We start from the raw sequence: 143,107 nt of genomic DNA, 5'->3' as shown, positions 1-143,107 counted from the left end.
TGTGCCGCCTTTCTTGTATGCTCATAGACCCGAGGTGGTTTACATAGGCAGGCTGACTATAAACCTCATTTTTTTCAAATGGGGTTTTTACAAGTGTAATTCTCTGAGAGAAACTCACAGAGCCCTCCATTTCTCCAGATGTTTCCCTTCATAGTGCAGTCATTGTCCTAGCTGAACAGTTCTTGTGCTTTCCAAGCTTCCACAGGCAGCTGCAACACACACCTCAGGCTGGTTCAAGAAATGTTATCCATTTCTTGACTGACTCCTGCACACTCCACACTCCCCCATATTCCTTTCTCTTTCCCCTTCCCTCTCTGCCTTTTGAATCAGCAGCAGGAAGGGAACAAGAAAGAGATGAGGGCAATGGTGGCAGCAGGAAGTAGGGAAGAGGAGAGGAAAGGGGGAGAGAAACTGACACCAATAATCTTAAGCAACCCCTCTCCTCACTTCCTCCATCCACACATAGCTGCTTTTTCAAAGGTGGTGGGCAGGGAGCTGGGAAATGCGCAGGGCAGCCCAGGTGGAGGTGATAGATCCACAGTGGCTCATTATGGAAAGTGTCCTAACCCATCTCTCTAATGTGATGCTGTGAATCAGGGGGTCTCACTGAAAGGTTTGCCCTATGCAAAAAATTTTATTCATGATTAGAGTGAGAAACAAGCCATACATCTAACTGTGTGTAGTAAATAGTTTTAATGGATCTAGAGTGTGATTGGCTTCTGCTGAGGCACCCATATGAGCGCTGCACACACGACCACTTTATATCCCAGCCCACATTTGCTGCACTATCAATCCACTTGTGTCAGGTTTCCACTGATATGTTAAACATATGTGTGATGGTGATGAAACTGTCAGGCCCTGCAAGCAAAGTGAAATGTAACCATTAAGGCTGCTGACTGTAGCTGGAGTTACCACCTAAAGAAAGATCTTACAGGTCTTAAGAAGGACACTCTCCCTGTGAATTTTTGGTAGTAAAAATCTGGGGAGGGGGAAGCACTGGACATTTAAGTAATAAGGGATAATGATAGCACTTTGGGACACAAGGTCTTTAGAAAACCCACACACTAACAGCCCAATCCTGAGCTGCCTGGAGCTGCAGGACCCAGTGGCTCCACAAAGGGCTCCTGCCGGATCCAAAGCCTCCTGCGCTACCATGGGAGGCTCTTCGGGAGAAGGGGAAGAAGGAAGTCCCCGCAATGGGACTACTCACTTTAGTAGTGACTGTTTGGTCACTGCTAAAGTGAAGGAGCTCGTGTAGGGTGAGCAGCCCTACCCGAGTGCCCTGGATCCTGCGGAGCTTGGCTCTGCAGACCCGCCTCTCCCCCGCCCCCGGGAACGCCCCCCACCACCACGCCGCCCCCTCCCTGGAACGTCTCTCCCATGCCCCTGGGAACGCCCCCATTCCCCGTTCCGCAACCTGGCGGTTGCAGGCACCACCCATCTGCAGAACGCGGGCGCCACCTGGCAGTAGTTCAGCGCCGGCCGGAGCTGAGCCACCTGCAGCGGGAGCCTGGCGGTAAGCCCCGCAAACGTGCCTTACGTCTGCAACTATGGTCCGCACCACGGAGGTGCAGTGTGGACCACAGGATTGGGCTCCTAGACCGCTATTCACGCTTTACTTCCAACTACCACCCTAAACAAAAAAGGGGTCTGATCAATACAATAATGAAAAGGGTGGAAAGAATTTCAGAGCCCCAATGTCTTCAAGAAGAACTGGATCATGTTAAGATGGCATTAGAACAAAATGGGTACCTCTGAGAACTGGTCAAGAAGTCTCTGTTTCCTAGAAAGGATGGTGTTCTAACAATACAAGAACAAAGGAGTCACAGGACAAGAGTGTTTTTACCCTTCATCCAAGGAGAAACTGACCATATCAGTAAAATTCTGGAATGGGTGGACATTGAATCAGTCTTTAAACCAACAAAAAAGGTTCAGCAGTGTTTGAGTTCTGTGAAGGATCCCAGATGGGATACACTAGGTGTCTACAGGATTCAGTGCAAGTGCAGTAAAGTTTACATTTGGCACTACCAAAAGGTCAGTTAGTACTAGACTAAAAGAGCACCAAAGATACCGCAGACTGGGGGAGACTGACAAGTCAGCAGTAGTTGAACATAATATAAGTACTGAACATCGGATCAACTTTGAGCAGAAGCAGGTCTTGGTGAAGGAAAAACAATACCGAGCATAGATCTATAGACAGTCGATCGAAATCTATAAGCATCATAACAATGTGAACAGAAAAGAGGAGACACTCAGTCTCAGCCATGCCTGGACCCCAGTCCTTAGCAAAACTTTGCTTAGCAAAGTCCTTAGCACTTTGAGATTTAACAAAGAACAGGTTAAAACAAGAAGTGCCTTTAAGGAAAAAGGAAAGAGATAACTAGGTATGGTGTAATGAGGTATAGGTGTACGCCGATATCCACTGGGGTTCTGTTCTAGACTTTTAAAATGTTCCCCTCTCTTTTTAAGAGGTGTCCCTGGTATCCATGGTATCCGTAGATAACTGAAACCGTGGATCCCAAATCCAAGGATACCAGGGCATGCCTGTAAGTGGGGTTGGGATCAGATTAATAGCTGGCAGACTGGAAAAGCTTGACTATTTAAAAAAAAGACAAACCTGTCTTGGCATCTAGATGGGGATAAACTCGGCTGGTGGTAGATGGCAGTTGTTTAGAGGTTCTTGAGCTTTAGGGAGGAATATTTGTTGTATTTTTTAGGCAGCAGAGCACAATGTTCTGTGCCAAGTGATTTTCAATAGTTCTAGGGGCTGGTTAACTACTTTTTAGTTTTATTTTATTCCCTTGAGAAAGTTCTACAGGGTTAGGGCAAATGCTGGGCCAGGATCTAGATTTGGTGATGGTAGCCTAGACCCTGAAAATGAATCTTTCTTTAGGTGCAAAGTAAAGTGTATACTTCAGCTAGCAGATTCTATAAAGGGACCATTTTCCAGCTCAGCTTCAAGGGGTTATTTTAGCTGGGACTGCGGCACCAGGGGAATGGACTAGACACCTGTCACTGTGAGCTGTGGCCCCAGTACTGATCCCCCACTGCCAAAGTTACTAGACAGTTTATGTCTAGGGGAAAAGACTTGCCAAGGACTGAGCTACACATTTAGCACAAGAGGTTTGACTTGTATTGTTTTGCTGTTGTCGTTTATGAGCAGGAAAGGTTTTGGTGTAAACTGTGGCATGGCTTTCTCCACCTCCCTCTGCAAATTCAGCACAACCTGCATCCATGTAGTCCTTGCAAGGCAGACAACTAGATTGCTCTTCACAATAAATGCTTCACTTCCTGCATTTCCACTCAGGGAAGATGCAGCTGTTCTGTCAATTGCCTTACGTTGGACCTCCCAAGCCATGTGGTGAATTGGTGCTTCCAGCTTGGTGCCGTAGAAGAAGGTCCTGTTGCTTGGACATCTGATATTGGGGAGAGTTTGACCTACTAACTCTTCCTGGTCCTGTGGTTGTGGTCTGCTTCCAGCCTGCTGTCCATTTTACCCCTTCAGAATGAGCATAGTATCTCTACTTCCATTTCCTATTGACAGAGGTAGAATGTGAGGATGAACTTTTCAAAAATGACTGTCCAGAAGGTTCAGAATCCTCATATTCTGTATAGTGGACAGGGAACCTACACAGACACTAACAGCATGGGAAGAAATTGCCAGACGAAGGGTCCAATCCTATCCAACTTTCCAGTGCCAGTGCAGCTGCAGTGCAGCCTCGAGGCAAGGGAACAAACATTCCCTAAACTTGTGGAGGCCTCCATAACTACCCTCCTACCACAGCATGCAGTGCATGCCCCATTGACACGGCCACACCAGGGCTGGAAAGTTGGATAGGATTTGACCCTGTAGCTGCAATCCTATGCACACTTATCTGGAAGTAAATTTCATTGAATTTCATGGAATACTCATTACTTCTGAGTAATGCATAGGACTGTATTGGGATCTTCCTTCCCTGTCACTGCATGAGGAAATTCTATGTGCTCTCTTTGCGAAACACAGTGCATGAAATAGAACGAAAGAAACCTAGAAGGGGATAAAGCTGGACACGAATCATAATAAATGTTGAAATTGGTCAAAATTACACATTTCCAACTTTTTAACATCTAAATTTGACCTTTATTCTTCACATTTCTATCCCACCTCTCCTCCAAGTTGGAGGAAGCTGCATTCCAAACCTGGAATGCATAGTCAAACACTCTAATGGCTGCATCTTTATTGTTTTACTAGACAGAGCAACAATTTTCAAACTTTTTCAACTCACAGCACGCTGATAAGGCACGAAAATTTTCAGTGTACACCATTGGTTTTTGACAATTGACAAGGCACTCTGCACTGACAGCAGGGGCTTGCATCCTTCAGTGGCCCTACTAACAAATGATCCTCCCCCAAACCCCCGCGGCACACCTGTAGACCATTTGCAGCACACGAGTGTGCCATAGCACAGTGGTTGAAAATGGCTATACTAAAGTGTGCTGTTTTTACCTTGATTGTTGTATGCTGCCCTGAGTACATCCCTGTAGAAAAGCAGTATACAAATGTTATACATACATACATATGTACATACATGTCCTGCTGGCTCTAAAAAGAAGTTTTCTTAACAATATTTGGGAAACCTGAGTGTTTTAGACTCATTGGTAGTTTCTAAGCTTGACAGTTAATTAGCAATGGGGTGAAAGGGAGAGGGACACACACACCACAAGCAGCAGCACTCCTTCCTCCAAAGACTCTGAAAACATGATCCCCTGCCTCCCAGGCTAAGATGGCAATTAACCCCAAAGTTCTAATTAGGATTTGCTATTTCTCATTCAGCAGTCCTGAGCAAAGTTCATCCCATTGGGGTTGTAAATGATGCAGTTTGTATTTCTGTGGCTCTGCTGGCGTTTACTTTTTAAGCATCGAGTATTCCAAGCCTTCCTCACCCACCCCCCTCCTACCCAACTCAAACTCAGGAACAGTTACAAGAGAGTTCATTCTCATGCCTGATGCCTCTGCAAAGCCAAAACCTGTCATTTTGCCTCCCAGTCTTGCTATAAAAGGAGGATCTTCAAAAGTGGGGAATGAGAGGGATATGTCCAAGTGCTGTACCTCCTTCCCTCCCAGGCCCCAAAGACCTGCCATGAGCTTTGCAGCTGTTCCTTTTCATCCTGACTTGTATTTTTCTTTCTGATTGAAAAGAGCAGAGGAGCCTCAGCAAAACACAGGTGAGATATTGCAGTGGACAATGTTTTTACTGATCTTCCTGTCTTTCTCATAATTTTCCCATTCTCTATTCATAAGGGACACCAAACGCAATCATGAACTTACCAAGAGGCATAAGGCAATCTCTTTCCCCCATCCTTTATTCTCTTTCTTTTATTTTATTAGATTTAATAATGTGAAAGAGACATGCCACATACAAGGAGAAGAGCTTCTGCCTTCAATCGTTAAGGCAGAAGAAGCTTTCCTTTCTGTCAGGCTTTCAGTGTCGTGGACACAATGCTGTTAGGATCGCAGGGGTTCCAAGGGCTAATCAGTGGGTCTCCACCTTTTTAACATAAACATTAACTAAATAATAATCTTTTTTTTCCAAAAGCAAGACAAAGGACTGTAGGATTGTGAACAAAGAAAGAAGACACTTGCAAAATCACAGGTTCAAAAATAACAAATGCATAATGAAAAAGAAGTCCTTTGTGCATTAGAATAGAATCAAGCACGCAACTACTGCAAGTGCACAAAGGAAAAGAAAAGAAACACAGTAACTGTAGCAAAATAGAAATATCCCCATTTGTATCAAGGAGGCAGACACTCTTTTGGGGGAAGAGCTTCATGATAACATGTAAAGAGGAACCTGATTGCAACTATATTGGTGTTCAGAGCTGCATTTCTAACCTGTCTTAAATTTTTCATCCCTCAGACACTTGTTGTCAAATTGCTTTTCATCACAAGCTTTGATTGAACATTCCCAGCTATCAATGGAGGGAGAGCTTTTGCCATTCAGGCAGTTCCCATTGTAGTTCAGGCTGAAATTAGCATCACTCTATTCCTAAGGTCTTGGTTGAATAGGAACCTATAGCCCTAATGATGTGACTAGTGGGGTCAACCAAGATTTCACATTCAGCTATTTTCTTGATTGGTTTTGTTCCTCTGTTCCAAAGTGGTCTTGCCAACATCTTCTGCCAGCAAGCATGTCCATCCTCATTCCAAATTACAAAACTGGCATTAGTGAATGGTTTTCAACTTCTGTGTAAGGTAAGGAACTGTTATACTCATATTACAGCTGGGAAGTGGGACTGAGGGCGCAATCCTAACCCCTTATGTCAGTGCTTTCCAGCACTGACATAAGGGCAATGCAGCTCTGAGGTAAGGGAACAAACATTCCCTTTACAGAAACCTTCTCTGGCCTTGATATCAGTGCACTGTGACTGCCCTCCTCTGTACTTGTATGTTAGTGATCACGTCTTGTAAATTATGCTGGAACCTGCCGTTGGTGGTCTAAATAAAAGGGCCCTTTTTATCTCTGCTGAGAAGCAGACTAGATTAATGTAAATTATCCTTTATACATTTTATGGCTTATATATATATATTTTTATGGCTTTAGAAAAAGTGCAGATTAGCCCAAATGATCCATGCATGATGGTTCGCTGCTGTTCGTACTCCTGCCATTGGCTGCTCATATGAGTGTAGTGATGATGATGACTTGTGCCTTATGTTGGTAAATTGTCTCAGTATCAATTGATGTGCATTGTCTTTCTATAAGCTGTCTTTCTGAACACTGAAATGATATTGCCTTCATATTTTCTTTTACAGATTCTATTTACCAGGTTCATGGGTTATGAGAACCAAACTGAGTTTCATTTCCATCCCTTCTCAGCCTTGCCTGAGACGCAGTTGGTCATATTCCTGTTCTTCCTGTTCTTCTATGTGCTCAGCCTCTGCGGGAATGCTGCTGTTGTGCTCATTGTCCGTGCTGACCACTCCCTCCACAATCCCATGTATTTTTTCTTGGCCAACCTGGCTGCTCTGGAGCTCTGTTACTCTTCTGTAATTGCGCCACCGGCCCTGGCCAACCTTCTGTCTGGGAAAAATGCCACCATCTCCTTAAATGGATGTGGCACCCAGATGTTCTTCTTTGTCTTCTTGGGAGGGGCTGACTGTGTCCTACTGGCCATTATGGCATACGATCGATATGTGGCCATTTGCCACCCACTGAGTTACCTGGTCATCATGAACAAAACAGTCTGTACTTGCCTTGTAGCTGCATCCTTGCTATTGGGGTTCCTGTTGTCCCTCCAACTGACCATCCTGATCTTCCGCCTGCCATTCTGTGGCAGTAATGAAATCAAGCATTTTTTTTGTGACATTCCGGTCATCCTGAAATTGGCTTGTGGTGACACTCATATCCATCAGGCCGCTCTCTTCATAGTTAGTGTCATAGTACTGACCATACCCTTCCTTCTAATCTGTATCTCGTACGTCTTCATTGTGGTGGCTATCTTGCAGATTCACTCTACTAAAGGATGTCAACGAGCCTTCTCCACTTGCTCTTCCCATCTGATGGTTGTCCTTTTACAGTACGGCTGCTGTGGTTTAATTTACTTACGCCCCAACTCCAGCTACTCACCAGAAGAAGGTCGAGTGATATCTGTGGTCTACACCTTTGTTACTCCCCTGTTGAACCCTCTGATTTACAGCATGAGAAATAAGGAATTAAAGGATGCATTGAGCAGAGCCTTTAGAAGAAGAGTTCTTTCCCAGACAAAAATGATATCTCTTGGCCACTGATGAGGAAATGGCAGCCTCCACTGAAGATAGAAAAATGGGACTGGTAGCAACAGTACAGAATAGGGATAGCCAACTGATGAAATTCATCTGCAGCATCTGGCCTCTGTGGCACTACCTGCAGTGCTTGGCTGCCCTTCAGGACTGGAATAGAGGGGACGATGGTAGAAGCACCATCATGCCATTTAGTGAAATGTCTGCTAGCCAGGTTCATGCTAAAGGTACACGGCACCTGGTACTTAAGAGGTTAGTGCACAATCCTAACCAGGTCTACTCAGAAGTAAGTCCTATTGTGTTCAATGGGACTTACTCCCAGGACAGTGAGGTTAGGATTGCAACCTTAGAGCCCAATCCTGAGCTTGGCGTGCCAGCTTCCTGGGGCTCCCACACGAACGCCTTTACCTTACTGCCAACCTTTTGGTTGGTGGTAACTTGAGTAGCCCCATTACAGGGCTACTTCCCTTCTCCTGAGGTGCCATCCACGGTAGCCCATGGCATGCAGGATCCGGTGGCAGTCATTTTTGGTGCCGCCGAAGTGGATGCCACGGGAGCTCAGGATTGGGCTGCCCATCATCCCAGAAGTAAGAATGCAAATTATTGATCCAAATCTGCCTTTAAAATAAGCAGTATGCTGACTGTGTCATATCTTGATGTTGAACGGTGGTATAAATTGGATTATTATTTTGACTTTATCTTAGGTTCATAAGGTCATGGTTTATATACATTTTTTTTTCCAGAGACAGTAAATAAAAGGAACAAGTGGAGACTCGGATAAACGGTCCCTAGCACATATAAAACCCAGATTACGTGATGCATATCAATAAGCATAACAGTAGCCTGATGGCCCATTTGGATCAGAAAAAATAAAAGAGTTCTTCCTTGGATTTTGCGTGGTACTTTTTTTAGAGCCTTGGAGATGGTTCCAACAGAAAGGGGTTTGCCTTCCAGGATGGCTCCTCTTTTCATGCCATTCCTCTTTTTTTTGGGGGGGGGGGGATTTCAAATGGGCAGGATTTGCTTGGGTCAGGAAAGGTACAAAGAGTTCCCTAATTGCTAAAATGGCATTTGGGCTCTTCTACTCCTCCTTCACACAGCCTTGAGTTCTGATAAGAAACTGTTGCTCTCTTCCTTGCATTAAAGTTCCCCTTCTCAAAGAGGGTATTGTTGATCGGTTGATGTGTTATAGCCCTTCTAGTGTATCTCTCTCCTTCCCTTCAGTCATCTCTTTTCAGGAGCTGGTCTGTTCAGTCTCTCCAATGCACACTCCTTTCACACCCTTGGTTCTTAAAATGATCAGAATTCCCTTCAAGTTGGTTTGCTAATCAAAGTCCGGAAAACTATGGAGATGGACTTTCCAAAAATGGCTGCATTTTGGTTCTAATTTGACACTTGTGTCAAAATGTATAACTATGCTGGTATCTTGACACTATTTTCTCATTAGGTCATCACGTGTTCTCACTCACAAAAAAATTTCAAAAGAATTATATAAATTTTGGACAAAGCATGCTTCATGGGCCTCTCTACAAAAATTGATTCAACTTCTGTATTTTTCCCTCAAAACAAATTCTTTCTCCTTGAATTTCTTAAAGAAAGAAAATGTTTGAAACCATGGTAGGTACAGGTACAGTGTTGAATTCCTTCAAAATCCCAAACTGAGAATTATTAAACAAGTTCTTTTATGTAGTTCTCTTTCTTTATCACATTTTTTTTATTAGCCTACTGCAGTTAAGGACTATGCAGGGTTAATTCTTTGATGATATCACCCCAAATTTTTTAAAACTTGTCAGTTATCTCATAATATTCTATCAGTGTTTCACAAACTGTGGATCAGGACCAACTAGGTGGGTCACAAGCCAATTTCAGGTGTGTCCCCATTCATTTCAATATCTTATTTTTAATATATTAGACTTGATGCCACCATGGTATGTGACTGTATTTGGGGAAATGTTACAGACCTGTACTTTTAACAAGCTACTATGATATTCTTTTAACAATGATAGTCAATGGGACTTAATTCTGGGTAGGTGTGGATAGGATTGCAGCCTAGGATTGTTAGAAATTTTCCTGCTTGATGATGTCATTTCCAGTCATGACATCTCTTCCAGCGGTCCTGACAGATTCTCATTCTAAAAATGGGTCCTGGGGCTAAATGTATGAGAACCACTGTTCTATATTGTTAATGTATATATTCTTTTCTTCATGTTCCCATTAAAGTTTGTAATTTTACTTTGCAATATTCCTGTTTCACATCACCTTTTTGACTAGCCACTCCATTATGTATTATAGGCTCACTTTTGCCATGTCAATGTACAGTAATTTAAGATTTGGAAAGCCTCTTCCCCTGCTCTCTTTCTCAGTGCACATTAACTTTTCTTTCACTCATGACCAGGAATTCAGATAGCTGGAGTTCAATAGATTTTTGTTTGTCATTATGAAACAAAAACTTCTATTTCAGAAATACCATGAATTTAACTGATGATAGCATCTCAAATAATGAAAGATAAACAGTGCAAGTCTATATAGGTTTCCTCAGAAAAAGATTCAATTGATTTTAATGAGATTTTACCAGGAATGGGAACTCGAGTCAATGACTCAGAATTCGTTGTGAAAATGCACAATTTTGGTGACTCATTGACTCATGAGTCATGTGCATGGAAAACTGAAAAACACTCAAGTCAGGGGTGACCTGACTCAGCACTCGTCCCCACGCATGCTGACTCAAGTCTGCCCGTGTCTGGGTGTGCTTGCCTACTATTTTTGTGGTGTGAAAAACTTTGTGGAGCCATCATTCAGACTGGGTGAGCAGCAGGGAAATTTCCAGTCAGAAGGCAGGGAAAGGGTTAATGTTTTCCTCTTGCAATGAATAAGAGCGAGGAGCAGGCTTTTTGCCCATCTGTGATAGGAAGGAAGGAAGGAATGGATGATCATTGGATGCAGGAAGAAGAGCCCAAGGGGGTTCTTGCTTTACAACTGGCTGCAGAATGCCATGGAGAGAGAGAGAGAGAGAGAGAGAGAGAGAGAGGCAGGGAAGTTGTGGAGGGGGAGGCGGTTTGTCGCAACCCTGCTTTCCTCCACATGGCTGTTACTTGAGTGGAGGAAGCCTCATTGAATGACCGGCTGGAGTGGGACTACTTCTGAGTAGGGTTGCAAAGGATCAGGTCATCTTGGTAAGCCTCGCCGCTGCTGCTTGTGACCCTCCTCCCGCTTGCCACTTCTGTCCCTGCTCTCACGCAGTCCCTCCCACCCCTTCTCACCCTCTTTACAGATGGGATGGGGCAGCAGGGGAGTCTTTAAAGTGAACTTTCTTTCACACACACAGAGCCCAGCAGCAGCCCTGTTTTTTTCCATGGTGGGCTTTCTAAAGGGGGGGGGCTTGAGTCTTGAGTCCTTTAGAGTTGCAAAGGGGTGGCTCAGTGACTTGGAAAGTGCTCACCTTATGACTCTTTTTTGAGTCAAGTCACAGGGGCAGTGACTCTAGACTAAACTTGAGTCAAGTCTTGCTGGATTTTACTCTCAGGAAAGCCTGCATAGGGTGGCAGCCTAGCCTACTCCCTCCCTGCCCATAAGCTCCTCAATTCCTCCCCTTCCCTGGCCCGTTCTTCCCAACACCCAACACCCACCCCGGCAGGGTCGGCCTTAGTAGTTGCAGGGCTCAATTGGAAACAGTTTTGTGGGGCCCCTTCTAATTTTGCAGGGTCCCTTCTACTAATTTTTTTCTAGCTCTTAGCTTGAATGGAGCCAGACCAAGACAAAAAAATCTGTTACTTCTGCATGAGCTCTCCTGCCACAAAGACAGATGCGAAGAATTCATTTAATTTTTCCTCAGTCTTCAAGTCCCCTTTTATCTCCCCTCCCCCCAGCAGGTCAACAGCTTCTCTGACAGGTTTCCTGCTTCTAACATATTTGAAAAATCTTTCATTATTTCCCTGAATGTCGCTGGCCATGTGCTCCTCAAACTTTTTCCTTGTCCTCCTGTATCGTCTGCACACTTCCACAGTTTCCGTCAACCTTAGAAGAAGCAGTGGTAGAGGGAGCAATTCAAGGCACGGGCAGAAGAGAGTCATTACATTTGACATCACCTCAGGTGGTGCTCCAACTTTGTCCAGATCATTTGTTGTTACGAGCATGAACAGGCATGTGTATTAGCCATAGATGCTCTAGTCTCCTTCATCTTTCCTTCATAGCAGTGGTTCGCAAACTTTTAGCACCAGGACCCATTTTTTACAATGAGAATCTGTCAGGACCCACACAAGTGATGTCATGACCAGAAGTGATGTCATCAAGCAGGAAAATTTTTTAACAATCTTAGGTCCCAATCCTATCCAATTTTCCGGTGCCGGTGCAGCTGTGCCAATGGGGCATGCACTGCATCTTGTGGTGGGGCAGCAGTCACAGAGGCCTCCTTAAGGTATGGGAACATTTTTTCTTTTACTTTGGGGCTGCATTGCGACTGCATTGGTGCTGGAAAATTGGATAGGATTGGGCCCTTAGGCTGCAGTCCCACCCACACTTACCCAGGAGTAAATCCCATTTAATATCATTGTTTAAAGCATATACATACAGTTGGCAACCTTCAGTCTCGAAAGACTATGGTATCGCGCTCTGAAAGGTGGTTCTGGAACAGCGTCTAGTGTGGCTGAAAAGGCCGATTCGGGAGTGACAATCCCTTCCACACTGGGAGCAAGTGCAGTCTGTCCCTGGCCTGTCTCCCTGGCTATGGGCCTTCCTTCTTTGCCTCTTTGCCTCAGACTGTTGGCCAAGTGTCTCTTCAAACTGGGAAAGGCCATGTTGCACAGCCTGCCTCCAAGCGGGCCGCTCAGAGGCCAGGGTTTCCCACTTGTTGAGGTCCACTCCTAAGGCCTTCAGATCCCTCTTGCAGATGTCCTTGTATCGCAGCTGTGGTCTACCTGTAGGGCGCTTTCCTTGCACGAGTTCTCCATAGAGGAGATCCTTTGGGATCCGGCCATCATCCATTCTCACGACATGACCGAGCCAACGCAGGCGTCTCTGTTTCAGTAGTGAATACATGCTAGGGATTCCAGCACGTTCCAGGACTGTGTTGTTTGGAACTTTGTCCAGCCAGGTGATGCCGAGAATACGTCGGAGGCAGCGCATGTGGAAAGCATTCAGTTTCCTCTCCTGTTGTGAGTGAAGAGTCCATGACTCGCTGCAGGAGAGTACAGAAGTGTACTCAGGACGCAAGCTCTGTAGACCTGGATCTTGGTATGTTCCGTCAGCTTCTTGTTGGACCAGACTCTCTTTGTGAGTCTGGAAAACGTGGTAGCTGCTTTACCGATGCGTTTGTTTAGCTCGGTATCGAGAGAAAGAGTGTCGGAGATCGTTGAGCCAAGGTACACAAAGTCATGGACAACCTCCAGTTCATGTGCAGAGATTGTAATGCAGGGAGGTGAGTCCACATCCTGAACCATGACCTGTGTTTTCTTCAGGCTGATTGTCAGTCCAAAATCTTGGCAGGCCTTGCTAAAACGATCCATGAGCTGCTGGAGATCTTTGGCAGAGTGGGTAGTGATAGCTGCATCGTCGGCAAAGAGGAAGTCACGCAGACATTTCAGCTGAACTTTGGGCTTTGCTCTCAGTCTGGAGAGGTTGAAGAGCTTTCCATCTGATCTGGTCCAGAGATAGATGCCTTCTGTTGTAGTTCCAAAGGCCTGCTTCAGCAGGACAGCGAAGAAGATCCCAAACAAGGTTGGTGCAAGAACACAGCCCTGCTTCACGCCGCTTCGGATGTCAAAGGGGTCTGATGTGGAGCCATCAAAGACAACAGTGCCTTTCATGTCCTTGTGGAAGGATCTGATGATGCTGAGGAGCGTGGGTGGACATCCAATCTTGGGGAGAATCTTGAAGAGGCCATCCCTGCTGACCAGGTCGAAAGCCTTCGTGAGATCTATGAAGGCTATAAAGAGTGGCTGTCGTTGTTCCCTGCATTTCTCCTGCAGTTGTCTAAGGGAGAATACCATATCAGTGGTGGACCTGTTGGCTCAGAATCCACACTGTGATTCTGGATAAACGCTCTCAGCAAGTACCTGGAGCCTCTTTAGTGCAACTTGGGCAAACAACTTTCCTACAACGCTAAGGAGAGAGATGCCACGGTAGTTGTTGCAGTCACCCCTGTCGCCTTTGTTCTTGTACAGCGTGATGATGTTTGCATCCCTCATGTCTTGAGGTACTCCACCTTCTCTCCAGCAAAGACAGAGGATTTCATGCAGCTCAGTGACAATGATCTCTTTGCAGCACTTTAGGACTTCAGCAGGGATGCTGTCTTTTCCAGGTGCCTTGCCAAAGGCAAGGGAGTCCAGGGCCACGTGAAGTTCTTCTAGGGTTGGTTCACTGTCAAGCTCCTCCAACACAGGCAGGCACTCAATGTTGTTCAGCGCTTCTTCGGTGACTACATTTTCTCTGGAATATAGCTCAGAGTAGTGCTGCACCCAGCGTTCCATCTGCTGCACCTGATCCTGGATGACCTCGCCTGCGGCAGACTTCAGAGGGGCAATTTTCTTCTGTGTTGGACCTAGGGCCTGCTTGATACCATCATACATCCCCTTGATGTTGCCCGTGTCAGCTGCTATCTGTATCTCGGAACAGAGCTGGAGCCAGTAGTCGTTAGCACATCTCCTGGCAGTCTGCTGGACTTTGCTGCGAGCACCTCGGAGGACCTGCAGGTTGCGCTCACTGGGACAGGCCTTGTATGCTGCTTGAGCTCTCCTCTTTTCCTCAATGACTGGTGTCAACTCCTCAGAGTGGGCTTCAAACCAGTCTGCCGTCTTGTTGGTCTTCTTGCCAAATATGGACAAGGCGTTGTTGTAAATGGCATTCTTGAAATGTTCCCATCTGTTGGATGCGTTTGCATCGACCGGGCCTGGAAGAGATTTCTCAAGCGCTCGTGCAAATTCCTCCACTTTTCTCTGATCCCGGGTCTTGCTCGTATCAATGCGAGGTCTTCCTTCCTTTTTTGTGTGGTACAGTCGCTTTGTTTGCAGTTTCACTCTGCTGCACACCAGCGAGTGGTCGGTGTCACAGGCAGCACCCTGATAGCTGCGTGTGATCTTGATGCTGGGAAGGCTGGAGCGTCTGGTGAGAATCTGGTCGAGCTGGTGCCAGTGCTTTGATCTTGGGTGTCTCCAAGAGACTCTATGTTGGGGCTTCGTGTTGAAGAACGTGTTGCTGACACAGAGACCGTGATGACAGCAAAACATATACATAGCATATACATAGCATATACATACATAGCATATACATAGCATATACATAGTAGCCTGATAAAAGTACAGATCTGTCACATTTCCCCAAATGCAGTCACATTCCATGGTAGAATCAAATCTAATATATTGAAAATAAAATATTGAAAAGTATGGGGACCCATCTGAAATTGGCTCGTGACCCATCTAGTGGGTCCTGACCCTTAGTTGGCATCCTTCAGTCTTGGAAGACTATGGTATTGCGCTCTGAATAGTGGTTCCAGAACAGTGTCCTCTCCAGTACGCGAAGCCTGAGTAAGGTAGATATGTAGGATAGACTGTTACCCATGCAGCAAATCCCCCCTCTCCACGTTGCTGAAATGGTCCAATGGAAAGGCAGAAGCCAATACGGTTGGTTCCAGCGGCATCACAGGAATTGCCAGAACATGACTGTGTTCAACCATGAACTGCCTCAGGGACTCCAGCTCCGGATTTTGCCTCGAGGTTGACTCCTAAAGCCTTTTCCATAACTGGATGTAGCCACAAGGCAGTGGAGGTTTGGGATCAGAGTTTTCCTTACCATGCATTCCCCAAATAAATACAGCCGACAACAGGTATGGAATTAAAATGGGCCACTTTACTGAATAGAAAACATTGCAACAGGGCAACAAAGGGGTAAACAAAACCCATCCCAAGTGCGGGTTCCTATGTGGGGGAAACGGTCCTAGCCGTCTTTGTCCCCCAATCTCATAGGGCTTCCACCCGACTCCAGGCGTAACTCAATTGTTATTAAGCCCACCTCTCAACGTTGCCCAAAGATGGTAAGTCAACTGAACTGCTATGCCTTCAGGTCACCCCTGCAAGGCCCCCAGGTTCGAACAAGGGGTGAGCCAGCCCGCCTCCTTGAGTCAGTCAGGCATCATGGGAATGGTTCTGGTTCACCCCCTGTCCTTGCTGACTTAGATTGGACACTGAGAAGGTCTTCTGCCTACCCACCCCGCACTTCTACCGCCAGTGACCAGGGCATTAAATACCTATATCATAACCCAAACCTGCTCCACAGCCAGTCTGAGGTAGGTGAAAAAACCACCATCATAGAGCCAATTTAGATGGTGATTAAGACTTCCTGACCAGCCCTCAGAGAGCGACCAGCTAATCCCAAACTAGCTACAGGGCGGGCAGGCAGGGGTTGCTCACCAGGAACGGACTGAGCTCCTCCAGCGCATGCACGCTTGAGGAGCTTTCCAGTCCCACCCCCCTTTTGGCTAGCCAGCCAATCAGCTGGCAGCGACTCCCTGCTGCCGGCTAAAGGGGGGGAAAGCCCGGCAATACTTGCTAGCACGCCAGGGAGGCGCGCTAGCAGCCTTTCTCTCAGATGAGCTGCCTTCCCAGGTTAATGAGTCCCATCTACCCGGTGGCTGTTTAGTCGCCTCTTACAACAAGTACAGCCAAACTGAGGGCTTATTCTTAGCCCCAGCCCCCAGGGTCCTGACCCACAGTTTGAGAAAAACTACAGGGATTGAGCTTTGAAGTTTGCTGTTATGTTCCCTAGATGGAACAGCACTGGATTGCACGTGACACATTTGACCTGAAGTTCCAACCCATCCCAAAGACTCAGGTCAGATTGCAGCCATCTGTAGCCCCTTTCTCTGAAGAGACATGCTGTGAGTTAGAAAGTATTTTATTTGTTTTTGGTTTTTTTCACTGTAGCAATGCCGCTAGCTGCAGCCATTTGTATCTATTTGCTCTGCTGGCTGCACTGTACTGATCCTGGTTTCTGCTTCCAGCACGCACTAGTCTGGACAATCTTAGCTTGTGTGTCCAAGGTCTAAATCCTAACCAACTTTCCAGCACTGGCATAGCTGTGCTAGTGGGATGTGTGCTGCATCCTGTAGTTGGGTGCCACTCACGGAGTCCTCTTCAAAGTAAGGGAATATTTGTTCCCTTACCTCAGAGCTGCACTGCCCTTATGTCAGTACTGGAAAGTGGGTGAGGATTGCGCCCCAGTTCTATTATTCTACAATTCTTTGAAACCTGTTTAGAAACGCCTCCTGGGAAGATCGCTTATGTAGCTGCAATTTAGGCGAAGTAGAATCATCCATACACATGTTGCACTGTCCCAGATATCAAGCGCTAAGACAGCAAATTCTCTCTCCCTTGCTCAATACTAAAACAGGGCATTCTGAGAACGCTATAATTCAATTCCTTCTAGCAGGTGACGTAAAGCATACAACCCTCTCAGTCGCACAGTTCCTAAATTTGAGTAATCTGAATTGAGCCAAGCTTTCTATACCAAGCAATCACTGAGTAGATTACATCTTGGCAATATCTGTAGAGTAACTGATTGTTTTCTGTCTTTTAAATAATTCATGTGTGTATGTAAAATGTATTGTATGTTTGTATCTGTGTGTACACGTAGGTGCGCAAATATACATATATTTGTGTACTGCTTAGGTTTCTATTCTCTTTACGGTTTCTGTACAGAGTCTTCACCCATCAAATGTTTATGCCTAATAAAGGTTTTGTTGACTGTTGACTGACTTTGAAACATGAAAAGAAGTGCAGTTTCAGGAAATAAATACAGGAAAGGCCTCCATCTCTATAGCCATATCAATCTGGAAGCAGCAACATGTCCTGTGGTTGTCTTTCATTTGTATTTTATGCAGCGTTTTACAACTTGTATCTCATTTATCCTTCCAGTATTTCAAGCAGCACAGTTATGAAGCCAGTTGAGATTTTACCCGTTTCACTTTTACACCTTGCTAGCCCTCACAAACACTGGGTAAGACACTAGTGGTTCTCTGTTCTAGAATAGTGATAGTCCAAGTTTGCTCCATCTGAGATAACGTTTGAACTTCTAGGTAAAAGTCACAGCCCAATCCTATTGTGGCTGCTGGTGCCACAGTAAAGTGGCACCAAAATGGCTGCCACTGTATTCTGTAGGGCTAGGGAGACAACCAGTAGTCTCCTCGCAATAAGGGAAAATCTGTTCCCTTACCCTGTGTCTGAACAAAGCAGCCTCTGTGGGCTACTCAAATCTACACCAGCTCAATAGCTGGTGCAGATTCAAGTAGCCAGTGTAAGGCATTCAGGTGTGGGAGGGGGAATAGGATTCGGCGGCAGCCTCTACTGCTGTCCCCACCCCCTCTGGGCCTGGACCACCCTGGGCCACCCTCCCCCCACCAGGTTTCTCCCTACGTGCCTTCTGCCCACCCTCTCCACCCCGGAAGACCACCTGCCCACTGCTTGATGGGTGACTCACCTCCTCAGACTCCTGGCAGCTGTCTGAGTGGCACTGAGCACCCACTGGCACTGGCTTCTCTGCCAGTGCTGTCCCTCTCTCAGTTGTCACAAAGTGGCACACAAGAGCAGTGCTGCCCAGGTTTAGGACTGAGCCCTCAGTCACCTTGTCCATTGAACTACACTGGTTCTTTTGTAGATGAGGAATTGAAGCTGAAACTGATTGTGTATGTCTACTTAAACCAGAGGTACCTTACATGAATTTTGATTTCAGAAATGTATATACCAGTTCTCTGAGGGACTCATGCTGGTATATGTGGTTTGAGAATTGAAACTGAAATGTATACAATCTTGGCTAGAGAGATATTTGCATCTCTACGTGGGCCAACTTTCTCTTTAGGGAACTAAATACCTTTTTTCTTTTCTTTTTTTAAATGCATGAGCTTGTAAAGCTCTAATGCGTCATTCATAGTCATCAGAGAATTCTGTTAATTTGTGTAGCAGAAGAGATGGTGTTGTTTTAACAAGACTCTGAGGCACCCAGTCCTGAAATTAACTGTCTGAACGAAAGTAAATAACTTTGGCCTTCATTACAACTTTTCTAATTGTTCAGTCCACAAAACCCCAAGAGGTAGATTTCTACTCTGTATTTAAAGAAATGATGAAGAAGTTATCAAACAAAATACCTCAAGGGCCATTAGATTACTACCTGTGAGGTTATTTGAAATGTTGGGACCTTTAAGAGAAGGATCACCTTTGGACAAATTTCAGGGCTGTATTTCATACTTAAAGGGAACAATAACTGGGACAAAGTTTTCTAACATTTCCCAGTAGTAAATTATGTTGTTCCATATTTTGAAAGTACTTATCCTGAGCCCAATCCTGAGCTGCCCAGGGCGCTCAGCCTTGGCAGCACTGAGAACAGCTGCCGCCAGATCCTGTGCGCCTCGGGCTACAGCAGGTGGCACCTCAGGAGAAGGGGACTTTCATCCCCTTCTCCTGGGTAAGGGAAGCAGCCCTGCAATGGGGTTACTTACTTTACCGCCAACCAAAAGATCGCCGGTAAAGTAAATGCGTTCATGTAGGGCGCCGAGCCCTCCACGAACGTCTTGGATTCGGTGGAGCAGAGTTCCACGGACCCGCCTCCCTCCCTCCCCAGCACACCTCCCCTCCCCCCGCCCCGTCTCCCTGTCACACCTCCCACCCACCCCTCCCCGCCCCCACCTCCCCGTCATGTCTCCCTCTGCCCTCTCTCCACCCCCTGCAAACCTCCCCCCTCCCTAGAACACCTCCTTCCCGCCCCCCTCCCTGCCCCCGCTTACTGTGCTGTGGCTCAGCGGTCCATGAGACCATTGAGCAGCGGAGGCTGGGCGCCCACCCTGCACTAGCCCCATGCTAGCCCAGCACTGGCAGGTGCTGGGCTAGCATGGACGGTAGCCCGGTGGTGAGGCTCCCAAACGTGCCTTATGGTACATTTGTGACAGTGTGCGGCAGCATGAAGCTGCAGCACCGAGCCCAGGATTGGACTCTGAATTGCTGTCAATTATAATGGGGTTTAATACATACCACACATTCCATTGGACCATCATCAGTCACCCATCTATAAGAATCCGCAGAACATTTTGGTACCCAATGTAGAGAACCAGCAGTGGACACACCAGTGACTCAGACATGCATTTGGGCTGCTGTGTGTGTTTTATTGTGATGTTTTGATTATCTGGTTTGTTTTTTGGCAGTTTGTCATTCTTTTCCATGAGACAGAGGAACATAATAATAACAACAACAACAACAACAACAACAACAACAACAACAACAACAACAATAATAATAATAATAATAATAATAATAATAATAATAATAATAATAATATTTTATCAGTCATATGCCTCATTACAAAGTTATGTAACAATCCAGTCTTACAAAAGACAATATGCTCTGCCAACATCTGAATCTTTGCTTGCCAATCTATAAGCAAACCTGTATTCTTTCTTGAAAGATGTTTTTAAAAGCCACCTGGTCATAAAAGAGTTTTAAGTTGTTCCATCTGATTTGATCAGTTTACTTAACTGTTTCATGATGGTAAACTCCCAGAGTCTTGATTTTAAACTAGATGAGAAATTTGGTACTTGTACAATTTTCCAAAGTACTTATCCAGGTATTTATATACCACCTTTCTTTGGTCTTCAGATTTCTCCTCAGACTTTAATCCAAGACGGTTTACGTAGGCAGGCTGTTCTAAACCCCCGTAGGGATTTTTACAATTGAATAGTTCTAGTCTTTCATAGAACTCCTCGTTCCAGCTGGATTCCTTCCTGGTCTGGCCTCTCTCTGGCCCTTCGCCTCCCAAGTACAACTACTACTGCTATCACGGACAAGTACTGCATAAGACGATAACACTCTTGTTAAGCCAGTTCCTGCTATCGTTACTGCTGTCACTGCTATTGCCCCTTTGTGGCCTTGACACTTTCCCTCGCTGCCCCATTCAAAACACCCTTGCCCCATTCCACCCACCCTGCCTCATTCAGCCCATCGCCCACACTGAGTTGCTGGTGCTGTGGTTTTTCCTGGGGCCTCTGGTGTGTAGCTGTGGCTGCTTGCTGCTTATAGTAGCAGGACAGCTATGTTGTGTATTGCCTTTCACAACAGCCATAAAGAATGCTAGACCGCTGGAAGGTGGGCAGCATAGCAGACCCATAAGCATGGGACCGCAATCCCCATGGCATATAATACCAACTGGAGTGAAGACTAATTTTCCAATAAGATTATGAATCAATAATTTAAATTACTTGCATATTTTAAATTATTTGGAAATGTGTGTTGTTTTGCAGACACAAGAAGAAGCAGGGTAAAATTCATAAATAAGCACACAAATAAAGAAAAAGGATCCTTCACTCTCATCCATGAAGTATGAAAAAATGGTTGAGGACATCACTGAGCATGTGATACACAAGGCACATGTACAAACTAGGAAGAACTTGAAAGCTGTTTGCCATTCCACAAATAACCCAGTAACAACCACAACAACGAGAATGCATAGGAAGTATATCTTAAGGACTCACAGGTGTTCGATGTGGGCAACAGTACTATATCCTGGATAACCTCTCATGATTGGTTACATAGACCAAATGGGTCTAGAAAAATGTCCTTCAATCGATCGGTGAAGGATCCTGACATTCTTGAGGTTTGTTGGTTTTGTGCATCTTTCGTCTGGTACAAGGAAGACTATGACTCTCCTCCACGAGGACTAGAAAACAGGAACTCACTTGTGCTTCCTCTTTGAGTGTGCATAGAAGATCAATAAACAACCCACAGAGTGACTTGAAGAGGACCTGTCACAAGGACTGAAATGGGGTGAGAAAATGAATTCCTGAGACTCTGTACAGTAATGAGAAACTAGTCACTAAAGTCATTTTTCTCCATGCTAAGGAGTGTTTTAATCAAACACACATCAGGAGTCAATAGAATCCCTTCCTGATGTGTTGCTGTTGGAAGAAATGGAAGGCTGCAATAGCAGCTTGCTCCCTAAGGGCCATGTAAAGTATATAAAGGCTCCAGAATCAGGAACCATGAAGAAAGAATGGCAGCAGCTGCTGTTACTTTTAAGACAGGTAAGAAAACCCCTATCTGCATACACCCAGGTGATTGATTGCATGTGTTGCTGACTCTAAGGACAAGTTTTACCATTAGAATTAGACAGTGACCAAAGAAATTCATGTTTAATTGTTCTATGAGAAAAGAAACATGCCTGCCTGTTTGAAGTTTGGTCAGATGAGTTGCTACAATGTTGAACCAATAAAATGAGACCTGTGGGAACAAGTCAAATCCTTTTCATTTGACCAACAATTCTGAAGCTCAAAAATGTTTGGCAAATTCTCTGGACTGCCCTAGGGCAGAAAGGTCATTTAGAAATGTTTTTTTAAAAAAGATTTGTAAATGAATACCTCCCCCCCCCAAGCATAAATTCAATAAATTAAAATAAAATAAAAAAGAATCAGCTCTAATATTCTTACTCTAGGTGGTTTGTCTATCCCTCTTTTGGTTGTTCAAAAAAAAAATCTGGGCAGGCTAAGTGGATTCAAGCTTATATATAAATGGGACATGCAAATGGGAACCTACTTTGAGTGCACACACAAAGAGAAACAGAGAGACAGAGAAGGTTCTGGATTGATGTTTCAAGTTCTTTTGGGGAAATGTAGCAGTATGAAAGAGAACGTGCTTTCAAGGATGAAAGCTGTAAACCAGACACACCTCCACCAGTATTTGGGGACTGCATAAAAAATACCACAGGCTCTAAAGTACAAAAATGGTTTAGCAGAACGTTTACTCTGCTTTTGCCAGCTCTATGTTACATACTGATATGCTATACTGAAGGTATTCCAGATGCAGCCACTATTCATTCAGGAAGCTCTAAGTACTGTGGAAAAAGACTAGCATTTTGCCTCAGAGAAAAGTCAGTGAATTGTTTTCCCTTAATCACTTTAAGCTGGCAACGAAACAATGAGACTTTAAATGGAAAAGCAATCATTTCATTTCTCATTGTTGTGGCCAGCTACAGTGTTTGCTTCCCACATTTTAGTTTATCCTCTCTTAGGTACAAAGCAGAGGATGAGCCATCTCCTGCTATCTATTATATTTTTTTTATACTTTCCTCAGCTCCAACCTGAAAAGTCTTGGAGCACTACACCACAAACAGTTGAAATTTCATCATGTAATACATTAATACTTTTTATTATTTTTATTGTGTTCCTATGTAACTCATCAGAGAGGAATCTCCCTTTTGAATCAGCTGAAAGCCTATGCAGCAGATTGCCATCAACCAGTGTTCTTGCCAAATAAGAACCTAAGAGTGCTCCTTGTTCTGTTACAGTATTTGAGGCTGCTTCAAATGAGGTTCAGGCTAAAATACTGAAGAAAGCCCAATTAACCGCAGTGTCATATCATATCAAACTTTTGTAAGGCAGTATTTTTTGTCAAGTTGGTAGCAGGTATTGACACTTCATAAAACAGTTGCAGTGCTTTCTCACAATGATCAATATTGTTTTAGAGTGTTGCAAGCTTCCAGAGATTTTGAAAGATCTTTAGCTATCAGATCAAAAATAACATAGAATAAGTTGTTACATATCTAGGTGAAGTTCTTGGTTGTATGGGAATCTTCCAGGAAAAGATGCTCGAAACTATATAAAATCATCAGCTGTAAACATCAGCTATCAGTCTTGCAGCAATTGCTCCATCTACTAATCACAAGTGTTAAAAATCCACTTTTTTGTAAAGTGGGTTTTTAACACTTAATTGGTACAACTGTATAGTTAGCTTTAGTTCTCTCTGGTAAAGAGTTTCAGGTTGTAATGTCTAGCTGTTTAAAATGAAACAAGAGGGCTTTAATACTGGATGTAGTTAGGATGCTTAAATTGTACAAAAGATTTACAAAAGTGATGTCTTCTTGAAGCCAGGCTATAGTTGCAGCCCAAGAGATGTCATCTGAGGCAGCCATTTTTCCATCTCTGACCGGCTTGATCACTGGAGCCATATCAACAACATGAAGTTCAACAGAGACAAATGAAAAGTCCATGTATAGGTACAAAAGAATCAGAGGCACAACTACAGGGTGGGGAAGATCTGACTTGGCAGCAGTATATATGAAAAAGATTGAGGTGATGAGCAGCCCAATCCCAACCCCTGTCAGCCCATGGCACCCAGAACTGCAGTTGCAATTTAAGTTTTTTGTGGAGTTTAATTTCTTGATTGCAATGTAAGCTTCCCTGTAATTTGTCCTCCTTTTAATCTCCCTGCAGAACGTACCTACCTGTTTACATGGAGAGTGAAAACCAAACTGGAATGACCATTTTTCACTTCCATCCATTTACAAACCTCCCAGAAATGCGGCCCCTGATTTTTGGGGCTTTTCTGATACTGTATCTGCTGAGCCTCTTGGGGAACTCTACTATTATTTTCATTGTATACTCTATGCGCTCTCTCCACACCCCCATGTATTTCTTCTTGGCTAACCTAGCAGTCCTGGAGATTGCCTATTCTTGTACAATTGCTCCACTGACTCTGGCCAATGTTGCATCTGTAAGAAAGGTCTCCATCTCCTTGGTTGGCTGTGGCACCCAGCTGTTTTTCTTTACCCTCCTTGGAGGCTCTGACTGTGTCCTGCTAGCCATCATGGCATATGATCGATATGTGGCAATCTGTCACCCACTAAACTACACTGTTGTGATGAACTGGAGAGTGTGCGTAAGACTTGTCGCTGGGACACTGATCATGAGTTGCTTCTTTGGTTTTCAGTTGTCTATGCTGATACAGACCTTGCCATTCTGTGGCAACAATGGCAATAGTGAAATCAACAATTTTTTTTGTGATTTTCCCGCTGTCATGGAGCTGGCATGCGGTGACACCCATATCCACCAAACTGCCCTGTTTATTACCAGTGTAATTGTCCTGACTGTCCCTTTTCTCCTAATCTGCATCTCCTATGCCTTCATTGTAACAGCCATCTTGCGCATCCGCTCTGTAGCAGGCCGGCAACGGGCTTTCTCCACATGCTCCTCTCACTTGATGGTGGTTCTTTTACAGTATGGCTGTGGCAGTCTAATATACTTACGCCCCAGTTCCAGCTACTCACCAGAGGAAGGTCGAGTAGTGTCTGTGGTCTATACCTTTATCACTCCCGTACTGAACCCCTTGATCTATAGCATAAGGAATAAAGAGTTAAAAGATGCTCTGAGATGCACTTTGAGAAGAAGAGTCATATCTCAGAGAAAATGACAGCATTCGGTCAATAACTCAGAAGTGACACTCCCACACAAGTGAGACTGAAAATGCAGATCTTTGATAAGTGGATGGATTTGGCTGTCATCATCCTTTACAGACCCATTGGGCTGTGGCTGTTCCTAGAAAGAAATGCTATTTGCTTAAAGCAGGGGTTGTATAATGCAATGTCACTATTGTCATGGTATTGATTGGAAATATGGATACTGTTGAATGAAATCAAATGCCTGAGAGCAAGAATGAAAGAGTCAGTGAAAAGAAAAGAAAAAAAAAGAGTCAGTGCAGAGAATCCACTTGATTCACTGCAGTGATAATTAATACAGCCCGTTAGATGTCCTGACCACAGTGTGAGGCAGGAAAAAGGTAGTTGAAAAATTGACTAGGCAGAAGAGACGCTCCATAGGGACAAATGGGGCTTGGCACCTACAAGAAAAAAGGAAAGGCAAGGAAAAAAAAAATGCGTGGATGTCCCAATCATATCCCAAGACTACAGATGTCACAATCTGTCACATGAGTCTTGCTGTGGCAGAAAGAAAGGCGCACCACTGTTGCATGCTCTGCAGCCACAGGCACAAACAGCCCGAGGCTCCACATACTCACCTCACTAATGGCCAATTCAGACTACACTGCAGCAGGAAAGTTGGCAGTGGGGGGTAGGTCATGGGTGGTTTTGTGGAGTATTGGGGTGGGGAGGGCTGGGCCAACAGGGGATGAATAGCAGTGGCAGCAGTGCACGCCAGGATCTTATGCCTTCTTCCTGGCCTCTACCCGCCCCCTGACTCTCCTCAGATTTATGAGACCCATTGATGGCCTAGTGGCCTACAGAGAGGTAAGTGAAAAATTTTTTACTCTCCTGGGACATCTGGTGTGTCCCTCACCATTGGATGCACTGCACACTCCAAAGGGACAGATGCAATGCGTAGGATGGTGGGGATAGAATTGGGCTCTTAAAGACTTACTGCCCAATTCTGTCCCCCACCATTGGCGCTGATACAGCTGCACTGGTGGAACTTGTGCTGCACCCAATGGGGGGGGGGAGGGAAATCAACCAGCAGGAGGTGAGCAAAAATATTTTTGACTTACCCTTCAGGAGGCTGCCCGATTGCCTATGGGTTGCATCCAACCTATGCCACCATTTTGTTGGACTATGTCCAAGGAGAGAAAAGGAGCGGGGTGGCCTTGGAAGGAGAGGATAGGATCTGATGCACACTGGTACTGCCAAGATGCAGCCCCTCCCCTCTGTACCCCCTCCTGATCTGTCCCAGGAGGAGGTGAGTGGTGGGCGTGGTGGGAGGAGGCACTCCAGGGTGGGGAGAGATGGGGGAGGGCAGGCAGGGGGCAGGGAGCAGCAGGCTGCAGCAGCCCCACATTCCCAGCAGCTCAGGTTTAGGCTGTCAGATGGCATGCCTTCTCATCTACAGCAATCTTCTCAGTGCAAGGAGGTTCCAATTGTTTCTGCCCTTCTTCTCAGCAGCAGTTGGCTGAAAGTTTGATAATTCTTTTCAGAACTTTCAGCCAATTGCTGCAGTCATGAGGTGATTTTCAGTCAATCACATACATCCAGTGAGTCTGTCTTTGGGGAACATAACAGAGAGCCTTGAGAAAGGCGAGCCCTACTCAAGGTACTTCTTGGCTACCACTTTCAATTGGCTGAGACTTTATAGGAAGCAATTTCCATTTGAGGAAGAAAAGGCACAATAAAGAGCAGATTCTCCCCCCCCGGCCGCCTTTTAATTCAATGTCGATATGTCTCCTCAGTGCCTCCTCCCTCCCAGCAAGGCATTTTGTTCAAATTTAAGTCCCTTCTCTCAAGGAGCTCTATGTACCTGACATGTCATTCCTCAACCCCCTTTTATCCTCACAAAAACCCGGTGGTTAAGCTGTGAGAAATGACTGGCCTTCATAATCTACCTACATCCGAAGTGCTCAGTATTAATTCTTTCTTAATAGATAAAAACACGTGAATGTTCTTAATGTATGCATTTGTGTAGTTGTGTCCTGCATTTGCCAACCTGGAACATTGGGTTTCCAGTGTTTCTAAACATGGGGGAGAATCTACAGATAGACACTCTACCCAGGAAGAGCAGAGGGTGGACTACAGAATGTATCAGCATCAAGGACAGACTTCCTGGTATGCTTCTGGGAACACTGTACAGTACCCCACTGTACAATGCACGCTCACTATGACAATCATGGGGCTGTAGCAGTACACTACTGGACCAACACATGTCACAGGTCTTATTCCAGAGTTGTTCTTCAGCAGTGGACTAGAAACAGAAAGTATGCAAATGGAGACAGGTCCAGTCACTGCTCCCAGCCACTAGAATATGCTGCGCAAAATGCCCTTCTCCACTCCCTTCCCCTAATAAATAAGGAAGAGGACAAAATAGGCTGTTGCTACCTGGATCCTCTTACAGCTCACTTTGAGCAAGGAAGAAGCAGTTCAGAACATGAACTGGAGCACCTCCATCAATGGTAGGCGACCGGAAGTGGCAAGAAGATGTGGGATACTATTCCTCATTTTGCTGCTTCCCTGAACTTGTTTGATGCAAGGCTTTCAGGTCGTCTCATCTGTGGGTTGGCCCTGGGAGCAGAGTTCCCGCTAAGGGGTCCATACCAGTGCAGGAACTCCATTGACAGCTGGGCGGCAGCATCTCTGGATGCTCAGCAATGGCATCATACATAATCTGTGGATTTCTGGAAAGTCAAGCTCTGAGCTTTACGGAATTTGGTGGCCACACAGCTTAAGGGAACACTGCCTGGAAGTGTATGTGCATTGCCTGTGCCACTACATTATAAACATGGGTGATCAAACTTACTTAACGTGAGAGCCACATAGGATAAACTTCAGCTGTTTGAAAGCCACAATATTGAAGAACTATTTACATTTGAAAATATTTTTACTCACTGTGAACATTAAACCTGTTTAGTCCAGTGCACTCTCAGTTTATACTTGGTAAATAATTATAAAGTTAAAAACATTTTACATTTTATTTTAGTTGTGATGCAAAAAAGACTTCACCCAACATATTTCGAAGAGCTGCACATTACATGTCAAAGAGCTGTATGTGGCTTGTGAGCCGCAGTTTGGCCATCCCTGTTATAAATGCTAGGATCATAATCTATTGTAACCTCTGCAGTGACCACAGATTGATTCAAATGGTTCAGGGGCTCAGAGATCCAGCTGGATCCAAGAATGCTTTCAAAAATTTGCCGACTGATTTCAATAACCACTCTGTCGGTGGCATGAACTGATCTTGACCCAGACACGTCAGTTCTTAAACATTGTCACAGTGAGCCTGGAGCAATGGGCAACCATACTTGAATGCTGGAATATGGGCTGTTGAATCCAAGGCATCTGAAATTCAGCAGGGAAAAGACACGGCTTTGTTGATCAGAGAAAAGCAGAAGGCTTTGCTCCTCATATTTACAGCATACCTGACCAATTGCTGGGCTTGATGTTGCCCACCCTTTGGTCTTTTTGGTCTAAGTACATAACCTTCCATACCACTCATTAGGAGGGCCTGGCTTCAGAGTATAAGAGTCCAGAATTCAAGTCCCGGAATCCCCAATGCCCTCACCGTCTTTGTCATTGGCTTTCTGATTTACATCTGCCTTGGAATAGCAGAGAAAATGACTAGTGTGCAAGTGGTGAAAAATGTACATCAAATAGGACCAACCTGTCAAATTTGAAGGGCTATCCAGAAATGGAGATGGCTGTAATGAAGTTTTTATTTTTCACTCAGGTCTCATGAGTGTTACTTTCCTAACGACTGTGTGAAAGGTGTCATGATTAGCTCAGCCCCTTCCCCAAGGACTTTGGAAGTTAAATAAAGCCCTCTGAGCCAGAAATATTCAGGACTGTGAAGAAAGGATAGCTGCAGCTGCTGTTATATTTGATAACAGGTATGAAAGATTGCCCTGGTACTTTGCAAAAAATGCTATATGCTGACATCAAGTAAAAAACTGTTGTCACCTGATCAATAATTTAAATTAGAATTAGAATCTTAGGGCACAATCCTATCCAATTTTCCAGTACCAGTGCTGCTGTGCCAATGGGGCATGCACTGTATCCTGTGGTGCGGAGGCAGTCACAGAGGCCTCCTCAAGGTATAGGAACATTTGTTCCCTTACTTTGAGTCTGCATTGTGCCTGCATCTGTGCTGGAAAGTTGGATAGGATTGGCTCTTAGTCTGCAATCCTTTGCACACTTACCTGGGACAAAACCTCACTGAATACAGCAGGATTTGCTTCTGAGTAAATATACAAAGGATTGGGCTGTTTATGCTTGCATCTGTGAGTTTGGACAAAGTGTCTGCCATTGACAGTGAGCTAGTTGTGAGAATGCTCAGGATGAATGCTGTTAAGGCTGCAGTTCATGGTATCTGAGAAATTGCTTTGCATGCAGAAGTTCACAGTTTCAGTCCCTGATATCTCCAGAGAAGGTGGGAGAGATCTTGGATGTTGTTGAACATCCATGTAGATAATATTGATGTAGTGTGAACTAATAGATTAAGATGGACCCAGTAGAAGATAGCTTCATATCTTCACAGGGGTAGTGAGGGGGATGGAGGGCTGGTCATATATGGATGATATTCTAGAGAAATATTTTTGATTCTGAAAAAATTATGTGGTTTTATGATGGAACTTTTTATGTGGCATAAAAAAAAGGTTAGGCACATCCAAAAAAAGGTTTTGCATCCTGATTTAGGGTGAAGTCTTAACTTGCTCTGGAACAGGCAAGCCAGGAGGCTTGCGCTGTATCCAGCGCAGGATTGTGGCCAGAAGCGGCTTAGCCAGAGGCAAGGGGAAACCTTTCCCCTTACCCCTGGTTAAGGGCTGCTGGCGCCTATGGATCGCCTCGGACTTGCACCACCCCAAGAGATGGCTCAAGTCCGAGGAGAGTGGAGCAACTTGAAGCTGCTCCCTTCTCCCTGGGGACAGGGGTTGGAATCCGGCATAACTGCCCTGCCTCCCGCACCCCACATGCCTGTCCCCAGGGCCGCCCATTGCCCTCTCTCCCCCCACCCAGGAACACACCCTTCCTCCTCCACCCCGCCTCCCCCACGCCTTCCTGTCACCCTTGCATCGGCTCATCCGAGCCAACGCAAGGAGCTGGGAGGAAGCTGGCATGGAGGTCTCCGTCAGCCTCCGCAGGCCGGCGCTTCTGGGAGCGCCAGCCTGGCTTCCTCCCACGGAGGCACAAATGTGCTTTACAGCATGTTTGCAACCCTCCCAGGCTGGCCCCAGGGACTTGGGCTGGCCTGACATCAGGTTAGGATTGCGCCCTTAGTGTGATACATTTATTTTTGTGCATCTTTTACCTTCATTGTTTTCCAGTGAAAACTTGAGGCACAACACTGAAATGATGGACAATGCACCACCAGTTTACATTTTGGACTTTTCTTTTTAGGGAAAAAAATAGGCTGTATCCCACTCATCCCACTCCACTCTGAAGTACTGAGTGAATGAGGGACAATTGTGTAGAAAATTCTATCCAGCGCTATTTTATCACTCTAAGTATGGTTTGCAAATGCGTAATACAACAAACTGTTAGTTGTCATGAGTTGTTCCTTTAAAAACAAAGGAATGGCACTTACTTGCCACTACCTTTGGATGGAGTGCTGATTAATTCTCATAATGAAGAGAAGTAAAGGTAAGTATAACATGTGTTATTTTCAGGGAGCAAATCCTGAGCTCAGGCAAATAACAGCTACATTAATGCTGGTGTATCATTTGTTTAGTATCAAAGATGACACCGAATGCAGTACAGAATCGAGATGGGATTTAGCTTGCAGTCTCACAACCTGATCCTAAACCCATGGATACAGAAGTGAGTTCACTGATATCAGTAGTGCTGTCTGCCAAGGATGTCTGCCATGCAAATAAAGTTTATCCTAAACAGGATAAAGGGTATAGGAAGTTAACAATAAGGGCTTCCTTGTTGATTTAACATTTCTACCCTGGGTGGTTTGCAAGAAATATCAGTAAAACCAGCCATTGTTAAAGTGGAAGGGAAAAGTAGCAGATAATAAAAAATAATAAACGTGTAGCAACAGAGCAGGAAAAAGTTAACTGGTGGTATAGAAGAGAGTGGGGAAATGAAGCTCGCCTTGAGGCTCATCCATGAAAAGCTTTGGTACAAGAAGTCCTTGCAACATATAAAGTGTTCTACACAGTTCTCACTTTAAAATGTATTCATCATTGTCTGCAGAAGCATTAACTGAAATGTCTGGATTGTTTGTACTGTACAACTAAAAAAGACAACTATTGTCTTTCCAGCTGACATCCAAATATTTATCTTCATTTGCCGAAAGGGTGAGTTCTTCCCTTCAATGACAACTTGGTTCACTGTATGTTTTAGGAATTAATTGATGTGCCTTGTTGGAATTGGCAGTGAGTAATCTGGTGTAACGGCAGCTAATTGAGCCTCTCCCTTCTTGTACCAGATCATACATGGAGAGTGAAAATCACACCAGATTGACACATTTTCATTTCCATCCTTTCTCAACCCTCCCAGAAATGCGGGTGCTGATTTTCTGGGTTTTTCTGGTTTTGTACCTCCTGAGTCTCTTTGGGAACTCTGTGGTTGTGCTCATTGTCCGTGCTGAACGCTCCCTCCACACTCCCATGTATTTTTTCTTGGCTAACTTGGCCATTTTGGAGATCGCATACTCTTGTGTCATTGCCCCACTCACCCTGGTCAATCTTGCTTCTGCGAGGAAAATCTCCATCTCTTTGGCTGGATGTGGCACACAGATGTTTTTCTTTATCTTCTTGGGAGGTGCTGACTGTATCCTGTTGTCTGTCATGGCATATGACCGATATGTGGCAATTTGTCACCCATTGCGCTATATGGTCATTATGAGCTGGAAAGTGTGTGTGAGTCTTGTAGCTGGGACATTGACCATGAGTTGTTTGTTTGGCATTCAACTCTCCATCTTGATCTTATGCCTTCCATTCTGTGGCAACAATGAGATCAATCATTTTTTCTGTGACTTTCCTGCAGTCTTGAAGCTAGCATGTAGTGACACACAGGCCCACCAGGCTACCCTCTTCATTATCAGTGCCATAATACTGACTGTCCCTTTCATCCTAGTCTGCATCTCCTATGTTTTCATTGTGATGGCCATCTTGCATATCCGCTCTGCAGCAGGCCAGCAACGGGCTTTCTCCACATGTTCTTCTCACTTAATGGTTGTTCTCTTACAATACGGTTGTGGAAGTTTAATATACTTACGCCCCAGTTCCAGCTACTCACCAGAGGAAGGTCGGGTAGTGTCTGTGGTCTACACTTTTGTCACTCCTGTACTGAACCCCTTGATCTATAGCATGAGGAATAAAGAGCTGAAAGATGCACTGCACAGAGTTCTGAAAAAGAAAACATTGTCCCAATGAGAACTTTGGATGCACTAATGAGTGTTGCAGCATAATGGGAACACATGATACTAGCCAAGTGTATAATAGGTCTCATGGAACTGAAAGCTGATTTGCCAAATCACTCAGTATCATGTCACTCAATCACACAACATGTGATAATTCACAACTGAGCATGTGAACTGCCTCTATGGAAAACCAGGACAGTGTAGTGGTTCTTACACCTGCAAGATCAGGGTTCAAGTCCCTGCTCAACCATGAAGATTCCTGGGTGATCTTGGACAAGTCACTATCTCTCAACCTAACCTACCTCACAGGGTTGTTGTGAAGACCAAAGGAGGGAAGGAACTATGTACACCACACTGAGCTGTTTGGAGGATGGGTGATATAAAAATGTGAATGAATGAATGAATGAATGAATGAAAAAGCTGCAATTGAAATGTCATAAGAACTCTGCCTGTAGTTGCCTGATATGTTGAAGTCAGCATTGCCAGACATCAAATGATCATGCAAGGATGCCTTTGCTAATAAAATGGTTTGGATTAGTTCTTCTATGTGCTTGTTGTCACTTTCAAAACTGAAACAAAAATAAGAACATAAGAACAGCCCCACTGGATCAGGCCATAGGCCTATCTAGTCCAGCTTCCTGTATCTCTCATCTGCCCACCAAATGCCCCAGGGAGCACACCAGATAACAAGCGACCTGAATCCTGGTGCCCTCCCTTGCATCTGGCATTTGACATAGCCCATTGCTAAAATCAGGAGGTTGCACATACACATCATGGTTTGTAACCCATAATGAATTTTTCCTCCAGAAACTTGTCCAATCCCCTTTTAAAGGCATCCAGACCAGATGCCATCACCACATCCTGCGGCAAGGAGTTCCACAGACCAACCACACGCTGAGTAAAGAAATATTTTCTTTTGTCTGTCCTAACCCTCCCAACACTCAATTTTAGTGGATGTCCCCTGGTTCTGGTGTTATGTGAGAGTGTAAAGAACATCTCTCTATCCACTCTGTCCATCCCCTGCATAATTTTGTATGTCTCAATATTGTCCCCCCTCAGGCGCCTCTTTTCTAGGCTGAAGAGGCCCAAACGCTGTAGCCTTTCCTCATAAGGAAGATGCCCCAGCCCAGTAATCATCTTTGTTGCTCTCTTTTGCACCTTTTCCATTTCCACAATGTCCTTTTTGAGATGTGTCGACCAGGACTGGACACAATACTCCAGGTGTGCCCTTATTGAAATATTGAAAAGGAAATTGAACAAATGCTTGAAAGCAGCCATCTAAGAGACAATGTCCAAAAGATCCAAAGCAGACATGCATTAATTTGCAAAGGGAATATTTAGTCTCTGCTGAAACTAGGTTTAAGGGCACATATGGTCCTGCTGGTTTCAGCAAGGCATAGAGCTAATTCAGATGCTTCTGTAGAAACATAAATGGGCATTTTTATATCTTTAAACATTTACAATTATTTAATATATGTTCCTATGAGTAAGCAAGAGGAAACTTGCACTTGAAAGAAGTTCCTGAACAGGACGTCTTCAGATAAATATTAAGCCTTATAAAGCAACATTAAGAGAACTATTAAAAAATTAAGGGGAAGAGAATGAGTGGGCTTCTAATCTGTTACCCAGTCTGAACTCCAGCTTTAACTCTCAGCCCTGTGAAGGAAACCACTATAGCTGGTCTTTCTTTTCTCCCTGATCCAGAATCTCCCCACAGTAAAGTGGCTGTTACTGAGAAAGACGTGAACTGAGTGCCCCTGAAAGGCAGCCATCTTCCTGCCACTTCTTTCTTCTCCCCCAGCTCTGCCTTCAAAAGACACAAAGAACTAGAGGAACTATTTGAAGCCAACTGAAAGGCCTGTTGATCTTCAGGGTCATGGTTAGTGATCAGACACCTTGCATTATGATAGATGCTCCTTTTCATCGCTTTAAGTCTTCAGTGGGCAGTGTATCAAGCAGCAAATGGTACAGCAGACTCCAGTGCATTAAAGCAGTGCAATCCTATGCATGTTCATTCAGAAACAAGTTGCACTTTGTACAGTGAAGTTCACTCCCATGTAAGTGTACATAGGATTGCAGCTTAAAACGTTCTATTATATTTTTATTTAATACAGGCCACAGTATATTAATCCTAATCTTTTAAGGTCAGAAATTGAGCAAAGAAGTTATGTCAGGTTTGCTCACATCTCAAATGTCTGAGTGGCTGCAGATTCTTAAGAAAGAAAATAGAAGGATGGAAGCTTTGAGTGTGTGCAGAGAAAAATGAGCAAAATATGAAAACAGATAGAGGTTATTTTACATAGGATAATCTCTCTCTCTCCCTCCAGCAATAGATGGTCATTTTTGCCTTTGAGGAAGATGAAGCCAAAACAAGCTTCGCTGAATAAAATACTTTGTATTTCACTCCTTTTCTCTATATCTATTTGGAAAGTTCTTCCTTTTCTGTCTGGTGTGTACTGCCCTTCCTTTTTTGTTGCTGTTTCGTATGGCCAAACAACATATGACATTAAGGGTGCAATCCTATCCTGCGCTGGAACAGGCAAACCAAGAGGCTTGCACTGTATCCAGCGTGGGATAGGGGCTCTGGGTAAAGCACACTGGCCCTTATGGGTCTCCTTGGACTTGTGACACCTCCTGAGGTAGCACAAGTCCAAGGATAGCAGAGCAGCTCAAAGCGGCTTGGGAACAGGAGTTCTCCACCTCCTGCTCCCTACCCGCCCACCCCCGGGGCCGCCCACCGCCTGCCCTTCCCCGCCTCAGAACGCCTTCCTCCTGCCTCCTCCCCACCCACCCCAGAGCCTTGCATTGGCCCAACTGGGGCCAATACAAGGCTCACTGCCTCCATCAGCGCAGAGGCTAGCTCTGCAAGCCAGTCTTACCAACTCCCAAGAATGCACAAACATGCCTTATGGCACATTTGCGACCCTCCTGGGCTGGCGCAAGGGACTTGTGCCAGCCTAAGGGCACCTCTGGATTGCACCCTATTCTTAATTGGTGGATATTAACCCCAGAAGTAAGCTGGAAGTGCTTCTTTGAGAACCAAAAGCCAGCATGGGGGCCTGATGCAACCCAAGACCATCATGCATGGAAGTGGTGGGGTTAGCACTTTTCTTCTGTGCCAACGTACCACCCCAAATGCCCCTCTGAGGTGGCTGTTTGCCTCCAAAGTGGCATATGGGACACGGCTCAAATAGGAATGCTACAGATTTGGGCAGCTGTGGAGAATTCACCTATTTCGTGCACAGGAAGCAGCCTGTACTGTGAGAATAAGCATATTTGGCGGACACCATTGCCCACCAACTTTTTGACTGACAGGTCTCTGGATTTTGGAGAGATGCATGCAGGGCTGGCCAAAACTTCCAAATGCTTGAGGCAGGATGTCAAATGCTGCCCCTCTTTACCCCTGGCCTCTGCTCCTCCCATTCACCAATGTTCTAGCTCAGCACACCCCTCGCCTCCCCTCCCCTCTTTCTCTTCCTCTCTGCCCCTTCTTCCTTTTCCAAACCTGGCAGTGGGAGGAGGAGCAGTGGAGGTATGTAGGTAGAGGTGGGTGCCCCCCAGCAATCAGCTGCCTGAGGCAACTGCTTCAATTGTCCTCATGGTTGGGCTGGCCCTGGCTGCACGGCAGGTGAAGATTTAGCGGATGAAATTTTTTGATGGCATGAAGATGGGCGCAGCTTTACCAACAAAATTCTCTTTGAATGAATTTTGAAGAGTGGTGTAGTAAATAAGCTCAATGGGAGACCATAATAAATAAGCTTGATGAACTATGGAAGTCCTTAGTTCAAACCTCACTTAACCACAAATTCACTAAGGGCCCAGTCCTATCCAAATTTCCAGCACCAGTACAACAGCAATGCAGCCCCAAGGTAAGGGAACAAATGTTCCCATACCTTGAGGAGGCCTCTGTGACTGCCTCCCCAACACAGGAAGCAGTTCATACCCCATTGGCACAGCAGCACCAGCACTGGAAAATTGGATAGGATTGGGCTCTAAGACTGCAATCCTATGCACATTTACCTGGGAGTAAGTACCACTGAACAGTGAGACTTCTTAATAAATATGCATAGGGTAGTCCTGTAGACAAACCACTAGCTCTCAGCCTTTGCAATATAATACTTAACCTACCTTATAGGGACATTGTAAGGATTACTGAAATTTTTGACATAAAGTGGTTTAGACACACCAAAACACTGTACGATGCTTATTAGTATTGCAGCAAAATCCCTCTCTGGCAGTGGTTCCCAAACGTTTTAGCATCAGGACCCACCTAAAAAAAAGTTTACCAGTTGCTCAAGCCTCTGTGGCTATAATGGTGATTGGGCAGCAGTGCTCCACCCAAATAGCAGATTGTGCACATAGCCTAATCTACCCTGTTAGTTTTGCAAACCATCAAAAAGTGGGTTGTGACCCATTGTTGGCCCAAGGACCCACAGTTTGGGAACCACTGCTCTATGGGAAGAAAACATGATGGTTGTCTTTCAGGGGGATAATACTGCTAAAATAATCAGCAGTGAAAGAGTTAGCATCAGAGATGTTAAATGACATCTTTACTCAAAAGTTATACAAAGTATTTGTCAGCCAGCAATGGAATGTTGAGCTTCGGGATTCCAAGGTTCTTTCTTGACTCTGGGAGGGGCCTGCCAGCCAAAACAATGGCTCTCCTCTTTCTATGATCCTTTTGACCTTCGGAAGAGGTTTCTCAAGGGCTAAATAGGTCCTCCCTAATGGCTGAATATAAAGGATGAGGCTGGAAATTCTGGAAACCCCAAACCAAAAAATATCATCAGATGTCCTCAAAACAGATTCAACAGAATGTAGCTGCTCTTCAAATGTAGAAGAGTTTAAAGAACATAGAGCATCATTTTAAAGAACATAATTTAAACTACATAAAGCAAAGGGAAAATTAATAGTGTAATTGACTCCTTGTATAAAAGCAGATGCAGACCAACCATGCGGGCTGATTGAGGCAGTTGCCTCAGGGCCCAATCCTATCCAATTTTCCAGTGCCAGTGCAGCTGTGCCAAAGGGGTGTGCACTGCATCCTGTGGTGGGGAGGCAGTCACTGAGGCCTTCTCAAGGTATGGGAACTTACCTCTGGGCTGCATTGCAGCTGCACTGGTGATGGAAAATTGGATAGGATTGGGCCTTCAGGCAGCAGACTGCTAAGGGACACCCACCTCTGTTCACCCAATTACTCCACTACTCCTCTTTTTCCTCCCCCCACTTGATGGATTGGAAAAGGAGAGGGAGGAGCAGAGGAAGCGTGAAGGAGAGGAGAGTGGCACCACTCTCTCTTCCTCCACACTTCTTCTCCATCCCTTCTCCCTTTTCCTATCCAAGGAGCAGAGGCTGGCACATCACCGCATTGGCACCAGAAGGTGTGGGGCTAGCCCCCTTCAGACCACTCACTTCCAGTGAAGAATACCCTTCATTACAGACTGGGGTGGCTTTTACTTCAGCAAGGGTAAATTGTGTGGGAATGATAAATCTCCTAATCAAGCAATGTGGATGTAGACCTTCGTTTGGGGGGTGGCCAACTGTCACATGGATCCGGCCACTGAAGGTGCAGTAAAAAGGTGAATCACTTACTGAGAAAAAGAAAAATGTTTTCGACTTGTAAGAAACAGAGGTATGCTGCACTTCGTTCCTACATTTTTCTTATGGATTGCACAAAGACCTACGTAATGTTCCAGCTATGTCTGAGCATGTGGGTGCTCATCATTAGGAAGCCCTGAATGCTAGATGGTGACAAGTTCACCATGGATGCTGACCACTTATGAGAGACCCAGTTTGTTTGAAGGGTCTCCAGAGAATTGTATGAAGAACAGAGAGGGACCATCTCTCAGAGAGGGACAATATCAGCAAGAGATCTAAGGAGAGATGCCTATGTGCCTCAAACAGGGCTCTTTCCACACCATTTTCCTGACAGAGGCTTGTAACTGGTGCCTTTCCAATCATGTTAATGGGCAAACTGAAGATTCTAATTCCATTGTGCTTGTATGATTCCATAATTCTTATCAGAGTGCAGACAAGGTTGTGATCTTGGCTCACTGGGCAGGCTTATAGAAGTTCTACATGAAAAAGTTCACAAAGAACCTCTGCAGTGAGAGATGGGAAACAAAGCTTCATAAGGAGTATGGATTGCTTTGGATTTAGATCTCAACATATAAATTACTGAGGATTAGGGATGTGTGGCACAAATGGGATAGGATTAAGAGGGACAGAACATTGATTTATAGCAAGTACTATGCATGTTTACTGAGAAGTGAGTCCCATTCTGTTCAATGGAGCTGACTCCCAGATAAGCGTGTATAGGCTGCAGCGCTATACACACACGTTCCTGGAAGTAAGTCCCATGAAACACAATTAGAGCCCAATCCTATGCATGTCTACTCAGAAGTAAGTCCCACTATTGTCAATGAGACTTACTCCTAGGAAAGTGTGGATAGGATTGCAGCCTTAGAGTTACAACTATGTAGACAAGCATAGGATTGCTTTGTAAGACCAGTATTAACATTTTGTGCAAACACTTTCAAGAAACAGCCCCACCTCCCTTGGTTTTAATTCCTTGTCCAGACAGAACCCACCTACTGCACAGATTGGATTGCCACCAAGTATTTTTTTTTCCCTCTTGGAACAACCTACACACTTTCCTTGAAGAGTCTTGATAATATTTAAAATAGGCAGGATGCCTTCTTTATTTAGGCATCAGTTATGCAAAAATATTGTCATGGATTGCTATTTTGAGCCTGTCTCATCACCAATGGCTCAAGACAGGAAATAGCAATTTATCTTATCTAGCCTCACAAAAGTTCCATATAAGGCATAATCCCCATTTTACAGGAAGGGACCTGAGGCCTGAAGAATGTGACTTGCCTAAGGCTACCCACAATCCAGAGATGAGTAGGCATTTGAACCAAGGTCACTGCTTTCACCAGCTATCATTCTTATAATCTGTTGTTAGAGGAGTTTGAAAATGGTGTTACAGTATTTATTTTACTCAGAGGGACGCCCATTGTGTTCCATAAAACTTGGGCTGCAAACCTATCTTATTCACAGGAAACAAATTTCTCTATCTATTGTTCTTGTTGCAGCTGTTAGCTTACACTGCATTGCACAGTGTTATCTCTTGGAACAAAACGTTCATCCTGTTTCTTTTCCACTTTAAAGAAGAGGAAAGGTGGTACTGGCCATTACAGTGCAACTGTCACAAACCCTACTCCATGCATCCTTCCCCCCCCCCTCCATTTTGCCAACACCAGAATATATACATTGAAACATGCTGCTAAACTCTTTTCCATCCGCGCACATGGGGGTCACACATTATGTGGTCTCCTGGCCTCCATTTGCTGTTTAAAACTGATTTGGGGAAGTGTCCCTGTGCCTTCATGCCTTCGTGCAAAGATAGAAACAATTTTTAAGGCCAAAAAAGAAAAGGTCCAAAGGCATTGACAGAGATTGTATGACAACACTGGGTGCAGACAGTGCCCATAGTAATTAGTTAGAATACAGCACAATGAAATGGGACATTGCACTGCCAGGCTGGATGTGCACTAGGGAGTGTACAGTAATAAGCAAATGCGGAAATCTTCTTTTTTCAGCAAATTTATTTATTTTATTTATTTAAGAGATTTATATCCCGCCTTTCTATCCCATGAGGACACTCAAAGCGGCTCACAATTAAAAACATTAAAAACATGATATACATATATTTAAAACAATAAAAACCTGGAAAGGAAATAACTTCATACCCTGTCCACCAATCCATTCATTCCAAAAAACAAAATACAAAAACGCTTCCTTTACAGAAACAGTTGCAGACAGTGGTGACACCAGGGTTTGCATCACCCAGTGCAGGAGCCCAGTGCGTCACCCCTATGGTGGACCTGCTCCCATGCAGTGGACAGGGCAACATCCCAGGCAGTGGACATGGTGATTTTTCATCGTGCTGCCCCTGCTGGGTTTTTTTTTTTGGGCTATAACTGTTGATAGAATAGAGATATTTCAATGTGGTTCGTTTCATTGCATTCTGCATGAAATTACACATCGATTGATATATAACATGATGGTATTATTCAAAAATATCAAGATTTTAAAATTTTTAGCCAGTAATGGTGTGTGCGTCCCCCATGCACATCACCCGGTGTGACGCGCACCCCCTGTACCCCTATAATGATGCCACTGGTTGCAGTGGAATCATTTCAAAATTGTTAGTTACATTACTGAATCATTATTATACAGTGATTTGCATGTTTTCTGAGAACTTGGAAGAGTCTTGGCTGTTTTAACCAGGTCCCAAGGCAGTGTATATAATTGCTGAACTTTTCATTTTCTAACAAATTCCCCAGCCAGACAGTTCCGACATCTTCATCAACAGTTTGTACATTTGTTCCAGGGGGGAAAAGAGTCAATGAACTTTTAAAATAAGAGTGGGTGCTCTCAAAGGTTTATGGGCAACAATTCAATAGCAACACAGTGCAGTATCACCAGAATATAGTGAACTCAGTAGATCAATTATTATCTTTAACATACTTGGATGGTGTCAGATAGCATTTGACTTGGGCCTTGCCCATTAGCATCTTAGTGCTGCATTGTAATCACTTGGCATGTTTACTTGACCAGGATAACAACATATATCCTCTATGCCTACAATGAATTCTTTCAACATCTCATTTTTGAATTTAAAAGGTTAAAAAAAGAAATATATATTGTAATGCACCCTCACTCAAAGAAGTCATGGTGGCATTTTGGCCTCAGAACAATCCTCTTGGGTAGATTAAGCTAAAAGAGAGTGATGTACCCACGGCAACTCAGAGAGTTGAGCTGAGCAGTGATTTGAATCTATTCCAAGTCTAATGGCTCAAATCTGTGCCAGCCAGGCACCAGCGTACCACATGTTCCAGTGGCGGAGTCTACTTCATGGCAGTCGCAAAGCAGCCTCTACCAATGTGCACTGCTAGCCCACTAGTGGGGAGGCAGAGCAGCCTCCCATGTGCTGGTGGACAGCCAAAGATTTGCTGGCGCAGGTAAGTCCACGCAGGAGGTAGAATAGGGTCGGGGTGGGGTGGGCAGGCTAGGGCAGTGACAGGTGAGCAGGAGGTTCGGACAGGTTTGAGAGGGAAGCAGTTTCAGCAGTGGTCACGCTCAGGGTGACCAGATACAATGGAGTGACTATACCAGAGGTGTCAAACGTGTTTCAAACCGAAGGCTGAACAGCATTCATGATGCCTGCTGAGGGCTGGAAGAGATGTCATTAGGCAGGAAATAATGTTATTAAACAGGTCATAACCAAAAATAAGCACCTTTTCTCTCTTAGGAACTCATTAGCTGCAAATGACAGAAGAGAAAATATGCAAATCTTGATCATATTTCAAGATATGGGAGAGCCCAATTTTCATGTGGGCTGCCCTTTCATCAGTAACACCTCAGCACTGCTCAGCAGATGAGAGCCTGAGAGCCACATAAAAGCTTCCGTGGGCCACATCCAGCCCCCAGGCCTTATGTTTGACACCCCTGGTCTATACCTTTAAGTGAGCAAATACCATTGTATAGACTCTTCAATACATTCCCTCTTCAATACAATGGTTAAAGGTACAGGCACTGTGTCCTTCACTGTATCTGGTCACCCTGCACACACAGAACCCTGACCCACTTGCCAAGCTTGATCTGCTTTCACAGATCAGTGTGGACTTGCACCAGCAATTGTGGTGACTTATCCCAGGGAAAGGGGACAAATGTCTCCTTACCCTAAGGAAACTTCCAGCAGACAAAACTCCCCAGTGGGATACAGATGAGGATGCACCACCACTGCTGCATTGCCACATGGAGATTTAGTTTGGATTGGGCTGTTGGTCCAACTGTGACACTAGCTACAGCCAATAAGGGCGCAATCCTAACTCTCTTATGTCAGTGCTTTCCAGCACTGGCATAAGGGCAATGCAGCTCTGAGGTAAGGGAAGAAACATTCCCTTACTTTGAGGAGGCCTCTGTGAGTGACACCCAACTGCAGGATGCAGCACATGTCCCATTGGCACCGCTATGCCAGTGCTGGAAAGCACTAACATAAGGGGTTAGGATTGCGCCTTAATTCTGGCCAAGATTAGGGGGTTGCTGTTACCCTTTCATTCTACCATGTATTATTTCTGATGGACTGGCACTCACAGTTTGATTTTTAAAAATACAGTATCTTCTAATTCACCCAAAGCAGGTCAGATGGCAAGTAGCCAGGGATGGTGTGATCTGGAACACCACCTGATACTATCTTGGGTCCATCACCCCCAAACACCTCTGAACACCTTTACTGTGTTCCTCACACTGTCCCTGTACATAAAATCAAAAGTTCAGCTATTCTGGACTTAACAAAAGCATGCGAGGGACACAGTGAGGAGTGAAATGGTCTACCTTCTGCTCAATCGAGTAAGAAGCAGATTGTGACTTGAACCAGAAGTGGGCTGGACAGTGGTGCCAGGCCCAAGTTTGCCACCCCTTCAGACCACTCCCAGTCTGCTGCTGATTCACAGCCCAATCCTGAGCGGCTCGGTGCACCCAGGCTTGGTGGCACCGACAAGGGCTGCTGCCAAATCCTGTGCCTCCCATGCTACCGCGGGAGGCTCCTCGGGAGAAGGGGATGTTCATCCCCTTCCCCCGAGTAAGGTAAGCGGCCCGCAATGGGGCTACTCACGTTACTGCCGACCAAAAGGTCAGCAGTAATGAAGAGGGGCTCATGTAGGGCACACAGCACATTGACAAGGGGCTAAAATTGCCAAGATACACCATCAGTTTTTTGACAATTGACAAGACATGCTGCGCTGCCAGTGGGGGGCTCACCTCCCCCAAAGGCCGTACTAATAAATGACCCCCCCAACTCTTGCTGCAACCTGCTAACCATTTGCAGCACACCAATGTATTGTGGCATACTGCTTGAAAATTGCTGATCTAGAACAGGGGTGGACAAACCCTGGCCTGGGAGCCATTTGCAGCTCTCAGGGACCCTCAATCCAGCCTGCAGGGAGCCCCCAATCTCCAACAAGCCTCTGGCCCATTTGGTGGTGTCACTAGGGTTCGAGTCACCCAGTGCGGGAGGCCAGCACATCACACCGATGCAGTGGGTGTGGTGATCTATCATTGCCCCGCCCCCACTGTTTTTTTTGGCTGTACCTTTTGATAGAATAAATATATTTCAACGCAGTTTGTTTCATAGAATTCTGCATGAAATCACACGTTGATTGATATATAATATATAATGGCATTATTTTTACAAACTGTGATTTTAGTGATTTTGGTCACTAGTGGTGTCACCTCCCCCTAGGATATTAACACCTCATTGGAGCAGCCCCTGGGGGCTGGGGGATAAGAATAGGCCCTCAGTTTGGCTGTACTTGTCCTAAGAGGCGACTAAACAGCCACCGGGTAGATGGGACTCCTTAGCCTGGGAAGGCAGCTCATCTGAGAGAAGGAAAACTCTGATCCCAGACCTCCACTGCCTTGTGGCTACATCCAGTTATGGAAAAGGCTTCAGGAGTCAACCTCGAGGCAAAATCCGGAGCCGGAGTCTCTGAGGCAGTTAATGGCTAAACACAGTCATGTTCTGGCAACTCCTGCGACGCCGCTGGAACCAACCGTATTGGCTTCTGCCTTTCCATTGGACCATTTCAGCGATGTGGAGAGGGGGGATTTGCTGCATGGGTAACAGTCTATCCTCCATATCTACTTTACCCAGGCTTCGCGCACTGGAGAAGGCACTGTTCCAGAACCACTATTCAGCGCGCGATACCATAGTCTTCCGAGACTGAAGGATGCCAACAGAGGAGCAGTTTTCAAACTTTTAGCACTGGGACCCACTTTTTAAAATGACAATCTGTCCAGGGCAAATCATAAAGCAATTTAAAATAAATAATTATAAATAATTAAATTAAAGTAAAACAAATAATTAAACAAGGGGAAGCCCTATTCCACCAAGGGAATTTTCTCTGTAACCTGCCTGCAATAACACCCCCCCCCCCCCAAAAAAAAAGAATCAGTAAGATTTTCACTCCTACCCAGTACCCAATTCAATTTAAGATATTATAAGCATATCACTATCAGGACCCACCTGGCTTTACAAGTCTGAGAGCCCAATCCTATGCCTGTCTACTCAGAAGTAAGTCCCATTATAATCAGTGGGGCTTACTCCCAGGAAAGTGTGGAGAGAATTGCAGCCTAAAACAGAAAAAAATTCACCTTACCCTGTCAAGTCTCTGTTTCATTCTTTTTATGGGGGGACTGCCTTCTGGAGCATTTGTTGAGCTCCAGTTGCATCAAATCAGGACCATTCTGGTGGCTTCACATTTCCCCTTTGTCTGACCTGCCCAGGAGCCAAGGCATGCTTGCTTACTTGCCAGTAAACACGACCATGTGGCTTAGTTTCGCTCTCCATAGGGCTCAATACATTCGCCAGCTTGGAGGGAGGGATCTCCTTCTCTGGTGTTTTTTAGGGGCTACATTCATTGGATCAGGGGTATTTTGGTGTTGTTGGATTCTTCTCAGACAGCCCTTTCTGATGGACTAAGGCAAGTTCACCTACTTGTGTGTAAACACGCGATACGGCTCAGTTTCACATTCCATTGGGCTCCATGCATTTTTTGTTTTCCAGTTTTTCCCCAATAACTTTTGATAGAAAGGAGATATTTCACTCCAGTTATTTTCATTGCATTCTGCTGGAAATTCTGCATCCAACGGTATGTAACATGATGGGGTTACTCCTAACCACCACAATTTTAGTACGTCACTCCCCCCTTGCACGTCACCCAGTGCTGCCTCCACCACCTGCACCTCCCTAGCGATGCCACTGGGCCCGTCAGAGACTGTTGTTGCCCAAGCTGGCCCACAGTTTCCAGTTGTGACCACCAGACGCAAGCTGCAGGTCGAGATAGAGCAAGGTGTTTTCTAGTCTCCGTGAGTTTTCTGCTTTTCCCTGGGCCTTATTTTAACTTCCCCATTGCCTCTGAACAACTTATGTCTCCATATGTTTCTGGCTTGGCCTGTATGTTTTCACTGTGCAAGAGGTGTGTGGCAAACAGTTCATAATTCTCATGTGGTTCTACATGCCTGGATTATAGTTCTCACATGCATTATAAATAAGCTCAGTAAAATTTGTTCATTCATATAATTTCTGTCTTTAATGTATTCTTTTATGTAAATGTATTCAAATTTGAAATGAATTAATTCTTTTTTTCTCAGACCCCAACAGTGTCAGAGAGATGATGTGACCCTCCTACCAAAATGTTTGCCCACCCTTAATCTAGAGGGTAAGCTCCTCAGTGCAGGGAGCTGTCTGTCATATATAGGCCCAGCCCAGGTTGAACCAGTGTTTAAAACAGCACCCAAATTCCACCCTCTTTTTCTAGTGCATGCATAAGTACCACCATCACCACCATCCTATTGCCACTGCCTTCTCCACCTCCTCACCTCTTCCATTGCCCATTGTTTCTTCAAAATTAGCTATAGGGGGCATCCTCCCCATCCAGTCTCTTTTGAAGAAGCAGTGGTGGTAGTAGTGGAAATGATAATATGATAATAATGTCTTCCCAAGAGGATCACAGCAGCCCAACTTGGAGGCTCAACAGTGGTTTTTCAGCAGTAATGCTGAGGAGGAGGAGGTTAACCACTCCCATGTCTTGCTTACTTTCCAAGGAGAGGGAGTAAGAAGATTGAGCAGCAGCAAGGCTGAGCAGCCAAACAGGCACTAGGCAAAGGAAGGTAGCAAGCACTTATGAGGCATGCACCACCCATCAGTTTCTCCCCCATCCACTAATCAAAACAGTGGTTTAACCTGACTTCATAGATAGTCATGTACATTGATGACTAATGTACTAATAGATAAAGAATAATAGCAATTGATATAACAATTAAAAAAAAACAGATCTATCAGGGATAGTTCAAATCTAGGCAACCTGCCAGTGTAGAGGCACTGAGAACAAAACTAATTCCAGGTGGTAGAAACAAAGAATGGGTAACTTCTCCATTTTAGTTTGTCTGCAGATTTTTCAGGGCCATCCCAATGGCCACCACTGGAGGCAGAAATGCTTGCCTAGAGTTAATTTCAGTGGCTAGTTAATTCACCTGGTGTAACTTTTGCCAGCATGGACAAGTGTCATCGATTGAATGCTTGCATTCTATGTCACTGCTCGAGACACCAGAGCCTTGACTCTTTACCCTCATCCCAAGGTAGTTCTTAAAAGACAAGATGAACTTCTAAGTTATGTCCAGTTCTAGCATTCTGTTAACTACATAACAAGAAGACAATAATTAATAGATAGTAATTAGAAAATATTTAGTATAATAAAAAATAAATGTCCTGCATTGATGGGTGCCCAGAATTTTCTACTGCTCCCTTATAGCACCCTTTCTCCCTTGTTACCCTTGGATCAAGCTTTCCCCCAAAACAACTAAATGCTTTACCACCCCATCCTTTTTCCACTTGTTTTTCCTTGAAGTATTGGGCTTATCCCCATACTAGTCAAAACAGAAAGTCTAAGGCCTAAATTCTATCCAACTTTCCAACACAGATGCAACTGCAATGGAGCCCCAAGGTAAGGGAACAAAAGTCTAAAGAGGTCTAAATTACTGCCTATGACTGCCCCACCACCACTTGTAGTGCAAGCCCCATTGACATGGCTGCATCAGCTTTGGAAAGTAGGATAGGATTGGACCCTAAGGTTGCAACTCTTTGCATGTTTACCTGGGATTAAGGGCCCAATACTAAATGACGCAAGCTGGCCCAGCGCCAGCGTGCACTGTCGCAAATGTGCTGTAAGGCACACCTGCGGCAGTCAGCACTGGCCCAGCACTGGAGCAGGCTCAACGTGAGCCCACACTGGGCCAGCACCAGTTGGAGGCCGACCAGACTACCTGGCACTCTGTGAGAGCGCCAGGTGGTGGAATGGTAAGCCAGGGTGGAGGAGGAGAAGGAGGGTGGAGGGAGAACAGGAGAGGGAGTGGGGCAGGAGGGTGGCGGGACTGGCAAAGTTCAGCTCTGCCGGATCCAAAGCCCTGTGTTGAGCCTCCTGGCCCAAGACGGGGCTACTTTACTTTGCACCGGCTAAACAGCCAATGTAGAGTCAAGTTGCCCCATTGCAGGGCTTCTCACCTTGTAGAAGGGGGTGAACAGCACCTAAAAGATCCATCCCATTTCAGGAACTGTGCTCTACATTTCATAAAAGTGCACATCACTCAGTCAATGGGACAAATGTCCCCTTCTCCCTAGGAGACATCGGGAGCCACTGCCGGCTGCCCAGCATCCATAGGATGCAGCGGCAGCCATTTTGGCACTGTTGCAGCCCTGGGCACCAGGCAGCTGAGGATTGGGCTGTCTGTCCCATAAAATACAATGCAGCTCACCTTTGAGTTGACACGTATAAAACTGGAGTATAAGAGTTGTTCCATTTGTGTATATGTATCCCTTACCCCAGCGGTTCTCAAACTTTTTAGCACCAGGACCCACTTCTTAAAGCAACACTCTTTTGGGACACACCTAGGTTTACCAGACTTTAAAAAAAGGAGATCTAGAAGGAAAGAATATTTAATAAATTTATGAGCAATAATAAGCAGAAGAAAGAACTCAAACATTTATCTCCCTATATTTAAACATGCTTGCAAACTGCAGGAGCTCAGCTCCTTGCAGGTCAGTTAGCAGCTATAGTATCTGATTTTTGAACAGCCTCAGGGCTTGAGGCAATCAATTATCTGATCTTTCCATCATCCTTTGGTGACCCACCCAAAATCAAGTCCCGACCCACCAGTGGGTCCCAACCCACAGTTTGGGACCCACTGCCCCGCTCCTTTCCCCCATGTTTCTTCTCCAACCTCATCTTTTTTATTGCAAACTCCTCAGTGCAGGGAACTATTGATTTGTTTGTCCCACTTTGCAAAATGCCAGACTCAGGATAAGATTCGCCACGCACCTGTGAGGGTCTCTGCCCCGCTGATGCAGCGATGGGCACCTTTAGAATGAAGGCTCTTGCAGGCGCTGTCGCCTCTTTAAGAGAGACTTCTGCCCAGGTAAAGAGGGAGGCGCCTCTCTTCTGCCCTCCCCCGTCCGCTCCATCTATGTCACTGGGGATTAGCAGCTGCGGCCAGCTCAGCGCTGGAGGATCAGCACACACAGAGAGCGCGACCGATTTAGATCTACGCGCGGGAGGGGGTTTGCTCCTCGCCCTGATGAAACTCACACGCTCCTCCTAGCGAGCGAGAGGGAGAAGCCAAGGGAGGAACCTTTGCCTTCTGCTCCGTCCAGGCGCTCCACTTCCTGGAGAAGCCTTCCCCGTCGCGAGTTTCGCCTGCGATCCCACGGAGTGGAGCGGCAATAGCAACACCTGTCCAGAATGAAGGACCGGCTGGAGCAGCTGAAGGCGGTGAGTGCGGGTCTCCAGTGGGACACTCACTGAGGCAGGGAGCAGCCGGGGCAGGGGACTCCAGGCGCTCAGAGAAGTTCCAGCCAACGCCGTGGGGCTTACTGCTGAGTAGACACGCTCAGGATCTGGTCGAAGGGCCCAGTCTTTTCCAGCTTTCCAGTCCTGAGGTAAGGGAGGAGGTCTTGGTCACTGCCTCCCCACCATAGGATGCAGCATACGACCCATTAGCAAAGCTGCACTGGCACTGGAAAATTTGGCCTGAAGTCATTTCTGCCAACATTGCATATATGCAACTGGGATCAAATGTGTGCACCTGTGGGCTGGGCAGAAATGGGTTAAATAATTTTTTTGGCGAGGAAGGGAAAGCGTTAAATCCCCCAAGGAGAGTTCAAGAAGGCTCTTCTTTGAAAGGTCACATAACTCAAGAGCCCACTCACTATTCCTGTCTAGCTAGCCTTACTTCTCTGTGTCCCACTGCCCCCCAATACGAGTGATAATTTTTATCACTGTTTTATTTTAGTGATAAAATAAGTGAACATACGTGCCCACTAGTGGCTAAGCTAATTTTAACAAAAAAATGAAACTGGGAGATTTGACCCAGGGGAGGATTTCTAACCCATGAGGATTTTAGGTTTGAGCTGAAAATGTGAAGATGAAAGGGCTTTCTCTGACAGTGGTAAAGGGATGCGGTCTTAATGTTGTACTGTATGGTACGCACAGCCGTAAATATGTGTTTATCCCCAGTCTGCTCATGAATATGCTGATCTGGGGCCTGCAGTAACTCCTTGACATGGGCATGGTAAACATGCATTTATGGTACCCTTGTGAAAAATAGCAGAGCTGTGTGAAATTGGGTAATGGGGCTGGAACTGTGGGATGATGCTTGAAGGGGGGGGGCATAAAGAAGAAACCTTCCTTGGAAATGGGCAGGTGGTTCCTGCTTCCATTCCCTCACCATTCACTTCCCTCCACATGTTTCATGAAGATAAGTGGAGCTGGCAACTTCCTTCTTTCTGGTTTCCTTCCTTGTGACCCTCCTCCTCTACTGCTGTGTGCAGACATTCACTAAAATGTGTGCTTCGGGACACAGTTGAATAAGATGTCTTGAAAGGGTTAGTATGTCATGTAACTTTTAGTTTAACACTCCCTGCTTTGTGACTTGAAGTTGCTGGTGGGCATGTGTGTTACCACCACAGGTGCCTCTTTATTTTAAAGGAATTATTTTAGAGACAGTCAGTTCCCCATGGAGATCCTGGGCACTGCTGCTCCTGGAACAAGGCAACTTCTCGGATCAAACATCCCTTCCATTGATTCTTGGTTTTCACATTTAATCTGGTAGCCGTGGGCCCAATACACAAGGTTAGCTTGTAAGTCAAGCTTGTGTGCTATAAGGCTGGCCGCTTAACGCAGGACCTTGGCACAAGCACAGCTTCTCCATAGGTTTTATTGCCAGAAAGTGGCGTTAGTTCAACATGCGTCAGGCCACCTTTGTTTTGTCTATCTGCTGGGAAGGCCTGGCTTGTCAGCTGGCTGTTCTCTCCCTCCTTGCTTAAACAGAGCATGCTGTCTCTGTGTGTGTTTGAATATGGAGACTACTTCTATTTTACTTCCCGCTTTTTGGCACATTGAGCTCTCTCTGCCTGCTGACCGTAATCAGTTGCCTCATATCAAGGAAGGATGCTGTGGCAGTTGAGGTGACTGGGTGGGTCACCATGTGATCATCAGCCCCTCTCTTTGCTCTTGCAGTTTAGATTGGGCCCCCAAGGACGATTTGGGGGAAAAAGCAGCAGAAGGCAGAAGGGGCCTGAAGCCACAGGCATTGCTTAATATGTGGGAAGTGAAGTGCTTAAGGCTCCCTGAAACATCCCCCCCCCCCCGAATCTCAGGACTGGCAGCAGCAATTCAGGCAAGGAAGAGTATTCTGTGGGTGCAGACACACTATCTTTGGATTCAGAAAAAAGAAAATAATGCGGGAGGCAGATCTTAGGATTTATAACCAGTTGAAGTCACACGAGCTTGTTTGCTTCTTCAAAAGTCATCAGACCACCGAAATCTACAGGAGAGTATGCTGTGCCTTCTTGAGTGGGAGATAAGCTGTACTTTTTCTACTGGTTGTCTTTATTTCTATGGCCCTGTCAAATAGTGGTATAGGGTCATGGAGAAAGTCTTCAGTGTGTGGGGCTGGTCCCTAGTGATAAGAGAGAGTACAAAACACTTATCAGACTTATTTTTCCAGTTCAGTTGATAGGAGTTAAACTGAACTGTTAAACTTCAGGTTTTACCTGCTAACTTGCTTCTCGCCCACAACTCACCAACTTTATTAAGGAGCATTTGTATGTTCTGTTGACCTGAAAGGACTGAATTAGATTGCTTGAATTGCTTGAAAGGACTGAAACTCAACCAGAAGCATTGGAATCACATAGCAGCTCAAATATTTAGCTGTGAATCGGTACATCCATGGTTCAGATGTCACCTCTGCTATGCATTCTCACTAAGAACATAAGAACAGCCCCACTGGATCAGGCCATAGGCCCATCTAGTCCAGCTTCCTGTATCTCACAGTGGCCCACCAAATCCCCCAGAAAGCACACCAGATAAACAAGAGAACTGCATCCTGGTGCCCTCCCTTGCATCTGACAGAGCCCATTTCTAAAATCAGGAGGTTGCACATACACATCATGGCTTGTAACCCGTAATGGATTTTTCCTCCAAAAACTTGTCCAGTCCCCTTTTAAAGGCATCCAGGCCAGATGCTGTCACCACATCCTGTGGCAAGGAGTTCTACAGACCAACCACACACTGAGTAAAGAAATATTTTCTTTTGTCTGTCCTGTACTCTAGGTGTACTCTAGGTAACTCCTAGGTGTCCTTTGGCAAGCCACTCGTTCTTGGCCTCTGTACTCCCATCTGCAATATGGGGATAATAACACTTTGCAGCAGCAGATCTCAAACTGTGGTTCTGGTACCCACCAGTTCTATTGGGTGCGACCCAATTTTGGTGGTTTATGAAACTAACAGGGCAGATTTGATGTTGTACATCAAGCTGCTACTGGGGAGGAGCATTGCAGCCCATATAGCTACACCCCTTGGCATTCATAAATCAGGAAGCAGCTTCTACAGCACCATTGTAGGCTGCATGTGAGGCTGATTCTGGGGGCCCTTGGGGGCAATCCAGCTCCTCACCCCCCCCCCCAGACAGGCATTGCCGAGTGCCCTTACACTCATCAGCTGGAGTGATGCAAGGCCATGGTGGGGAAGAGAGCTCTCGCGAGGCTGGCCTCCATTGCATCAACAACAATTACTTCTGCGTCAGCCCACATCACCCAGCTAGGAGTCATGCAAGGGTTATTTGGCCCTGGCTGTCCAAAGTTGCACTGCCCTGCTCTAGGGCCTCTAAAGAATTTGAGACCCACTACTCTACAGGATCGTTGTAAGGCAGTGGTTCTAGCACCGAGATCCACTTTTTAGAATGAGAATCTGTTGTGACCCACCAGAAGTGATGTCATGACCGGAAGTGACATCATCAAGCAGGAACACTTTTAACAATCCTAGACTGCAATCCTACCTACACATACCCAGCAGTAAGACCCATTGACTGTCATTGTTAAAAGCATATACAGAGTAGCCTGTTAAAAGTACAGCTCTGTAACACTTCCTGAAATGCAGTTACATACCATGGTAGCATCGTCAAATACATTAAAAATAAAATATTGAAATGAATGGGGACCCACCTGAAATTGGTTTGTGACCCCCCTGATGGGTCCTGACCCACAGTTTGTTGGAAGGACAACATCAAGAATAGCATATATGAAGTACTTTGCACACTCACCACTGCTATATAAATGTTAAAGATAACAATAATGTTTATACTAGACTCCAGTTGGGGGAGATGGAAGGAACTATGGCCTAGTTATTGAAGGAATGCAAGTAAGTATCCTCTCTCTGGGATAAATCCTATCCAGTTTTCCAGTGCTGGTGCAGCTGTGCCAATGGGGCATGCACTGCATCTTGTGGTGGGTCAGCAGTCACAGAGGCCTCCTTAAGGTATGGGAACATTTATTCCCTTATCTTGCAGCTGCATTGCAGCTGCACCAGTGCTGGAAAATTGGATAGGATTGGGCCCTGAGTCCCAATCCTTGTTTTGCTGCTGCAAAAGCAATAGCCATGGCACTTCTGAAGATTTATTATGATACAAGTTTTCATAGGGTAGAGCCCCCTTTATTAGGCATATAAAATGTTATTTGTAGTTGACTGATGTGTATGCATGGGTACGGAGGAAGAGATCCTTGTATACCATGGGTCCCATGAAATGCAAGGGATATAAAAGGCCTGTAGCATCACAATGAAGAGCCCAAATGTGAACAAAAATAAGAGCAGTGGTGACTCGCAGTTGGAGCAAATTTCTGTTTTGAAATTCTTTATGTGAGTAAAAACATACATTTAAGACGCAGTATGCATACAAACAATTGCAAAAAAAAGATATTGAGATATCCATTTTCAAGACCATTACAAAGATAAACTAAGTATCTGTTTATAAAAGGGGGGGAAGGGAATATAAGGCTATTCAAGCAATTTATACTATTGCATATTTTGTATGCTATATGTGTACATCTAGGAAAGGTTTGCAAATATCCGCAAATATATCTGTTCACAGTTGTCCTCTGTAAGCCATGTGCTTGAAAATAGATAAGGACACTGACGAGTAGTAGGAGGGCACTTATCCTTCCAATTTTTCAATATCAGTCTTTCTGCACAGAGAGCCAATTTCTGCTATCCCACTGTTAATCTCCATGATATAGGTAAATAGTTCTAAAGGACATAGGTTTTGGCAAATGTCAGTGATTGTTGTAGTGCAATATTAATACTGTTAATTTCTTCCCCAAAAGACATATTTCTGAACATGACCAAAGCAAATGTGTAAGCGCCCAATCCTATCCAACTTTCCAGCACCAGTTCAACTGCAATGCAGCCCCAAGGTGAGGGAACAAATGTTACATTGTGAAGGTCTCCATAACTACCTTCCCACCGCAGGATGCAGCGCACGCTCCATTGGTACTGCTAGACCAGGGCTGGAAAGTTGAATAGGATTCGACCCTCAGAGGGATATCCAAGATGTTACAATACCAGCATTGAGATTAATTAATCTTTTACTATAAAGACACTGCGGTGTCCAATAAACCTATTTTTTTTGCTGAACTAAATGCAGTCATAGATACTGGTAGATACTGGTCAGGTAGTCCAAACCCCCCTTCATTAAGTAATAGTATCCACCTAAAAGAAATCCTAGGCAGTGAAGATCCCAATAAAAATTTCCAGAACAAGGTCTAAAGCTTATTATCCTTGTGGTTTTTATAAGATATCAGTTGCACATAAGACATAGATTATACAAGGTATGATTCATTTTAAGTATATTAACTATACCGCAGTTTTAAGGGGAACAGTTTTAAGGGGACAGTTTTAAGGGGAAGACATCTTTCCAGGTCTTGATATATCTTATCATGTATCAATTTATTGATAACCGATCATCCATGTTATATCCCTAGGGATTTGATATTTCCTAGCGCATCATCTAAACTGCCAAATTTTGAAAACATTCTGTAAAATACTGTCCCCGGTGGCATCACTTCAGATTTAGACCAGTTAATTGAATTCCCAAATAATTGCCAAACAATAGGAGTAATTTTTTGATAACCCAATCCTCTCAGCTTTGCTCTGCTGTTTACACCTGTACCTGGAGTAAAACTCATGGTTTTAATTCAGATTGCAATCTACACACCCACACACACACACACACACACACCCCTACCTGGCAATAAGCACTCCTGAATGCAGTGGAACTTCAAAGTAGTACATACAGAGGATTTGCACTACAAGATCTATGAATAGAATCAGATTTGCTTATAAAAGTCTAAATTCAGCATCCTGGATTCTCCATTTAAAACTTGGTGGTGGTAGTTTTAAGTAACTGTGAACTTTCAGGTCTGCAATAGAGTATCCTGAGAGACTGAGAACCAAATCCTATTCAACTTTCCAGCCCTGGTGTAGTTGTGCGAATGGGGTGTGTGCTGCATGGTGGGAGAGTAGTTATGGGGGCTTCCACAAGGTATGGGAACTTTTGTTCCCTTGCCTTGGGGCTACATTATAGCTGGGAAGTTGGATAGGATTGCACCCTAACCAACTTTCCTGTACCCAGGGTAAGAGCAATGCAGCTCCGAGGTAAGGGAACAAAGATTCCCTTGCCTTGAGGAAGCCTCCTTGACCACAATCCAACTACAGGATACAGTACGTGCCCCACTGGCATAGCTATGTCAGAATGGGAAAGTTGGGTAGGATCTGGGCCTGAAATGTTTTCCCACTGGTTTCTGAATGTTGCCATTTGGGGGTTTACAGTGATCTGTTTGTCTTGTGTAGGTGGCAGAAGAGCACTGTTGCATTAATAAAGCATTAAATAAAGCATTGTTGGTGATACTTTGAGTATGGCTGCCATTACTTGTCAGTAATATTCTTTTGTTGTCTGTCCTGTATATATGCATCCACACCTGTGCAAAATAATAAATGGACATAAATCTCACTTTAAAAAATGGCAATATTCAGCAAGGGTTTCTAGCTCATGAAAGCTTGTCATGATAGTTTATTATTAAGAATATTTATACAGTATACCACTTTTCAGCAAAAGTAGTTCACAAAGCAGGTTATATAGCAACTAAATAAATCAATTGTAAATCTGTTGGATTTTTCACTTGTTTCTTATCACTTTCTGTACTGTTTCCCATCTTGTAATGGAAGGATTCAGATACAGAGGGGAAGCAATCATGGCTATTTGTATGCTAATACCTTCTAAATGAAAGCTGTCTGATTTTTCTCACCTCATAAACATATGTATGTTCTCAATTTGTACAATTCTGCTTTGCTTGTCATGGTGTAAGGCCATGAGCTCTGCAATGCGCTGGAGAACTGCCCACAGCCCCCTGGAAATCCAGTTGAACCTCTCTCTGGTTTTGAAAAACTTCACCAGGTATTTTCTCATACAAACATCAGAGCATGGCTACAGCCAGAACATTCTGAAACGTAGAAGTGAAAGCTGAGATTCTCAGAACATTTAATGATGTACTTGAGGTATCTAGCATCTCTCAAAAGTGATATCTCATCATAGCAGTATTTCTTCTATAATGCCCTAGATTAAATGACAGAAAATTAAATTAACTTTAGTTGTCCTTCTCCACCACTTTGTATCTGCCATCCTGTTTCTGCAAATAATAAAATCAAAGGCCTTAAAATCCATCATCTTTCAACTATAGTAAAAAGCAACTGTGAAATAAGACATTTATCCCATAGTCCTAGCCTAAGGAATCAAAACTCTCTATCTTCCCTAGCTCATGGGATTATCATTTCCTACTCTAGAGCTCTAAAAGAAAGAAATATGTCAGAAGGCCAGATGCAAGGGAGGGCACCAGGATGAGGTCTCTTGTTATCTGATGTGCTCCCTGGGGCATTTGGTGGGCTGCTGTGAGATACAGGAAGCTGGACTAGATGGGCCTATGGCCTGATCCAGTGGGGCTGTTCTTAAATACTGTCTTAAATGTATTTTAATGTATATGTTCTTAAATACTGTCTTCAAACTGAGAAGAGCAATCTTACTTGCCCAAGGTCAGCAGTTTACTATCAGGATAGATCAGTAAGTAAGTACTTGGATAGAAGGTCCAATTTTACCAGTGCACAATATAAGGCTTGGGACCAAGGAATTGAGGAACCCTCTCTTTCCATTTGAACAGGCCTGTCCCCTAAGGTCAGCTGTGTGTCATCCTTGGTGAAAGCCAGGCTGGCAGTGACCAGGAGCAAAGCCTTTTCTGGTGTGGTGCCATTGCTATGGAACTCTCTCCAAGTAGAATTTAGAACTATGCCCTCCTTGCTAGCCTTCCAACATGGCCTTCAACACTTCTTTCATCGTGTTTTCCCCTCCTGAATATGTTTCATGTTTGGATTCTTTGTCTCTTCTGTATTTTTTACATATTTTTCATATTTTTTTCTGCTTGGTAATTTTAGCTGCTATATTGTTTATCTTCTGCTGCTGCTTTATTTTTGTATTTTTTAATCCTTTAATTTTTAAATTTCTTTTTGGTGTAAGTTGCTTTGAACAGTTTATTTTTTAGGAGGAAAGATGGGATATAAATTTAAAGTGGTAACCTAGGAATCTTCAGGATGAACTGCATGACCACTAAGGAAACCCTTGATGTCAACAGTTGCTGTAAGAAATGTTTGAAGCATATATTCTGTTTCCTTATTTCACAACAAGTGACTTGTCTGTCTGTCTGTATGTGGCCAGAATAGGTTTTTGTTCACCTGACTCTCTTGTTGAATCTGTGGGCTATTAGGTTGGGACTTTCGTCTGGGAATTACCTCTGCTTGCATCTAGACAGCCTCTCATGTCTGTTCTTTTTCTGTAAATGCCATGTTTATTATAAGGTGCCTCAAGTGCTGCAGATGGAGTGAAGTGTGATATTATTAGGCTGTTGGGTTGTGCTCAGATTTCATTATTCTACTATTATGAGGTATACGTATGTTCGTTTCTTTTCAGTTTCTGTAACCAAAGCTATAATAGCCTGCAGAGCCAACATTGTAACTAACAGCCTTTATCCTTGCTAACTAGTACAGGAATGTCAAGCTTGAGTCATACAAAGGGCCAAAGTTAGCACTCATGGTGCCTGTTGGGGACAGGAAGTGACATCATTAAGCAAGAAGTGACATCATTAAGCAGATGATGGCCAGAAATAAGCATGTTGTTCTCATATAGAAACTCATTAACTGCTAATGGCAGAAGAGAAAATGTGCAAATCTTGTTCATATTTTCATGATATGAGAGAACCCAATTATCAAGCTGGGAGAGCCCAATTATAATAGGGGCTGGATAAATTACTCCTGGGGGCCACATTTGGCCTATCGGCCTTATGTTTGACACCCCGATCTAGTAGATCAAGTGTCCTTCACTGTTTGGTAAGTAGTGTGCAAGAGTTAAACTACATGAGTTGCAAGGATATGTAGTCTATCTACATTGATATGTGCCTGACTGTTTCATCAGCTTTGTCTCTTGGCTTCTTCATCATTATTATTAACAGTATTTATATACCGCTTTTCAACAAAAAGTTTACAAAGCGGTTTACAGAGAAAAATCAAATAACTAATGGCCCCCTATCCCAAAAGGGCATGACTTAGGTACTTTGCTGAAGCACTTTAGCAGCATAATCCTAGGCATATTACTTAGAAGTAAGCCCTACTGAGTTCAGTGGGACTTTCTCCCATGGAAATGTGTCTAGGATTGCAGCCTACGGCACTTTCATTCCCCCTGAGAAGGGGGACATGGCTCCTGGCTTTGTTGTGGTTTTTCATTGGAGCAATATGTCAATTTCTGACAAAGAGATGTTTTTTCCGAGTTTTAGTTGGGACCAGATACTGTGCTTCTTGGCCATGGCCTGGCTTCTCATTTTTTACACACTAACTGTGACCAGATTCTGGAAGAATTATCTGGTCTCTTTCTGGATATTTGGACAGTTGCTAAGGGCCATTTCTCCTGCCTCATCCCCCGTCTTTGGGTTGTGTCTTAATGAGGGCAGAATATGAACCCGTCTTCCCTATTTTCCAGGGTAGACAGATACAGGACTTCAAACCTGAGAGAGTGTTGGGTACTGTGTGGATGGGAGTGTCTTGGAACAATTTCCAGTCTTATCTTTTTTTTTGGGGGGGGGGGCATTTCTTCTGGCCTACTCCTTCCCCTTGAAGGATTCCATATGACCTTGTCCCTATGCTTCTCTACTGATTTGCTTGGAACAGAAGTGTAATCTGTGAGATGAATTTTTGCCTTGGTTCAGCAGGCGATAAGTAACTCTGCTTATTAAGTCTGAGCTGCCAGCATTGGAAACTCTTTCCTTCCCTGCTACACAGAAGCGACCAGGACAATGCCAGTGTTTCTCTGTCTATGATGTAACAGAGCTGGGGGCAGGGCAAAGGGAGTTGAAGGAGTGACAGGGATTTAGTTAGGATTATGAAGCCATCAGCCAGGGGAAGAGGAGATAAAACGCTTGGGAGAGAAGGGGATTAATTTTATTTTTATTCCTCCGCAGACTCAAGGCCCAAACAGACAGTGTTAGGATAGGTCTTAACAAAGTGGATGGGAAAGGGCGAGAGCAAGAGTTTCTAAACAACGTTTCCTTGACCCCTTTTTAAGGAAGTGCTGTCACTAGAGTGCAATTGTTGAAAGCCTTCAAAACGAAGCTTCTTCCTCCCTCCTTGGATGTAGTTTCAGTTCTTTCTGGCAGGATGATCTCCGAATGTTGCAACAGTGGTAGAAACAGATGCCCGTTTATTGCATGGTTTGCTGCCCGTTTATTGCATGGTTGCTGCCTTAAAACTTCCCCTGTGGCAGTAGCTCGTGACTGTGGCCTCATCTATGCAAACAGTGGATGAATTGGAAAAACTGTTTCTGGATCAAAAGCTGCAGGTTATAAGTAGAGAATCGCATGACTAAACGTTCATCTATAGTCACAACATTCTTGCACATAGGAAGGAATGGCAGTGGGCTCCAGCCTAGCTTTCTCTCTGGTATACTAGGTCTCTTTGTGGAATGACTTTTCAATATGGGTGTTGCAAGCTTCCCCCCACCCATTAGCACCCATAATCTGAAAAAAAAAAATAATCTAGGAGCAGTTAAATCTATTCTGGTACTATAGCATCCCCTACTAATGCCCTTAATTTTCAGTTTATTACCTGACCATAACCTATGGTTAGCAGTTATTCCTGCTAACTCGCCAAAGAGGCACTTTTTAAAGTAATGCCCTCTTATATTTAGCAGCAGGAGAGCAACTGTCCCTCTTCACCTCAGTCTTTTTTCAGTGGTTGGTGTCTCTTCTGTAATTTTTTAGATTGCGAGCCCTTTGGGGACAGTGAGCTATTTGATTTTTATTTTACTATGTGAACCGCTTTGTGAACTACTCTTGTCAAAAAGCAGTAGAGAAATACTCTTAAGAAGTTTTCAAATGGTCACCATTTGTTTCTACCCTGAAGATACACAATGTTTTTCCCATCCTACCTTTCTGAAGTGTCTTGTCACTAGTCTTCTTCTCCCATGTTATCCATGGGGATTCCATTCAATAATGGATAATTATGGATAAGTATGGAATATAATTCCATTAAATAATGGATAATAATGGATAATGAAATCTGTAGGTCTCAGGGCCCTCTAATCCTCTGGCCTCAGGGGAAAACCAGAAGTGACCTTCTAAGGCCTCCCAAAAGCCTTGGAACACATTCTGGAGTTGATGGGAGCATACCTACCATTGCGTCCAGAGGATCCATGTCAGGCCAATCAGCAGGTTTAGGACCCATGGATTATCAAATCTGTGGGTCCCGAATCCTTGGGTAATGCAGGCCCACTGGACAATATCATGCAGTATATGTATATTGGATAACTCTTCTAAACATGTATCAGGTGTTACTATTTATTATTAGGAAAAAAAAATTACATCCCGGCTTTCCCAAGCTGAAGCAAATGCCCATGGCAGCTTACAGAGCTCGTAACAAATGTACAATGCATCATAACAATAAGATAAGAGGGAGGGAATCATAACAAGCCATTAAAACATTAGTTTTAACAATTAAACACTAAAATACTGCTATACCCCAAGCAAAATGAGATCACAGGGTGGGTAGCTGTCACTATATTTTTGCAAATCTTAGAAATTCTAGAATCATGAGAATCTCAGCTTTCATTAAAAAAGAAAAATAGTAAAACCTCTATAAACTTGTACACAATGTATAGTGAAAGCATCTTGACAGATGGACTGTAGCTGATTTTACAGGGCAATGTAGTGGCTTGTAATTCTTGAACACAGGAATTCATCCTTCCCTGTAAAGAGAGACCATTCCAATATGTGGAATATTGTGGCAGATTTTTAATGATATTTCGTGTGCCTGATATGTTTTCTCTCATTGAAGGAATGTCAACATTGGAGGGGGGGGGGAAACGCCCTGTAACAACAAATCCTAGCTCCTACTAAGCTGTTCCAGCCAGCCCCACCTACGCTAATAACAGTTTTCCATTGCAGAATCCAGACAGCTACTTCGCTGCTTAGGTATCCCTTCCTTTTCTCCTTGCACCCTTTTGAACTCTTGTCTTACCTAATGTAAAGGCTTTGTGCTCCAGCTAAATCACTAGTGGCTTCTGTTCTGTTTTCTGTTTCTAGTGTACTATCCTATACTATAAGTATACTATCCTTAGTTTATCCCACAAAGGTCTTTGGTCTCCCAGATTTCCCCAGTGAATCAGTCTTATTGGACCCACAAAATGTCATAGTATCTATATGGACCATCTTTTATTATGCCATTTTGTTTTAAAATGTTGCAAGCTTTGGGCTGTGATATCAGAAAATGTCAGGGATGGAAGTTCAGTGCAAAAGTAACAGATCTTGTTAGATGTTCAGTCACTTGGATGGGTACATTTGATGCTCTTGAGAACAAAGGAAGGTAATATAATTGAATACCCAGCAAAATTTCATTAAGTTCCCCAATGTAACAGAAGTAACCACTTCAGAGAAAGGCATTTCTTTTTACTCTAGTTTTTTCATAAAATTCCTCTTTTGGCTTTGTAATAAATTAATCTTCATAATACACTGAAGACTGTGTAACTGCAAGAGACCCACAGAATAAGAGAGAATACATTAGTTTATATACTTATTTCCATTAGGCTAACTGGTCATTTCAAAATGTAACCTACAGCTTTGTGGGCAGCCAGAAGCACAAGCTGTCCTGTTAGGAAAGCATATAGATAGTTGTACAGTCTGTCTGTATGCCCCAGTGACTTATTTAGCCATGAGTTTTTGGAATATGCAACATACACAACTAGCAGTGAATATAGGTGTAATAACTGCCACTTCCCTTTGAAGAAAAATGCTGAGGTAGACATTAGGGCTGCAAGTTATGTAATGGGTTGGCTTAATTTTAAAAGATGTTCTGATCAAATAAAAAGGTGCTCCTGATTATTGGAGCAATACACATTTGCAATATTTTAAATATAAGTACTTATAAAAACTGCAGCTGGCAAGGCCCAAAGACATGTTATAAGAAGTTATTTCTTCTTATGAGAAAGAAAAACTCTTCTACAATGTTTGCTGCAGCAAACACAGACATGCTTTATTTAAAGAATTTATATCCCACCTTTTTCTCACACATTAGGGGCACCTAAAGCTTTTACAAGATAAAGACACACTGCCAAATAAAAGATCAAAACAATACTAAAACATAAAACAATAAGGGAGATCAAACCCCAATGGATCACACAAAACTATTAATCGCATACATTAAAAGTGCCAGCCCATCATGTCAACAGTTAAATGCCTTCTTGAATTAGAAGGTCTTGATGCCCTGCTGAAAGGCCTCCGAAGAGGGAGCTGTTCTTAATTTCAAGGGGAGGAAATTCCACAGATGAGGAGTCACCACCGAGAAGGCCCTATTTCTAGCTGCCATCTTTCTCGCCTGTGCTGGTGGTGGCACAGTCAGAACGGCCCTCTCTGATGACCTGACAGAACAGGTAGATTATGTGGAAGGAGGCAGTCTCTCGAAAACCCTGGTCCCAAGCAGTAAAGGGCTTTAAAAGTAAAAAAAAAACCTGGCACTTTGAATTGAGCAACAACAAATGTGTAGCCACCGAAGCAGCGGCCTGAATTGAACTGACGAGCCCCCCACAGCTACTGAAACCTGTAGATCGGTGTTTCTCAGATTGCGGGTCAGGACTCACTAGGTGGGTTGTGAGCCCATTTCAGGTGGGTCCCCATTCATTTCAATATTTTATTTTTAATATATTGGACTTGATGTGAGACTGCATTTGGGGATATGTTACAGACCTGTACTTTTAACAAGCTACGAAGTATATTCTTTTAACAATGATAGTAAATGGGACTTACTCCTGGATAAGAGTGGGTAGGATTGCAGTCTGGGATTGTTTAAAAATTCTCCTGCTTGATGATGTCACTGCCAGTCATGACATCACTTCCGGTGGGTCCTGACAGATTCTCATTCTAAAAAGTGGGTCCCAGTGGGAAGAACAACTGCTGTAGATAAACAAATCTGCAGGTCCGGTCCCTAGGAGTTCTGGATGTAATTGGAGATGTTCTCCAGTCACTATTCAGAAGTGTTCTGGGGCCTGCAAAGGCCTCTGCAGGCAACAGAAAGGCCTCCAGATGTGCCACAAAGGCACTTCTAGTTTTCGTAAAAACTGGAAGTGCTTTTTTAGCACTTTCTAAGGCCCACAGAGGCTGCACACGGCCTCTGTGGTCCTCTGAAAGGCTCCTAAAAGCAACTCAGAGAATGACTCCCGTCACATCTGGGAGCTCAGGTCCAGCCTCCCCCATGGGTTCAGAATCCACGGTTAGTTAAAACTGCAGGTCCTGGACTCGCTGACACAGAGGGAGGACCTGTACTGAGTTCTAACAATGTTGCTGCCAAAAGAGATGGAAGCAGTACTTAGTGTTTTAAAAGATGGGGCTAGAATTCAGGCTTATGTAGAAACCTTGCTTATCTGCCCTGGGTGGCAATCCTACACCTTAATTTTGAAGTGAATAAGAACACATAAGAAAATGCCTGCCGGGTCAGGCCAAATGCCCTTCTAGTCTAGCATTCTGTGTCTCCCAGTGACTTGTCCACTAACTCTGGGAAGCCCACAAGCAGGAGAGAAATTATAATAATACAGGTATTTATATACCGCCGTTCTTATTTATGCTTATTTATACAGGTATTTATATACTGCTTTTCTTTGGTCGTCAGATTTCTCCTCAGACTTTAATCCAAGGCGGTTTACATAGCAAGGCTGTTCTAAACCCCCGTAGGGATTTTTACAATTGAATAGTTCTAGTCTTTCATAGAACTCCTCGTTCCACCTGGATTCCTTCCTGGTCTGGCCTCTCTCTGGCCCTTCACCTCCTCGCTTCACTTGACGGCAACTCCTCTCTGCCACCGAGGGTCAGCTCATCAGTATATCAGCATGTCGTCAGTTCTCGGGTACTTCTGGTTGTTTCGAACTGGCAGCCTCAGATCTTCATACATACAAGGCCGCAGCTCTACCAACTGAGCCAGAGGCATACTTTTCTCCAGTATTCCCTGTAAGGCAGGAAAAAGGCAGGCAGTTGCCTTGGTTGCTATGCTTGGCTGAGTATGGTGAGAGCAAAGTTCAACTGAATGTTGGGGAGAACAGGATGAGGGCAGAACAAAGCTGTGGCAATGTGTCCAGGGCCTTCAGACTTTGTCCCAGCATGGGTTGAAGTAGATCTGCAGTGCCATGAGATTCTTGGCATCACAAGTAAAGGTGAAAAGTTTTCTTGTCTCTTGCTGCTGGCCATGTGTTATCTTTTCCTCTTCTCAACTTCTTCTTGACTATCCCTTTTAGTGCAAAGCAATTATTCCCTGGCACCTGTTTTTGTTTTTATCCCCTTTGGATCACAAACGTTTACTCTTTGCAATGGCCAGGTATCCTTAAAGGAGGAGTTAAGACCCAAAGGGCACAATTCTAATGAACTTTCCAGCACTGAGGTAAGGGCAATGCAACTCTGAGGTAAGGGAACAAACATTCCCTTACCTTGAGGAGGCCTCTGTGACTGCCCCCCAACTGCAGGATGCAGCATGCCCCACTGGTACAGCTATGCCAGTGCTGCAAGTTGGTTAGGATTGCGTCCCAAGTTACCTTTCAGGCAGGTAAAAGTTTCTCCTTAGTCTTCAGTCCTTCTGCTGTCTTGTCTGACAAGTATAAAGAAACAATTAGCTAGGGACCAACTCCCCTCTTCCCCCTCTTTCTCAGAGAGATGCTCTGGGCTGGCTTATTGCATCATGCACTGCTTTTACATCAGCCTTGGAAAGTGTGGCCCTAGGACTTCAGTGCAGAGCAGTGGGTTTGTGTAGGCATTTCAGCTTTGTATAATTGGCAGGTTTTAGTCACCTCAACAACATGAGATGCCTTTTATACCCAGCCCTCAGCTCTGATATAATCTGTGGGATGTGGCGTATGTAGATTAATCCTAGATGTAGGAAGCCTTTGTGCAATCACCTTTTGCACAATATGTTTACCTGATATTCACGATACCAATATAGCATTGTGGAGAGTCTCTCCGCATACCTGAATATTTTCTATCTGCTCTCAGGGCATAACTAGTGTATTAAGAATTGAGAATGATGCTGCTGGTGCATTGTGGCTGATGTTGTTGGGACTGGACTTGAATTGTGAGAGAGGAGTCCCAACACCCCATTCACAGGTAACTTTAACACACTGGGATTCCATAACAAAAGGATAGAGGATGCATAGGCTTGAAGTGGTAGTAGAAGAATTGGCACAATGAGGAACTGAAATTTTGATTTTTATCTAAGCTGCCTCAAGCTGTGGAGAGGTGGGGTAAAAATGTTGTAGGTTATAGCAAATCAGGACTGTGTATGGCCATGTCAGAGTGATTTGTAAGGGCAATGTAGCTTAGATCCGTGGTTCTCACACAATTGGCACTGGGACCCACTTTTTAGAATGAGCATCTGTCAGGACATGTCAGGATGTCATGACCGGAAGTGACATCATCAAGCAGGAAAATTTTTAACCATCCTAGGCTGCAATCCTACCCACACTTACCCAGTAGCAAGTACCATTTACTATCAATGTTAAAAGAATATACATATGGGCCTGTTAAAAGTACAGATCTGTAACATTTCCCCAAATGCAGTCACATACCATGGGAGCATCAAGTCTAATATACGTATTAAAAATAAAATAATGAAATGATGGGGACCCACCTGAAATTGGCTCGTGACCCACCCAGTGGGTCCCGACCCACAATTTGAGAAACACTAGTTTAGATTAAACATTGGAGAACCTCTCCCATAATGGTAACAAAAACTGTGTTCTTCTTGCCAAGTGAGACTACTGCAGACAGGCTTCTCCTACAGTTTGAATGACGTCATTCTGTTTTTAAAAAGGAGACAGATGGCAAAATTCAGTACATCCCTTCTCGGCAATGTCCCACTGTGTTCAGCATAGGACTGCAGCCAGAGTTCCTCGTTCACACTGTATTATTGTCTCCTTTCCTGCTGTAGTTTCTGCTGATCAAGGGAACAGAGAAATGTGTCAGGTGACAGCTCCGATCTGTGAAATGTAAGATTGGTATCTACCATTTCGTACAGCTTTTGTGGTAAGGGCAGGGAAAGAGGAAGAGAAATAAACTGATGGTATGTCACATGAGAGTGAAGGGTCTGTGAGCGGCAGAGATAATGGAACAGGTGTCCAGAGATTCTGTTATAATGTTACTGAAACTGAATGTGCAATGACATTAAGGAGTGTAAAAGGGAAGACTAGTGTGTGCCACTTCAGGAAGATTAGGTGTGTCTTGTAGAGATGTTTGACTCATTGTGAGCTGTAACTATAAGAGAAGCCCTACTGGGTCAGAGCAAAGGCCCATTTAGTCTAGCATATGATTTCTTCTCTGCAACTGATATTCAGAGGCATATAGTTGGCGCACTTTTTACTGTCGTCCTCTGTGAAAATTGCTCATTTATTATTTCTGTCTGCCTCCTATTCTTTAAAACCAGTTACCAGCAGGGTTGGGAAAACCCAGCATAGCTTGATTCGAGTTGAGTCACCACTCCTGCGACTCGACTCGAAAACGAGTCATAACGGGTACTTTCCGAGTCACTGAATCACCCTTTAGTGATTCAAATGGACTTGAGTTGAGTTGCCCATGGACTTGAGTTGAGTTGCCCCTCCCTTTAAAAAAAAAAACCCACCACAGAGAAAACAGGGCTGCTGCCAAGGGCTGTGTGTGTGTCGAAGTTCTCTTTACTCACTCCCCTGATGCCCCTGCCCATCTGTAAACAGGGCAGGAGGGTTGTAGGGACTGCATGAGAGCCGGGTCAGAAGCAGTGAGAAGCAGGAGGGTCACAAGCAGTAGCTGGAAGGCTTACCAGGTTGACCCAATCCTTTGCAGCCCTACTCAGAAGTAGTCCCACTGCAGCCAGTCTTCCCTGTGAGGCTTCCCTCTCCCCACCAGCCACAGTGGAAAATGTGATCGCTATGAATTCCCTCTCCCATCCCTGCCTCCTCTCCCATCCCTGGGCTTCTGCAGCCAATCATAAGGCAAGAACCCCCCTTGGCTCCTCCTCCTGCTCTCCCTCAGCCGATGAAAATATCAGAATGCCCAACCTTCATCTAATGATCATCCATTCCTTCCTTCCTATCAGAGAAGGGAGAAGAGAGCCCAATCCCACCCAGAGCCCAATTCATTGCAAACATTAACCCTTTCCTGCCTCCCAGCTGGAACTTTCCTGCTGCTCACCCAGTCAGAATTATGGTCCCATGAGATTTTTCATGCCGCTCACCCAGAGATAGGCAGACTTGAGTCAGCATGCGTAGGAACAAGTGCCAAGTCACCCCAAATCATGCACTTTTGTGACTCGAGTCTGAGTCACTGACTCGAGTTCCCAACCCTGGTTACCAGTCCGTAAAAGGACCTGTCTTCTTCTTCCATGACTACTAAGTTAACTCAAGAACCTTTGGTCTTTATCAAAACACTATTGCCTGTTGTGCTTTCTGATTTCACAAGTGCTGTTGCCGTACCTGGCTTTTCTCTGTTTTTTCACTCCATGGTGTTGCTACTGGGATGCTGCTATACAGCCTTGCTTTCTTCTGGAGCCACCACAGTAGCTGTCAGTCAGGAACCGAGGCATTTCTCACAACTTCTGACATCTCCTTGAAACATCTGGATTAGCATGAACACTCCTGTTCCAACTTGCAATACACCTAGATAATATCAATATAATACGAAGAAATCTATTCTGTCCTCCCTGAATATTGCTGTGGAAAGTGCAGGAGGTAGACAATAGGACCAGCAAGTTTTAGTCGCCTTTTATTTTGTAGTAATGAAAGAGAAGACTTTAAGAGAGACTACATGAGCAGCCCCACCCCATAAATTGAGGCCCTCAATGGAGCTACTGCTTTGGGTCTCACAACCAGTAAGTCTAGAAATATGGTGACAAGAAAGAGCTTTTTGTGTGGCAGTTCCCTTGTTGCTGAATTCCATGTTCAAAGAGGTCCACCTAGCAATCACCTGTCTTGTTCTTGCAAGTCATCTAAAAACATGTTTGTTGGAAGGCATCTGACAATCTTGTCTGAATTGTGGTTTTTTTAATCCTGTTGTGATGATCTTGCAGTATGTTTGTTGGACTGACTTTATGTGTTTTGGTTATGGTTTTTATGCTGATTTTAATTATATATGTAATTTTATATGCTACCTTGAGGGATTATTTGCTGCTGGAAATTTGGGCAAAAAATAAATGACTAACTGAAAGCTGGTCTGTAGTGCACAAAGTAGAAAAATTGAGGTACTGGCTTCATGGCTTCTGATATGTTTGTAAATAAGTCTTTCTAGCACCATGATTCCCAACATTTAGGAGCAAATGGACCCACTGAGGCAAAAATTGGAATTATCATGGACCACATGCAACCCCCTTCCCTCCCCCCACAAAAAGTTAAATTTAGTCATCAATGGGGGAGCACTCAGCAAGACACTGGAAGTGCTGGCTGACACCCTTTCTGGTGGTCCATGGGGGAGCACTCGCTCAGCGAGATGCTGGAAGTTATTGAAGATGAATCTCTCCCCCTCCAAGACCTTGCAAACCACTTCTCAGGGTCTCATGGATCACCTGTGGTCTGCAGGGCATGTGTTAGGAACCACTGTTTTAGCACAAATGATCTGCTATCTCAGTATCATTGACTACCTTGGCTTCAAATGTGTATTACACTGGCTCCCCATCTTGTCCAGCTGGTGAATGGCTGTATCAGCATTTTCACGCAGGCACAGTATGTCGTTTCTGGTGCATTCATGTAGGCACAATAGTGGTGGACTGGCAAGAGCCAGCTGTTTCAAGCTCAGCAGACCTGAGCTCCCCATTGCACCGGGATTGCTGTGGCCCTGCAACTGCTGCCACATCCTATGCGCAACAGGGCAGTCGCTGGCAGCTCTTCAGGGGAAGGGGACTTTTGTCCCCTTTCCTCAGGTAAGAGAAGTAGCCACACAATGTGACTACTTGATTCTGCGGTAGCCCTTGGGCTGCATTAGAATCAAGAGCCTCCGTGTTGGGCCTCATGATCTTACATGGTGGATGTGGTGGAGCAGAGCTCCACCAGTCCCACATCCCTCTGGCCCTGCTCCATCCCCCTGGCATGCCTTCGCCCTCCCTCGTCCTGGAATGACTCCTCCCTTCCTGCCCCTACCTGCCTCTCCACAACCTGGCAGTCAGCACAACAGCTGAGCAGTATAGCCCTGGCAGTAGCCCAGCACTAGCTGGCACTGAGCTACCTCTGGTACTGGGCTGGTGTTGAGGGTCATGAACGTGCTTTACAGCATGTTTTCAACACTGACTGCCAGCAGAGCACAGGATTGGGCTCTATGTCCCCAACTTATTTACCAGTTCTGTTCCAAAGGTCTGTAGGAACATAGTATTTCCTAAGTATCTCAATGTGCACTTACAATAGTCATCTCCTCAAATGTGATAATATGAGATTCAATTTCTTTTAATTGAATAGTTCTAGAAGACCTGAAGACAACCTCCTTTCTATATGGTTTCCTGTGGGGTTTAAAAACACCTTCCTTTTGTTTGGCTTTTGAGGAGGGATGATGTCCGTTTAAAAATTGTGTATCGATTTCTCTGTGAGGCTTTCATGGTTTAATCCTTGCTGTATTAGATGTTATCTGCTCTGTATATCAGTTGTGTTTGTTGTATTTTATTACTGTTATTTTATATTTTATTATTATTAATTATTATTATTAACAGTATTTATATACTGCTTTTCAACTAAAAGTTCACAAAGCGGTTTACAGAGAGAAATCAAATAACTAAATGGCTCCCTGTCCCAAAAGGGCTCACAATCTGAAAAGATGCCAAGGAATACCAGCAGACAGCCACTAGAACAGACACTTCTCCCCCGGCTAAAAAAGGAGCACCCACTTGAAAAAGTGCCTCTTACCCAACTTTATTGGGTTATTACATTATTACATCAACTATACAGTGTTTTGAGCTTTAGAAAAGTAGTTTCTAAATTTTTGAAATATTTAAGCAACTTAAACTTGTTTCATGAAATTAGTAGAAGTTTACTTCTACTTCCAAGAAGTTTACTTCTCGGTTGTACAAGAGAGTCCCTGTATCTGCAGATCCCATATCCGCGGATTCACTTAACCACAGATCGGGTCTGTAGGGCCCCCTCATGCATGCCCCCATGCATGCCCCCCTCTGGAGTTGGGGAGCTCTGCTTTCCTCGTCTCCTCTGCCGGGCTCAGGCTGAGCCTTACAGTTGTTGTTGTTTTTTGTTTTTTTTAAAAGCAACTTCCAGTTTTTTCATAAAACTGGAAGTGACGTTTTAAATACCTTATAAGGCATTAACCCGATCAACGGATGAGTCACTTTTATCTTTACTGTAAGGCTCAGTGTGAGCCCAGCAGAGGCCATGGACAGACATGCGTGGTCTCTGCTGGGCTCAAAGGACCCTTCAGAGGCAAGGGGATCAGAGGGTGGAGGGTGTTCCCTGGTATCCACAGTTTCAGTTAACCATGAGGGGGTTCTGGAACATGGGGGGTTCTGGAATGGATACCAGGGCATGCCTGTACTTGTAAATGGATTTACTTGTGACAATTTATGCCTGTACAGGCACAACTGTAAGCCTGCAAGGAGAACCTGTTTTATTTTTAGCTTTTGCACAGTGCCTAGCAATTTCAGGTGCTTTGTAAATAATAATAGGATTGAGATTAAAGTTGCTCAAGGGTGCCTGTAGTAGACAGATTAAATTTATTTCCTAGAGGCATGATTACTTTCTGCTCTGGGCCTGCTCGTGTTTTGCCAGAGGACTTCAATACAATACAATACAATACAAATATTGTATGTTGTTGCTTGCCCTATGATTGGATACACTGCAAATACAAGAAATAAGCATTGGGAAATATTTCATATGTTGGCATTAAGCTTTCTGAAATGTATGTATTCTTCCTAAAGAAGATACTAATCCTATTTTGTATTTGCAGGCAGCGTTGCTGTCTTGTCCTTGTGCTTATTTATGTGGGTGTCCTTTAGGAAGTGTTGTGAAAATGCTTCCAGCTTGGTGAAAATCATGGCAGGCCGCTTTAAGTGCTTAGAAGCCCCTGGGCTGGATCCAAGTGATTCCCTCAAAGGCAGAACTATCAATCAATCAATCAATCAATCAACAGTATTTATATACCGCTTTTCAACTAAAAGTTCACAAAGCGGTTTACAGAGAAAAATCAAATAACTAAATGGCTCCCTGTCCCAAAAGGGCTCACAATCTAAAAAGATGCAAATGAATACCAGCAGACAGCCACTAGAACAGACAGTGCTGGGGTGAGGTGGGCCAGTTACTCTCCCCCTGCTAAAAAGAGGAGCACCCACTTGAAAAAGTGCCTCTTACCCAATTAGCAGGGGTTACTATTAATAGTTTAGTAATAGTTACTAAACTATTACTGTGCTTGCAATTAGAGGTAAAAGGTTAAACAAACTTTCAAGAGCTCCTTCTGGCAGGTTGCCCTTCTAGATTCTTTACAAAGCGAATGGGGAAAAAAGTTCTTTTCCTCGTTGTTGACACTGCGTAACCCAAACCTGCAATTAAATCTAAGCAGGAAGAATTTCTGTTGCTTCTGCCCAAAATTATGTCAGCTATGTGATTCTCCTTACACAATCGCTTAATTTTTTCTAAAATTTCATTTAAAAACATTTATACGCCACCTTTTCTAACCTGATGGAAAAGCTCGCTGGCTTAATTGCCAAGAAGACCAAAAGTAACAATCCAACTCAGACATAGCAGCAAATAAACGTTTTGGTCTTAGCCTTTCATTTGTTTGCTTTTTTCTGCTCTGTTGGTGGTTGGCTTGTAAGCTCAACTCCCCTTCAACACACTGCCCTAGGGGGAGCAGTCCTGATCTGGGTGAATCCCTCAAGTTGGGCACCACAATAGAGAGGGCTGCCAATCATGCCTCCCCAGGTGATGGCACCCACAACAGAGCTTCCCTAGGCTATCTAGCAGGATGGACAGATCGGTATGGGCTAAGCTGGATACTGTGGTCAAGGGTATTGAAAATCACTGAGAGGTCCAGCAGAAACACACTCCCATGGTCTACTCACCAACACATCCGGTACTGTCTCTGTCCCAGACCCCAGCCTGAAGCTAGATTATCCCTTTTCAATCAAGAATTGCTGGAGTTGGATTACCACTATGTGCTCAAGCACCTTGCCCAAGAATGGTGAATTGGAGACTGGTCAGTAGTTACCCAACACAGCAGAATCGGGGGAGGGCTTCTTCAAAAGAGACTGTCCTACTGCCATTTAAAGCTGATTAAAACCGTCCCCTCAACTACGAAGTGGTACCCCCCCCCCTCACCCATTCAACCAGTCTGCCTCTGATAGCTTTTATAAGTTGGGAAAAGCAAGGGTCAAAGATACACATGGATGACTGACTTCACACTTCCATGAATCCTGTTCACAACCTTGGGCTGAATCAGCTAAAATGAATCCAGAACCACAGGGCAAGCAGAGTGTATATCTACAGGAACAACCAAACTGGTATCCAAGTTGAAGCAAGCACAAATGATTTTATCCACAAAACTGTCTTGCAAACTGTTCACAGGGAGCTATTAAGGAGTCCACCTGATCCTTCTTTGGGCCTGGCTGTAACACGCTCTGAATCCCACACGAAAACGCCTCAACCATGTGGGTTTAATGGTTGCAGAGAAGTATACTTCCATTTTTGCAACACTTCCATAAAACACCCTAAAATGAGTCCCCCTGCTTTGTCTGACTTCTCACAAGTTTTCTACCATCATCGATATTGCTATCTGTTCTGCTATTTCATCATCCTCAGTTCTCCAGAAAACCAGGGGCTAATCCTGGCTTTGCAGGAGGGTTCAGGAGCAATTGTGTCAAGAACCCTGGCCCTCAATGTATTCCAGAGATCAACCAAGGCCTCGGTAGCATCACCAGCAAGTGGTAGAAAAATCCCCCAGAGTTATCAGGAATCCAGCAGTTCCATAACTCTCCAATGATGAAACTTCCTAATGAGTCAGTCCCGTCCCCCCCACAGATGTCATAAACTGTGGTAGACCCAAACCTTAACAGGCAGTGATCTGTCTGAGCAATGTTAATCACCCCCACTAACTTATCTATAATCTGCCCAGAGGTGAAAACAACTATGTGGAAGCAGATTTTGCTTAAGACAGACCTATAGTTGTCATGGCTATGAAATCCTGAGCTGCACAATTGCTAGAGGCCTCAACATGGAGGTCACTGAACATCAAAGTCCTGAGGGATTCCAACACCATCTTTTGGGACTATCCTGGCCTGTTTAAGCAGGGAGACAGTACATCAACATAAGCCCTATCCTTTCTCAGCTACCCAGCCGCAGATATAGATGCACAAATCCTGCTAACTGCTGGGCAGAGCATGAGGTGGGGGGGATAGATATACCACTACATTCCTCCCCAACCCTGGAGCCTTGGCTTCTACAATACTTGGTAAACTGGAAGACAGAGCTTAGAGATTTCCACACACACACAAAACCAGGTTTCTGTGATGCAAGCCAGCTGGGCCTATTGGTCTTGGAGTAAATCCTGGATGACAATGGTCTTACTGACTCATCTAGCATTATGCAACAACAGCAGCAGCTTCAGGCTAGTGGGACTGCCATTAAGGCCACTTCTCAGCCCCGTTGGCTGGGAGGAGGGCCGGACTTGGAACAGTCTGATTCCTCCTCCTTCCTTTGTACTGGCCCACCCTTGCATCATCATAACTTCCCTTGCCCATCACCATATTAATACAGATGCCCAAACCACTCCCATGGCCCCTACCCTATGGGAAAAATCAGTGCCTGAAGGGGAGAAAGAATTGCACTTGAAACCCAAAGTCCAGAAAACTGTCTTAAGAACCCCACCCAATTCCACACAGAAACAACCTATAGGGTCCAAGAGTAAAAAGACCAACGTGCCACTTTCCTCTCCAAAACTGTTCTTTCACCAGTCCAGAGAAACTCACCACAACCTCTAACTCACTTCCCCACTAGGATGAGTAGTCCCACAAGGAAGAGGGATGGTACCCTTGCCCTCAGTATACCCTGAATGAATCACCTGAAGGGGTAATTTCCTGTGGTAGTGCTGGGTTCCCTTAGCTCAGCCTCCAGGATAATGTTCCTCTCCAACCCAAAAATTGCGTTTAAACTGGAAGTTGGTGAGACTTCCAGAGGTAGGCTCCCCCCTCAGGCTTCCACTGCTGTCTTTGTCTCCTGGCTCTTGCTCACCTGAAGCTGTATACTCTGAGTGGGAGATGACACTCCTCTCTCAGGGAGATGTTCTGGTGCTCTGTGGGGCTGACACTGGTCTTAGAAACAGTGGTGGAAATATCTACTAAAAAACAATACAGTAGGTTGCTAAAGCCACTTTGAGTGGCATAATCAGTGCTTTTTTTTTGTGCCCTCCCCCCACGCTGGAGTATGCCCTAAATACAAATTTTACTACATACAAGGAGTGCAATTGCCTTTATACTGTTCCTGTTCCTCATTGTCCTTTACAGGCCTTCCAATTATGCTTTCAAGCACATCAGAGCTCTTTAGTTCTTGACCTTTTGTGCCATGATCCCCAGACATGCACATGTGCTAAACTTTTTCTTTTCATTTCCATGTATCCTTATTCCTAGTCACTGTCCAGGGTTGGATCCTACTCACCATAGCCTCCCTATACCAGTTGGCAGGGTCGAAATGTTCCAGGCACCTGCTAAAAACGTGATGATTGTAATAACATTTCTGATGTTTTTTTTGCCCTGCCCAGATTGGATGTTTGGGATTTGGAAAGAGAGCTAAGCGTATAAGATTAGAGCACTGCATTGTGTGTTTTAATTATTACTTTTAAAAAGGATAAAAAAATACAAATATACACCCATGTGGGTGGCACCCACACGATTTGTGGCATTTCTTCTTCCAGGACCAAAATGTTCAAATAATTTGAGTTGGAGAATAGAACGCACAGGCAGAGGAAGTGGAAGAAGCCAAAAGGTGTGAGACTGGGGATCGGTGAGCAACAGGGATGTGAGGGAGGAACATGTAGATGCAAAACTGCTGGAAATGATTCGAAACTTTTTCTTGCACTACTGTAGCCTGGGGATCTGTTCCAGTTACCTATTGTGCTGCCACCACTTGGCTACAGTTTCATGCTCTCAGTTTTTTTAAATCAAACTCTTCCTAAGGCATAATAAACAGAGTTCAGTGGGCTAGTCTCCCATCACATGCAGGTCTCCTGAAGTCCTTCAGCCCTGGTCTGCCATTAAGCTTCTTGCTAATCCCAAGTGGACTAGGCTCCTCCCACTTGACCTAGAAGCCCCTGCCCCTGGTTCCAGGCTGAAAGCGCATAAAAGTAGGCCAGGTATGTGGAGATCTGGAATAATCCCTGCTCACGTTCCATGTGAATGGTTATTGCAGGTCACTGTAAAGGACTGCCCCCCAAAATTGTTTCATCTTAAAATATGAAAGCGTTGACTAGGGTCAGCTCTTTCTTTGAGCTTGTATCATTCTGCCTTATGGTGTTCTGCTCTTTATCAGTTCTAATGAATAATAATAGATTATGAACAATAGTTTATCAATAATAATAATAATAATAATAAACTTTATTTCTATCCCGCCCTTCTCCCTAAAGGGACCCAGGGCAGCTTACAACATATTAAAAACAGATTAAAACATAATTTAAATATTAACGATCAATATTAACAATCAATATTAATGATCTATTATTATTTCAGACAGTTTCTTTTGACATGTTAGTCCATCTGTGCCATTATGCTAATTATCCTGTGGAGCAATGAGGCACATAGACTTTAATATTTTCAGGTCAGTTCTTGCAAAGCTTATTTTCTTTCTCCTAAAAACTTTCAAGAAACTTCTTGGTAAGTTTGACTTGGTGATTGTTAAATGTAGTTGTACTGTATATACAGCTGGCCACTACTATAGTTTGCTGATTCTCTGTGGAACACTTCTCTCTCTCTTGTGAGTGTGTGAGAGAGTGAAAGCATTCTAGATTTTTGAAAACGAAGGTTTCGTCTGTGCTCTGCTGGCACTTCACTGAATGAGGAAGGTAGCAGAAGAATATGGCTTAGTTTCTGTATGCTCTGCGTCATTTAAGACACTTGTCAGTCAAGACATGTTTAGGGTTCCCTGAACATGGCAGTGAGTTCTGTTCAGCTTCAGTTCAATACAGAAGCTTCACTTGCATTCAGCATTTGTTGTATTTCTCAGCTAATATTCCTTGTACTCTTGGTGACCGCAATTTAGAAATTACTGCTTAAAATTGACAAACATTTGTTCAAAGAGAATCTCTCAGGTGTATTGAAGGAACCCTTTCCTGGCTGGCATGCTTGAGATTACAGTTGTAAGCAAAGTTGAAAGTACACAGTGGTAGGAAGATTTTTGTTCATCCTCAACTGCACAGTGCCTGGATGAGCAGTGGACCCACAATATGATCCTGTACATACCCCTTTCCCCAGTCTCTTGAAACCATTGAAATGCTCTACCTGTACAATACTGTTTTCATTTCAACTGTTCAGATCTGTTCCCTGCCTTGACTGAAAACTGGGTTGCATCTGGTCTTAAAGGTTATTGTTCTGACCTTTGATCATATGACTGGTAACATTTACTTAGCTTTAGAGTTAAGCAGTGAGGAAGCTTAAGGTTGACTCTGCTTTTAGACTGAAATCTCTGCTTTTAGACTGACAGTGCCACAAATGACCATGGAGCATTTCAGTTTTTGTACAAGGAATGAGAGAAGCTTCTTCAACATACGTGTGCCAAAAACTCAAGCTGGCTGTTCATTAATCTTCAGTGTATTTGCTTGTTGTCTTAGCACTGAAGACCTTAAGGAAGATGAGAATGCTGAAATCTGTAACTTTTGTACTTGAAACAAAAATATTAATCATTGATGAGTATTCCCCCTTTTGCTATCATCATCAAAAGAGACATTTTGTACCCTTGAGAAAGGAGCAGTGGTATAAATAGCAAAACCTTTTGGTTTTTCCTGGCAATACCCATCCTTCTTTAACCTTGTCCATTTAGCCCCAAACTAAGCAATGGGCCTATGTGCTATGCAGAAAAATGGCATCTTGCCTAGGGCTCCAGCTGTGACAGTGTGCAATCCAGGAACATGTTGCTCAGTGCTGACTCAACCCATCTCCTCCCCACGCCCTTGGAGCAACAGAAAATGGTTGTGACAGCAATAGCTTGTATTGGTGCTATTGCAACACTATTATAAATTTATACCAGAAAGTATCCCCTTCATTTCATCACTGGGAAGCATGCTTCTTCGTAGAATTAATTAAAAGCATATGGAGATCCAGGGGAATTGGTTAAGATACAGAACTTAAATACACACCTTAAAAAGTATAAATTTGTTTTGAAGTATATTGGGAGGGGGAGATACTGTGTTTTTATGTTTAATTCATGCTTAGTGTTTTTGTATGAATTTGACCAAACCCCCTAAAGGCATTTGTTTTTTTACTTATATTAACTCCACTTATTTTTAGCAGTGCCACTGAATACCAAAATGCCATGTCCGCCAGTCTTTATTAAAATAACCCACCCACCACAAACGTTGCCCCTTTCAGCCACTCTTCCTCTCCACAAGGCTGTAGTAGTCTCTCTGCCATCATTCCACGCCTCTTAAGATGTATTGAGCTAAAGAACAAAGGGAGATTGCAAAACACATTGTGAGGGTGTAATGCAATTAAACAAGGATGCTCACCATCTGTCCTGGTTTTCATCAGGCTGAAGGAGAAATCATGTGTGCCTGTGAAGAGGAAGGCAGAGTCAGGGCACTCATCCCCTCCCTTCCATACCTAGGCAAGAGAAAATGCTGGTCTTTGGAAGCAGAATGAAAGACCCTCTTGCCCTTTCGTTTGTGGAGAAGGGAACAGGGGAAAAATGCTTGATGGGACAATATAGGCAACAATGCAGAGATTCCTTCTTCACGCAGCTTAGAAAAGTGGCTGCATGTTGAGATCAAGGGCAACAAAAGGGAATAATAATGTGTAAAATGAATTGTCAGATCTAAATAGGGCATTTCCCTGCAGTACCTCCTCAGGGAAGATTTGAATAAGAGAAGCTCTGCAAGGGGACACAGATGCTTCCAGGTTGGACTGTGTCTGCAGGCTCACTCTGTATGAACAGGCAACCCTCCTCCCTTCTCCAGCCAGCAATCCGTTAATAACGTGTGTGTGTGTGTGTGTGTGTGTGTGTGTGTGTTCAGGACCAGATGTGAGATTAGCTGTGCTCCTCATGAATGCAGATGGTTCAGCGGCCTTTCAACTAACGCAACCTCTGACCTCCATTTTGTGAGACTCTGCAATGTTTCAGTCAAGGTGTCTTCCTTAGCCAACTAAGAAAAACAACACCTAATTCTTAACTGAGACCTTTGGCAGAAGTACTCCAGAGCCTCACAAAGTGGAGATCAGAGGGACCACCCCTGGGATTCAGGCGCCTTGGCTCCGTGGACCACCTCTGAAGAAGCTGGAGAAAAGGGTCTCTGCTTGCTTATCATTTTATTACTTGGGTTTTGTTCACTCATTCTGCATGGAACTTGGTCTTCCTCCCCCACCCCCCATCTTGTATTCCTTTTCTTACTGTTTCCTCTCTGAAATATCCTATAAATCAGTGGATCTCACACATTTAGCACCAGGATCCACTTTTTAGAATGAGAATCTGTTGGGACCCACCGGAAGTAATGTCATGACCAGAAGTGACATCGTCAAGCAGGAAAATTTTTAAACAATCCCAGGCTGCAATCCTACCCACTCTTACCCAGGAGTAAATCCCATTTGCTATCATTGTTAAAAGAATATACATAGTAGCTTGTTAAAAGGACAGATCTGTAACATTTCCCCAAATGCAGTCACATACCATAGTAGCATCAAGTCTAATATATTAAAAATAAAATATTGAAATGAATGGGGAACCACCTGAAATTGGCTCCTGACCCACATAGTGGGTCCCGACCCACCATTTGAGAAACACTGCTATAAATTATCCTTCAGGACAGTGCTGGTGGTGCAGAATTATGGACACTGTGCCTCTGACCATCACTTGCAACAGTGGGAAAGGGGTGTGCCTTCATCTCCTGCTTCTGGGCTTCCCAGAGGCAACTGGTGGACCACTATGAGAAATGAGATGCTGAACTAGGTGGACTGATCCAGAAGTCCCGCCTTACATTCTTTTTTTTTTTTTAAATTAACACACACAGACATACAAACATATAACATACATTTAGGAGTGCTAAATACCCTATACCATTACTAATTAATCATACTATATCTCCTAATCTACTTACTCATCTATTTCTACCTCTTATTGATTTACCCATTTATTTATATAATATATTTATATAAATGTATATAATAAATTTTCCCTAATGCCCTATACTATGTTTTCTAAATATTCACTTTCTACCAAGCGTAAACTAACTTCAGTTGCTCATTAATATTAAAACAAAATAATCTAATTACCAAAATTATCACCTCAGCTATTTCAACTCCAATCTAATTCTCCAACCTAATTACACTTTTTTTCTTTGACATAATAACCACATATAAAACAATTCTTCCACACGTTTACATTTCCAGCTATATTTTTTAATACATTCTAAATTCATATTTATCAATTTCATACATATCCTTTTTTTTTCCTTCAAATAAATTTGGGCCATTGTTATTAGCTGAATAAATCCTCCAATTTTCTTTAACCCTCAGATTACCCCTCAGGGTTCTTTTTCTTTCGTACTTTCCATTTTTTCTCCTGTAATATCTTTAATAATTTATCTCTATAACAGAATCTGATAAATCCACACTTTCTTATATAGGGTGTGTTCATTCTTCCAGTTAACTGGGATATATTTTCTCCTTCTTGTTGCAACAAATTTTGTGATTTGTGCACTCCTGTTATTCTGTCCATCTCATCTTTCTTGATCTCCATCAGTGCCTCTTCTTTGTCCTGTTGATCATCCTGTTGATTTTCCTCCTTGTCCGCTTTTTCACTCCCTTGTTTATCTTCTGCTTGTTTCTTCACATCTTCCAATTGTTCCTTACAGACATCTATCTGTTGGGAAAGAGTCTCCAGACTGGCTTGAATCTGCAAGGACCAATTCAGCTGTTGTCGCTCCGTAACAAGCAATCTCTCCGTATTAATCAAGATTTTCTGTATCCACATTTCTGGAACAGAGTCCATTTTGCAATTTCTCTCTAGTCCACTAGATGTCCACAACATATTATTCTCCTCACTTCCACCATGTCATTACTACTCTGCCATCTGCATTCCTTACATATCTCTTGCAGATAACAGTCCAGTACGGTTAACGGAAAGAAAAACAAAACAGTCTCACCGTCTATGGTGCAGAGAAAACAAAGCTCTTTCAAATCTAATGATAATTATATTTATATCCAATTATGTCCAAGAATAATTCTGGGTTTTAGTTCACACCCAAGTTATAGTTGTAATTATAATCCACCACCAGTTTATTCCATGACAGAGAAAAAGAGCACTTTCAACCTCCTTAAAAAGTCTCTCTTAACGCCTTCAGTATATCCAGGGCTTTTAGCCAAATCAGTCAATCAGAGCCAGGGACAATATTAACACTTGCTTATCTTAAATTTCCAGCTTAAACTTTACACCTCACGCTTTTTTCTCTCTCTCCATATGGCATCTCAGCACAGAGCCAGCAGCTTGACTGCAGATCACTGCACCTCCCCCAATACTGTCACAAACGGTTAGGTTCCTCTGAGAAGAAAGCCCTCCCCCCCAAGTCGGGTTTTCAGTTTCCCAGATACCTGCACCGATGAAGATCCTGTCTCTCCTAACAAAGATCTTCAGGTCCTCTTCAGACCTGCAGTATTTGGGGGAAAGCTGTCTTCCAGGAGCTCCTGGGGACATGCCTGGTTGTCCACTGTTGGCTCCTCCTCCTTACATTCTTATGGGACTCTTGGTTTGCAGCTGTAAGAAATGTCACTGCCATGGCTCTCATAACTTTCCTCAAAATTACTGCTAATGTATTTGCTTCAACAAGACCCTTCACATTTTGCTTGAAACTTCATTTTACATTTGATTGCTACTGTAGTGGGAATGTTACTTTGAATCTCATTTTAGCAGGTGCAGTGGGTGTCTGGGGGAAGGGAGATAAAAACATTTAATCCTAGGTCACTGGCTCCAGTCTAGCTTCTGTTTAGATACTGAACAGAAATTGTTTGCACCAAAGGAGTTACAGCTGTAAAATATTTTCCTCCATACTTAAGTGAGAGTATTCTTTTCTGCAGGGTTTGACCCTTTGATATATTTCTTGGCTGATGCTGCTTTGCTCACAAAAACATTTTCAGAATACATGGACGAGGAAAAATATATAGTTTTTATAGTGTATGAAAACATTTTTATGTATGAAAATTACTTGTTTACTTTTTAGAGAGAGGGGGTCAGATAGGGAAGAGACACCTTACCATCCAAATGTATCTTATCAGTTGAAATATTCTACTGCTCAGTGGCCTACAATGTTTCTGAGCAGTCTGCATCTTTTTAAGCAGAGATGAGTTGCTTGTTCATTTCCAATGTTCTCTGCCCTCTTTCTTGCTGCTCCATTTTGGGATATGTATCCTCTAAGCTAGGCTTTGATTTCTAAAGCTCTTCTGTTGTGGAAGCAAGATGCTTATGAGAAATTTTGCCTGGGTTCCATGGTAGTCCTTTGGAATTGGTCTGTGGGCAATAATTGATGGTCAACTGCGAAGTTTTCAGTAAAGAAGCTGAAACAGTCTTAGTCACATGTAAAGGGCTTGATGTCTGCCACATGAGAATCTGATTCCAATAGACCAGGTGGTGCCACAGGTAGTTCTAGCAATGATTCCATACAAGTGTCCTGGCTCAGGATTACCCTTTAGGCCTAACTCATCTATTTCAAAGATTTATATACCACCTTTCCTATGTTTAAGGTGGTGTCTGTGCTCAACATAATTATGAGACAGGGTTGCTGCTACCTGGTGGTCAGATCTCATGCTGCTTCATTAACGTTTGAACACATGCAAGATGGATGGACCATATATGGATATTTCCCATATCAGTACAGCTAGTTTCAAATATTACCAAACCACTATGGGCTCCAAATATAACTAGCATGCTACACTGATAACACTACAATTGATCTTCAGTGTCCTATTGCTGAAGTGGAAGGCTGGTCTTTAACAAACAAATGCCTTGTGCTTTCTTCTGGCTTTGGATGACCTCCACCTCTACAGAAAGGTATAGTCACCTTTTGTAGTGCTGCAGGGTCTAAGGCTTCAGAAGCTTTCAAGAGGAGCCTCGGATGTCGCATTATAGTCCCAGGCAACCTGCAAAATATCAACCTATGGAAACAGCTGTCCAAGTTGGCCTGCAGCCAACCTCTTGTAATTGTCAGAATCCTAAAATAAATGAAGTGCTACATAGATCAGATGCATTAGATGGACTTTTCACCTTGTCATTTGTTTCCTCTGAATGTCACAGTACTATTTCATTCAGTTCTGTACTGCGTCTGCCACTTTGTTTCACCTTCTGTTCCTTTGACCCAGTTTGCTTTCAGTTTCCTTCTATGACCTTAGCAACAGCTAGAGTGCAAAGATAAGATGGCTGTGCTTTTTAATCTATGCACTGTTTCTACCTTTAAAATACAAGGACTACTATCTTTGTTCATCCCATTAGCCGAAATTGAGGTTTTCAGAATGAGAGCATGAAAGAATGACTTCCCTTTCTCTGAAGGCTTGGTCTCTTGTTAATCTTAAGGTAGAATCTTGACCATTGTCAGCACCAGGTTGCTGGCGTCCCTGAGGCAAAGTCCTGCTTTCTCCCTCCTACCCAAGCTAACTCCATGCATCTCTCTTTGAAACATGTTGAAGGGATACCATCCGTTGTGAGATCTGTGGTTTTACAGCAATGTCAAAACAATGTTGTGGCATTGAAAGGCCTTAACTATAGGGCATGGCTTGCCAATCATTCACAGCTTGATGACCCTTAGGATCTGCTGTTTTTTGTAACTTTTCTGTCTTAAGCAGGTTGAGTTCCTTCTGAGGGTGCAACTTGTTCTGTTCATGTTGCTCAGTAATAATGACAAATGATATGCTGTTTAAGGGGAAGTGTGGAGTAAACACGGTAAAGGTGCAAAATTAAATGCAGGCAGGCATAGCTGGGTGCACAAGATGAACAAGGCAGACTAAGAATCTGGGGCGGGGGAGGGACAGCTCTGGGACTGGGGCAGGGAGAGAAAGGACTCTTGGTTCCTTTCTCACCTACCCTGTTCAGATGCTTGCCTAAACAATTACAAATTCTACTTATTTGGACAGTGAAGGTTACCAATATTGGGAGTAGTCTCTTTCTCTGCCTCTTTCCCATCTGCTACCACCCAATTAATTCTTGTTCTGGTTAGTTTCACCTAAAATACTGCGAAGGAGTTTTCTCTCCTTTTCATCACCAATAAATAACCTTTCCTCTGGTTTGTTTAAAGGTGATTATCTTGGTGGATTACCAATGTGTAACTCAGGTTGATGAATAGGAGAAAGGAGTATTGGACCTCTGTGAGTAGAAAGGAGGCCATGTACTGACAATGTTTTTCTTCCATCTCTACCATTTGTTTCTTTCTCCCTCACATTGCAAAAAATGCAAAGAACCTGGGGAAAGGGAAGAGCAGGCCAAATGCCCTTGCCCAGAAATATTCTGGTCACCAATCTTCCTGTTTGAATCTGCTTTTTGTATTCGGATGCATGCGAGAGTTTCTTACATAGCCATTGCCTTCAATAGGCAGAACTGGGCGGGTGACTCTTGGTGCAGGGTATGGTCATGTGATTCTTCTTTTATCAGATGCCACTTTGTTCTTTTACAGAAACAGGATGATGACGATGCTGATGATGACCTGGAGATTGCCATTGATAACACGGCTTTCATGGATGAATTCTTTGCAGAGGTAAGGAGCAGAGGTAGAAACAGTAATCCTGAAGTTAAAGCTTAGCTTAATATCTGCAGAGTAGTTATGTGCCAAATTAAGAGTGTCAAACATAAGGCCAGCAGGCCAGATATTCACAGAAAACCTTCTCTGGTTGTTTTTCTTTGGGGGAGTAGGTAGCATTCCTTTTGTGCCTTTCACAGCTAAATTTCACTTATCTTCTATGATGGTTGGGAGTGTACACATTCCAGCTGGCCAGTCAACTGAGCTGATGCTTATTGCCTTTCCACACTGCATGGACCATTTTATTTCCCACAAGTGTTCTAAGGTAAGACTATCTTACCCTGAACTAGTTCTAACTGCATGTAGTTACTAATGTCTAGGGGTGAGGTAGGGGAGGGGATGAAAATGGTCATCTGAATATAGGTGTCCTTCATTTGCAGTACATTACTTCCAACAAGGTACTTTAGAACCTCAAAGACTAAGAGATCTATTGTTGCATAAACTTTTGTGGATTCCAGTCCACTTTGAAAGATGCATCTGATTAGTTTTTAAGTTCTCACAAGTTGGTTTTGCAGCTACAGACTAACAGAACCTAACTTTCTGAAGGTGATTGCTTCCAATGTGCATTCAGACATGGATCTCTGTTCAGTTCCAATTAATCAACTAAACATGATTTGGTCAGGGTGAGGGAGTATCAGGTCAGTTATCTTTGTAACTGGAACATGTTCCCTCTTCTCCCCTGGCTCTGCCCCTTAGCAAACAGGCTTTGTTGAATCTTTTTGCAAAATAATTCCTGTGAGGGGTGCCCTGAAAAAGGGGGGGGGGTCTCAGGGCATCACCTGGCGGGGTGTCAAGGGTCGGCTGGATGGTCTCATGGGACCTCTGGGTGGGGTGTCCACCTCCCTGGGGTTCCTTGCAGGGGAAGCCTCAGACCAAGCCAGGGGGAGGGGGTTCATGACACCCTTGTCCTCCTCCCTGGAGGCAGGACCTGAGGCCCTTGGTCTTCAGGCAGGGGCTCCAGCCTCCTGCCTTCCCTCTCCAGAACTGTCTGTCATCACAGGCCTCCCTGCTTTTATCCTCCCCAGCCACACCCTCGGCTCCTCCCCTTCCTCCCTCTCTAGGCTTAAAGGGGTCCTGACCCTGGCCTGCTTCCCTCCTCTTTGGTGGTTAGTGGTGACCCGGCCTTGCTCACTGCTCAGGTCAGGTGAGCCCTGGGGGGACGGTCTCTCCCATCTAGCTGCTCTATGTCTTACCTGGTCAGCTGGAGAGGTGGTGGTGGCTCTATGGCCAGGCAGTTCTGCCCCTGGCCTGCAGCCAGGTAAGGCAGGGGTCGGCAAGGGCTCGACCCCTGACAATTCCTAACTTCTGGAAGGGTATGTGTTTGTGCATGCACAGTTTTGCAGACACAAACCTATTTGTGGAAAGTGTTCCCTGCCTCGATTTGATGCTTCCTCAGCAGTCTGGACAACTTCCAACTAGCAAATGGAAATAACATTCTCCTGTCTCTATGTTAATGATACAGTATTTGGTTATTATGGCGACGAGAGCTATTTTAAGAGCAGCGTACCATTTGTATACACTGGTGTAAGAGTTAATGTCAGATCCCTATTTGAAGTCTGACTTTCTGGGGAATTGGCTCTGGTACAAAAAGATTGCTCTAAGGCAGAGCTGGCCCAGACATGAGGCTGACTGAAGAGGCCAATTTTAATGGTGGGCTGGAGGAAGCAGTGAATTGACCTCAGGAATTGAAATTCCCTGTATTTAAGTTCTTTGCCTCTTTTTTTTCTCCTCCCAGTAGTGCTTGCAGGCTTGTTTTTCTGGCGAGTTTTTAAACGGACAGCACACATTTTACCATTGTTGTGCCTGTTTTCTATGTCCTCTGAGCTTTTAAAGGGACATAAGTATTTATAGTATTACAGTACTGTACAATACTTTAGCATTTGTTGTGGTTTGGCTTTATGTGTCATCATTAACTGGAGTAACAGGGAGAGTGGCTTTGTGTTTTCTCCTCCCTGGATTGGCTGTCTTTAGGCACTTGATGACACTTTTCCTGGATCCTCTTCCTCCTCCTCATCCACTGCCTAGTCTCTGAAGATATACTTTTTCACAAAGTCCTTTATTTTATGTGAACATATTTACAAAAGTTTTTCTTTTATGTAAAAATGTTTTTTAAATGCTCAAATAGTATTCATAGAAAATTCTGCCCAAGGTCACAAAAATCATTACTGGTTCAAAATGGGTGTAGGTGGTGTGTTATGGGTGTAACACATGGTTACAGGAGGTATACAGTGGGTCCTCTGTATCTGCATTTGGAACCCACACATTTGACCCACTGCAGGTTCTGAACCCTCTTCTGGAGGGCCTACAGAGGACCTCCGGATATGACCTGAAGTACCTTTCAGCAATGTCCAGAGGTGTTCTGAAGCGTGGGGAGGTCTTGCAAGTGTTCCCCGCACCTTAGAAAGCCTCTGAGATGCACTTCCAGTTTGCTGAGAAACCGGAAATTCTTCTTGGAGGCCTTCTGAGGTGTGGGGATGCTGCGCATGGCCTCCCCACACCTCAGAACACCTCTGGAAGCTACCAGAAGGCACTTCCGATCGTGTCTGGAGGTCCTCTATGGGTCTACCTGCAGATCTCAGAATCAATGAGTTCGATATCTACAGAGGTCTGGGAATGCATCCACCCCAGATACTGAGTTCCAACCTTTACACTTGTTGCTTGTAATTCCTTCCTAATTCATTCCTGAAAACCGCCCATATAGCGAAAATTGGGATGCATATAATGATTATATTAAATTTCAATGGGAAAAAGTCTAACTTCTTCCAAAGTCATTTCAGGTTTACCCAAAAATTATTCTAAATGCCTAATACCATAAGAAAAAAAGTTATGTGGCAAGATAAAATAGAATAACAACATTAAGAGCATTATACTGTATCAGTTCAGTGTTAAAGTCGATTATGAAAGTTTCTTAGAAGTTTTAGCATCACATAATGAGGTTTGGCATCTCCTCAGACTTTAGCTGCAAACTATGAACAACTCTTACATTTCAACTGTTATTTTCTATGTTTCCCATGAGTTTTTTTAAAAATAATCTTCTGTTCTTTAGGACTCAAATTCACAGTGATTTGTAGAAACACAGCCCAAAAAAAGATACACCATAAAAGGAAGCATGTAATGCTTGTGCCTTGAAAGTATGGGGATGCGCTACCTATTAGACTGTGCGTCTCACACGGAGGAGGGTTCCTCTTCCCCAGACGTGCTCCATCCTCCAAGGGTCCTGAAGAGTGCATCCCCTAACGCCTTCAGGAGCATACCAAAGAAAGGGGGCCCTTCTGGACCTCTGTCCTATCAGGGGGAGAAACCTCAAATTTAATCTGACCTCCTGGAACTCCTTCCAGGGCATGCTAAGCAAATTCGTCCCCTCCTCTGTCTTCAGAGCTCAATGGAGAGGGAGGGTAAAATGGGAGGTGGACCCTGCCTTCATGAGGGAGGCACCATTCCATCTCTTCACCCCTCTTCTCCCACCCCCCACCATTCCCAGACCTTATATTGAAAATCTTTGTATGGATAAAGGGGGTGGTCTGACTTAATTTTAAAATGAGATGTGAACTTGGTGCTAACTTTGGGGGTTTAGGCTCTTGCCTCCCCCTCCCATGTCCAAGGTGACGTGCTCCTCCTGATCTACTTTGCCTTTGCAGCAGCACTTCCTGTGAGGAAATGGGAAGAAAGCACAACATGAGCATCACTGGCTCTTTGTAATGACTTCTTTCCTCCTGGTTGTCCTAGCCCCTTAAAGCGATAGGCACTGGGAGTGTGACCGGCTGTCATCTCTTTCTTGGCTTTCCATCCACACTGTTACTTTACTCTGTTTCTACCTTCCCTCAGCCACTGGCAGAAGGATTAACTATTAGGAGAGAGACTCCATGACTGCCATCCTTCACATGGCCATGTCTTCCCTACAGTGCCCTATACGTTTCCTCAGTTGACACTGATGGAATCACCTTCAAACTCCATTTGTCACGGACTGTGTACATTATCCACTCCCCACACCCTGTACAGTTCAACCCACATCCTTATCCCTCATGGGGCAGAATGTCATTTTGGACTGGGATTTGTGTTTGACTGCAGCACTTAGGGTTTTTCTCTCCACCATCTTTGCAGATTGAAGAGACACGGCAGAATATTGACAAAATTTCAGAGAATGTAGAAGAGGCAAAAAAGTTGTACAGCATCATCCTGTCTGCTCCTATCCCTGAACCAAGTGAGTAGGACACACATCCTTAGGGAGAAATGTTGACAGTATTGCTGATGGACTCTCCCTCTGCCCTGAGGCCCCCCACCTTTTTACCAAGGCTTTGTGTGAAGGAGCTGATGTGTACCAAGTCTGCCTTTTCTCTCTGCCCCATAAAAGGAGGAAAAAAGAGTGGAGTTGGCTTCCTGAAGAGGATAGTGTCCTGGGAATCTTTCCCTGCTCTGTCATAATCTCAAAATTAGATTTGTCCTTGCCTGATCTCTTCTGTCTGACTCGCTGGGGAACAATAGTGTATTCCCTGGAAGCATATGTTGGGGTGTGTGTGTGGGGGGGGGGGAGGATACAGATAATCTCATACCACTCAATGCTGATGTGTTTGCTTGTGTTCTGTAGAGACAAAGGATGATCTGGAACAGCTCACGGCAGATATCAAGAAAATGGCTAACAGTGTCCGAAATAAACTTAAGAGTAAGAGATGCATCTTCCTGGCAGAGGATTATTCTTGGGAGTTTTTATGTGTATTACTCAGCTCTGATTTATGTGTGTCCCACACTTTACACAGCTGGTACAGTTTCTTTGAATACATAGTGTATCCTGCCTTGAGGGTGTGAAGTGTGGACTGTGTTCCAGTGTCTTTAAACATCTACCTACACCCACTTTGCAGAGCTCTGACCCAGTGTTGGTCTCCAGGCTCTCTCCCCAGTTACCTTCTTTCTGTGTCCTTTTAAACACACTCCTTTCCAGCCATCAAAGGAGTTTGCCTAAGAGTTCGGGGCACATAACATGGCATCATGTTAATTAGAAATTGTTACGAGATAATGAGAATTATATATTCCTTACAAAGTTCTTAAATTGCATTTTACTTTCAAATTTTTAAGTGTGATTCAGTTCTACTTCTTTTATTTTAAGGTGCCAGGTGTTCACTGGTATTGATAGCTTTTAATATCCAGGGTTGGGGGGGCCCTGCCTGCCTTCTGTCTTCCAATGAGAGATTTTGCAGTATGTACATTTTAAGGCTCAATCCTAAACTTCCTCAGCACTGGTGTTGAGCTCCAGGGCCGGCGCTGGGTGTCACAAATGTGCCATAAGGCACATCCATGGCACCCAGAGAGGAGGGCCACCAGCGCTCCAGCAGCGCTGGACAACAGTGAGTAGTTTTGGGGCAGGGAATGGGTGGAACAGTGTGGGGCAAAATAGCCAGTGCAGACTTGAGAAACCCCATTGCAGGGCCTGAGGCTTCCCCGGAGGAGACCTCTGGTGGCGCCGCTGGATACAACAGTTGCGGTTTTGATGCCACTGCACCCAGCAGAGCTGCCAGCCTCAGGATTGGGCTGTAAGTCTGCACACAAGACTTTCTACCTCTAACCCAAGGGTGCTTACTAAGATGTTGAAGCAAGCTAGTTTGTGTATAGAAAACGATATAATCGGGCTAGAGGTGTAATAAAGCATTGCTGTTAACTACCTTGGTTTTTAAATGTAAAGAAAAAAAATGTGTTTGTACTTTGAAACTTCCTGGATTTGCTTATGCAAATACCCATGTGGCTACACGTTGTGGCTGGCCATTACTTCCCACCACTCCCCATCTTGTTCAGGTGTCCCCATAAATCCTGCTTATCAATTTGCATCTGCAACTCGTCTACACCTTCCCTTCCATAGCCCTCAGCATGCACGCTTCTGCATAGGAAACTGGATATAAGGAGCAATGGGACAGAAGTTTGTGAACAAGCCAAGTGTGGGCCATAGGTATCCTGTAGGACAGGGTTTCTCAAACTTTAAGGGAGCTTTACTCCCTCAGTAAGTTCTTGCGGGGGAGGGGCTAGGGCAGTGACATAATCCCCGGGATCGTGCCGCTAAGTGGAGCAAGGGGGGTGTTTGTGACTTACTTGGCATGGTGTAGGGCTGCATCAGGCCGCAGGAAGTGCAGGGAGCCCTGCACAGCTCTTCAGTGCTCCCCAAGGCTTGGAACCTGCAATAGAAGCAGGTGCAAAGCACTGTATACCAAGTTAGTGGGACTATTATGACTAACTCTGCTTGGAATAAAACCTCAGTAATTTTCTCCACTAGCCTGCAGGTTAAGTTCAGGTGTGCTTTCTCAAGCTTTTGGTAACAGTGGTGTATTGTACCTTGCCCAGAGTATTCTTCAGGCAGTAGGGGAAAGGACCTGCAGTCCTGTTAAATTTGTTGCAAGCTAATGAGCCCTTTGAATGTCATAATAAGTCTCACTGAATCTTATGGAACTTATTCTTGGAAAAGCATGTATAGAAGGGCAGCCTAAGAAACTGTGTGTATGTGTTCTGCCACCAACCCTCCAGCTCCAAACATGTAGGGAAGCAGGAGATGGTCCCTGACCTCATTTGGTGATTGAGGGGTTATGTCGTGGGTTATGGCTGCAATTCTTAAGTGCGCTTACTTGGGGGGAAAGCCCCATTGAATACAGAAGGGCTTGCTTCTAAGAAAACATGCATATGATTGTGCTGGAGTGTCTGGCATCCACACATTTTACTTTTCTGCATCACAGGCATGGAGCGGAACATTGAGCAGGATGAGGTCCGATCATCAGCTGACCTGCGGATACGGAAATCCCAGGTAAGTACAGCTCTGTGGAAATAATGAATAAAGATTGCATGATGCTTTTGCTGCCATTCTCCAATAGTGTGTGAGTGACACGGGGAAGAGATCTAGAACTGGAGAAAAGGGAAACATGGGAGGGGGAGGAGACCAGAATTTATTGCAGCTGGGGGAGGTACTGGGCCCAAATCTTTTTGGAAGCCACATCCTCAGGCCTGCATCCCAGTGCTGGATATGTGGGAGTGAGCTGTGATTCTCTGTCATGAGTGGAAGTCTCTGCATATGTTGAGAGACACTGTTATTCCTTTGTGTGTTTTATAACTGTGCTCTGGCATTGAACAATTGGTAATGGAAAGATACTGTAAGCAAGAAAAAAGTGGTGTTTGTTTCTGTTTCATCAGTTTGCTGTCCAGGATCAGCACTCTTTCAGCTTGGGAGGGTTGGAGGACACACTGCAGGACACTTTGAACCTTCCGCAGTTTCACACAAGCGGAATAATTTTAATTTGAGGCGTTCTTCAAAGCTGGGAGGCTTTTGCTCTTGCAGTTTATGGAAGCAGATGACTTGCAGTTCCTCGAAGATGAAATGCTTTGAAAAAAGTCTTCCTCAAAAGAAGGGGATTTTGTGTCTCTGTGTAGGTCAGGCTCTAAAAATTTCTGGATTTTCCAAAAACCAAATATTTTTCAGATTCCTTTTTCCAAATGAAAAAGCCAGTGAAGTATTCTCTTCTGCAATGCAGATCAGATACTCGGCACAGAAAGAGTCAAGGCCTCTTGTGACAATTTGTCTGTCTTCCTACCACCAGCATTCAGTCCTTTCCCGAAAATTTGTTGATGTGATGACGAAGTACAATGAGGCACAGGTCGACTTTCGAGAACGGAGCAAAGGGAGGATCCAGCGGCAACTTGAGATCAGTATGTACTCCTTTTGCCGAATGGCAACTGACCGTCTCCTTTCAGCGGAGTGGCATCCTGATGGCTAGAGTGGGTGACTTGCTTTGCCTTCAGGGGTGGCAGGCTCCTGGTAGACACATTGCATACGCTTCTATGCACCTGATTTGCTATTAATTAAGCACTCCTCCTTCTGATGTCTCCTATCATGGACTAGCTCCTGTCATTGCTCTCAGAACCTACCTGGGCTGACTTAACACTTATGAGCAAAGCTAAGCCATCTAGATTTCACTCCATAATGAAGTCTAATAGCCTCTACAATATCGTGTTATTCTTTGAGGCTTCACTAGACATTGTTTGTATGTTTTCAAGGCCTATCTCTGCCTTAAGGACTTGAAACTTACTTAGAAAGAAAGAAAGAAAGAAAGAAAACTGAAATTCCCAGGTTGCTAAATTTAAAAATAAATGTGTTTACCATTTCTATACAGGTATCATAAGTGTTTGAGGTTCTTTACATACATTACCTCCTGTAATCCTTATAAGAACCTTATAAATTAAGTCTGGATTGTTTCCAATTTAAAATACCAACTTCCTCACTTGTCTGGTGCAGTCATGAAAAACTCAGAGTCCTGCTTATAGGTTGATCATGAGACCAGTGAGGTGCTGAGGGACACCAAGGCAAAGCAAGCATGTTTGGAAGCAATTGCCCCCTTTCCTGTCTTAACAGTTTTTATAGCTCATTTGGCAGTGTGTGTTCCAGTTCCTATGTGTGAAGCTTTTGTTGTCTTTCTGTTTCTTCCTCTGGGATACAGCTGGAAAGAATACAACAGATGAGGAGCTGGAGGAAATGCTAGAGAGTGGAAATCCCTCAATCTTTACATCTGGGGTGAGTGGACATGAAGCAAGCTGCTTGGTTCCATTGTGGGGTGGTAGAAAGGGGGACAAACACAACATGTGGCTCTGGAGTGCAAGAGGAATGTGTATGGGTTATTATAGGATGGAGGAGGTTGTGTTTTTAGGGACACCAAGGTTCATTTGTTGGAGGTACATGAGCAGCAAAATGATGACAGAGTCGAGGTAGGAAATCAGAATGGAAAGATACATTCACCCTGCACATGCCCGATCTCGTCTGATCTCGGAAGCTAAGCAAGGTCAGGCCTGGTTAGTACTTGGATGGGAGACTGCCTGGGAATACCGGGTGCTGTAGGCTTATACCATAGTCTTTCGAGACTGAAGGTTGCCAACCATTCAGATAGAGAACTTGGGAAGGGGGAAAATGGAATACATGACAACTGCAATGCAAATATTGCCAAGAGTCCCCTCAGAGGGGCAGTCTTTTACAGTTTGTGTGCAAGTGACTGTCTTTGGATCTGTCCTAGATCATGGATTCACAGATCTCAAAGCAAGCACTGAGTGAGATTGAGGGACGGCATAAGGACATTGTGCGTCTTGAAAGTAGCATCAAAGAGCTTCATGATATGTTCGTGGACATTGCCATGCTGGTGGAAAACCAGGTAACAGAGCTGGTGGGGGGTGGGAATGTGAGGCTGAGCAAAAGCAAAGGTGACAATCAAAAGAGAAGCAGTTGGGTTGATTAAACAGTTACTGTAATGCAGAACATAATGTTGATAACCTGTAAGGGAACAGCAATGCAGAGATTATCCCAACCTATGAGATATAGGAGCAGGAAGAAAGATGGTAACCATATCTTCTTAATGTATTTAGATACTTTTCCTTTCTTATCTTTCAAAGTGATAGGGTCTCAGTTTCCTTGCAAGAGATTTGGTTCAAATTGACTTGATGAACCTTGATGGCCAAATAAGACCTTTGTACTGTACTTAGAAGCAGTGTACCTTTGAATATTGTTTGCTGGGAAACAACAGCAAGCAGGGGAGGGCTGTAGCTTTGCTGGGGGAAGGCTGGTTGTGAGCTTCCTGGAAGTATCTGGTTGCCCACTGTGGGGAAAATAGGATACTGGAGTAGGTAGTCTTGTAGTTAGATTTAGCAGTAGTGTTCTTGTGTAGAGAGAGCAGCAGTACAGAAAATGAGAGGGGAAGCATACCAAGAGAAAAAAGGTTAAAGGCATTTTTTCTTTACAGCCTATGTAGCAGTGCGACCCTTCTCAGATATCAGAAATGTAAGAGTGGCCATCAGAGTTATCTTGAGTTTTGTACCACCCCCTGCCCCCCACCCAGAATGAATTGATAATTTGAGTGAATGAGGCTCGCTGTTAATGGCAGATGAGCACAGCTTGATAGGATCCATTATAAAGGAAACTTGGTTAATAAAGTTGAAATTTAACTCTATTTGTCCACTGGCTTCATGACTGACTAGTTTGACAGTGGTTTAGTTACCTCTTATTCAGGAGACCACCCAATCTTCTGGATTACAATCGCTGTGCCACTTGCCATGTTCTTAGCTGGTCATTATTCTATCCTGCTGTACAAAATGATTTAAAATATGACTTTTTCCATCCTTCCCAACCAGACTCTTATTAATGCTTATCAGTTATGAGACAGAAATAGTCTGCTTAGTAGTATTTAGGTCTCAATGCCAGTTTGTCTAAGGCCCCATCTCTTGTTTTCTGCTTACGATGCAATGCTGAGGAGGTGGCGTCCGAGTCTAATTGTGGTGAGTGTTTCTTAACTGAACTTAAGCAGGGTGAGGGGAGGAAGGTTGGCCAAGTTAATGCTAGCATCTCTTAGTGGAAGTACTGTGGGGATCATATACTTAATCTGGGAGAATGAGCCATTCAAAGGGAGAGTGACAAGGCGAGAAATTCCAAGCTTTATTGACAAGAGAGAAGAAAAGAAGGAACCCTTGATTGCAGTAGAACTGGGGGTGGGAGAGCTGAGAGTCCCTATAGTCCCTCTTCCAAGTCAATATTCATTTCCTAACAGTTACGTGTTCTTTCTCTCTGTTTCTCTTCCACTTCTCTTAATGTTTGCAGGGAGAAATTGTAGATAACATAGAACTCAACATGATGCACACCATAGATCATGTAGAGAAAGCTCGTGAGGAGACCAAAAAGGCCTTGAAATATCAGAGTAAGGCCCGCAAGGTGAGCCTCTCCTGTGGGCTACCAGCTTTCTACCAGCAGCTACCTGGGTGGCTTATGCTCTCTGCTTCTGCCTCTCTGTTTTGCTTCCGGCATTCCTCTTCCTCTGCAAGGGAGCCATGATTGACCGCATAGAGAACAACATGGACCAGTCGGTAGGCTTTGTGGAGCGGGCTGTTGCTGACACCAAAAAGGCTGTAAAGTATCAAAGTGAAGCACGAAGGGTGAGAAGAACTACTCAGAGCCCACCCACCTTCTCTTTAGACCCCTGTCCCTGTGCCTTCGAGTACTGGTGCTGAATTTGTCTTCTGCAAATCAGTGAGATCCCTCTCCCCCTCTCCCTCTTCTTTACCACAACTACCCAAGTCCTAGTTCAGTCTTTTTAGATGCAGACTCCCTGCCCTTTTCCTCTTCTTCTCCACTTGTTAGTCTTCTACTCATTACCCTGTAGGTTGTTCAAAAACCACTTCCAGTTATGCAAGGAACTCTATGCCTAGCTAGCAATGCTTTGCTGAGAATTGCTTTCCCTGTAGAATTTCAGATATCCTCTGTCTTTCCCCTTCTTCTCCATAAGGAAGGCCTCTTCTTTCACAGCTCCTTAATTGTGTTGACAGTGTTGAGCTCCTTAGTGTGCTTCTCTGCACCTCTGTCACTGCTGCTTTGGATTGTGCTTCCATTCTTTTGCTGCTCATCATGTGCCAGGATTCATTTTTGCTGAATAACTTGTGTGAGAGTCCTAGTATAGCAGTTCATCTGGAGTGGATAGGGTTGTGATTTCTCCTCTTTTTCTTGCAAGGTCTCCTGCCCCTTTAACAGCTATATGCTGAGCAAAGCTTGAGCAGGGATGGTGATTGGATAGCAGGAAAATTGCATGTACACCTTCATTGCTTTCTCACTTTATGTCCTATTTGGTGAGGTTGGAACTGAAGTAGCTGCGAGTGTGCCTTTCAGCTGATGTGCTTGCATTCTTTATTTGTTTTTATAATGGCAAAGAAATTACTAATTTCTAGGGAATGCGGGGGGGGGGAATCTAATACAATAGTTGTGACTCTTTGAGTTGGTTATGAAATAGTTATGATATCTTTTTTTGTTCATTTGATGTGGCTGAAACTAAATACATCCTTAAAAACATTACACAAAGGCTCACCTTGGATTCAACAGCTGCTACTTAGTGGCAAGTCAGTGTCTTCTACAAGAGGTTAAAAACTGGATATGACCTTGAAACTCAAATGTGAAAATTGAATGAATGTTAGTCTTAGTATCTAAGTTCACAGTGTAATTCAATATGATAGTGGCAAGGGAAGAGTTGTATTGATGGCACAGGCTACAAACCTATGCAGACTTAACTGGAAGTAAGCCCTATTGAAATCTTTGGGATTTTCTTCTCAGTTTTTGTGCATAGACTGGAGCTGTAAGTCTGACAGCTTGAATAGTTTTATGACAATGTTGAATTAGTACGGTATTTAAAAATCTGTTATGGACCTCAAAATAAGCCACGGTGGTTTCATTTGTTTGTTTATTTTTGTTTTTATTTCTTTGTTTTTGGTTCTCTGGATAGTCTAGGTAACCTTTGAATGCAGAACTCAACCTGGTGTTATCTTATAGTTGCCGTTCATGTTAACACCAAAGTAGATGGATTCAAGCTTCTTTAGTCAATCTAGCTAATGGGTCATTCAAACATGCATAATCTCACTCTATATCTTATCAATTAATGTATTGCCACTTGAATATTATTATTATTATTATTATTATTATTGCCACTTAAATTGGTGATATGAATGTTCTGTGTGGTTCAGATCTCTGGCTGATACATGCAGGTTATCACTTAGTGTTGCAATTCACTAAGTGATGAACATGCAAGGATGAATTGATCCTTACACCCATATAAGTCCAAGAACTGCAGCTTAATTAAATTGTGGATCACACAGCTCACTGAGTGTGCACAGATCATTTTATCCCAGTTATTGTGAACTGCTGATTGCTGAATCTTACTTTCTCTTACTCTTCTAGAAAACGATAATTATCATTGTGATAGTAGTTGTCGTGCTGGGAATTGTAGCTCTCATAATTGGACTCTCCGTAGGGCTGAAGTAAAAGCAGCTTGCAGGGCTGCTGGCTCTGAACCGTAAGTAGTTTGGGGGGGAGCAGAAGGATTTTTCCTCTTCTGTACCACTTCATGAGGAGTACATTAACCTCTCTCACTGTCTCCTTTTGCTTCTTGGCTTTCAGGGAGCTTTCCCGATATCTTTGCCTTTGTTGGTGAATGTTGAAGCCCTAATGCTTAGTGCTAAAGCTGTCTACTTTGTCTGACCTCTGTGGTCTAAATTTGCCCTAAGCCAGTGGTTCCCAAAGTCCTACTCGGACTTTGGGACTGCACTAAGTTGCAGTGGGAGCAGGGGGGCCGACGGTGCCACAGCGATCGTGGTGCCGTGGGGACATTGTAACATACCTGGAGGTGTTGCCTCCTGGACAGTTCTGGAGGCTTGCAGCCCCCTCTGCAACCCACCGTGCAGCTGTACTGAGCTCCGATCTACTATTAGAGCCAGTTTGTGATCCCATTCAATGCAGCCATTCAGAAAGTTGCAGAGGGGCTGCAAGCCTCCAGAGCCCTCCTGGTGGCTGCAGGATGCTCCTAGGTACATTACAATGTCCCTAGGTGCCCGCAGCACAGCAATTGCTATGGTGCTATCAGGGACCATTTATGGGATACCCCTTAAGGGTAAATGGCCCATTTCTGGTTCCCATGGTGGTTGTAACCCACCAGTTTGGGAACCACTGCCCTAAGCTGTCAAAAGAGAAATGTTTGTGGTTAACCCTCATCTATTATTTCTACAATATGTTGGGCAGTATAGGGGGCAACTAGAGTTTTGCCTGCCAAATAGTGTGAACTTTGCGGGGGGGGGGGGTACAGAATTACTTGCTTCATATCAATGTTGACTTCACATGATCCTTCTGCAAGGTCTGTTCCATGGTGAGAAGAGAAGGAAGGATGGGACATAAGTGAGACATTAATGTGTTAGCAATTTTGTGATCATGGAGCAGGATACAGTTGTGCAGAAGTACTTGACTGGGCAAAGGGTAACTTTAGCCAGGCTCTCTTTGGTTTCTGAACTTTCAGCAGGCACTAGTTACATGCTGATGTTGTTTTTAAAAAATTTCAACAACCATGAGAGCTAGCAACATTATAGAAAATAAGAAACCTTGTGATTCTGAGGAAGCCACCACATCTGATATTTTGAGGCACAAATGTGAGTACTGTAGTCAGTTTTGAGGTGGGTCTGTGATTTGAGGGGATGGATTTTTGCTTTGGGGATCTGAGTTCTATGCTCTTCCCAAATTATACCTGTACACTTGAACCTTGTGCGTTTGTCTCCTGCAGTGGCATAGGGTGCAAAGCACTAAGTTTTGCAGGAAGTCTCACTGCAGCATGCAAGAGACCCCTTCCCCTACCCTGTGGAGCCATTCCAGGCATACACCTACATTTTGCTCCCCCTGCCTGGAATGGCTCCAAAGGGGAGGGGCCCCTTGCACGCTGCGGTGAGGCTTCCTGCAAAAGTTAGTGCTTTGCACCCCCTCTAGCTACGCCACTGGTCTCCTGAGCTTTTGGTTCTGAACTCTTGTTTCCTTGCATTTGGAATTTGGCCCGAGAAAGTATTTGATCAGCCTGACAAAGGCTTGCCAGAGGCACAAGTATGGCTTCCAGAGTTTCTAAAGCTGCTTGAAGAGAAGGAATTTCAGAGAGGGGACAACTCTCTAGCTGCAGCAATAGTCTCTCGATGAACTGATTGTGATTTCAGTGCTGCTCTTCCTCAGCCACATGCATAACCGGCTTGTTCATCAGTGCTTATAAGTTGATGCATGTACCTTCTACTCTGTGTGTGTGTCTAGTGGTCTATAGTCCCACTCTGCATGTGCAGAGAACTGTTGACAGCACAGCCTAGTTCTGTTAGCAGCCTGAATGATGTCTGATGGTACTATAAGGCCCTCTGTAGAGATAAGCATGCATACTTTGCTGACTAGAAACTCCTCTCCTTAACCCTGTAGGTTCAATATGTCAGATCAATGACAGCAGTCCTTCCACATCCCTCTTTATGTGCTTTGCCCCCTTACCCTGTTCTGACATTTGATCCTTAGCACCTCACTCAGTGTCTATATCTTTGCTGTTCTTCAGATAGGGTCACTACTCTGTTCCTTCCTACTTACCTATGAGCAGACCATAGTGCCTGAGCTGAGCATCAGGACTAGTGAGACAGAGGGATGGTGAAAGATGCAATTCTCTCCTCTAAGAGCACTGCAGAGTGGGCTGGGTGTTTCCTCCCTTGCCCTACCATTCTGTAGAGGTAAGATGCATCTTTATGGCTAGAGTACACTGGTTCCTTATTCATGGGTGAGAGTTAACTTTTCCCAATGTGTTCCTTTCCTTTCCTCCAGACACTCCTGAGCTGATCCTGGATTGGTAGCAAGAGTTCCCTTCCTGATCCTCACCATCCTGTGGCCTTCCCTCCCACCTCCCTTCCAGCGTGGCCTCTCGGATTTGATATGAATAGTTCCCTGCAGGATGAAGTCACTTTCCTCAGTTCTTCCTGTGAGAGCTACATGCTATTTCTGTTCACTTGTTGGATGAAACTCTGCAGCCAGAAGCTCCTTTGCTGCAGTCAGGAAGAAAAGAGATCTTATGGCACTATGAAGAGGACCTTGCATCAAATCTGCTCCTTATCCATCCTTGCCTTCCTTCCCACCATACTTGCTACCTCCAGTTCAAGCATTTCCTATTTTTTAGTCTACATCCTTCCAGAATTTTCTCCAGCTACAGTAAAATGGACATGAAAGGAATTTTGGAGAGACTATTGCCTACCTCACTGCCTTGTTTTATTTTCAGCTGTGCCTGTTTTGTTTTTACAATGTGCAGTTCCTTACCAGGGGTTCAAGGTTTGTTACTTGTCAAGACAGTCAAGATTAAGGGCTAGGGTTTAACACATAATTGGTAACTGTGTCACACTCAGGCTGCCTTCTGGTGTCCTTGGAGGATGGACCAGAGCTTGCAACTTCTATGTGGTGTGCAGGACACACATGCTTGCACACTGGGACCATAGCACAACTTGCACTGCTAACTGTAAAGAGAGAATTAGTGCATGGGGTGGTGTTGTGCACTTAATAGTGTAAGTATTACATAGATCTTGAAGTGCCTTGATCCCTAACCAGATGTGGATGGGGAGAACAGTGGATTAGAGCAAGAGGCAGAAATGCAACTTGAAACATCATAGTACTCAAGCCAGGCTGGTGATTTCACAGTGCAGGAGGAACATGGTCATGAGTGTTGGCAGTTGTTGGCGTTCAAGTCTTCCCTGTCTGAGCTCTGCTTTCTCAGCTTGCAGGAGTAGTAATTGCAGTGGATGTTCCGTGGTCTAGGAGAGTTGGGAAAGTGGATGCTCATTAAGACGCTCGTGGCAGGGGTAGATTCTGTCTATAAATTGGGTGGGCCATGTCATTGGTTTGGAATGCAGCTGGATTTCTGAACAGAGGGCAATTCCTTCCTGCTTGTAAGTCAGTTTTCTCTGAGTTCAAGGGCCTGCAGTTCTGTGTCAGGTCTCCTCTGAGCTGCAGCCCTTTTGTCTTGTTTAAGTTCTGTAAAGAATCACAGGGTTTGTCTGCTTTGAAGTGTTGTGTTTTTTGTACTGGTGTTCCATCTCGTTGTTTGAATTAGCCACGTCACATTCACCACCCAAAATCACTGATTCATATTTGACTTGCAGGACAGTGAAAAGCTGGTGTGAAAAAAAAGTATTTAGTTTTTTTTTTAATGTGTGGCAGCTGTGTGCCACCTTGAGATCTATCCAGCTACAGAAGACCTTATTGTTGTATCAGAGTCACTTCTACTTTAAGGATGGTTTTGTCTGCCCTGTATTGGAGTAGAACTTCAGTCATGATATTTATGTATGAGAATTCTCCTTATGGTTTTAATACAGGAATGTGTCTCTCTCGAGAAACACTTACTGTTACTACTAACCCCATTGGTCCTTTCACGGCTCAATTTTCAGCCACTCCCATGTCAGACTTTTACAGTTGTCACTCAGAAACATTGATGGGAGTGTCTTTGAATGAAAGAAAAATGAGTCTCCCCCCCCCCCCAAATTGTGTGATTCAGCAGTGAAGCCTAGGAAAAACTGTCATCACATACTTGATTTATGCTGGCCACAGTAAAAAAACTTTTTTAGGCATTTCAGTCCTGCCCTGTTAAGGCAAACATTTGTGCTGCAGTGATTCTAGGAATGAACATTGATAAGTTCATTGCATAGAAGCGTACCTCGGAGACTAAATAAACCATAGCAGCAGACTTCTTTTAGCAGGGATCTTGCTGGAGCTGAGGGCTGATGAGGGTGTAGAGGGGCCATTCCTATGGAAAAGGACTTAAAGTTATGGTGGCAATATTTTGTTGACATTTTCGAGGAGCTGTGGCACAAGGGTGTCTTATATTTATACTGATTTTTAACTGGAAACCAAACTTTTCCCTTTCTCCCATGAGAAATAATGCTCTGGAATTAAGGATTGCTTTCCTGGAGAGGGCAGTCTCCTGATGTGCTTCTCCACCAGCACAACAGCAGAGTTCAAAACTCACCCAGCAGCTAAGTTGTCTTGTGATTCCTGTGATGATGAAATGTAACAGGCACTCCTGACAGAAGCATTTGTGTGACCTTCAGCCTGATCACATAGATGGAGCTAAGAGGAGGATTTTCAGGTATTTGTCTTTCCTTGCCTAGGCTTTGATGTCTGTAACTTGTAGGCGGTGGTCAAAGGGATGGTGGCCTGACCATCTGTGAGGGATATCTGCCAAGAAGGAGGACTGAATTTCAATATACTGTACTGAGCTGCCTATGGACAGTCGGGATCCTAGGGATTTGATTTTGTCAAAGCTTTAAAAAATGAACTTTTTTTTTAAATTTAGAAATAAATGAGTTTATTGGAACATTAATATCTATAACTTTCATGTTTGCATTGCCCTTCTGTACTGGATATAGTTGTACAATCCATCATATTTGTTGAGTGGCATGATGGCTGGGATAGTAGCCCTCTCCCACTTTTCCCCAACCTAAAGACAAGCAGATGCTTCATCAGCCTGTCAGTTTCCACCATTACAGCTGGCTGCATGATCAGTTCCTGCCAGCTCTTCTTGTGGATTCCCTGTTTTTCTGTCTGGATGCCCAGCAGGACAAAGATCAATGCCCAGGCCTCCCACTGGGATTGGCAGGAGTACATTGGGCATCCAAGCTCACCTGACAGGTTAGATATTACTTTGGTGACTTCTGGTGGATTCAAAAGCATCTCTTGGAAAGGATGATCTGCACTCATCTGAAGACTATTTAAATTCAAGCCTGAGGACTCTCTGGGCTTTCTCTGGATGAACAGCAAGTATAGATGGGGGGAGGGCATTTCGGTAGTGGTTGAAACAACCATTCCCTGTGTTGGAGGTGAAGGAGCAAAAGGCATTCATCTCAAGTAACTGGTAACTAGGGATATGTAGCTAGACATGAGGGTTTATTATAATTTTGAGTGCATTTGCCTCAAAACTGTGTATCACAGCAAGTCCCACTCATTCCCCCTTCTCTATATTTTTTTTTTGAATAAAATCCTTTTTTAATACCTTCCTAGACACCTGTTTAGCTGCTTAAAACCAGGGCAGAGCCTTGCTAGCGCCCCCCAAAAGATGGCTGGGCTAGTACACTACTAGAGAGAATGAATGGGATTGGAGGCCCCAATTGACTAACTACCCTAAACATTCTCAATCTGGTGGCAGCGCACCAAAATTTTCACATTTATTACCCATTGCCAATATATGCTGTTTGGTCTACACTTTTTTTTTTGGGGGGGGGGCACTAGCGGTTATGAATGCAAAACAATTGGGGAGCTGTCTCTAAGACCCTGATCCTGACTTGTACTTCTTTTGCTTGGCTGCTGTTCCAAGCTCCTTAGATACTGGTAAGATCACATGTGGCACTGCTCTCCTGCTAGAGTGTTAGCACCTGCCTGCTTGCCTTTCAGACTGCTTATAGTGTTGGACACAATGGAACTGGGTGCTTCTACATTGTAGCACTGTAGAGAGCAGTCAACAGCCACACTGGTGTAGAAAATTTCATGAAGCCATCTTAACTCCATCTGTACCTGTGAAAGAATAGTCCATACACCTCTCTTCTCACGCTTGCATATTATTCCCCAAGCGTTTTGTTTTAAATACTTCATCATCCTTCCCTCTGCTCCTATAATCCCACAAAAGGTAAACTCTATCCTACCCCCCACCCAGCTCCATTTTGGATCTGCATGTCTGAATATACTACTATCTGTGTTTTTCCTCTCACTGAGCAGAAGAAGATCATGATCATGATATGCTGCCTCATCCTTGCCATCATCTTGGCCTCCACTATTGGGAGCTTCTTCACCTGAGCACCCGCTTCCTATCTTTTGCTACTTGCCTCAGGTAAGCTGCATAAGCTGGATCCAGTGCAGCAGTTCCTTGTGATGGACATGGCATCTATCTGCTTCCCATGTTCCATCTGATTCCCATGTTCCACAACACTCACCACAACACAGAAAAATGTATCTGATTTAGAAGGAATTTTTTTTTAATCACTTTACTTAGAGACACATTCATGTCATTCAGCTGGGTGAGGGAAATAAGAGAAGCTAGTACTCTTTAAGGGCAGAAAATGTGTATTAAAATGAGTAAGTGGGAAGAGTGTCCTGCTTGACTAGTGGATGATGAAGTAAACTACCGTAGATACTCACCTATAAGGCGAAAAATTTCTTTCCAGAAAAGCAGCCTGAATCATTGCCCTGCCTTATCTCCAGGGCAGGCAAGCAGCAGGGGGGGGGAGGCAAGTGAGCCAGCCAATCACTATTGTGGGAGGGAGGGAGCAAGTGATCTTCTGCTGAGAGGAGGCTGTGCAGGCTGGGCTGAGCGTTTGCAGCTGCCTGCGGGTGTGCTCCACATGCTCCTTCAGGCTGTTGCCCAGCTGCAGAAGCTCCAAGCACAGGGCAATTGCAACTGCAGCCATCAGCAGCCGCCCTTGCTCAGCACCAGCGCCCATGGAGGCATCTCTGGAGCGGCACCCAAGACAGAGCAGGAGACAATGAGCTGTGTGTGGGAGGGGGCATTTGAGCGAGGGAGAAGCAGTCATTTGAAACAGCTGAGTCCATCTCCTCTTTCCTTCTTGTTCCCCCTTCCCCCCCCCTTCCTACTGTATTTCAAGCACACTCCATTGGAAAGCCCAACTTGCTAACCCCCTTCCCATCTCCCCACAGATGAAGTTGGACAGGGTGGGGAAGGGGGGGGAAGTGATCTTTTTAAAGAGAGAGAGGCAGCCTGCAGAAGGCTGTACCTTTGTTTCTCAAGCCATTGAAAGGGTTGAGTCCATCTCCTCTTTCCTTCTTGTTTTTGCCTCCTCCCCCTTATTGAATCCAAACTTTAAACTCTCTGTTGCGAAGCTGAGGCTTGCTAGCCCCTCTCCCCATAATCATTCACCACTGATGAAGTTGTACTGGGGGGGGGGGAGAGGAAGAGTTAACTTTTATAAAAGGAAAAGTTTGTGTGTGTGAGAGAGAGCACTTAAAACAGTTAAGGTTACAATCCTAGCCTCACTTTCATGGGAGTAAGCCCCAATGACTATTAAGGGACTTGCTTCTGAGTAGGCATGCCTAGGATTGGGCTCCCAGTCTATTCCCTCCTCTTGCTTTCCTCTCCACCTCTCCCCTTACTGTATACAGTCACACTTCAGTCTCTCCTTTTTGCAAACCTCCTTGCTAACCTCATTCCCCCCTATCCTCACCATTGAAGTTGGACTGGAGGGGAAAAGTCCCTGCATTTGTTCACTGGAAGAGTCCTGGAGACCTTGCAAAGATGTAAAACACAGGAAAAGCAGAGTAGAATTTAAAGTAGAATTATTCTGCAGCAACAGGTATTTTAGCCAAAGATCTTAACTGCATGCTCGCAGGAGCTAGGAAGCACTTGCAACAGCTGCTTATGTAGTAAGCTTTTAGGAGAGCATGCTTGCTTCTGCAGTAAACCCCTGCCAGGACCTCCACACGAGTGCTGCTGCCCTTCCTCCACAGAGGGTCTACTTCCAAGTAAATCAGGTGCAACTATGTGCAGCTGCACTTGCTCAGTCACTCCTTGTTGCTTGTCTTTCTACTGTGAACTGAATTGCACACTCCCAGTTGTGTGTTCTACGGAGAGCTTTTGGCTTAAGGCACCAGGCACTTTAAAGGAGGATTTCATTAATGGTTCTACTGGTATGCTGTTTCCAGTGTACTTAGAGCCCAATCCTAGGCTTGTCTACTCAGAAGTAAGTCCCATTAAAGTCAATGAGGCTTACTCCCAGGAAAGTGTGGATGGGATTGTGGCCTTACTCTGATAGTGTTTACAAATGGTTGTTGAGGGAACAATTTAAAAAATTAGTGAATAAAAATGTATCTTATGATCTATGAGAGAGATCAGTTTTTAATTAACTATTTCTAATACTGTTTTTGCTATACTATGTATACATAGTATAGCAAAAACAGTATTAAAATAGTGTATGTATGTATACATACTACTTATATGTAGTATATATACCATGTATATATGTAGTATATATACTGTGTATATATACCGTGTTTTTAATAAATTAGTGACTGTACAATTCTTCGGTAACAATTACTGGGAGGTTATTTTTCAGGATCTGGCCTCTGGTAAAATCAGACAAAATTATAGTCAGACACCTTCCTAAGTTAAACCCCTGTCCTATCTGAGGGTCATAGCAAATTCCATGATTTGGGGCTCAAAACCTGCCCTCGTCATCTGTGAGATCGACTTATAGGCTAGTATCTACGGTAAAGCTGTGTCATCCAGGGTGACAGGCATCTTCCATTCTTGTTGCTTGTAGCCTCACAAGTCACTGCTCTGTATATTTTTTGTTGTCAAACTTGAGTTCCTTACTTCTTTTCTTTCCTCCAGGATGGATTCGCAAGATGGTTTTTTTCTTTCCCTCCTCCCCAGATCCTACACTCACCAGCATTTTGTCCTAATGGACATGTCACAACCATTTTACTTTCAAAATGTTTTAGCTGGATTGCAGGAGATGGTGGAAAAAAGGGCAGGAGGAGCCAGAACAAGACCCAAGATTAGAACAATCATGAAGGCAGATAAACGCAGGGGGAGGGAATTATTAGTACAGAGGTCCAGTTCTTTGCTTCTTGCTGCAGCCCAGCTGTTTTAATTGCCTCATTTACTTTGCTAAGTAGCAAAGTTCTAATTAAACTTCACTCTCCATTAATTCTGGCTCCTTCTGCCCCATGGATCATTCCTACATGAAAAGAAATATGTGAAGAGAACTCCATTTCTGGCTTGTATCTATGAAAGAAATCCACTATCACTTCCTTTATGGCCTGTACACCTGCTCTTAAAATAGGGCTGGAAGATTAGGCACCTACACCTATGACTTTCCAGCTGTGCTTTCTTTCTCTGCTTGAAGGGAAAAAGTGACTTTTTATAGTAGCCCCTTCAGTTTCCCAAAAGGTGTTCCAACTGAGCTTCTGGATAAAGGCATTTACTGTCTCCTTGCCTGCTGAATCACATTACAACACAGGAGCCTCCTGCCATCCTTGTGGTCCTACTCATATATGTATATTTCCAACCCATTCCTTCTAGTACATGACTTGGAATTACTGATGCTCAAATAGAGCCACACTCCCTCCCCCTTGTGATCTACAAAGGTGTTTTACTTGAGCTGGCACCTATTGTATTAACATGTATAGCTTGTATATAGGTAAGCCCCACAATACCTGAACATATTTCTTATGTGCTGAAAAAAACACATCTCTTTAAACAACTTAAACTATATTAAGTGTATTTGTGGTTTTTCTCTTTTAGTCACTACCCAGTAGGGTTATGACTGGAACTATTTTGTTCCTTTTAACCCCGGCCAGTGGTATTTCATTGGATTTTTTTTCGGGTGGGGGGAGTAAAACCCCTTGCTGGTTTCTCCTTGACTCTATGAGCTAAGTACAGGAAGGGAAAACTCAAATCCCTGCCATAGAAACATGGGCCACAAGATTTGGGGGGCTAAAAAGTTGTTTCTTCAAAGTTTCTCTTGTGGCTCACGCAAGCTGCACTGCTATTGTTCAAAAAGTATGGATGTTAGAGGAATCCTCCCTCCTGAATAAAGAGTTCTGATTGATCTGATGTGACAGTGTCTATTTAAGACAGTGGTTTTTTAGCACCAGGACCCACTTTTTAGAATGAGAATCTGTCAGGACCCACCGGAAGTGGTGTCTTGACCGGAAGTGACATCAACAAGCAGGAAAATTTTTACCAATCCTAGACTGCAATTCTACCAGAATTAAGTCCCATTTACTATTATTGTTAAAAGCATCTTCACACTATCCTGTTAAAAGTACAGATCTGTGACATTTCCCCAAATGCAGTCACATACCTTGGTAGCATTGTCTAATGTATTAAAGATAAAATATTGAAAGAATGGCGACCCACCTGAAATTGGCTCATGACCCACCTAGTGGGTCCCAACCCACATTTTGAGAAACACTGATTTAAGATGTTGTGCCATATGAAGAATCCATTCTCTAGTATAAAGTTTCCAAGAACTAACAGAACCTAAGAATGCTCAAGGCTTCTGCCTAGCTTCATCTGAAATGGCATTCACTTCATTGTTATGAGCTGAAAAATTATACTCCTCACTTACCCATCTGGAAAATCATTTTATAAATCAAGATATTCCCCCCATGCAGCCCTTTTACTTTCTGAAAGTGTAGGCACTGCTGCTGCCAACTTGCTTGGCCAATTGAGCCTAGGCTGTCATTATGCTCGGATTCTGTGCCGCTATATGCAAGCCAGTGCCTGCAGGTAAATGAAAGGTATCTCTTCTCATATTCACTTTCAAAGAATAACTTTACAAAACTAAGGAACTGTAAACCATGTGCCTCGTATATTAGGCACAAGAATATTTCTGCTATGAAGATCATGTTTCCCCCAATTCTGCATGTGTGGCAAATTACCTGTCCTATTTTTCATTCCTTTGATCTTTAATTAAGGCTGCAGTCCTATACACACTTTCCTGGGAATATGCCCTATTGACCACAATGAGACTTACTTCTAAGTAGTCATGCATAGGATTGCACTGTAAATGATATTAAGCCATTTCTGCCCAACTTTGCATATATGCAAGAGATCAAATATGTACACCTGTGGGCTGTGAAGAAATGGGTTAAAACGCAGGCATCCTTACCAAAGTTAAGTCAGATGTATTCATTCAAATCTGTAATTATAATCACTCCAGTGCTTTCCCCAAAACCCTAATTTCCAAGTATAGAACTCTACAGCAAAGCCACTACTGATGGGAAGATCCAGGGTGCCTTATCCACAAAGACAATAATTAATGCAGTGAGTCAACAGCCATACATGATTAGAGTAGAAAATACCTCCCCCCATCAACTCCACTTTTTATACTCTATCTGGCAGAAAAAACTTTCCCCAATATCGGCCCTTAAACTGCAAGTCATAGGGGCTCACATATTTCCTTATCCCCAGCATGTTAGCTGTGACAATGCGTTCAAACGTCCACGGATTCTGGTTGTTAAGTCTTCTCTCTTCTTCCTTCTGCTGCATTTCCTGCAGGGATTCCTGACTGACTGCTTTGGCTGGGAAAGGCAACTTCTTGGCCACCTGAGTTAGGAACCTCTCCACCTCACCAAACTCGCAACACCCACCCACTTCCACTATGAGACGGCCAGCCTTCACCGCTGTGACATAGTGGTCAATTGCCCCTTTGCCACCACCCATGCGCTGTCCGAGCCCTTTGCGCGTGATGGGCTTGTAAGGAGCAGGGATTCTCCACAAAGCAAACATAGTCCTGGGATTCAGGTGTCTGTTGATGGTCAAACGCATCATTTCAAAGTGGCCCCAACGGAGGTAGCCACCACCCAGAGCCTGCAGGCAGGAAAAGAAAAAAAAGTATGAGGTTTGAAAAGCAGACATAGACAAAGATGTTGTGTGCTGACAAACTTTTTCTGAAACCTTAAAGCTGCAAACCTCTCTCCCTTTTTCCAGCTTTGAGCAGTTCTGTATAATTAAGAAACTATTGCAACAAAACTAACAGCACCAGGGTATGATCTCAGGGCACAGGAGAGCCCCACCTTGCTGAAACTAGGTCTGAATCAGTGCCTGGAAACCTTGTGTATACTGCCTTGAGTTCCACAATGCAAGGAGGACAGCATATAAATGTAATAAAATTCTCACACTCACCAAAATGCCATATTGCCCTTCAGTGAATTCTGTGGCTTCAGTGGATGGACCACGGATATCACGTAAATTCTTGAACTCTCGCCTGACCTTGGGCAAATTTGGGGCTCTCTCAACAAACTTCAACTTGGGTTTCTCAGGGATGGTAATGCCTGGAGAACAGAAGGCAACTGTAGATTCAATGTACACTCCTAGCTGACCAAACCAGGTTTGTTCAGGCTCTGGAATCAACACCTAAGCCAATCCTGTATCTCCACTAATTACTGGTGTTGCTTTGCATAGAAGCTCTAGACCCAGTGTTCTTAGTAATGCTGCTATGTAGTAGATGGAAGCCAAAGCTTATACTTGGGTCAGTAAGTAAGGACATGCCTTGCCAAGACAGAATAGAGTGGCTTCAAATGGCACTTCCCTTTTCTTAGGGAAAGTAAACTGGCAAGATTTTTTTAGAAAGTGAAAGCCTTTCCCTTCCTAAAAAAGGCCCCAAGCTATATTTTAAGTAGAGTCCAAAAACAGCAGTCATTCTTTTTTATAGAGAGCTCTCCAGCAGAGGAGAGCAAGACCAACGTAAGCAAGTTACTGTGTCATAAAACAGAACAGACACCCAATGCAAAAGGGCTTCCAGATAAATGCTTGCATATCTGCAAAACTCTAGTACAGTCCCTCTATGAAGTAGTGTTTTAATGCCACTTTCTATACACTGAAACATCTTTAATATATTTCCTCTAACCAATGTTGCACATATGCAACAGGAACCAAATGTGTACACCTGTTGGCTGGGCAAATATGGGTTAAGGAAAAAAATGAACTGCACACGGATGGCACCACCCCTAAGGAATATAAAGTGTGCATAGCTTATGAATATTTGAGATCAGCAACAAGAACATAAGGTTCCCATCAAGGGAGATGCATGTGCAGCATTGCACTGCAGTAGGTATGCATCTTCATATCAAATGGTCAGTGTCTTCAGATTTGACAGCGCCAATTACCTTTTGGGAGGGGTAGGGAGCCTTAAGTCAGGTTTCTTTTTCCCCAGCAGAAAATCAGAGAGGAAAAGAAGACCAAGATTCAATTCCCCCCCACCTCTGACGGACTACCAACTGTAGCCTGAATGATTGACACAATGAATGAAGCTGATCCTTGATTCGAAAGCAGTATATGAAACAGCACTTGCAGTTTCAAGTGCAAGATGGAGAGAACTTTATATATATATATATATATGCTTCATTGACTAACAAAGCCTGCATTAAGCTGAAGGCTGCTTCTGTGTGCACGTGTTCTTTGCTGGATTTGGTGGTGGAGGACAGATGATTACTCTGAATATAATATCTTGTATCTTATGAACATTTTTCCCAATACAAACAATATGCCTTTAGGAAACATTATTACCCCTCCCCAAAGAGACAAGATGATGGTTAATTCCAGATCTACTCCCCCATTGCACATATAGCAATTATAGGTTAGTACCTTCATGCTTAACACAGTTCTTCCTGCCACCAATTAAAGAGAGAAACACTACACTTCATTCAAGTGTTCCATTAGTATTGCCCTCTTACCCCTCAACATACCGCTATAATCAGGGGGAAGCACATACTTCTTCAAGCCTGCAGTAAGAATCTTGGTTTCATTAAGGCCTGGTAGAAACAAGAAAAATTAGTTACTGTTCATCAGTACAGCAGCACTGTACCTTCACTCTAATGAGCATGTTCTGATAATGTCACAGAACTGTACACTGAAGCTATGGGGGGGGGGGAAGAGACCTGAAAGTGGTGGTAATTATTTCAGGCTAAAATCCTATATACTTACCTATAACTCCCATTGCTCAATAGGACTTCCTTCTAAGTACACATATTTAGGAATGTTTTAAGTTGTTATACCTTCTTTAGAGATAAGCTCTGGAAACAAATTAAATCTGACAGCTTCAGCAGGGAGCGTCTGCAACAGCCCACTTATGTGCAATGCCATCATCCACATGGAGGATGCATCATGTCTCAGTATTAATAACAGAAATTATTCATGCAATATGGGGGGGAAAAAGAGGAGGATATCCATTCACATTACAAGAAATCACCAGGAGGGATAAAGATGCCCATCAAGGGACAAGCAATGAACTGACAAGCAACATACTGTCCACAAACTGAAAACCACTCTCGCTCAAGGCTGCAGGCAGAGAGAGAACCATGACAAGAATACAACAGAAAAGACACAAAAGGTATCCAGCCTATCTCTGTCCTAAGTAGATGGCGGTTATCAGATGCAAACAAGGGCATACACACATGTATCTTTTATTAACAGTAAGGATGTCAGGTGGGGGGGAGGCAGGGGAAGCAGAGCCTCCCCACCGGAGTCCTTCGAAAAGTATTGCCACCATGTGAGGTACCAAGCACCCAAAACCTATGTGCACTGTGGGTGCCTCACACAGCGGCAGCAGCTTTTCAAAGCACTCCAGTGGGAAGGCCCTGCCTCCCCACACACTGCACATCCCCAATTAACAGCTGTGCAGAAGAGTGTTATAGTATATGCAGCTTCTCATCCCTGCAGGACTAGCAGCTCCCATTGAAGCTTCCCATTCAACCCCACTATCAAAGGTACTTTGCACCCAGGTAATGTCCTCATCTACTCCCCTAACAAAATAACCCATGGCCCAATCCTATCCACACTTACCTGGGAGTAAGTCTCATTGACTATAATGGGGCTTACTTCTGAGTAGGCATACATAGGACTAAGCTCCCACTCCGTTCAGATATGCGATTAGTAAGGTTACAACCCTATTCCTGGGCACAGTTTCCTGGGAGTAGGTCCCACTGAATACAATGGGACTTACTCCTGAGTAGACCTGCCTTTAAGACCAATCCACCCTTAAAGGCATCTGGGCAAGACGCCATCACCACTTCTTGTGGCAAGGAGTGCCACAGACCCTTAGCCCTCCACCACCAGAGGGGCAGCCCCGCCACCAGTGCGAAGGCCACACAAGGGCCAGGAAGAGGCCCTGCGCTGCCCCCCTCCACAAGCAGACCCTTCCCTGGGCGGAGGCGCGCCGGCCCTTCAAGCGGGCCTCCTTACATGCCGGGGCGTCCAGCCGAGCGGCCGAAGGGCGCCCGAGCTGCTTCCACATGGCCGCGCAGAGCCACCCGGTTGACACAGAACGTTCAGTGCTCAAGATTCCATCCTGATGAGGTGCTCCGTGGTCATGTGCTCGGACAGCAACACTTCCGGCGAACTGTGTGTGCGTGCGTAGAACGGATACCGGTGGAAACAAAGGTTAGGACTCTTTAGTTCCGGTGTATAAAGGAGCCCCCCTCTCCTTGGCTGGGGCTTTTGGTCCCTCCCGCAGGGTTTGCAACGCTCACAAGAGGAGGGCGATGAGCAGCAGTGCAAGCCTAGCAGCCAGGGGCTCCCAATGGTTTTTCACTTGCATGTCCATAAGTTGCACCCCTCATATGAGCAAGATGTTTGCAATTAATACAGTCTCTGTTACTTCAGATGTATATGTTTTCAACCACTGATCCATGTCTGATAACACACGAACAGATGACCAGAACTAGCAGTCGGTGTGGCTTTCACAGCCAGCTACCTGCCTTCCTGCCTTGCCAGCCCTGCAAGGCATTTCCATGCAGGCCTGCCTTTTTCCGGCCATTATTCAATTATTCTTCAAGTACCCTTAAAGGTCCTGGCAAGTGCCCCTGGGGCAGGAACGTGCAGTGGGTGGGGAGGTAGATGAGGCAGAGCCTCCTCACCAGAGTCCTTTGAGAAGCACCGTCACCGTGTGAGGCACCCAAGCACCCACCACCCACATGCAGTGAGGCAGGTGAGGCAGAGCCTCCCCACCAGAGTCCTTCAAAAAACACCACCGCCGTGTGAGACACCCAAGCATTGTATTGGCACTCAAAATTTGGATAGGATTGGGCCCTTAGGTGACTGCCTAGGGAGGCACTCCTAACCAATTTTCCAGCTCTGACATAAGGGTAATGCAACTCCAAGGTAAGGGAACAAACATTGCCCTGCCTTGAGGAGGCCTCCATGACTGCCCCCGAACTGCAGTATGCAGCACATGCCCCACTGACACAGCTATGCCAGTGCTGGAAAGTTGGTTAGGTTTGCAGCCTAGTTGGCCTAATGATAGCACCGGCCCTGTCAGCACTGCTGGGGGTTGGCCTTCCCCAGGTTTTCTTTTCAGCGATGAATCCCAGTTTCAAGGTTGGAGAGTGGTTAGCAAGATGGAGGGGGCTGAGCTGCTGCACCACTAGCACTCTGTATTTCCTACTAGACACACATCCCAATCCTATGCATGTCTACTCAGAAGTAAGTCCCATTAGAGTCAATGGGGCTTACTCCCAGGAAACTGTGGATAGGATTGGGCTGTCAGTCACCACCAGAACAATGGCAGGCCCAAGACCTCGTGCCACGTGAGGCAACATACCAAATACTATCCCCCCATTGATGCTCCTTCCTCCCTCCAACGTTCTGGTTCAGCACTCTCCTCGCCTCCACATTGCCTCTTCCTCCTGTCCCCCTCTTACTTTTCCATTCCAGAGTGTGGGAAGAGGAGGAACAGTGGGAGTAAGTACAGCAGGAGGATGGGGGCAAGTGCCCCCATCAATTGCCTGATGAGATGAATTATACTGCTTCATTGGGCCTCATTGATGGACTGGCCCTGGACTTAACTGTTCCTTTGGGATGCTGTTGGGTTAAATTTCTGCCCAATGTTGCATATATGGAACAGGGATCAAATGTGTACACTTGTGGGCTGGGCAGAAGTGGGTTAATGTCCATTTCACATTTGAACCTGAACTGATATATTCTACAGCATCTTTCTTACTCTTTTCTTTGGAGAGCAGGCATTCCTCTTGCTTGTAGAGTTGCCAGCTCTTTTCTGAGCAGACTTGGCTTTCTTAAACAAATGCATAACAGTCAGGAAACGCAGATTCTCCAGTCCTGGAATCTCCAGTCTGGCAAAAGTTTCACCAGTTGAATTTCAGCCTGTTATGCAACAAGTTGCAGATGCCAAGAAGTCACCTGCCATCAGTCTTGCTGAAGCTGGAGCTGTGTGCAAATCAGTACAAAGCCTGATTTCCTCTTCCCTGCAGGACCCACACAAACTTTTAACCCCAGAATATTTACTTCATTATGCAAGAGGAAGCTTTGCTATTCTGTTTGTTTAATACTATCAATACTCAATATTGTTGGTAGTTTCATCTGACAAAGGATACTCTATAAATATGATATTGGAATGTTGGCTTAAGCAACAATCTGTACAGGAAATGAAGGAAAAGGCTTAGCTAAACAAAATATGTCCCAAACTGCCAGGTCTGCAGGGGAGGATAGCCCTTGCTTTCCCAATAGCAGAATGGTACAGGAGCATAGGGAGATAGCAAAAGAAGCAGGTAATCCCAAACAGAGCCAAAGAAGCAGACACAGGCTTGTTTGTTGCAGAAGCATGTACTGCAGAAGCACTCTGAGGGTTTAAAAGTTAGATCTCGAGGCAGCAAAGAGTTAGAGCAATGAATACAACAGACAAGTATAGTAGCGAGATGCAGAAGGAAGGCCAGATGCAGAAGAAGCGCTTCTCTGCCTTTTATTCCTTCCCATACAGTTCACAACAGGCTGGGGTTTTCCATTCTCTGATCTTGTTTACAATACTAAACTATGAGTCAATAGTCTGCGTAATAGGGAAATTTCCAAGAGGATGATGAGACTCACACTGGCTGTAACCAGTCGGCTTTCTAGCTAAACCACAATCACATTCCTAAATATGATTCTTTATAACATCGCCTTGTTGACAGGCTACAAAGCTTCAGACCTAGCATGTCACCAAGGCCGCGCCGAGTTTGCTCTTGCGCATGTGCAAAGTGTGCTTTGCTTCATTGCCAACATACCAAGGCTAAGGCTAGCGCCTGTGTAGCGCCTGTGTAGATAACCACTTCAGTGCTGTTCAGGAGAGCTTTCACTAGGATTAGTCAGCTGGTTTGTTTTTGTATTTGTGAACTTTGAGTGTTGCAAGGTCAGCAGCAAAGTTCAAAAGCAAACTCAGTAGGCAAGGGTGGAGATTATCTGCAAGCTTTATTTTGTTGCCAGTCCTTTTTGGACTCCTGTCCAAAAGGAGAGAGCAATGGGAGCTATGTGGGAACTCTCAGAGAAAAGCAATGTTCCAGTGTGAGCCTCTTGCTTATATAGTATTTTGGCTCCTTTGTCTGAGAATCTCACACTGTCATTGGCTGGGGTTGTGACATCAGAGATGGAGGCTTTCTTAGGATTGGTTAGTTTCAAGTTACAAACCAAAAACATACATTGAGACATATATTTTAACAACCACTAGATGGCACTCTACTCAATTATATTCAAAACTGGGTTTTTCTACTTACTTGACCCTGACAAGAACCATCTGCTTATTCTTTGTACCAGACTCCATGGGGCTGTGTGCCAGTATTATTTTCTTTAGTTGCAAACCCATATGTTTGTCTTAAAGGATGTTTAATGATGTGTAGTGGTGTAAACATTTTAAACAAACTAACCTCTTATTGTAAATAAGGACTTTAAGAGACTTTTCTCTTTATTTTAATTAAATCCAGCTTTCTCTGTCAGCTTAGGCTCTGACAGAGATTCTCAGGAATGTTTTGCCAATTAGGGGCTTTTTCATATTATTTTTTTCCTGTCCATTTCTGCTTATCTGTTCTGTCTGTTTCTGCTGATGTCTATATTTGTCAAACTCTATTTTAATTAGCAACAGATTTACTGTCTTTGCCACGGTCTTCTTCCCCATTAAAATGTCTCTGATCTGTGTATAAACTCTTAGTTATCTGCTATAACTCTTCCTAATTAACGGTGCAAGTGTATCCTGACTACTCCCTGTATGTTGTAAATCTGGTTGTAGTTTAATCTCTCTTTGAGTTGTAATTCTCTGGTTCTCATTAAAAGTGACAGGCGGGACATACAGAGTTAGGAATGCCCTTGCCTAGATAAGGGTCTTATCTGTAAACTGTAACTTCTCTAGAGTCTCCTTGTCAAACTCCTAATTAACTTTAGCCAGGCATTTGCCTTTTCACGGTTGCATTCTGAATCACTTTTGTGGCTTTTAATTTAATGGCTTCCACTTATTCTGTGCTTTAATCAAACTATTTTAACAGCTAAAATTCACTTCTGATGCTACTAACATTAATTTACACTTCTAAGCAATAACTATTAAAATATTGAAGCATTATTTGGCTTACATGCTAACTTTGTGATCCTTTGACATGAACCTTTGGTGTATTAGCTCCTCCTTAATATATGCATTCAAGACTGTATTTTGGTTAAAAAAAGAACTAATAGAATAACAGGAAAGTCTGTCTGACTTATGTTCTAAGAATCCAAAAACCTTCTTCTTCTCTGGTTTAATGAAGCCTGAATACAAAAATCCCCTTTTGATTCTCTGTTCAGTTGTTCTAACATTCAAGCTTGGGAGTGTATTTCGGATTTAAAATGAAACTACAGCTTAGCTTCATTTATCATATCAATTAGACTTGACAGCTGGAAATTCCAGCTTCTTATTCAAACAGTGCTTTGAAGCTTGTACCTTATCTTATCCTTGACAGCTTAACAATTGATTTAAGCTTCTCTTGGAATCAAACCCACAGACTGCCTGCTGTTTTAAAGACCAGAATAATGTTTTTTGGTTCTGAACATATTCATATGCTAAGCATATGAACATTTTTTCCCTATTTCTTAAACATTATTTGTTTTAAACTAAATGGCTATAAACACCCATAACATAGAATAAACATTATTAACATTTTGGTTCATTAACATTTGAACATAAGTGGCTTTCATGACCCTGTCTCATGAGAAGTGCACTTCATTGAGTTTGCTATTGTTACCCCACAATCTGAAATACAGTATACTCTTGGTGACTCACAAAGTCAGTCCAATAGCTCTTTATTGTTCATGTGACTGTACTTCAGTTATCATACATCATGCAGGAAGCCTAAATGCTGAATCTTTTAAAACAAACGGCTATATCTTTTTAGCCTGGAGGAGAATGCCTGTGACACGTGTGTCTTTGAACGGTAGTCCTCTTTCCTATGATCAAGAACTGCCTGCTCAGTACTTGCTGAAGATGGCCACGATTTGCTCATTGTCCACTGGCTTGTAACTGCCAACACCTGTAACACAAGGAGGCAATATTGAAGAGTAGCAGTCTAGACACTGAATAGTTTTCATCAGTATGTCCCTTTGCTTGGACCAATTTAACATCACATACAAACCAATGTCCAAATAGTCCATGCTCTACACTGTACCATATGTGGTGGTGTTTTTTTTAATTGGATGTGTGCTGATACTTAACTGAAGAACAACATGAGGCCTATCACCTCAGGAAGACCATTAAGAAGGGTTAAAAAAAATCCCAATGCCTATAGTTTATCAGATTCCTATTGTTATGTATGCAAGTTATGCAGGATTGAAATCCTGCATAACTGATTGGCCCAGACTTATTGCTGGCCAATCGGGTGATGGATTGAAATCCTACCATCCGATTGGTCCTCTAGTTAATGTTTCAACTGCACCAGTCATGGGAAGTCTGGGCAGAGCTAAAGGGTATAAAAGCCAGAAGTGTTTGTCTTGTGTCAGATTCATTGTCAGGTTCTGTTCTGAAGATGGAATAAACATACTGAGCTGTTATCTCTATGCCTTCCTTTATTTGCATGGATCCACTATATAACACCTATAGTTTTTCAACTTTTGAAATTAATTCTGTATACTATATATTCCTCTGCTTCTGTGTGTTTCTGCTATATTTTGACTCCAGCCTTTCAGCTTTCATATCTGACCTTGACGCTTAGTTCACATTCTTCTTTGGCAATGTTTAGTCCTGCTGCTCTGTGATTTCAAATTTGAGCTGACCTCTGACCCAACTGCCTTCCATCTTCATTCTGTACCTTCTTTTGACCTATACTCTGGACCAGCTCTGCTGCTCACAGCCATGGCATCTTGATCTTGTCCTATATGACATCATTCTCAACTGAATACATTACGTCTGCATATCACCTGTTTCTCTTGCTCCTTGCCACACTGGAATAGTACAATAATAGTGGATAATATAAGTGTAGCTCTGCTGCAAAAATATTTCACTTACAAGTCAAGCACAATACAGATATACTGTATAGAGAAGATACAGAAGCAATTGCTATGGTTAACGGGGGAACATGCTTTCCTGGGAGCGGACTGCTGGCATCCATTGTGCATTTCTTCTGGCTTGGAGATTTTTCTCATCCTAAATCACTATGTACCTTGTGAAAGGGATGTTTTGCCACTGAAGAACTGCCAGTAGGTCTTCTCATTGGTGCTGGCTCGGATGCCATGGATGGAGACAACCATGGGTCCCCAGGAAGTCTGCTCTGTTTCAAAACTGCAAGGGGAACAACAATCAGTGCAAACAGGAAAGGTGATAAAAGGGGGGAAAGAGGAGAAAGATGAGGGAATAATGCAAGACAAAAATCAAGAAAACATAAAAAAGGAAGGGAAATAAGAAAATTAAGAAAGTTACAGAAGTGTGTGGAAATACGAGTTCAATCAAAGTCAAATTTTCAGAACTGGTGTCTGAAGTCCCAGACTCATCACACAGGTTTAAAAACAAAATATTTTAAAATAAATATCTCAATATGTTTTGTTTTTGGATTTTTAAAGACTGACATTCTCACAGTTTTATGTGTTGGATTTCACGCCCTTCCAGAAATGCTGGCTACTAGCACAGTTTTTCTGATTCCATGACTGGACAGAACTGCCTCCATCAGTTACCTGAATTCACTTGGTTTAGCATGTTGAGCTGCTTCCAAGACAGCAAGCAGCACAGAACCCTTTGGCACGTTCACTGTGATGGAATATTTGAAATAGCTTCCGACCAGGTCATTGATGATAGTGTAGTGTACTGCAACAGTGGGAACCATGCAAAGAGAGAGAAAAAAGCAAATAACTCAGCATGCTTTTTAACAGCTAAGACTCATCCTGAACTCTCATTCACATTTAGGAGCCTGTGGCATGTGGTGAGATCTGGTGACAGAATGAGTTGTGGCTCTTATGTTTGTGTTCTACTACTCCTGCTGCACAATAGCAATTGAGGCCACAATCCTAACCAACTTTCCAGCACTGACATAAGGGCAATCCAACTCCGAAGTAAGGGAACAAACATTGCCTTACTTGGAGGAGGCCTCTATGATGGCCCCCCAACTACAGGATGCAGCACATGCCCCACTGGCACAGCTATGCCAGTGCTGGAAAGTTGGTTAGGATTGCGCCCTCAGTCAATCAGACCTAGAATTTGCTTGCACATGCCAAAACTCTGAGGCATTCTGAATATATGAATGCTAACACCTCCAGCACTTCACCACTAAACTGGAATTGCCCTACTTGGTTGTCATCAACATGGAATAATCCTGAAAGTAAAAGTCTGTTCTACTATCCTGTTAAGCCTCTACTTGCGTACAGTAAAAGCCTGAGAGCCTCTACTATCCTGTATATTTCCAAAAGAATATAATAAAGCTCTTTGCGTGTGCGTGAACACGTATGTTTATAAACATTAGTACACGGAAAAACACTCTTGAGAAAAAATTATTCTATGGGAACTGTTGCTGATCACGCTGTCTTTTGGTTTTGCAGGCAGGGCTCTTCATAACAGAGAACTAGGTTTTTTAATGTCAGCAAAAGTGTTGAAAGGACTACTGAGATAAATAATAGGCTTTGCCTATTTCCTGAAAGATGAAGGAGCAGACCAGAGCCTCTGGGACCTTGTTCACTGCTCTTGCCTCGTTTGAGGGTATTCTGTGCTTGGTGTCATCTCTTTCAGAAAGTCCTGTGCAGGGAAATTCTCACCGTTTTCTGAGGAACAAGTGATGCTCCCCACATCCAGGTATGTTTTACCCACCAGGGAAGGCAGGATTTGAGAGGCGGCAGCAGGGTTACTAAAGGCTCCCAAGTTGATCTCATTTAGCACTTTCTCTAAGGTCTTCATGCAGCTCCAGGCTCCAGAAACGTAGAATTCAGAAGTAACACTGAGTGCCTGAAAAGTGGCAAGCGAGATACGCTCGTGTCAGGGAGAGAATGGTGATGGGGTGCAGAATGGACTCCTTGGGACCCCTCCTTTCCTGACTACAGAGGACACATACCTGCATTGCTAGGCCAGTACTGTAGATGTTTCCAATGATGCCGCTGCTCTGCTGCTCCCCAAGGATTTGCTTTGTGATCATGGCCAGGGCCTCTTGAATGGCTCCTACGAGCTTGCCTTGCTGAGTAGCAAGAATTCCATCGTACACACAGGTCAGTGCCAAACTTGCCATAGCTGCAGTATCTGCAAATCACATCTGGTCACCATTATATGTCTGTCATGGCTTGGCAGATTTATCACCAGCAGAACAACAGGGAAAAACAATATCTCATTCCAGTGTTTCCAGCTATGAAGGGCAACCAGTGAAGAGAGGCTCACACTAGGCTAGGCTAGGCAAGGTGTGTGAGAAGCTTCTGTTGAAATGTGGGACATGGAGGGGTCTAACAGCAGATGCCTGAGATAAATAGCACTGTACTCTTGGGCTAAATAGCTAAATAGCACTGTACTCTTAATTTCAGCCTATGACACAGAATGGTGTATGGCTAGATTTGGGGATTGTAGAAAAAGGAGAGTTGAGTTCATTCATTGCTCAGCCATGAAGCTCAGTGGGTGGGCCAATTACTGTCCTGCATCCCCAGAGTTATTATGAGCATAAAAGTGTTTTGTTTTTGTTTTTTTTTGGGGGGGGGGGGCGGGAGAACGATGCAATGTTGCTGGCAAAATGAAACATCTGTTAAAACTAGTAGGTATAAACAGTTCTCTTACCTACAGAGAAGTAATCCCCATGCACAAAGTCATTAGCCAGGGCTGCCTTGGCAAGGGTGATGGCAGCCATTTCCACATCTGGGCTTTTTTCCACACAGAGAGCTAGGGTGTCCAAGGCCAGCTGGTAGTAGGTTGTCTTAGGGGTCCCATAGGCATCTGCAATGCACCCATGTGATATCACTCGCTTCTGCTTTCTAACCACAGAGCCAGTACTTCCACCCCCAGCCCAGTGCTTCTTGGCAGGTAGTCTCCAAGTAGAAAAGAAACACTAACACCAATATAATCTATGCACAGCTTGTAGTGCTGATTACCCATAAAGCTGTTTTGTTTGCATGGAATCAGCCCTTGAGAGATATCATACCTGCATTAAAGGGATATTTCACTGTTTGCTGGTAAACAGGGATTTGTGACCCTAGAAATTGAGTTGTTGGACTAGGTTTTTAACGTTATAAGTTCCTCTCCCTTGGCCTACAATAGTGAAAGCTGACTTCTTTAGCTTGATGAAAAAACCTTCCCAAAACTGTCTCAGAACACATGCTTTGCATGAAAAATGTCCCAACTGCAGTTTAAAGCATCTCAGGCAGTGAGAGAAAGGACTCTTCCAGAGCATGGTGGCAGTGCTGGGCTTGATGGACCCATGCTCTCACTCAGGACATCAGTTTCATTATGTTCATATCTCTCTGTATACAATGTGATTTGGTCAGACATATGAAGTTGTATCTTAAGAAAGTTATTCTTCAGTATTATTGAAATCAATGGTTGTAACTAGCATAAGCTCCATTAATTTCTATAGGATTTAGGAATTCCAACTTTCTTCTGACACACATTATCTTTCCAGTATCAAGGTCAGTCCTGTCTGTTTGTTCCAGGAGACAGCTGTGACTAGCATCAGTTGGTCAGAATTGGTAACATTATGAAGCCAACTCTCCCCAAAATAGTTTTTTAACCATTTTGATTTTTTTTTTTAATATACAGGTTGAGTAAATGATTAATTGAATAAGCATTCATTTAGTGCTTTAAAAACAAAAACAGACAACCTGCCTGAAGCAGGGAGGGACAAGATGGACAACTGGATCAAACAATTAAGAAGTACACCTGTCATAGTGAAACTGGGGCAAAGTTGGGCTCAATCTGCTGGGGGAAAATTCTCTGTCTTTTCACGGTGCATTTATAGAACATGAGGACCCCCCTCTTCTATTGCACTGTGAGGGGCAACCACAGAAGTGGTGTAAGAGACAGGAATAGGCCTCTTCCAGCTGGTATGGGAGGGATTTGAACTGGAAAGAATCATGGTGGAGATTAGATTAGGAATGCCCATAGACTGCAGTTAGCCCTTCCTGGCCAAAAATATCTTGAGATGGCAATTTGGATTCTAGAGTTACACTAACTTTTGAGCAGCCTTTGGCTTAAGGGCACAACTTAACCTAACCACTTACGTCAATGCTTTCCAGAACTGGCATAGTGGTGCCAATGGGGCATGTGCTGCATTCTGCAGTTGGGTGTCACTCACGGAGGCCTCCTCAAAGTAAGGGAATGTTTGTTCCCCTACCTCAGAGCTGCTTTGCCCTTATGTCAGTGCTAGAAAGCACTGACATAAGGGGTTAGGATTGCGCCCTCAGAGTATATCCTACATGTTCTGTAGAAGATAAAACTACTCAATAACAAAAAAAACTCCCATGCAGAACCAAACATTAAGCTTCAGTCTCAAGGGTTAGACCCTGAGATTCTTCTGTGATTTCTTGTACCTGGATGGATGTAAAATATGAAATGCCTCTCTGTCTCTTACAGAAATAGTTGAGCTCTTCTTTTGTTTTTTCCTCTAGGACATGAACCAGGTTGACATTATTTTCCGGTGTTGTGACATCAGGATTCTCACAGGATGACCGAAGAGCTAAGACATAAAGGGCTACTTTGCCGGAGGTCATCTCTGCAGGAAGAGATGCAAAAATGGTAGAGAAACAGTTAACAGTACTCCTCTGAAGTTCAACCCTTGGGTAAGGTAAGGAACAGAAATATAACATATGAAACTTTCCCTGGCATAGACATACAGTGGTAAGGAAGGCTTTACTGGTTAAATTTCTGCCTCTCATACATACTGTATATTAAAATGAGGACAGTAACTTATAAGAAACTATAAGAAAGTAACTATACAGTAACTATAAGACAACCTGGGCTCATTTGCATTCCTTTAACAGTTGGCAAAACACAATGCTTTCCCACAAATATTGAGACTGACTTGAAGACAAGTGGAAGGTCAAAAAAAATCTTTCCTCATTAGGATGGTAAAGGGCAAAAATTAGGGATTTGTTGAGAGGAAACATGATGACTGAAGGACTTTCTACATCAGTCCTTGGCAGGCGTTAAGGAGCACTTAGGTGCCCTTCATTGTACACTGGTAGACAACATATACACAGAGTGGGACTTCACATTCCAGGTATCCATCCTACCTTTTGTGGCTGTTTCCTTGATCCACTGGACCAACTGTTTTTTCACACTGAGATTCTGGTCTCCAGCCAGGTTCAAAGCAATCAGGATACTGGGGTCTGGGGCACCCTGTAGTTTAACAGAGTTCACCAGTTGAGTCTGGAGGTCGGTCACCAACCACTGTTGCTCAGCAGGGACAGCTGGAACCAGAGGAAACCAGGTGTTTATCTAGAAACAACAGCACCTGTCTCTGGAGCACTTACCATATTCCATGAATCTCTATTATATGATTCCCCACTTATATTGCAGTTTCAGCTCTGCTGTGGCTCCTGTTGCAAGTAGTCAACATTTTGTTCTCTCTTTCCCAGAGAGTTATGCAGCATAATTTAGCAATTTCTTGGGAGGCACAGGCCTTTTTTTTTATCAGCCATCCAGGATAAGCATGCGCTGTTCCCAAATCTTTCTGTTCCCAAATCATTGTGCTGCCATGCTACTTCAACCTGTTATCTGTGAGAAGAACTCGGTGATGAGGGGAGCCCTGAACTCCTGATTCAAACATAGTGACCTGCTCTGCTCTGGGATGTGAGTGCTTCCAAGGAGGGCATTACAGCTGAACATGGCTCCACAGCACAAATATGCCACAGGTACACACTATTGCACAAGTCAATGTGATAGGCTTACTTGCTCTGTTTGTGATGCTGTGAGAACTGACAGGCGTTGATTTAATTGTTCTTGCCCAGTTGGGCAGGGTGCAACAACATGATGCTGTAAGAGTTTCAAATCCATCCGCATTTAACAGGCCTCTAGCAGCCAACCATCTGCACCTAGAGAACTTAGCAAAGAGATTTTTATACTTACAGCAAGTCCCCGCAGAGACTGAAGCAGCATTGGTGACAGTGCTGAGCACACACAGAAAGGCAACAGCTGAGAGGAACATTCTGGATTAGAGCTCGTGTCTTTCTTTGAGCTAGTCTTTCCTTGGTGTCTTCGAAAAGCCTGTGAAGGTCGAAAACTTTCTCTGCAAACCTTTATATAACCTTCTAGTAAAGCTCTGGCTCTCTGTACCTGTCACTTCACAATTGCCACCTGACACTATTTACTTTAATATACTTATCTCAGTTTCTGTAACGCTAAGCCTCAAAGAATTTTGCAGGGTGATGACAGAAAACAAAGATCTCCAGTGGATATACTGAGTTAGACATACAGACATTGTGAAAGGAAGGAAGCTACTATGTGATTCTGGCAACATTTGTACATAGTCCATGAGAGAATGGCTCTCTGTTAGCAAGTTATTTCCTGTGAATTATGTGACAGTGTAAGTATCAGGAAGGTACGTATTTCCTGGAGGAGAAAAGGACATCTTTGCAGTGGTGTGTATTGTGCCAAGCTGTGTGACTTTCCCTAGCCCTTTGCACATTAGGCAGGATAAATTGAACAGAAACATCTTTCCGGGCTAAATTCTGCAAGGAAGAAAAATCAAGGAGTCACATCAAAATCAATCCAAAGAGCCACACAGCCACACTGGTTGTTGCTTGTTGGCAGTTCTCAGAGTATCAAGGAGTGGCCTTTTGCAGGCCTACTATCTGCAGTCTTTACCAGGAAGCATCAGGGTTGAATGGAAAACTTCTAGTAATGGCTGCCATTATTCAGTTATGTGGGAAAGAGATGCTTAGAGGTCCTCTCATCTTCATTGTCATTGCACAACTTCTAAAGCTGAGATCCAGTTTTGAAAATAGATTATTGGGCTGAATGTGACTCCAGTGAAACTCTCCAGTACCTTAATTCTACCAAGCTCATCTCATGCCACACCCCAAAGCAGTGAGTGAAGAAATTACCTCTTCAGGGATGGGGATTTGCAGCTTGAAAAGGGAGGGGCAGGGGATGTATGAACCTCCGTCTGTTCCCATGTTCTGGTCTTGAACAAGATTCTACACATACACATCTGCTTTTTGCTTAGCAAATAAGAGGTCCTTCCAGTTGAAAGTATGCCTTTAATCACACACATTTGTACGTGTGCCTAGTTTGGCCCAAGATATTGTGTAGATTGTATTAAAACAGTGAGCTGCAAATCAGAAAGTCCCCCTTAAAACCATACCTCAGCCATAAGTTCACTAGGTGGTTTTAGGTTAGCTATCTTTCAGTCCTTGGGGAATCTGGTTATAAAATTGGCCTAACCATCTTCATGCAAGTGCAATAAAAGTGCTAAGTATTGTTGTTGCTAATATTTCAAGGATATTTGCGCTGAATGAACAACTCCCAATCCTGTTCTTCACCTTAAAAAACAAGATCTTCATCACTGCTGAAGTCCTAAAGTGTTGCCAAGAGATCATCACCACTGAGCTGCACGAAATCCTCTGCCTCTGTTGGAGAGAAGGTGGAGTACCACAGGACATGAAAGATGGAAACATCGTCATGCTGTACAAGAAAAAAGGCGACAGGGGTGACTGCAATAACTACCGCAGCATCTCTCTCCTTAGTGTTGTAGGAAAGCTGTTTGCCCAAGTTGCACTGAAGAGGCTCCAGGTACTTGCAGAGAGCGTCTATCCAGAATCGCAGTGTAGATTCCAAGCCAACAGGTCCACCACTGATATGGTATTCTCCCTTAGACAGCTGCAGGAGAAATGCAGGGAACAATGACAGCCATTCTTTATAGCCTTCATAGATCTCACGAAGGCTTTCGACCTGGTCAGCAGGGACGGCCTCTTCAAGATTCTCCCCAAGATCGGATGTCCACCCAGGCTCCTCAGCATCATCAGGTATTTCCACGAGGACATGAAGGGCACTGTAGTCTTTGATGGCTCAACATCAGACCCCTTTGACATCTGAAGCGGAGTAAAGCAGGGCTGTGTTCTCGCGCTGACCTTGTTTGGGATTTTCTTCGCTGTCCTACTGAAGCAGGCCTTTGGAACTGCAACAGAAGGCATCTATCTCCAGACCAGATCAGACAGAAAGCTCTTCAACCTCTCCAGACTGAGAGCAAAGTCCAAAGTCCAGCTGAAATGTCTGCGTGAGTTCCTCTTTGCCAATGATGCAGCTGTCACCGCCCACTCTGCCAAAGATCTCCAGCAGCTCATGGATCGTTTTAGCAAGGCTTGCCAAGACTTTGGACTGACAATCAGCCTGAAGAAAACACAGGTCATGGTTCAGGATGTGGACTCACCTCTCTGCATTACAATCTCTGCACACGAACTGGAGGTTGTCCATGACTTTGTGTACCTTGGCTCAACTATCTCCGACACTCTTTCTCTTGATACCGAGCTAAACAGACGCACTGGCAAAGCAGCTACCATGTTTTCCAGACTCGCAAAGGGAGTCTGGTCCAACAAGAAGCTGACGGAACATACCAAGATCCAGGTCTACAGAGCTTGCGTCCTGAGTACACTTCTGTACTGCAGCGAGTCATGGACTCTTCGCTCACAACAGGAGAGGAAACTGAACGCTTTCCACATGCGCTGCCTCCGACGCATCCTCAGCATCACCTGGCAGGACAAAGTTCCAAACAACACAATCCTGGAATGAGCTGGAATCCCTAGCATGTATACACTGCTGAAACAGACGCCTGCATTGGCTTGGTCATGTCATGAGAATGGGCGATGGTCGGATCCCAAAGGATCTCCTCTATGGAGAACTTGTGCAGGGAAAGTGCCCTATGGGTAGACCACAGCTGCACTATAAGGATATCTGCAAGAGGGATCTGAAAGCCTTAGGAATGAACCTCAACAGATGGCAAACCTTGGCCTCTGAGCATTCTGCTTGGAGGCAGGCTGTGCAGCATGGCCTTTCCCAGTTTGAAGAGACACTTGGCCAACAGACTGAGGCAAAGAAGGAAGGCCCATAGCCAGGGAGACAGACCAGGGACGCACTACACTTGCTCCCAGTGTGGAAGGGATTGTCACTCCCGAATCAGCCTTTTCAGCCACACTAGATGCTGTGCCAGAACCACCGTTCAGAGCACAATACCATAGTCTTTCAAGACTGAAGGTTGCCAACATTATGGAAAATGAAGAATAATGGTAGCAATCATTGATCCTTTTGATGGTAAAGTATATTTGAACAGGGTTCAGAGACATGGAAATAAGGTACCTGTGCAACACTGCTTGCCCTCCAGGAGCTGTCCTCTAGAGAACATCACTGGCAGAGGTCTTACTGGCAACTGGCAAGTTAGGTTATCGACGATGATTCTTGAGTTGGGTGTCCATCTTCCCTCGACTATGGCATGGTCTTTGGCCTTTAAATTTTGGCTACATCTTCATCTTAACATCCACCCTGATTCTTTGCTTACTGACCTTTTAAGGAAGGTCCTTTAAAGGACCTTCACTTGGCATAGACTTTTTGAAGTAAAACTTTCCTTGGAATCCCTTGCAGACACTGACCTTAATCGAGCATATTTAATCTTAAGGGCAAGATTATGGGAGGATGAAACTCAGTTACTTATTCATAATCTTAACCTCACCTGCTCACCGTGTTATTTTGGTCTGTCTCCTTCTTTTGGTCATGGTCTCAACTATTTTCGAAACTTAGTGAATCCTGGCAAGAGGCGAGCTTTCATGCTTGCAAGATTTAATATTTTTCCTTCTTCAGGTCTCTCTGGAAGATTTCAAAATATCCCACATGAATGTAGAACTTGTGAATTTTGCCATCTGGAACCTGATACAGTTGCCCATATTTTGTGTCATTGCTCTGCTCATAGTTACCTTCGTGGACGCCTATTAGAGCCAATTCTATCTAACTTTATTGGTCCCTCTGCAGGATGTGTGGGCTTCCTCCTTGAGGATAGCTCCGAAGCAATTACCAACTTGGTAGCAGATTTCTTGGTGACTGTTATCAAAAAAAGTAGTCACTTGTGAATTATTACCCGGGATGTGATAACGAAGGCAAGTTCCACAATGAAGTTAAAATGTTTAAGTTTTTATCCTGTGTATTTAATCGGCACTTTCGCACTGGTAACAGGCCAGCACAAGAGACTTGTGTTGGCTCAGGGCATGTTCAGGATTGTGCCCTTAGATGTTCAAGTGTGGCAGGTTTTCTAGAAAGTACAGTATGTATGAACTAGAGTTCATTAAAGTGTGTACACTTTTTAAGACACCCTGTACAAAAAATTTCTCTGCATACTATGATCAATATCTAATGATCCTAACAATATTATTGATTTTTTTTTAAAGCACAGACTATTAAAGAAAGATGTTTCTTGCAATTATTTTATTAGGACCAATTCAAATATAAAAATAGTGAGCAAGCTTTCAAGTTAACCAGAGTCTTTAGGCTAGATGTTAAAGCAAAATAAAAAAAACAAAAAGTAACAGAGAGAAAAATATTTATTGAAGGAATAACTCATAACAGTATGACAGCCTTCATTATTCTTCACATGAATACTACCCTACTGCATTCCAGTAAGATATGATGCATGATCTATGGCAGAGAGGTCAAACATAGGACCCGTGGGCCAGATATGGCCTGTGGAAGCTCTTTATTCAGCCCCTGTGATAATTGAGCTCTCTCCGTGCTGCCTTTCAGCAGTGCTGCTTCTGCCAAGGTGTTAGGAAGGAGAGAGCCCCACAGGAGGCCCCATAAAGTAAGGAGCGCTGTGGGGGGAAGGGGCAGACCAAGAAAGGTGAGAAAGGGAGATGCTTCCAAGGCCCTGGGAGAGCTCAATTGTCTCACAGGCCACCCTTTCAGCAGCGCCACTTCTGCTGAGGTATCATTTTGCAGAGCACCTCAGCTGCTGAACTGTGAAGAGACGGCTCAGCAGAAGTGGTAATGCTGAAATGGCAGCCCTTAATTGGGCTCTCCCATATCTTGAAAATATGATCAAGATTTGCATAATTTCTCTTCTGCCATTTGCAACGAATGCATTTCTAATGAGAACAAAGTGCTTATTTCTGGCTATCATCTGCTTACTGGTATCACGTCCTGTTTAATGTTGTTACTTCCAGCCCTCAGCAGGTGCCATGAATGCTATTCGGTCTATTGTATGAAATGAGCTTGACACCCCTGATCTAAGGACTGTTTTTAGGTAAAACAGAAGAAACCCTTAAAGCTATAGACAGGAATGGAAATTACACCCACACCAGACATACACACACACGTGATGGGCCTTCCCTAAATGTCTGCCATCATGGAGTTCAGTAAGTGGTGAGTTTAACCACCAAGCTCTCTCCATCAGACACGACATATTCTCCTGCACCTGGAACAAGAAGAGAGATGTGATGAGAGATTACAGTAGCATTAAAAAAAAAAAAAAAGTATCAGATCTCACAATCTGCCTTTGGACCAGGCTTTTTATTCCACTCTACCAGCAGCTCCTCTTCGCTCTCACTATCTACCCTTTCAGGTCCCTTTGATCCTCACCTGTGCTCAAGGGAGTTTTCCCACTCAAGAGCTGCCAGTAGGTACGCTCCTTGTTGTCAGCTTTCAGACCTCTCACGGAGGTGATGTATGGGCCCCACGAAGTCTGCTCATATGTGAACCTAGGGTAGAAGAGATTTCCAGAGGGGCTCAGTTACCCTTCAGAGAAAGAACATTGCAAGGGACACCCTCCTCCCCCCCCCCATATGCCTGCCTGCACCTCTCCTCCTATGCAGGATGTATACAATGGAAACCTGTTCATAATATTTATAGATCATTCATATTTTGTAACTGTGTCCATAATAAGTAGACACTCAGTATGGATGAAATTCACTTATAAGAAGCAAAATCTCAGTGGACAACAATACACTTCACAGAAAAGGCAAATCACAGATTATGCATTTGTCACATTTAACAGACTGCCCAATGCTATTTTTGCACAGCATGCTGCACCAGCACCAGCTGTCACAAACATGCTGTGAACTTGCAAACAGGGGCACTGATGGCAAAGCCTGGGTCATCCCACCAGAACTGAATCCAGCCTAACAGCTGCTGGCACGGTACCATGCTGATCAGTATAGGGTGGAGAAGGGCAGAGTGGAAGCCTGCAGGGGGTGTTTTGGGGCAGAACACAGCAGGGAACAGTTCAGGTCTGGGAGGGGGCTGTGAGGCCCACCATACCAGTACTGAATAGGATTGGACTGCCCATTAAACAATACTTCTCTCTACAGAGTGCAATCTGTATCACCATCAACTTTTGTACCAGTTCAGTGGAAATGTTCTTTTTCAACAAGAAGTGCCAAGTGAGCACAATTTGGTACATCAGGGGAAAAGTTAAACTTTCTAAAATTACCCTTGGGAGTATAAGGAAATGTGAATCTGTTCACCGTCATGGTGTGTGCTACACTTAATTGGAAGAAGGTGAGCAACATAAGACCAGAAACATCTGAATCACTTTAGTGCTTAGAGGAAAATCCAAGTGTTTGGATTTTATACTAATACCCCCCCCCCCACACACACACACACACACTGGGGATAGCAAAAATATAGTAATAAACCAAATGCTGCCCTCTAGATTTGCCACCTATAACAGACTGCCTTAACCTGCTGAATAACAGAGCTGGCTCTGCATAAACTTCTTAGGTATGTGACTTGTCCCTTGTCATGTCACTTGACTGGTGATGTGATGAATGTCTAGCCTGCACATAATTTGCCATGTAGAAAGTGGCAGCCCTGGGGACACAGAACATTTAATTATTTCATTGCAGACACCAGCTCTGAACTTGTCTCACTTTCCAGGAAATGGGCCAACACCATGAAGCTGAGTGACCTTGTGAGCAAGATGGAGCTCCTATAAGCTACAGGAAACCACCCCCAAGTCCATTAGAGTGCCAACCCTCTGGGCAGTAAATGGGGGACAGAATCAATTTCATTCCTGAAATTGCTAAGAGTATTTCCCTAATCATTATTCTGAATGCTACACAATAGTGTGTAGGCAATACTCTCCTGCCCTCATAGAGGTCTAATTGAATGGCCTTGAAGTCTGAGGTGGTACCTGAATTTCTCTGGGTCCTTCTTCTGGGCAGCCTCCATCACCTTAAAGAAGACAGAGCCCACAGGGACAGACACTGTGGTGGAATCAGTGAAGGTGTTGTCCACGCTGTCAGTGACAGTGTATGTGACTGTAATGGAATGACTGGACTGGTGTTGAGTGGTGGGTGGGATGAGTGATGGAGTGGTCAATGTGAGGTTATCTGTTTGGAAGTAAGAGAGAAAAGTAACAGTGAGATACAATTAAATTACTCCAGAGTTGGATGCCTATTTCTTCCTCCAGCAAAAAGAACTAGGAATCAGAAGAGGCATTTGCCCCCCCCCCCACATATTCTTAAGAGCCCAAAGCCTCTAATAAATAAGCCATCACCAATTATACATCACAGACAGAACTTTTCAATCACTTCACAGTACCCCAAGCACACTACCTTCCTCTCCAGTCCTGATAACAGGACTGAACTTCTCTAGGTGAAGCAACATATTATAGCTGATCTTTTAAAAAGCCCCATTTCTCAAGATGTACTCCCCACCTCTCATTCTCTACTGCAGTTGGGGTTAGCAGTCATTTTTCAGGGCAGACTCCAAAACTCTGGGAGTGAGATAAACAATTTTTTGAACAAAAAAAAGCAAAAAATAAAAAGAGCTACCCCATCACCACTTCCCTTTTTTTCTGGCTCAAAAACTTGAGACTCAAAAGATTTTACTTGAGAATTTGACCAAGGTCTTAAGACTTGAAGGTAGAGACTTGACTTGAGACTCAAGAGTTAGGGGACATGAATACATCACTGCCAGGTGTGTAGCCACATAGCCTAAGGTCAGGCTCTGCACAGCTCAGAATTCAGCTGAGCCAGGCGATAACAACATCACTGAAGTAGCTGCACAGTAATTATACAGCAGCTACCTGTCCAGAGGCTTTAGCCAATCACAAGCCTCAGACCACATAACTTTCCAGATGCTTATCTGACAAAGGGTCTGTCCAGGACAACTTGCCCCCTCCATTACTGGAACATTTGCCTGTTGCCATTTGTAATTAGCAGGCCCAGCTTCTTGGCCTTGAAGGCCTGATGGAGCCCTGATAGCACAGGTGTCTTCTCATGGCAATCTTCATTATTAGTTGCTATTCTCCTAGCACAGGGAGACACAACTTTTCTCTTCCAGCTGCTCTAAGATCAAGCGTCAATAGCAAGATTTTACAAGTTTCCTTGTTTTTACAGTCCCAGGTAGGCAGGAAAAACAGGTTTATTTTTTACTTTTTAAAAATCAAGTTCCTGGTAGGCCATGCGGCATAGTTAGTGGATTGAAATCAGCTTTGGTGACCAAAGTTGTGCTAGCATGAATTATTGTATTAGGGCCTCTGGTGCAAAAGTGATCAAGGGGTCAATATGTGGTGCTGTTTTCTTACCACTGGAGATATGCAAACTCCTTCAGTCACGGAAGAGAAAAATCTGTGCCAATTCAGGTGCTCAAATAGCAATTTTAAATATTTAACTTTCCATTCTTGTTTCTGGTTGTGATCATAGCACTGCTGTTTCCTTGGCAAAGGAAACTATGAGCTTGAACACCTTTGGCTGTCGAAATGTGTTGCTGTTACCAAGAGTGGCTGTAAACTACTGTAATGCTTGGTTATGTACAGTTTACACTTTCAGACATGTGTCTGATGCACAACACCATGGCACACCACCAAAACATGATTACTATATAAGATTAGTGATCTATGTTAATACAGCAAACTTAGATTTGGGAATTAATTATTGGTTATGGTGTCCTCTGGACCCAAGTCGCCTTTTCAAAGCATCAAGCACCTTGAATCCTAACTGAAGTTGAATTTATCCTGTCATGCTTACCAGTGTCATTAGAACAATTGATAGTGTTTACATCAAGGTAGGTCCGGCCCTCCAGGGAGGGTACAAGCTGAGCAGCAGCCATGGGGTTGTCAAAAGTGCCTTTAGGAATCTCAGTAAGGATTCTGGCCAAAGTCTGAGAGCAGCTCCAGGATAAAGGTGTAAGATAACTGCCAGCTACAGTCAAAGCCTAGGCAGAGGCACAGCAAGAGAGAGAGAGAGAGAGAGAGAGAGAGAGAGAGAGAGAGAAATCGAGTCAATTATCTGAATATAAGAAGAGCCTTGCTGGATCAGGTCAAGGGCCCATCTAATCCAGCTGCCTGTATCTCAGTGGCCCACCAGATGCCTTTGGGAGCACATAAGACCACAAGATACCTGTATCTTTTTGCCACTCCCTCATACCAAGCTACTTCTAAAATCCAGAGGTTGCATATGGCCATCATGGTTTGCAACCTGTGATAGACTTTATAATCTGTTCAACCTAGGCCAGCTGCCAATCTGAGAAGTTTAGTATGTTATACAGTTGTGCCTTGGCAACCATGTGGGTTCTGTTCCTGGTACCCCTGCAGAAGCCAAAACCCATGGATAATTAAATAATGGGTCAGGCACCCTATAATCCTCCAGTCACATCTAGAGGGCCTTTTGAGGGTCAAGGAAACCTCCCCAAGCCTCAGAGGACCTTCTAAGGCCTCCAGAAGGGTGAAAATCACAACTTCTGGTTTTCCGCTGAAAACCAGAAGATGCGATTTTCAGCCTTCTAGAGGCCTTAGAAGGCCTTCTGAGGATCGGGAGGTCATGTGCGGCTTCTCCGCCCTCAGAAAACCCTCCAAACACAACTGGAGCACAGCTCCAGTCCCGTTCAAAGGACCAGGTCTAGCTGAATCCATGGGTTTGGAACCCACAGTTAGCTAAAACCATGGGTCCCAAATCCACAGATACAGCCTGGACCTGTATTAATTTAAATCAGTCAATGTGGACAATTCAAATAGTTTTTAGGAAACTGAATCTTTCTTACAGTAAAACAAGAGACTAAGGGCCTGATCCAGAATGGCCAGCAGAGCACCAAGCATTGCAAACATGCTGTAAAGCATGTCGTGATACTCCCTGCTGGCTCAGCGTGGGCACCCGCACTGAGCCAGTGTCAGGCAGAGGACAAATGAATACTGCCCGGCACTCCAGGTGAGTGCCAGGCAGTAACTTGAGGTGGGGGGAGGCGTTCCAGGGTGGGGAAGTGGGAGGAAAGTGGGGCAGGAGGGGACTGGGACTGGCAGAGCTCCTGGCCCGCCACAGGGCTGCTTTACTCTGCGCCAGCTAAATAGCCAGTGCAGAGTTGAGTAACCCCATTGCGGGGCCTCCTCCCTTACCCGGGGGAAGAGGACAAATTAAGGAATTGAAGAATGAAGTTGCAGATCTCTTGACTAAAACATGCAACTTGTCCCTCAAAACGGCCACAGTGCCAGAAGATTGGAGGATACCAAATGTCACGCCTATCTTTAAAAAGGGAAAGAGGGGGGACCCGGGAAACTATAGGCCGGTCAGCCTAACATCCATACCGGGTAAGATGGTGGAATGCCTCATCAAAGATAGGATCTCAAAACACATAGACGAACAGGCCTTGCTGAGGGAGAGTCAGCATGGCTTCTGTAAGGGTAAGTCTTGCCTCACGAACCTTATAGAATTCTTTGAAAAGGTCAACAGGCATGTGGATGCGGGAGAACCCGTGGACATTATCTATCTGGACTTTCAGAAGGCGTTCGACACAGTCCCTCACCAAAGGCTATTGAAAAAACTCCACAGTCAGGGAACTAGAGGACAGGTCCTCTCATGGATTGAGAACTGGTTGGAGGCCAGGAAGCAGAGAGTGGGTGTCAATGGGCAATTTTCACAATGGAGAGAGGTGAAAAGCAGTGTGCCCCAAGGATCTGTCCTGGGACCGGTGCTTTTCAACCTCTTCATAAATGACCTGGAGACAGGGTTGAGCAGTGAGGTGGCTAAGTTTGCGGACGACACCAAACTTTTCCGAGTGGTGAAGACCAGAAGTGATTGTGAGGAGCTCCACAAAGATCTCTCCAGACTGACAGAATGGGCAGCAAAATGGCAGATGCGTTTCAATGTCAGTAAGTGTAAAGTCATGCACATTGGGGCAAAAAATCAAAACTTTAGATATAGGCTGATGGGTTCTGAGCTGTCTGTGACAGATCAGGAGAGAGATCTTGGGGTGGTGGTGGATAGGTTGATGAAAGTGTCGACCCAATGTGCGGCGGCAGTGAAGAAGGCCAATTCTATGCTTGGGATCATTAGGAAGGGTATTGAGAACAAAACGGCTAATATTATAATGCCGTTGTACAAATCGGTGGTAAGGCCACATCTGGAGTATTGTGTCCAGTTCTGGTCGCCACATCTCAAAAAAGGCATAGTGGAAATGGAAAAGAGAGCGACTAAGATGATTACGGGGCTGGGGCACCTTCCTTATGAGGAAAGGCTACGGTGTTTGGGCCTCTTCAGCCTAGAAAAGAGGCGCCTGAGGGGGGACATGATTGAGACATACAAAATTATGCAGGGGATGGACAGAGTGAATAGGGAGATGCTCTTTACACTCTCACATAATACCAGAACCAGGGGACATCCACTAAAATTGAGTGTTGGGCGGGTTAGGACAGACAAAAGAAAATATTTCTTTACTCAGCATGTGGTCGGTCTGTGGAACTCCTTGCCACAGGATATGGTGCTGGCATCTAGCCTAGACGCCTTTAAAAGGGAATTGGACAAGTTTCTGGAGGAAAAATCCATTATGGGGTACAAGCCATGATGTGTATGCGCAACCTCCTGATTTTAGAAATGGGTTATGTCAGAATGCCAGATGCAAGGGAGGGCACCAGGATGAGATCTCTTGTTATCTGGTGTGCTCCCTGGGGCATTTGGTGGGCCGCTGTGAGATACAGGAAGCTGGGCTAGATGGGCCTATGGCCTGATCCAGTGGGGCTGTTCTTATGTTCTTATGTTAAATGTCCCCCTGAGCTGCCAGCAGCTGCCCGGTAGCCACAGGATCCAGCAACAGCCATTTTGGCACTGCTGCTCCTCTGGGAACTGAGCAGCTCAGGATTAGGTTGTAACACAGACCATATTCATCACAAACAATTCCTCAGACCTGTAAAGGTGGCAGCATGAAGTACCTCAAGCCTAAGTGTGTTAACACTAGACAAGACAGGAGGTTTAAAATATATGAAGGTATGAATTTATATCTGTTGTCTCAGAAGATCTGAATGGAGCCTCTATCAAGAGACTCTCCCTGTAGCCTTATGGTGTGATTTGGGGCCCAAGCTCTTTCTCTGCATGTATTGACACTGTTTGGTAGAGACCCCTTCAGGTCCACTCTATGGAGTTTGAATGCCATTCTCCAACCCCATAAATGATCTTTCTTCCCACCTGCATGGCTTCCCCTGTGCTGTAAAAGTTCCCGATCACTCCATCAGTGCTTTTCTGCTCCAGGATTTTCTTGAGCAGCCAACGTATGTTTGCTGTTATTGTCATGTTCACCTCTGGTGGTAAGGCATTATCTGTGGTCTGTACACAGATCTGAGCGAGGACTGCAAGTGATGCTGTGTCTGTGGGGAATAAAGATAATTTAGAAGTCACAAGGTAAGTTCTCATCCTCTTCCGATATCTCACAAAATAGGGGTGATGATCATGGGAATACAAGCTTTGCCGTCATAAATACAGTCACAACGCAAATGCATGATTTGCATGATGTTTTGGTGGCTTCACATGTTTGTGTTACACTGCAAGTCATCTTGCAACTGATGAAACTGTAATAAATAATGAGACCATCTCCATGTTTCACCACAGGCACTGATCCCACCTCCCCTTGGCTCTGTCCCTCATCATGGGAAATTACTGACTCATTGGAAGCACATACATCAAGACAAAAAAAAAAAACAACAACATACAAATGACCACACTGACCCAATGAGCATCTGGTTTACCAGTAGTAGTCAGACACATGCTGCAGATAAGATCACAAGCAGGGCACATTGGCACAAGCTCATCAGCATCAGAGAATCAGGAATGCATTGTTTTCGGAAATACAGGCTGTGCTTCTGGTTGCCATGAGAAATTGCTGACGATCAAAGTCATTACTCACCCACAGAAAAAACGTCACCAAGGTTATATTTCTTCTCATCTGGACTGAATAGGTCTGCTATCTGAGATGGTGAGAACCTGCCCTGAAGCTGGCAGAGGGTGAGAACACACAAGCCGAGCTGGTAATAGCTGGTCAGGGGGTTGCCATGGACCTCTAAAGAGAAGCAAGCAGACAAAGAAGAGCCATCAGTCTTGAGTTTCCTCCAGCTTGGACAGATTGAGGAAAGGAAGAAGACTGTATTGAATACTGTACATGGAGCCGAATGGTAGAAGGAGATATGGAGGATAACTGAGGGACAAAGACAAAGTGGAAGATGCAGGAGCAAAATGAGAAGATGATATGAAGCAGGAAAACATGGAAAAACACAGGGTAAACAAGTAAGAATGAGAAGAGGAAGTGCCTCCCCCGATACAGTGTGAGCCCTGCTCCTCACGGATATTCTCCAGCTCCAGCTTAAACTTTGCTTCCAATAGTTGAACCAGATCAAGAACAAATCCTTCAGCAGAGACTTGTCGAGGGTCAGAGCAGGAAGCCTGAACAGCCAGGTCATAGAGGGCCACCTGACCAGAAGAGAAAGCTTTTTCTGAAAAAAAAAGTAGAGAGGAACAGAGATTAGTAGTGCTAGACTCTGTTCTTCTAATGCTACACCAGTTTTTTTCCATTAATTATCTGTCTTTTGATGCTTTTCTTTGCCCATCTATCTCGAATATTTATTGCTCTGTCCTCTCAGAACACATTCATTTTTTGTGTCACTCTGATGAACCCCAAATGTAACCTTGCAGGGGCAAACATTAGGAATGAGGTGGGCAATGAGGAATATCATCAGGAGCAATCTCATTGCCATTACATCAATACAATCTCATTGGCATTGTAGCATTACAATCGCAATGCTAACATTTTATCCTCTGACATGCAGCATCCGTGTCTAAAAGAATCACACCCAAGGCAGGAAAGACTGGAAATTCTTTTAAGTTCCTCTTTCAAAGAGGTGTATGGACCAAGAGGAAACAAGCTGTGTCTAGAGTCTGATTTTTGCATTTTTTTAATGTTGACATTAACATGTGTGTGTTCATGTGCAACGGGGAGGGTAGAATTGACCTCGGAGGCAATCTAGCATCACTCTCACATACTAGGAGCTGCAGGTGACTGAGAAGATGAGTGCATGCCTATGAAGTGCCCAACTGTCCAAGAGTGTTCGAATACTTACGATTCTGCACCCGGTCCACTGCATCCTTGGCAAGCTGCTCCAGCAGCCTCTTCTCAGTTTTCAGGCTGTGGTTCCGAGCCAGGCGAAGAGCCAACAAGATACTGGGGTTGGGGAGGGCTTTTGGTGCAGTGGTGGATTGAATCATTTTGTTGAGCAGATAAGTCAGCAGAGGGCGATGCTCCTCATCCACAGCTAATTGAGGAGAGGGAACATCTATATTACATAATCCTCAGGTACCCCTTTCCCCCAGTCTTCCCTACTCCTCACACCCAGCTTGGAGAGAAGAAAAGGGATCCCCTGTAAATACTCTTCCTCACAATGAGTCCAGCCAAACATTTGTGCTTTCTTTTTTCCTCAGTTACTGATGCTTGGAGAGGATCAAATCTCTTCAAGTCTTTGCCAATATTTGAGAAATCTGAAAGTAGTAGTTTTTCCACTCCCGATCTAAAGGTCTCAGGCTCTGGTGCATCATGAAAATAAATCCAGTTAAACTTGGTCAGGTATTCTAATATTTGAATTCAGACTCTATCCTTAATTTTTGTTAAACTGGCATATTGTATTAATCATAGGGCACAATCCTAACCAACTTTCCAGCACTGACTTAGCTGTGAGCCCCAAGGTAAGGTAACAAACATGGACTTAAGGTAAGCCTCCTTGACTGCCTCCCCACTGCAGGATGCAGTGAACGCCACAATGGCACAGCTAGGTCAGTGCTGGAAAGTTGGTTAGGATTGCGCCCATAGGCACATAAGATGAACCCTGCTAGATGAGGGTCAACGGCCAATCTAGTCCAGCTTCCCAAATCTCATAGTGGCCTACCAGATGCCCCTGGGCGCACACAAAACAACAAGCTACTACTGGTATCCTGTTGCACTCCCTTGCATCTGACATTCAGATAGGCTACTTCTAAAACTCAGAGGGTGCACACAGTCATAATGACTTGTAACCTATGATGGACTTTTCTTTCATAAATCTGTCCAATCCCTCCAATTCCCCTTTAAAGACATCTAGGCCACACACCATCACCACATCCTGTGGCAAGGAGTTCCACAGATTAATTACACACTGGGTAAAGAAATATTTACTTTTATCAGTTCTAATTCTCACTTAATTTTATTGAATGTCCCTTGGTTCTGGTGTTGTGTGATAGGGAAAAGAACTTCCTTCTATCCACTCTATCCATCCCATGTATAATGTTATATGTCTCAGTCATGCCCCCCCCCCCAGACACCTTCTTTCTAGATTGGAGCCCCAAATGTTGTAGCCTTTCCTTGTAAGAGAGGTGCCCCAGCCCAGTAATCATTTTGGTCACTGTCTTCCAGGGATGTGCTACAGTATCTGAGCCCAAGCTGCGAATCAAGTCATGAGTCAGTGACCCGTGATTCAACTCGCAAGTCATAGCATGCAACTGTGGCAACTCTAAATCAGAAAAATTTAGAGTCATTTCAAATCAAGTCACAGGTCATTCTGAGAAATGAGTCAAATTGGTGTGTTACTCCTGCCATGCTGAATGCAAACTGAACCAAGAGGGTTGAAGGCGTTTCTCCTCTATCACAAGGAAATACCTCCCCCCCCCCAGTTTCCCTGCCTCCTTTCTCTCCTCCCTGAGCTTAAGCTCCAGTCACATGTATCTATCACAAGAACTTCCTCCTCCATGCTTTGGGTGCCTCTTTCTCTCCCTTCCCTCTCTTGTCCACAAAAGAAAAATTAAGCAGTTGGTTCATTCTGATGGCAAAGAGTCTCCTCCCTCATGCCCTGTCCTGGCTGCCCCCACCTTTTGGTCCTTCCCACTGCCTCATGCAGCCTCCCCCAAAACCTTAAGCCTTCCTCCTTCTGTCAATGGCCCCTGCCTCCTGGAACCAACCTACCCTCCTCCCACCACATCTTCTGCTGTCGGTTTGAAGGCTTCCAGACCACCCATGAGCTCTTTGGAGCAACACAGAAGTGGTGAAAAAAGTAAGCACAAACACACACAAAAAGAGAATTGGGACTCGAGTCATTTAGTGTCATGACTCATTTTCTGAGTCACTGACCCGAAGTCGCAAGTCAAGTTGGGTCAGTGACATTCACAACTCAAGTAAACACAAGTTGTGAAAAAGAGTATTTTGTGTGACTTGAGTTGACATGAGTCAAGTTCCCATTCCTGTTCTCTTCTGCACCTTTTCCAGTTCCACTCTGACCTTTTTGAGAAGTGGTGACCAGAATATTCCAGATATGGTCTTACCATCGTTTTGCACAATGGCATAATATTGGCTTTTATCCTCAATCATTTTTAGTAACCCGAGCATGGAATTGGCCTTCTTCACAGCTGCTGCACACTGGATCAACACTTTCATCGAGCTGTCCATCACCACCCCAAGATCTCTCTCTTGATAGACAGCTGAGAACCCATAAGTTCACTAGACTGAATTCATCCTCCCTCTGCTCTATTTATAGGTTTTAGTAAGTTTGCTTTGCTTATCTTGGCAACTTATGAACAGTGTGTTAATGTCTCTCCAATCAAACAGGGAAGGGGAATTCCTTCAAAAGGCAAACTGAATTGACAACTAGTTTCTGCTGACTTAAAAAGGAGAAGTTAACCTCTAGTATCTTCTCTGGCTGAGGGTATTCTTCCTGCCTTTAAACAGCAATGGAAATATTACCACAGCGGGGCAATTCCGAGAGAACTGGTTAGCATGGTGATGTGTTGAAGAAACAGAAAGTGATATGAATTCTTTATGAAGGGTTGGGAGAAACTAGATCTTTCCCAACATCCTGACCATTGCACAAGTAGCACCAAACTCTGGGAGGAGACCAAGACAGAGATCTGGCACACAGTATAATCCACTGTTCTGTACAATTTGGGCTCAAGCGTAACTTGTAATTTTGATTTTGTGTTCTAACTGTTGTAAATTACTTCGGATGGCTTTTCCCTGAGAAAGTGTCTTTAGGAACACTAAACTGTTACTGTTTGCAATTCAAGCTCAGCATTTAGTGCCACCACTCCTGCCTCTGTGGCAGTACGTATTATTATTTATATACCACTTTTCAACAAAAAATAGGTTACATAGAAAACTAAATTAATAAATGGTTTACATGATAATATGTAATTTGTAATAATTATACAATTATTATGATAATTGTACAATTATGCAATTGTATACAATAATATACAATTATATTGTATATTATACAATTATACAATTTGCTTACATCCATTTCTTCTTCATGTCACTTTAATACTCTTCGGTTACCTCTTGTTTTCTTATTTAACCTATGAATACAATTATATTAACAAAAAAGAGAAGGATCATACTACCAGTATTTTTACTGACTCATAGGAATAAAATTCTTGAATACCTAGATTCTGGCTCAAATTCTTCCCCCAAACCCAAACAGAATGTCTAATATCTATCTTCCCTCTAAAGTCTAATACCTATCTTCTTCCTTTACGCATACAAATATTGTATAATGTATCAATGTATTCATGGACGCATCCCAGACATTAGTCAGCAATTCCGACTGACCTGGAATCAGAGCCAGATTAACCCAGTCACAAAGATAGCCTATGCTACTGGTTGCACTTTTTTGAGGGGCCCGCACTAAATGCTTGCAAGCTATCTCTGGTGAAACTGGCATCTCACAACCTGGCAAGCCTGTTGATTACATGCTGGGGGAGCTGCATGGTACATAATCATTTCGGACATCATTAAAAACATGATGTGAAAAAATAAATTTATTCAAATGTAACTTTAACTCAGTGCTGGTGGAGTGTATGCTCCACTGGCGCTGGTTGTCACAAACCTACCAGAAAGCATGTTGTGATGGTGGAAGAAGCACTGGTGGGAAGCTGACACCAGCAGAAGATCAGCATGTGCTGGAGCAGGTAAGCTGTGTCTTATTTATTTATTTATTTATTTATTTATTTATTTATTTAGGGTCCCTTTATAATATAGGTTACAGACCCTGCACTAGCTTAATTTGGCCCTCTCAGGCACTGTTTTTCTTCCTTTTTTTTTTAATCAATCATTATCCTGAATATCATCCTGTAATGATGTTCTCTATATTCCCATAATCTTTTAATACACCTAGAACAATTACTTGCAGTAACATGGAAGTCTGCATTCTGAAGCATAACCTTGTAAAACACATTCCAGAGACTGCCTGAAGGGTGGGGGAGGGAGCTAGCTCATATTCATGACAGGTACAACCAAGAGGAAGACGTTTGACTGTTGGAAAGTGTGCGATGATGACTGGTAGAACACATAATCATTGTATCCTTTTTACTTCCTGATAGAACAGGGAGGGTTGCTAGCTGACCAGAAAAAAACACTACAGCCTGCTCCTGTGCCTCTGGCAGTAGCTTCAAGTGCACAAATCAGCAAGCTGCCCTTGGCATAGTGATAACCATCATCACCTGTTAAAATCTACAAATAAAGCTGGCATTGAAGGCAGCAAAGCAAGGTTGATTGAAAAAAATTTGCAACCCTCCAATCAGCTATTGAGGCAGGTCATTCTTTTCTACTATGGCCATAGAAAGGAATTCACATCCAACTTCATATATTCTGGGGTAGAGGCCTACAGAGTTGTGAACTAAAGGGATCTGGATTTATAGCTATTTCTACTTACCACAACCCAGGCAACATTGCCCTTTCATGAGAAGGAGGAACACCAAGCTGATCAGAGACCTCATCATCATCATCACCACTTGGATACAGTCTTTGCCTCTTGGCTCTTGTTGGGCTGTTCTGGGACTGATAAATACAGCCAAGTATTTATCAGTCAAAGAGAGGTGTGGACTAGGAGCTCCTCCCTTGCCCTGTTATTTCCTTTTAACAAAAAAGAACCATTGAGCAACATCAAGTGCACAGAGACATGTATCTCTGCCTCACAGATTGGCACAACAGCGATTGTGAAGTCTGCCTTTGGTCTGCAAGGGAAGCT

General features: G+C 44.1%; 7 protein-coding genes across 8 annotated transcripts; 4 read left to right on the top strand and 3 right to left on the bottom strand.

Moving 5' to 3' along the window:
* Positions 1-6,808: 6,808 nt before the first annotated feature.
* On the top strand, positions 6,809-7,765 carry LOC136644303 (olfactory receptor 10V1-like). Its single transcript, XM_066620056.1, has one exon. The coding sequence runs from the start codon at positions 6,809-6,811 to the stop codon at positions 7,763-7,765; it is 957 nt and encodes a 318-aa protein (XP_066476153.1).
* A 16,244-nt stretch (positions 7,766-24,009) lies between these two features.
* Positions 24,010-24,966, top strand: LOC136644298 (olfactory receptor 10V1-like). The gene has a single exon (XM_066620042.1). The coding sequence runs from the start codon at positions 24,010-24,012 to the stop codon at positions 24,964-24,966; it is 957 nt and encodes a 318-aa protein (XP_066476139.1).
* A 6,459-nt stretch (positions 24,967-31,425) lies between these two features.
* LOC136635337 (olfactory receptor 10V1-like) lies at positions 31,426-32,367 on the top strand. Its single transcript, XM_066610465.1, has one exon. The coding sequence runs from the start codon at positions 31,426-31,428 to the stop codon at positions 32,365-32,367; it is 942 nt and encodes a 313-aa protein (XP_066466562.1).
* Positions 32,368-48,603: 16,236 nt separating this feature from the next.
* Positions 48,604-101,525, top strand: STX3 (syntaxin 3). 2 transcript variants are annotated; one of them, XR_010793512.1, is made up of 12 exons: positions 48,604-48,748; positions 83,725-83,805; positions 87,949-88,048; positions 88,433-88,507; positions 90,558-90,625; positions 91,413-91,521; positions 92,310-92,383; positions 92,877-93,011; positions 94,448-94,558; positions 96,566-96,680; positions 98,727-98,895; positions 98,987-99,004. XR_010793512.1 is itself a non-coding variant. In XM_066611337.1 (11 exons), exons 1-10 carry the CDS (start codon positions 48,719-48,721, stop codon positions 96,647-96,649), a joined length of 867 nt encoding a protein of 288 aa, XP_066467434.1. In that variant the 5' UTR covers positions 48,604-48,718; the 3' UTR covers positions 96,650-96,680; positions 98,987-101,525. The 2 variants fall into 2 exon arrangements, 1 of the variants encoding a protein (XP_066467434.1); XM_066611337.1 differs by lacking the exon at positions 98,727-98,895 and having other exon boundaries at positions 98,987-101,525.
* A 6,294-nt stretch (positions 101,526-107,819) lies between these two features.
* MRPL16 (mitochondrial ribosomal protein L16) lies at positions 107,820-112,039 on the bottom strand. The gene is made up of 4 exons (XM_066611339.1): positions 111,900-112,039; positions 110,405-110,470; positions 108,843-108,991; positions 107,820-108,527 (listed from the first exon to the last, which is right to left on the bottom strand). The coding sequence occupies exons 1-4, from the start codon at positions 111,949-111,951 to the stop codon at positions 108,042-108,044; spliced, it is 753 nt and encodes a 250-aa protein (XP_066467436.1). The 5' UTR covers positions 111,952-112,039; the 3' UTR covers positions 107,820-108,041.
* Positions 112,040-116,912: 4,873 nt separating this feature from the next.
* CBLIF (cobalamin binding intrinsic factor) lies at positions 116,913-124,036 on the bottom strand. Its single transcript, XM_066611579.1, has 9 exons — positions 123,958-124,036; positions 123,123-123,299; positions 122,462-122,602; positions 120,676-120,831; positions 119,972-120,153; positions 119,680-119,865; positions 118,608-118,753; positions 118,100-118,218; positions 116,913-116,974 (listed from the first exon to the last, which is right to left on the bottom strand). The coding sequence occupies exons 1-9, from the start codon at positions 124,034-124,036 to the stop codon at positions 116,913-116,915; spliced, it is 1,248 nt and encodes a 415-aa protein (XP_066467676.1).
* A 4,245-nt stretch (positions 124,037-128,281) lies between these two features.
* LOC136634402 (transcobalamin-1-like) lies at positions 128,282-142,856 on the bottom strand. The gene is made up of 9 exons (XM_066609918.1): positions 142,793-142,856; positions 138,185-138,376; positions 137,411-137,560; positions 136,978-137,130; positions 136,263-136,441; positions 132,811-133,026; positions 131,000-131,145; positions 129,448-129,566; positions 128,282-129,283 (listed from the first exon to the last, which is right to left on the bottom strand). The coding sequence occupies exons 1-9, from the start codon at positions 142,854-142,856 to the stop codon at positions 129,222-129,224; spliced, it is 1,281 nt and encodes a 426-aa protein (XP_066466015.1). The 3' UTR covers positions 128,282-129,221.
* Positions 142,857-143,107: the final 251 nt, after the last annotated feature.

The sequence above is a fragment of the Tiliqua scincoides genome, chromosome 1 (genome assembly GCF_035046505.1).
Source record: "Tiliqua scincoides isolate rTilSci1 chromosome 1, rTilSci1.hap2, whole genome shotgun sequence".
NCBI classification, from domain to species: domain Eukaryota; kingdom Metazoa; phylum Chordata; class Lepidosauria; order Squamata; family Scincidae; genus Tiliqua; species Tiliqua scincoides.
This window is presented reverse-complemented; position numbering and strand designations above follow the sequence as displayed.

Bases quoted from the DNA above. Each gene is read 5' to 3' on its own strand.
- MRPL16 (XM_066611339.1), bottom strand. From the start codon at position 111,951: ATGTGGAAGCAGCTCGGGCGCCCTTCGGCCGCTCGGCTGGACGCCCCG. The intron at 110,471-111,899 runs GTAAGGAGGCCC...TGTTTCTACCAG, and splicing joins TCGGCTGGACGCCCCGGCAT to GCCTTAATGAAACCAAGATT. The intron at 108,992-110,404 runs GTATGTTGAGGG...TCTGTTCTCCAG, and splicing joins GCTTCCCCCTGATTATAGCG to GCATTACCATCCCTGAGAAA.
- CBLIF (XM_066611579.1), bottom strand. From the start codon at position 124,036: ATGTTCCTCTCAGCTGTTGCCTTTCTGTGTGTGCTCAGCACTGTCACC. The intron at 118,754-119,679 runs GGTGAGAATTTC...TCTCTTTGCATG, and splicing joins TCACTTGTTCCTCAGAAAAC to GTTCCCACTGTTGCAGTACA. The intron at 118,219-118,607 runs GTAACTGATGGA...TTCCCCTTGCAG, and splicing joins GCTAAACCAAGTGAATTCAG to TTTTGAAACAGAGCAGACTT.
- STX3 (XM_066611337.1), top strand. From the start codon at position 48,719: ATGAAGGACCGGCTGGAGCAGCTGAAGGCG. The intron at 88,049-88,432 runs GTGAGTAGGACA...TGTGTTCTGTAG, and splicing joins TGCTCCTATCCCTGAACCAA to AGACAAAGGATGATCTGGAA. The intron at 88,508-90,557 runs GTAAGAGATGCA...TCTGCATCACAG, and splicing joins TGTCCGAAATAAACTTAAGA to GCATGGAGCGGAACATTGAG.
- LOC136634402 (XM_066609918.1), bottom strand. From the start codon at position 142,856: ATGAGGTCTCTGATCAGCTTGGTGTTCCTCCTTCTCATGAAAGGGCAA. The intron at 133,027-136,262 runs GTGGGAAGAAAG...GCCTCTGCCTAG, and splicing joins GCACAGGGGAAGCCATGCAG to GCTTTGACTGTAGCTGGCAG. The intron at 129,567-130,999 runs GTACCACCTCAG...CTTCTACCCTAG, and splicing joins AAGGACCCAGAGAAATTCAG to GTTCACATATGAGCAGACTT.
- LOC136635337 (XM_066610465.1), top strand. From the start codon at position 31,426: ATGGAGAGTGAAAATCACACCAGATTGACACATTTTCATTTCCATCCT.
- LOC136644298 (XM_066620042.1), top strand. From the start codon at position 24,010: ATGGAGAGTGAAAACCAAACTGGAATGACCATTTTTCACTTCCATCCA.
- LOC136644303 (XM_066620056.1), top strand. From the start codon at position 6,809: ATGGGTTATGAGAACCAAACTGAGTTTCATTTCCATCCCTTCTCAGCC.